The following is a 144179-nucleotide window of genomic DNA, read 5'->3' as shown; positions in this document are numbered from 1 at the left end:
TGGACCTATTTGCTGGTAACAACAAATATGCAAACCTGAATAAACAATTAACCAAATCACCAAAACCAAGTGATCGAATAATGTTTTCAACATAACCAAGTAGTCTCCAAGTCATTCCAAGTTCCGGTGAACAACATAATCTGCCGGTGAACCGAATACCAGTGACTTTGCATAAGTCTCTGACTTGCTGGTGAACATAACCAAAATCTCCAAGTGCTGACAAGTGTTGACAAGTGATGACAGTTGTTGACATCAATGACAAAACCATATCAACATATCCAAAATGCCAACATGTTTGTGTTACAGCAGGGTAAAAGCACAAAATTGTGTCATGTTTCAGGCTAACTTATCAGCACAAGTGAATTTAAGTAATTGTAACTAAAAATTAATTTTAATAAAACATATGGTCTATATAGATTCATAATAGCTAAATTATAAATGGGCTACAAGTTTTCCAATTGGAAATGTCTACTAAATGTATATTTTATACCGCTTTGGGTATAATTACCCAAAAAAATAAAAAATGAAAAAACTCGATGTTTCAACAACTCCTACTCTTATAAATATATATTTTTTTAAATGTAAAAATACACTTTTATAGATCTATGAGTGAATTTTCTGAAATATATATCTTTTAATATTTTAATTATTTTTTATATGTTATATTTTATTTTTATTGAAAGTAGGTCATCAACACTAAAATATAAGGTTGATTATCTTGTCAAGGAAAAATACTAAAATTTATTTAAATTTTTTAAAAAATATGATGCGGTAGAGAAGAGAATGTATGTCAAGATGATATAATTCTTTTCTAATTTGGATAAATAATTAAGAAAAAAGGTGGTGGGAATTGGAAAGAGTTATATTTCAACACACACAACTTTTCAAATTTATTGAAAAATACATGTTTATAAAAAATAGTAGAAAATATATCCATGCACTAAAGTTTCAAGTTATTAATATACACAAAAAAATTGAAGAAAATAATATAAAATTTACTAAATAAAGTGTGGTGGCTTGTGTAACTTCAATTTCAGCATTTTATCAGCAACAAAATTATAGTGTTTACTTTATAAAAAACTACACTCAAATAATTTTTTAAATTTTTGTTAAAATTACAAACATAAAATAGACAAAAGAATATATATTTTATTAGTTTATATCATTACAAAATTTAAGACATATATTTCACTTTCTATTGATTTAATTTAAAAAGTTGAATTAGCATTGACCATTTCCTTTATAAAAGTGTGACACGACTTTGTACTTTTACCCAGCAGCAAGTATCACACATCATAGGCACAACATTTTGGCACCCACAGTGGGGCCCGAAAGCTCATTTTTGGCCTCTTAGCATCATCAAATTTCCAATTAAGCAGGTTGCTGGTTGGGTCTGATTCAGAATTTCATATGAGTTCCCTTTGTGCCTCGTATGAGTTCCTTTGTGTCCTCATACGAGCAGAGAGAATTGTCATACGATCAGGTGAGAATTTTTGTACGAAATTGTGTTTCTGTATTTTCAAAACAGATTGCATTTTAGGGTTTTCATGCTTTAATTTGGTTATTAATAATGCTAACCCTGGTTTGTTTGTGATTTTTTTGACAACCTAACTGGTTTTTGCAAGACGATTATCGAAGATTACGCTTGTCAAAGCTTAATTTCACCAAAACACATCAAGACTACTAACGTATCTATTTTGTAGGTTGCCTAGGAGGACTCAACCAAACTTTATGTCTTCTTTAAATTTTCTAGGCACACTTCTTTTTGCTAAAGGGAATGAACAAACATGTATTATGTGTTTTGATGATAGGCAAGTATGCTCTCACCTTTCTTAGGTGATCATAAATCTAGACTCGTCTTTTGCTTTCAATAGTGCATATCTTTAGCGAGCCTGCCCTCCCGAGGAGATAATAACTCTAAGCCATTAAGGCCAGTGAGAGGGGAATGACCCAAGTGGGAACGACTAATGCCAAGTACTCCAACCCACTATAAAATAAATGTGATTTGATGAAAATCAAGTCAACGACAGTGCTTGGGAATAGCTCTCCTTCGTACCTTTGGGTATATCAAACCTTGGTTTTCAAGGCTGGGAGACCTCTTAATTGAGTTTATACCCCGACGCATCTAACAAATCCCTTACTAGTTCCAATTAAAATTAGAAGCTACCCGATTCACCTCCGAAAGGGCGATAATATTTGTGCAAGAGAGATAGTAACTCTCCCAATACACTTGCCATATCGTGCCCCCATTAGCATTTGGAGTCTAAAAATACAGTGTTGAGAATCCATTGCGTGAGACTCACTAGCCGTATTCTGATTAGCTATTGGGTGTGTACCCAAGTTTGCAAGCAAAGGTTTTCTCTCTTAGCCAACTTCCTTAGGTAGCATAATGTGCTTGAGGTCACTTATCATATCACATTTTTGCTGTGTCTTCATCCCCTAAAACAGAAAATTAGACATTTAAAACTAGAAAACATAAGCAAAACATTAAACTTCATTAATCAAAATTCTGCCAAACAAGTATTTTTGTCTCTGTTATGTCCTCTGTCATACGAGTTTGTTATTTTGTCATATGGTCCAGTGAGAATTGTCGTACGAGCCTGTTTAGCAGAAAATTTTATGTCATCTTTTATCATCCGGTCCAGTGAGAATTGTCGTACAAGCCAATTTAGTAGTGGATTTTGTGTCATCATTTGTCATTAGGTTCTGTGAGAAAGCTCATATGAGTTTATGTCTTTTGTCATGCGAAATTATTGGTTTGTTGTATGAGCCTATCTAAATTGTCATTTGGGGCTGTGTAATCTATCGTACGAATTTATGTCTGTCTATCTAGAACTGTCTTCTTGCACGTCTTTTTCAGATCTATCATATTTGCTGGGTTAGTTTGCAGTAAGCATAAACACTTGTTATTTGTCATTCTGTGCTTGGATTGTCTTCTTGGTTCACTTGGTCAAGTTATCACCTGTCAAATCAGACTCTAGAAATAAACACCTCAAGATTTTCAAGTATTCACATTCAACAATTTCAAGATCTAAACATCTCAAAGTGCATCATCACCCTCTTTGATAAACCGATCACTCAAAACATGGTTTCTCATCAGGATCTATCATCCTCTATCACGAAACTACAACGTTTGGTCAGGAAAACCTTGTCCCACATCGTAGGATATATCATTGCTATTGGACTTGTTTTTTATCAAAATCATCATCATTGCACTCCAAAACCAAAGATCAAAAAACTTGCAAACTTTTAAACACTTGAATCATCTTTTCATATCTTATCACTCTATCACAGTGAAATTGACAGTTGATCACTTATCAAAACAACTTTTGGACAATCGAATCCTAGAACAATATCTAAGATACATGTATGCCCATTTTAACCAGATCTCAGAGACGAAAGATCACGAAGACGAAAATTGAAACATTGGAAATAATTGAAGATTACAAAACCATGGAACATAAAGATGAAATACAAGTTGAAGAAGAAATAACAGAGCAACATGTCAGAGACATCAAAAAAGATCATCAATTCGATAAATTTATGGAGAAAATATTGGAGGGAGACAAAGAAATATACTTCCTAATGTTAGCAAGAATTGGTGCTACACTCCCCCAAGATTTTGATGTAAACAAATTGACACAAAAGAAAAGTGACCCTCCCCCTAATAATGAATAATATGAGGATATTTTTGGTCTCAAAATGAATGACACGTCAATTCCTAGTAACACCAGAACTAATGAGAAAACTTACATGCCCAAAAGAGATGACATAGAAATTCTGAATAACGTTCCATCCAATGAAGATACAAGGAGGGGTAGAGATGATACAAGAAGAGACCAAGATCCTCCTAGAATACAAAATCATGGTTATGTAAGAACAAATCATGTTGATAATCCTATCACAACTCTCACACAACAAATACAAACACTGCAAACACAAATTCGAGATATGCAGAGAGGAAATGTTAGAAGATACTCACTTCAAGAAATTTGTCCTTATCCATTCAACATAAATCTAAACATGATACCATTTCCTATAGGTTGTGAAACTCCTAGATACAAAAAATATGATGGAAAAACTGATCCTCAAGATCATATATGAGAATTTTGCACAATGAGTATGGAGTTTGCACATGAGGATACCTACTTAATGAGATTATTTCTGAAAAGCTTAACTAGACTAGCTATGGAATGGTTCTCCAAACTTCCACCTAGAATCAGATCATTCTCAGAATTGGTGGATAAGTTTGTTTCACAATACTCTTACAACATACAACATGAAGTAACAATGCTAGACCTATGTAATGCCAAACAAAAGAGTGGAGAACCTTTCATGACATTTTTACAAAGATGGAGACAGTTAGATTCACGATACCCTCGTACAGTGCCAGAGTATGAAAAAATGGACATATTCATCGACAACCTAAATGATCAAATGAGTTATCATCTAAAAATGCAAGGAAATCAAAGTTTTAGAAAGATGATTGATAATGGAATCAGAATGGAGGAAGCCATGATAAAGAAAGGTGAGTTGAAAATATACAAAGATGAAGTTCATCCTCCTAACAACACTAACAACAACCATAATGACAAGCCAAAATTTTGGAATAGAAATCATAATGTCGTCAACAATGGAATAGCGGATAACAACAATGTGAAACCAAAACAACCAATTTTTAATTTATCCAATCACTCAGTAGTGTCTCAGCAAAACAACAATCACCAAAAAGCAACTATCAAACATTGGGGAACCCCTTGGGTCAGTGCTAAAGACACTTCTCGCAAACAAATTGATTACTTTGCCAGAAGAAAGGAACTATGAACCTCAAGTAAAACCACCTTCGTGGAATGATAACCATTATTGCAATTTCCATCGAAACAAGGGACATCACACAGATAATTGTCAGTGGTTGAAACATGTCATCCAAGATTTGATTGATAATGGAGTAATAACTATGGATGGACATACAACAAATAAATCTCATACAAATTTTAAAACTTCGCTTCCAAACTATGAGAAGGGTGAATCATCAATAACAAATAATGGTAAGGGTAAAGTGAAGGTAAACTATTCTCATACATATGATAATGTGGTAAATGTGATTGTAGTTAAAGAAAAACAAAATCAAGAACCTACTCATGTGCTATCACAAGAAGCAAAGCTAAAGTTGTTTTGCCGGGTCCTACAACAAACACGTCATCCACTACCAAACAATATAATCTAGTGGATCAATTACAGAAAACACTTGCCCAAATATCCATCTTAGAACTTTTAAAGCTTTCACCTACACATAAAGAAATTCTTGAACGAGCATTAGTAGATACAATAGTGTCTAAAGATCTGGATATAGATCAATTCCAAACCATGGTGGGACACCTCACAACCCCTCATTGCTTATCATTCACTGAAGAAGATGACATGTCCTTGCAACATCCCCATAATTCTCCCTTGCATACCAAAGTCATCATTCATAAGACACGAGTTAAACATGTCCTAATAGATGGAGAAGCTGGCTTAAACATTTTCTCTTTGAGTCTTGTCCATGCTCTAGGTTATTCAGAAGATGCAGTTGATCCCCGAAAAAGAATCACCATTAAAGCCTATGATGAAGAAGAGCATTCCTCTAAAGGAATTGTGATATTACCCATCAGAGTGGGACCGACCTTTGCAAAAAGACACATCATGCCAAGTTCTAGACTTGGACTTATCATACAACATACTCTTGGGAAGACACTAGATACATGACATACAAGTTGTTCCATCAACATATCATCAGTGCCTAAAGTTTCCCTACAATGGTCAAGAAATCTTGATCTCGGTAGATTCAAATCCATTTTAGTATTGTAGTAATCTCAAACCAACTCAAGAAGTCATTGTTTCTCATAACAAGGCGACATCATCTTCAAACATGCAAACTAAAGAAAAATCATTTGCCTCAATTTTGTCAAGTATGAAAAAACAAATGCAACTAAGAGATCGAGGGAATGGAGAATATTCAATATCACAATTATCCCTTTCTCCTAAATCCTTTGGAAAACCATCAAACTCTAAACAACAACCAATTGTAAAACATCTTCCGATATTTGATGGAGCATTTGTTAGTGCTGGGACCTTATCAGAGGAAATGTAAGACAAAGATGTGCTACAGTGGCTATACAAGGATGAAAAGGTTCAACAAAAGATCAACAATGTCCGCATACTTACCGAAAAGTATGGAAAAGGATTTAGCATTCTCAGAAAAATGGGATACACTGGAACATGTCCTATAGGGAAAAGAAAAGAAGGTATATCAGAACCTATCCAACCTTACACTCAACAGGAAATAGACAAAACAAGCTTAGGATATGGACAAGTTACTTTACCAGAAGACACATCTTTTAGCCAACAACAAGAGGAATATGAAAACAGACAATAACAACTGACAATGGAAAGAGAAGAAACATTAGCTAAAAAACAAGCACAAGCAAAAATGAAATGGGAAAAGAAGCAAGCTTCAAATCAACAAGAAAAATAAACTAAAAGAACCTCCCAAATAGCATCAACTCTTAATCAAAACAACGAAGAAACTAATATTACTCAAGGAGAACTCATAACAAAGTTGACAGAACTCAATCTCAGTCCTAAAGAGGTTGAATATGAAAGAAGAAAAGATATAATAAGAAAAGATGAAGAAACAAATCTATAGATTGCAAGCTGCAAGTGATATAGATTCCAATGAATGGGAATGGGATTCCTATCACTTTGAAGAATCAGCTGAAGAAAATTGCTTTAAAGAAGATGTAGGAGTCGATGTAGTTCACATGTATGCAAGGCAAACGTTAGGAACTAGTTCACTTGAATCAAAATCACATTCAACTGACTTGGACTTAATCGAGGATGATCATGAGCTCCTTGTGCAAGGTCATTCTGATGAGAGTACCATTCTAGACATTGACATACATATCAAAAACTTTGATACATCCATTATGACCCTTGATACTCTCAAAATATCTCAACCTAATGACCCCCTACCTCTAATCCACCCTGAACTTATTGATTGGGAAAATGAAGCACATACTGTCATTGATACCTTTCCAAATAACCACACCATATCTGTATATCTTAATGCAATCGAACCCACAACAACATTCACCAGGAATTTCAACAACACATCTTTTATTCAAGTGGGTGCCAAATCTCCTAGTCGCAAAAAGGAAAATAAGGAAAATAATATCAGGTTTAATGCTGAAAACCATTTCTTGGAAATATTAGATCAAGAAAAAGTAAAAAGAAAGGATGCATCTAATGGTGAAAACCTCCTCAAGGTGCCAGAAGATGGGAGATTTGACACTTTACCTACACACTATCAAGAAAGATCATCCATTTTGATCGAACCAACAGAGGCAGTTAACATTGGGACAATAGAGCAACCAAAGATGCTACATCCAGCGACTTCTTTGTTAGAAGAAGAAATGCAACAATATATGGAATTCTTCAAAAGATGACAAATCAATTTTGCCTGGTTACATGGACACATGCCGGGATTGGATCCAGAGCTTATTATGCATCACTTAAATGTCAATCTAGGAGCCAAACCAGTTAAATAGAAATTAAGGAAAATGCATCCACATATCGCTCTCCTAGTAAAAGCATAACTAAAGAAATTATTGGATGTAGGATTCATCAGACCTGCAGCATATCCTCAATGGGTATCCAACATCGTTCTTGTTTCAAAACCAGATAAAAGTATCATAATATGCACAGACTTCAGAGATCTTAATAATGCATGTCCAAAGGATGACTTTCCTTTGCCTATCATTGACATCATTGTAGATTTAATTGCTGGACACTCCATGTTTTCTCTAATATATGGTTTCTCTAGATACAATTAGATTAAAATAGTACCTGAAGATCAAGAAAAGACAGCTTTCACATGCCTGTGGGGTACTTTTTGATGGAACGTCATGCCTTTCGGACTAAAGAACGCATGTGCTACATATCAGAGAACTATGACAACAATATTCCATATCATGATGCATACATTCATGGAAGACTATGTGGATGACATCTTGGCCAAACCATACAATAGAGAAGACCATATAGGAATACTAGAAAAGATCTTTGACAAGTTAGAACAGTATAAGCTATGACTCAATCCTAAGAAATGTGGCTTTGGTGTCACTTCAGGAAAGCTATTGGGATATATTGTTTTAGCTAGAGGTATTGAAGTAGATCTAGCTAAGGTCATTTGGAATCATAGAAATGGCATTTCCCAAGAATATAAGTCAACTAAGATCACTCCAAGGCAGACTCTAGTCAATCAGAAGATTTGTTGCTCAACTGACAGATAAATGTCAACCATTTACTCATCTATTGCACAAAAATGTTCATTTCAAATAGGACCATCAATGTGAGGATGCATTCAATAAAGGTCAAGGCATATCTCATGCAACCACCCATCCTAATGTCACCAATTCTAGGAAAGTCGTTATTACTCTATGTATCGACCATTGAAGTATCATTAGGAGTTCTGCTTGCACAACATGATAATGAAGAAAAAGAATGATCCATCTATTACATCAGTAGAACATTAGTGGGATACGATATCAACTATGCACCAAAAAAAAAAGCATGCTTGGCGGTAGATTTTGCTTCTCAAAAATTAAGACACTATCTACTATCTCACTCCATCAAGTTGATAGCTAAAATTGATCCATTAAAGTATTTACTTAGCAAGGAAACATTAACAAGACGGCTAGCAAAATGGATCATGATCCTGAGTGAATTTGATATTGAGTATGTTGACAGAAAAGCTATAAAGGGACAAGTCATTGCAGACCAACTAGCTGAGGCATCGCTTCAGGATAATCGTCCTTTGTAAATTGAATTTCCTGATGCTGATATCCTAACAGTCACCACAAAAACATGGCAATTATACTTTGATCATTCATATACATAGCATGGATCAGAAGCAGGTATTCTATTCATCACACCACAAGGTCATACAATTCTAAAAGCATACAAATTAAGCTTTCCATGCACCAACAATACAACAAAATATGAAGCTTTGGTTATAGGTATCAAAATGGCTATAGAATAGAACATTACACAACTTCAAGTCTTTGGAGACTCTCAGCTCATCATTAATCAAATCAATGATGATTGTCAAACAAAGGACAAAAATTTAATGCCTTATCAAAAGATGGTTGATGATATCAAGAAATACTTTGTAGAAATAACTTTTCAGCAAATTCCAATGAATGACAACAAAGCAACAGATGCCATGGCTACACTTGCTTCTCTCCTTCAGACACAGGAAAATCAACAACGTTATGAAGTCCTAGTGGAAGAGTTGTTTTACCCTGCTCATAATTGTCCCGATTCCCAAACTATCTATCACCCCGTTGGGCATGATTCCTCTCGCTATGGTCAAACTTACACATACCTAAAAGATAATATCCTCCCTCCTGACTTATCAAAAAATCAAAAGAGAAACTTTATTCGCCAATCCTCCCATTATACTCTTGTCGTCGGTACTTCATTTAAATGAGGTCTAGATGATACTCCCTTAAGATGTCTTGAACAAGAAGAGTCTAAGAAGGCCTTACATGAAGTCCATAATGACATTTGTGGCACTCATTCAAGTGGTCTTACCCTTTTGAAAAAACTCATACGCTTGGGCTATTATTGGCCAACTATGGAACGAGATTATTTTCAGATAGCTAGAACATGCAAACAATGTCAGATCCATGGGAATTTGATTCATGCACCAACGCAAGAACTTCATGCTTTGGCAAGATCTTGGCTTTTTTGTCAATGGGGTCTTTATCTAGTAGGAAAGATAAATCCTTCCTCATCCAATGGTCACAGATTCATCACGGTCGCTACAAAATATTTCACAAAATGGATTGAGGAATTACCTCTCACACATATCACAGCAAAATAAATTTCTCCATTTATCTTGAACTACATCATCTGTCGCTATGGAATACCCATGACCATTATCACTAATAATGGGTGACTGTTCAAGAATTAGGATGTACAAGAACTATGTGAGAAATTCAAGATCAAACACAGATTTTCCACACCTTACTATCCACAAGGGAATGGGCAAGTGGAAGCATCAAACAAAACTATTTCGAAAATCCTCAAAATGGCAGTGAATGATGCTAGTAGAGATTGGCATATTCAATTGAACCCTGCTCTATGGGCCTACCGTACTAGTATCCGCACACCAACAGGTGCCACACCTTTCTCTCTTGTTTAAGAATTAGAAGCAATACTGCCAATAGAAGTAGAGATACCTTCTCTACGAGTATCATTAAAAGGTCTTATCCCAGATGAAGAACATCAAGTCTCTAGATTGCAGGAGTAAGAATTGATCCATGAACGAAGACAAAGTGCCTTTGATCATTTAAAGGTATATCAACAAAGAATGTGTCGGAGTTATAATCACAGGGTCAAACCATGAGTCTTTCAAGTTGGAAAACTAATACTAAAGGAAAATCCATGCAACCAGGCAGATGGAGAAAAGAAAGGAAAGTTTGAACCAAACTGGTTAGGTCCATTTGTGGTCACAACAGTATTTGGGTTAGGAGCATATCAACTATCAACACAGGATGAAGATCAACTTGAAGAGACCATCAATAGCATGCATCTAAAAAAGTTTTATGTCTGAAAAAGAAAAAAATCCAAAAACAATGAAAAAGTAGAAAGTCCAAAAGTAGTGAAAAAGCAGAAAATCCAAAAACAGTGAAAAAGAAAAAAATCCAAAAATAGTGAAAAAGTAGAAAAATCCATAAACAATGAAAAAAAAAAAATTTAAAATGAGAAAAAGTGCAATAAACACAGATGGTGAAAACCTGACAAACAGGTGCTATCGATCCACTAGCTCTTCCATCTATTAGTTCATGCATCCTTTCTCTTTCATTCATTCAACTTTGTTCATATCCAGAATTAAGCCTTGTACATATGCAGACATCCCGGGTGGCTTCTTGCCATGGTTTGGATCATTGGGTATATCATAATGAATTTGTTTCTAGGCTTGGGGCAAAATCCCGCACCTAGCTGGGGGCAATTTTTTTTATCATTTTGAGCTTAATCAAACATGAAGAACAATAGTTAGGCAACCCTTATCAAGCGAAAACTAAGACACATCCAACATTGAACACGAGATCAAATTATCAACCATCAAACTATCACAAAGTCATTCTGAGCACATTTACACACTTTTCAATGGATGATATCTTTTGGATAATGATTTTAACATGATTGTTCAATTTTTCTTTCTTGATTTTTGCTATCATGATTCCTTAGTGACTCCAGGATGTCTTTGACTAGAGGAACAAGGAAGGAACATGATATTTTTTTGTCTGTTGTTTGTAAATTAATCATTAATATGTGCAAATTTGTCTCGGGACATGATCATTGAAGTATCATCAAAGACATTTCTGATTTGTGTATTGAAATGGTTAATACTACCTATTTTACGCAAGCAACACTTAGGTCATCTTGGTTTAATTATACCTCGATGCTTGTGCTAACTTGCAATATACAAATCCAAGAAAGTCATGCTCAGGTCATCATGGTTTAATTATACCATTGATGTTTGCACTCACTTCCCATATAAAAAAAAGCTCAATCATGACAAAACACAATAACCCAGTGACTGGTCCGATTGTAGCTTTGCATTTCATTTGCATTGACATTTGCATTTAGCTTGCATTTCATTCTTGCATGGGATCCCACATGCTCATTTTATCCAAGGTTAAATCTATCGCAAGAATCATCAAGGTATCATCATAAGTGTATACGCAATCATAATGATGACTCATATCTCTCCAAATATTATCGACCCAGTGAAAATCTTATACTACCCTCTCAATAGAACTAGCATCAGCATATCTAAATCTTCATGCAACTTGATATCAACAAACTGTCAGTTCTTTATCCAATCAACCTTATCAATTCTATCAATTGATCACATTTCATCTATCCTATCATGTCTTATACAGGATGTATCTTTCCTAGAACCAGACGTTCTGATCAAGTCTTATACAGCATATATCATTCCTGAAACTAGACACTTTGATCATCTTTGTCTTATACAGGAGGTGTCATTCCTGAAACCAGACTGAATCTTGATCTTATCAATCTAATCAATCAAGATTTATCAATAATCAAGAGCCACATCACCGTGATCGTAGAACTCACATTTTCATCAACCACAATTACAAAAATCAAATCATTTATAATCGAGACATCAATTTTGCAAAGATCCAAAAAAACTCCAAAGATCAATTATCTCAATTGATCTCCCGAGGGGGCATCATCATATTGCAATTTATCAATCAATAGCTGGGGCATCCTATTGAACCAATATCATCACCAAAATGAGATTATTCTTTGAATCAACCCGTCATCACACCTTGCTTCAAAGAGGGGCAAAATGTATACACCTAAAAATGGTCTGAAGATAATTAATTAAATAAGCAATTATTTAATTAATCCCCCTTCCTAATTTAATTGAATTCATTAGGCAATTTGATTACATTCTCCCTTTCATCTACTTATTAATAAATCTAAGGATTTATTTAATAAGTTCATTTCATAGTCGCCTTTGATTAATTAATTCAAATTAATTAATCTCCCCCCCATTTAAATCAATTCTTCTAATCCTCTAATTAATTAAAACAAATCAATTTATGAGTTGTTGAGAATTAATTTAATCTTTTCCTATTATTTGAATTTTTAAATTCAAATTACCCACATGCCTCCTAACTTCTAACCACCTAACCTAACCATCCCTCTAACATAACCCATTCCACCTAACCTTGGGTTTAACTAACCTTATCCTATCTTGCACATTCTAACCTCCTTAACCTAACCCCCTATGGTGTGGATATTTTCTTCTTGAGACACATGGCACTTTGGCCACATGTCTCCTCTCTTGGACACTTGCCCTTTTATGAGCAAAGCTCTTTGACACTTGTCACCATAGAGATGACAAGTGTCTCTTCCCCCAACCTCTTCTACAACCTCCTCTAATTTCACCTCAGACTCAATCTTGACCGTTGATTCCTACTACCTCACCCCTAGCCTTGGAAATCCAATAAATATCCCCCATTTTGGAGCACTAAGGATCCCCATCTCATTATCAATTTATGTATTGTTACTATAGGCATATAATTTGAGTATTATTGTTATAGGCAATTGCATTAGCTTAATTTGATTATTTTCTAGTATAATTATTGAATCATGTAGCTTAATCATTCTCTTTTATAGCTTAATTGCATCATCATCATAGCTTAATCATACACATCATTAGCTTAATTAGTCTCTTGGATCAATCTAGCATAATCAATCTCATCTTTGCATATCATTATCATTTCAAATCCTCCATCTAGGTGTAGTCAAGTCACTAAGATTGCTTATCTAGATCTGAGAGCAAATCCATACTTGCATCTCTTAGGAGGCAATAGGTCGCTTTGTCATGGTTCATCTTTGTTTGCTTATTATTTGATAACCATGCTTGTAATGATCTATTGAGTGTTTGTGTTGCAGCAACAGGTATCACACATCACAGGCACGACAAAAGGAAGTAGACCCCTCTTTGGTTATTCTGCCACAAGGTAACCAACCCTCAACATACATCCAAAGCCAACTCACAACTACCAGTGAAGATCCAAATCCAAAAAAATGTTGTCTTCCACTAGAAAAAAATACAACCACTAAAACCCGCAAACTGCTACTGTTGAAAGGAAGTTCAAGGGTCAAAACCCTAGCGTAATACATTGCAACAAGCATAATGAAGCTATTAGAACCACCATCTCTACTAGAATCAAATATTTACTAAAAAAGGGAAAAATTATCCCCAAGATGAGAATCCCCTATAGACAAGGTAACCAGATCACTCAAAACCCCAAATTGCACAACAGGGCCGAGATTGCAACCATAAGAAAAGTTGGGTTGTGAATAAGGAAACAAAGTAGGAGTCCCCACACTACCCAATTGTTGAACATGATAGCAATTACCAATGATGACACTAACCAATATGAACACCAACTGTGATCCTTATCTTCGACACAAGCAAGGTTATCATTATTGTTAAAAAATCGAAGAAATATGATTTGTATAAGTGTTGGCTAAGAATATAAATATACAATTGATTTAGTAAAATAATCTATTGTAATTCCACATCTTAATAAGTCAGACAAATCTTACATGGTTTTTTTACCCTTTCTTGGACCTCAAAGTCCCAAATAATGCCTTAGCCCTTTCTATTAGGTGTGGATCCCTGCTATAGATAGTCGTGCATCCCCTCCATACTTTGTGATTTACTATATTTATGATAAATTTTTCTAAATTTGCTATCCCTTCTAAATATAACAATTGTCTATATTTAATCAATTGACAATCTTGTAGATTTGGTAGTGGGGTTAAACTTAATTGGAGATCTTTGCATTTAATAGAATACAAACAAGATGACAATAATTTTGCCAAATTCGATAATGATGTCATGATAATATTAGTGGAGTGTGTTAAAAAATTTGGCCCCTTTTTCCAACAGCCTTTTGTTTTGTATGTAATTTTCAAAGATAACTAACTTGCTCAATTATCGACAATTTTTTTTTATTTGCACTCTTTGTACTAGTACATTTTTTTAGGATGCATTGTAAAATTCTCGTTCTGAAACTTTTCGTGTCTATTACTGGACAAGAATACATTTTCAAGTATATTTTTTTAAGAAAGATAATTTTTCATATCTTATCCTTATCATATTTATCATCCACATTGTGCTCTCACCATTTGCTCAACACTTTCTTATTCTCGTTCTCTAAACATTTCCCACCTTTGCTTCAACCCTATTTTATACTCTATCCCACGTTTATTCAAACTGATGCATGAGCAGGACTCAGGAGGATTCGTCATTGAAAGCTTATCTTTTTCGTTGACAATTTCGAAGTACATGCAAGATTTAGTTGCATGGCCTTATCCCTACGTCTGAGTTGATACAGTCCACTGTGACATACTATAATTCGGCCACTTGCATAAAATGTCGTTCAGCGAACATGAGCTTACGTTAACAAAGAACAAATTTGGGTGTCAAAGTTGGCTTACGTTTATACGGTTGACAGAGTTAAACGGTGACAGATGAAGATGAAGAATGGCAATCTGATACGGAACACAATCCGTACCTCTACTCATCCCACGGCGTGAGGAGTGGAGAATGGAGTTTAAAAACCTGCAAGCTCTGTAGTTATCTATTGCACGTGGGAAAGCTCAGATGCACTGAAGCTACACTTCAAAAATAAAGGTGAGATGGTGGTAAGGGAGCATTCTGTCTGAATTCTATCTTCAACTATTAGACCATGTCAAGATACCGTTTTCTGTCGTCTTCCTAGTCTACTTTGTATTTATTTCCCCCTCTCCAATCTTAAGTTTGCCCAAATGTCTTCTCCACTTCAATTCCTTCAGAGCCACAGGGATTGCATGTCTATTGCCTCAAAGCAATGGATAAAGTGGACTATATACCCGTGAGGGCGGGTTGTTCAAGATGTTCAAGGTCACTTGCAATGTTGCAAGTAAGACATAGCTCAATGGATTTAGTTCATGGGTTCAGTTGGGTTTTGCAAGCGTTTTAAGTTCTAACTTTTGATGGGTCAAAGTCTTATTTCCATTTTCATTTTTTCATTTTGTCATGTCAGTTATTATCATTATCCTGGTTAATTTCTAACTTTGTTTAAAAATCTTTTTTGCTCAATCAATAGTTACAATCATAGTCTCCCACCTATGGTCAACTATTCAATCTATTAAAAAAATCAATGTGACACCCAACAAAGTCCTTGCTGGTGAAGGCAAAGAGAAAATACCACGCAATTGATGTGCACAATGCAAGCAAGAAGTGCAAACAAAGTCTAGGGTAGCAAACATGTCTCCCTATAGTAAGGCTTACATCTTATTCATCACTTTAATGGTTCAATTTACTTGGATTGTCGAAGGAGGATGTCAAGATGTCCATTGATGATAACTCTCTGGCGATCAAAGCATAACATAAATATGAGAAATGGGATGTCGACTCTTGATTAGGTAGAAGCCACACTTCCTACAATACAAGACTCGTGTTTCTTGACAATTGCAAGACTAATATGATTAAGGCAAAATTAAAAATGACACTCTAAGTGTTCTTTAAGCTCAACCCCACACAAATGTCTAGATAGGTTACACTTTTCATCTTTTAAACAATCTTTTTTCTTTAAGATTTTTATGTATCACCTTTGTCTAGGAGATATACTAATTTTTTTCTATAAAGCATATTTATTTTTCATAGGATTTAAATATACGATGGTTGAAAATCCATTCATAATATATTCAAGGGATACAAAGTAAGAAGTGTCATGCAACAAGTATTGTAGCAATCCACATGACATGAGACACCAACAAAATACAACCTTGTTTCATGTTAGTTCATTCTTACAATAGAACTATTGAGATTATGAAAATGTGGCATAAGTCCACATTAATGAGGGATCACATGCATGATTAGGATGTGTGGAATACTATGATGTTTTTTAAAAATATTACCAAACTAGGTTTTTGTACATGCTTCCTTGATAGCAAGTATTTTAGTGGATTTTTTTAATCTAGAAATATTTGAGTCCGATGTGCATTGTGCATACAAATTATTATAGAGGATTGACTAAATATTATTCATGGTCTTTGTTGCAAATTTTAGCTTGCATGTGTAGAGGTTTTAACCCCAATTCTACTAATATTGATATATGTTTGGAGTTATTCTTAGATCTAGTATTAGAGTTTATTAAATTCTTAGAGTAATGATTTAATGGGCATGCTTTTGGATATCATAGATGAATTTTCTAGTTTCTTTGTGACTATTAAATAATACTTTTCTTTTCTATTTCTTGTAGAAGGATCATCCCAAGGTAACATACTTTAAGGAAAATATAAATCTAATGGTATCCTTTCATAACTATTATGAATAGAAAATGCAAATCTAATTATGTCCTTTTATCACTATTATATAAATTTAATGATGTTATAGAGGTTGTATTTGTATTCCTATGCTCTATGGTCATACAATGTATCAATAACCTACAAATCATAATGATAAAGAACTATATATTAAAAATTTTGTGATTGCAATATGGTTGGCCTTCTGAGTTGATTTCCTATATAGAGATGTTGTAGCATATTCTAAGTATTTAACTAATGCAACTTTAGATTTTTTTCAAGATAATATTATGTTTGAATAGCTTGTATGATTCTTTATTATTTATTTTTATTATGTTCATGATTCTTCGTATTGATAAGTTAATTCATTATTAACGAAAAGTTCTTATGAGATTGAAAAATGTTATGTTTCATATACATTTCTTGGTATGTTTGCTATGTGTATGGGTTTTGTAGATAGGGATATAAAGTATTTCCAATGATCCTTTGAACAACCATTCATTAAACATATGTAATCTCTTTTACATTTAGAGTGGATGTGTAAGTATGTTTTTATATGCATTGCTTCTTATCTTTGTGATTTGTACATGAATGCATGTTGAGATGTGTTGTACTGTTAAGATTTCTTTTATTTTCTAGTCTCAACGATATTTATCCCATCAGAGTAGGAACCAATTTAGAAGCTCAAATTTAATTAATAATTCATTAAAATGCATCAAATTTTTAATCCTTTACTATTAATGGTTCTCCCCCATTCTACATATCTTAATTCTTTAAATATATTATAAGTAAATTAAGAGGATTATTCAAGTGTTATTATTTGTGAGGTTTTTTTATGGTCATTTGTTATTGTCATGCATGAAGGGCAACACAAATCATATAATGAATATTTTAGAGAAACAAGTGACACGTATTTGGTCTCATGAATGAAGTGTTATTTTCTCATAAGAGGTTAGTGTTCTTGATATGAAGGCTTGTTGCATCTAAAATACTAACCTTATGTACACCTATTTGTACTAGTAGAGTGTAAAGATGGAGTTACCTTTATTATGAATACTCCTTAACTATATGTGCTTGATCATAAGTGTTAGCTCAATATCTTGAGCTAATGTTCCCTATCCTAGGAATTGAGATTATTTTTAGTATTTGTGAAAGCTAAATTAGACCCAACATCTTGCATAGATATAGCATGTTAACCATAATAATTTGGGTAGTTTTCTTATTTCCTTTCAAGAAGCGAGTTGGTCATAATATGATATTTATATATTTTTCCCCCTTTTATTCATTATGATGTTTGTTTCCTATCTTAAGTATATCCCACTTTACATCCTTATTTATGTCAATAATGTTAGTAGGCATATTGAGAGGCTACTTGTAATAAATACATTGGACTTATATAAGATCATTTGAGCTTATTTTGTATAATGCATGATGGCATTCCATGTAATGTGTTTGTTTCTTCACTATTTGTCTTGGTACTTAATAATTTCTCCTAGTTTAATTAAAAAATGGAAGAGATAAGAGTTGTTCTATTTTATAAAATTGTTGGATTTATTCATTTGTAAGTGGTAATCTACATGCACCAAATAATATGTAGTTATTTATAATTTTGATTCTATTATTTTGAAAAATGTTAAACAAATTTGTTTTCTCATTCATGATTCTTAATAACTTTTCTTTACGTCTTTTTCTAAATTTAGAAGTGTTTGAGTGTAGTATTTATTAAAATTGCTCCCAAAGTGAAAACATTTGAAGCTATCTTCAAAGAGGAAATTTATCTTGTTCAATATCTTATATCTCAATTATGTATTTGTGCATGTTCCCCCCATGAGATTCAATTTAAATATAGTTCTCGTTCCAAGCTTTTTTCTCCTCTATCTTATTAAAGTTTTAATTTGATTTGTACATAATTTCATTAACTTTTATATTCACTATTTGCATCCAAAGTTCATAATTTCACTAATCCTTCTTCCCATTTTTTATGTAACTAATGTATATAATCTGGCCATGACCTTTGTAAGCTATATGAGATTTGTAGTGAACTGTCATGTGTAATAGATTTTAAATTAGATGATGACAATAATGAGAAGGTTTTAGTCACCTTACAACCTATTGAGATTAATTAAATTTGAGTAGGATAGTTATTCTAGGTGAATATTATTTTATTTCATCCCTATATTCCCTCATGAAATGTAATCTTAAGGTTCTCCTATTAGTGATATATGTGAAATGCTCAATGTTTCATCATGTGTTACTTACTTAAATGATGATAGGGAAGTTGATAGCTTGATTTCCTTATTTATCATCAAAACAAATGAACCCATCATGTTAGACATTTCTTATGAAATTGGCATGAATTCATTTTTCAACCAAGCTAATCAAGATTTCTGAGTTGTTGTGTGAGACTAATTAATTTAATATATGTAGTCCTTCTAATATATTGTATATCAATGGGATATTTTAGAAAAATTTATTTTCTAGGTTTTATTTTATTTTATTTTATTGAAATATACAATAAAATAAACTAATATTTTTCTTAGTCACAAGTAATGTCACCCATAATATTCTCAAATTCTAGTAAATAAGTGGACAATTCTTTTAGTTTCAACAACATGAAGATATTACTTATGATAATTATAGTTTTTTTCTATCTCCAATGAAGAGGTCTATTGGGATTTATTACATTAACTTATAATTCTAGACTAAACCCTTGGTACAATCCAAGATCAATGTAGAATATGTTGCATTGATTTAACAAATAAACACCATTTTCTAGGTACACACTAGCATTATTTCTATAAGTTTTGATGTTAGCCTATACTTATTGATCTTAGATCGAAGTATTTCCTTGCATAAATATGTTTATTATTTGTATATTATAAAATATAATTTAATTATTCCTAGCTACACTTATTTTAAGTTGAATTATGCTTATTTGATTGCAACTACTTAACTATATTAGATTATCCAAAATGAAAGTTTATTTTCCTTCTTATTTTTTGTGAACAAAATGGATATTAAATAAATGTTCAATCTTCACTCTAATGTTTCATATGTAAAAATCATCTTTAGATCCACACCTTTCTAATATTTATATCTTATATTCATATTTGAAACTCAATTTTTTTAGATCAATGATTACTTTATATTGTTCTATATTTTAAATTAGTTTTCTGATCTTTATTTGATATATTTTTAATCTAACATGCCGAACCTTGGCTATTACATTAGGGAATATATTTTATATTTGATAAGTCACTAATGGAGATAACTTTTAAATATGAATTTGTGTGATTTTGAACAAGTTATTGGCATGTCATTTATTTGTGACATGAGCAACATGGGTTCCTACTATTCCACTATAAATAAGTGTAGATACGAGGGTTCCTACTATTCCACAATAAATAAGTGTAGATATGAATGCATGGGATTTGGATTCTCTACCACTGTTAGAACCAAAAACATATTTCATGTTTATTGTTGTATAAAAGTCAAAATGCATGAATATGCAATGTTCACTGTTGCATTTTACTATAACTATAATGTGCATTTAATTACAATAAAAATACCTACCTTTCAAAATATAAAAAACACCCAACATAAAAATTAATGAACACTCATAGAAATAATATTAAAATGGAAGAGGATTATAAATTTAACATTTATAATCTTTAAATAAATACCCATTTCAAAAACATAAAACAACAAGTGTTACTAGTGACCACTATTGGTCTTTATAGTATTGTATCATTTTTTAACTATTAGATAGATGAGGTGATATATAATAATTTATGTAATTTTATGAATTAATTAGTATAAATATATTATTATTTGTTTAGTGTATTAGAATTAAGCATGCTCAATTTTAATGTTTGACACTAACAAGCTAACAATTCCTTGAGCTTGAGTGATGCACAACATTGCAGGATAGGTGTTTAAGCCTTGTGTAAAAATATACTCAAGGATCAGTTTTGGCACGATGAACAAGCACTAAGGATACAAAAAAATTGAGGATAGTCGGGAAAGTATCTGGATAAATGTGGTCCACATGTACATGACTTTGAGTAGATTTTAAGGAAAGGAGATAGGATCCCAGGTTAAAAATTATGTACTCAATTGGCAATAAGCCAGTATTTGTAATTTTTTGAGCTATATTCATTTGAACTAGGAATATACATTCTTTGGGCAAGATCAAAGGTTTTGATTACTCGGTTCTTTCCTACCAGTGCCCACATTGAACTGAGAATGTAATTTGTTTTTTATCAATTAATAAAATATTGGCTATGCCTTTCCCCCCAAAAAATAATAAAAATAAAAAAAAATAAAAATAATATAAAACAATTTAATATATAATTTAAGATATGACACTTAAAATTTAATTTATTAGTAAATTATAAAAATATTAATATTTATTATATTATTATATTTGGTATAGAAATGTAAAATATTTTCAATATACATATTTTTATAATTTTTAGATTCACATAATAATGTATCATGTAATAAATTATTAATGGTAATGCTGATAATCAAATAATTTATTTTTTTATTTTAATTGTGTAAGATCAAATCTTTAGAAGATCTCTTCTATGCTAGTTTGAAGATGTTCTTTTCTTGAAGTATTATTTTATTATTTAAATACTCTCCTATAAAATAGTTACTTGATTTTGTTAACAATTTTTTGAGAAATTAAAAAATAAAAAAATAAAAAAAAACATTTACTATTTTAAATATAAAATTTTTTTTAAAGAATTTTAAAATATTTTCTCCCATAATATTCAAATTATTCTAATCAAGAAGGCAAATAATTTTTATAAAGAAAAGAAATTAAATGTTAACTTTATTAAATCTATTTTTTAAAATTAAATAAATACAATCTTGTAATTAGTAAAAAGCGAATTTAGTAATGTGGAATTAATGCCTCAATGATATAATAATATTGCTTACAACAAGTATTAATAAATAACATAAAAAAATATATGAAGTACCACCTTTGAAGCAAAGAATAAATAAAGATTATTTTGGAGCGCAAAAAAAAGGAAAGAACATTATAATATGTTTGAATCCTACAACCATGGCGATAACCATAAGAGCAACTTTAGTGACCTTTAAGTTGACTTTCCTCTGTCTGGTTTGGAATGTCGTAATGTTCTAGAAATTGTCTACCACTTTTAGATTAATGTCATATTTTGAGCATTTGTTAAGCAGCGACTGTTTCAATAAAATCCCATTATATTTTAATTTAAAAAATAAAAAATCGTTGGTTGCTCTCTTATTCATATCGCATTGCATTATAATCCGCAGTGTGCAATTACTATTTGCACAACATTATTTTATTCTCGTTTTCTAAAATAATTCCCACCTCTGCATCAGCAGGACTCGGAAGGATTCGTCACCTTTGCTTCAACCCTATTTTATACTCTATCCCACGTTTATTCAAACTGATGCATCATCGGGACACAGAAGAATTCATCACCCAAAGCTTATCCATCTTTCCCGTTGACAATTTAGATGCACATGCAAGATTTATTTGCATGACCTTACCCCTACGTCGTCTGAGTTGATGCAATCCACTGTGACATAATAAAATTCAGCCACTTGCATGAAATGTCACTCTGCGAAACTGAGCTTACGTTAACAAAAAAAACAACTGTGGGTGTCAGAGTTGGCTTACGTTAATACGGTTGACAGAGTCAAAGGGTGGCAGAGGAAGAGGAAGATTAGCAATTTGATACGGAACACAATCCGTACTTGTACTCATCCCACGGCGTGAGGAGTGGAGAATGGAGTTTAAAAACCTATTAGCTTTGTTTTGTTGGATATTTTTTAATGGATTTGCCTTAGATGCAGTGAAGCTAGACTTAAAGAATGAAGGTGAGATGATGTTAAACTAGGATTCTATCTGATTTTCATTTTCTAGTTTTAGACCATATCAACATACCATTTTCTGTCGTCTTACTAGTCTAATTTATATTTATTTCCCCCTCTCCAATGTTAAGTTTGCCCACTTGTCTTCTTCACTTCGATTATTTTAGAGCCACAGGGATTGCATGTCTAATGCCTGAAAGCAATAGATGAGGTGGGCTATATTCCCATGAGAGAGAACGGGTGGTTCAAGATATTCAAGGTCGCTTGCACATGAGAGAGAACGGGTGGTTCAAGATATTCAAGGTCGCTTGCAATGTTACAAGTGAGACTGGTTCAACGGATTTACTGTAGGTTGGGTTTAGCAAGCACATTCTAAGTTCTGATCTTGGGCTTACATCTTGTTGTTTGAATTGTCAGATGAGGATGTCAACATGTCGTTTGAATAACATAAATATGAGAAATGGGATGTGGAATCTTGGTTAGGTAGAAGCCACACTTCCTATAATACAAGGCAAATATGATTAGGGCAGAATTGAAATCGACATTCTATGTGCTCGTTAAGGTTAGCTCCACACGAATGTGCTACATATGTTACACTTTTTCACTGTTTTTTAAATAGCTTTTTTTTAAAAGATTTTTAGGTATCAACTTTATTTAGCGGATATATTAATTTATTTAGCTATTACTAATTTAAATTATCTAATTAGTTCTATAAAGTTGTTTTCTTTTTCTTTTATTTTTTCTTTTCTTTTTCGAGGTTTTAGATAGTCAGGGTCAAAAATTCATTTTAAATATTTTCAAGGGATACAAATTATGAAGTGTCACGCAACATGCATTCTAGGAATCCACATGACATGTGACATCAAGAAAACATAAGATTCAAGTTAGTTCATTCATACAATAACTCTATTGAGATGATGAAGATGTGGCATAAGTCCACAATAATGAGATCTTGCATGATTAGGATGTGTGGAATGTAATAAAGAATTTTTAAAATATTACTAAAATAGGTTTGTGTGCATGTCTCCTTATTAGCAAGTATTTGAGTGGATTGTTTTAACCTCGCAAATATTTGAGTCTAATGTGCATTGTGCATGCAAATTATTATGTAGAGGAATGATTAATCATTATACATGAAGTCTTTGTTGCAAATTTGGCTTGCACGTGCAGAGGTTTTAACCCCTATTCTACTAATATTCATATATGTTTGGAGTTACTCTTAGATCTAGTATCATAATTTATTTAATTCTTAGAGAAAAGATTTAATGGGCATGCATTTGGACATCATAGATGATTTTTTTTAGGTTCTTCATGGCTCTTAAATAATACTTTCCTTTTCTATTTCTTATAGAAAGATAATCTCAGGGTACCATACTTTAAGGAAAATATAAATCTAATTGTATCATTTAATAACTATTATGAATAAAAAATCCAAATCTAATCATGTCCTTTCATCACTATTATATGAATTTAATGATATTATAGAGTTTTTGTTTGTATTTATAACTATCCTCTATGGTCCTACTATGTATCACCAACCTACAATTCATAGTTAAAAATAATTATATATATTAAATATTTCATGATTGCAATATGGTTGGCCTTTTGAGTTGATTCCCTATATAGAGGTGTTGTAGAATGTTCCAAGTATTTAACTAATCAAATTTAAGAATTTTTTAAACATAATATTATGTTTGAATAAATTTTATGATTGCTTATTATTTATTCTTATTATGTGCATGGTGTTGGGAAAATGGTGTCTCAACGTTGCATTTACATGAGGTTACTATTTATAATAAGTTTTCATTTGAGCACGAAATAGTGTGCAATTATTCCCGAAGCTTTTGGTTGGCTAGATAAGAATTCTAGTAAAGTTACGTGACAATATCACAACTAGTTTTGAAGATATTAAATTTTTCATTTTGGAGGGGTGTAATGAAAGGTTTATATTTAATTTTCAGGACTTTAGAGGCCCCGAAACACCTTGAAAAGTGGGTGTAAGCAGCATAGTGGTTTACAAGGAAATAGAGAAATTCACAAGCTTTCCAACGCTTCAAACAGTTCGTCAATAGGACAAACGTTTCTCAAGTTATGACCTTTAAAAATTTGTACTCCTGAAATAGGAATTATAAAATGTATCCAACACATAAATGAGCTATAGAAGGGAGGGATACAAGTTTATGTGTATTTTAACATGTCATAGGGAATCTCGAAGGGAGATAAGGTTGACTCTACTTTATTAGGTGGTTTTAGTCCATGGTTTTGTAATACCGTTTGATAGTTTCTTGTATTGTATCTCCTATGAGGTGCTTAAGATAGAGGTTGTGTAAGAGTTTTATGGTGATTGAGTTATCTATGAGTCTCTCATTAGTGGTACTCCTACGAATAGCTTTCTCTACAAGTATATTGTAATCTGTTATTGATTGTTGAATAATATATTGAGCTACTTCTGGAGTGTGGATTTTTTCTCCCTAAAGGGTTTTCCCCATGTAAATCACTATGTTGTGGTATGCATGATATTTTTATTATTTATGTTAAGTTTCTATAACTATTGTAATGATTTTTAAAAGTTTTGCATTATCCTCCTCTCAAGGTTAGTGTAGGAAGTTGTTCCGCTACTTAATTTCTTTACAAGTGGTATCAAAGTTTGATCACCTTTGGTTTCACTTGTGGGTTGCTAGGTATTTTGAACTAATCTAGATTTGAGTGGGAGATTGTGTAGAAGACACTTTTTGATCTTGTTGCAGAAATTTTCATATGGCAAGTTCGTTAAGGGAAATAGAGGTGGAGAAATTTAATGGTAGTAATTTGAGATGTGGATGTTGAAGATGGAAGATTTGCTAATAGATCGAGATCTATGAGATGTTGTTGATGTGAATTTCTCAAGACCTGCAGATCCTACCGTAGCTTCTCAGTATGATGTTATGGATCGAAAAGCTAAGGGTCTAATCAAATTGTTCCTAGCAAACTCTGTTCTAATCAATATCCATGAAGAGAACACTATAAAGAAGTTATGGACTAAGCTTAGTTAAATTCATCAAGTGAAATCCTTATTGAATCAAATTTTCTCGAGGAAGAAATTATATTCCTTGAAGATGGAAGAGGGTGGATGAATTGCAGATCCTTTAGAAGCATTTAATATGTTGGTGGCTTAATAAGTATTTGTCGGTGTTAATATGGATAAAGAGGAGAAATGGCAAATCTTTCTTTGTTCTTTTCCCGATTCGTGGGATTCTCTTATTAAAAGGAATCCCTAACTATTCATGGAAGGTATCCATTAGTTCAAAGAAATCCCTAACTATTCATGGAAGACCTAAGGAGAAAGGCAAGACGAATGAGAAGTGCAATAAGTCCAAATCTAAATGGAGATCCAAATCTCTAGGAAAGTCCAAAGTCATATGCTAGAATTTCCGTAAACTAGGTCACATCCATAAGGATTGCAAAGAAGAAAAGAAAAAGAAAAAGAAAAAGAAAAAGAAAAAGAAGTTTGATTTTGAGTCTAAACCTAAGAAGGAAGATGGTGATGCATTCATTGCTTCTTTGGTGACTCATGTAGGTAATGATTCTTGGTTAATTGAATCGGGTGCATCTTTTCATATGACTTCCAATAGAGATTGGTTTTCTGAATATGAAGAATTTAATAGAGGTAAGGAGTACTTAGGTGATGATTCAAATTTAGACATTATTGGTTGAAGTAAAGTTAGAATCAGGTTTTTAGATGGTAGAATAAAAAAAATTAACGATGTGCTACATATCCCTAGATTAAAATAAAATTTGTTATCTATGAGAAAACTGGTAGATGTAGGTGTGTAGGTAGTGTTTTCTGAAGCAGGATGCAAGATGATTAAGGGTGCTATGGTAATTTCTAGAGGTGTCAGGTTTGACACTTTATATTATCTAGAGGCATACACTATTGATTGTAATAGCACTTCTGTAAAAAGTAAATATGTGGATACTTCATTGAAAGATTTGAGGGTTTCGCCTTCAATGGATGGACATGGGTTTTGGGTACCTAAGGGTGCTCTTTCTTCTTAAGAAAAGCTACCTACAAAGAAGACTATGTTATGGCACCAGAGGCTTGGCCATATTGGAGAAAAGGGTCTAAGGACCTTGAAAAATAAAATACTTTGTTGAAGGTTTGAATGATTGTAATCTTGACTTTTATTTCTATGAGCATTGCATTTATGGGATTAAAACCGCATTCAGTATTACTCAAGTTCTCATAAATCTTGTGGTGTTTTGGATCTTATTCATTCTAATGTGTTTGGTCTTGTAGATGTTTCTTCGATTGGAAAATCCACATATTATGTTTCATTTATTAATGATTTTAGGAGAAGGACATGGGTATACTTTATGAAGAGTAATTATGAAGTTTTAGTCATTTTAAATAATTTAAAGCAATGGTTGAGTTACAAATTGGAAAGAAAATTAAATGTTTGAGGACTAATAATGGCGGTGTATTTTACTCTAATGATTTTGATAGATACTGTCAAGATTATGGTATTAATAGACAAAAGACAACTCTGTATTCTCCATAATAGAATGGGGTTGCAAAAAGAGTGAACAGGACATTGGTGGAGAAGGCTAGAAATATGTTGAGTGGTGCTAGTCTAGAACAAAAGTTCTGGGTTGAAGCTATTGCCACTTGTTGCTACTTGATTAGTAGTTCTCCTACACAACCTATTTTTGATAAAACACCTATGGAAGCATGGCCAAGTCACAAGCCTTCATTGAGACATCTTAGATTTTTTGGTTGTGAGGCATATGCATATGTGCCAAAGGAGAAGCAAACAAAGTTGGAGAACAAGGCTGTGAAATGTATCTTCATCACTTACAATTATGGTGTGAAGGGATACAAGCTTTGAGAACCTATTGCACAAAAGGCAATTCATAGTAGAAGTGTTATTTTTAGAGAAATTAAGTCTCCTTTTGTTACATTATAACTCATTCAATTCCCTTCTACACCTAAAAGAGTTGAATTGAGACCACTTGATAGGCAAGAAGTTGAGGAGAGCTCATCTAGCTCTGAATCTTCAGAAGAGGAGGAAGAACCTCCAACTGAGCTTGTTCGAAGGTCTACAAGACATAGACAACCACTTGATGATTAGAGATGTATTTTTTCTTTGAATACTAATATGGATGAACCTAGATTTGTAGAAGAGGCATTAGGTATGAGTGATGTTGTATCCTAGAAGATTGCTAGGGAAGAAGAAATGACAAATTTGAAAAAGAATGATACATGGGATCTTGTACCGTTGCCTGAAGAACATAAGCTTGTTGGTTGCAAATGAGTGTTCAAGAAAAAGATTGGTTCAGATAGAAGCATTGATAAGTATAAATCAAGGCTGGTTGCAAAAGGCTACTCTCAAGTTGAGGGTGTTGATTATGGTGAGATATTTTCTCCTATTGCAAACATGACATCCATTAGATTTTTTCTTTCTATAGTTGTTGCTTATGATTTAGAATTTGAGAAAATGGATGTGAAAACTACTTTCCTTCATGGTGATATGGAGGAGGATATTTATATGACACAGCTGGAGCACTATGTGGTGCAAGGTAAAAGTAATTTGGTCTACAAATTAAAGAAATTTGTTTATGGCCTCAAACAAAGTCCTAGAATGTGGTACCAAAAATATGATACATATGTATTGAGTTTGGGATTTGAGCATTCTAAATCAGATCACTGTGTTTATTATAAATATGATGGTTAACATTTCTTGTACATTGTGTTGTATGTTGATGATACGTTATTCATTAGTAAAGGGAAATGTATGATTTCAGAACTAAAGTCTCAGCTCACTGCTAAATTTGAAATGAAAGATCATGGTGTTGTAAAGAACATTCTTGGGATGGAAATTATAAGACATAGAGTACATAGAAATCTATGGCTAGGCCAGAGTAAGTTTGCTAAGGTTCAACATGCATGATTGTAGACCATTATGTGTTCCTTTTGCAGTTGGAACAAAATTATCTACTTCATATTTTCCTACATCCCCATCGAATATGGAACACATGAGAAAAGTGCCATAGCAAAGTGTAGTTGGAAGTTTTATGTATGCTATGGTTTGTACCAGACCAGAAATTTCCCAAGCAGTGGGAGTTCTTTCTAGATACATGTCTAATCCTAGTAGAGTTCATTGGGATGAAGTCAAAACAGTCTTTAGATATTTGACGGGTACCTCAGAGTATTCTTTATGCTATCATGGTAATTTGGTTGGAGACATGACTTCCCTTAATATTCATGGTTATGTGGATTCAAATTGAGCAGGTGATATTGATAGCAGAAGATCCACCAGTGGTTATGTATTCACTTTATTTGGTGGTGCAATTAGTTGGATGAGTAAGTGGCAGGCTGTGGTTGATTTGTCCACTACTAAAGAAGAGTATATTGTAGCTACTCACGCTTGTAAAGAAGACAAATGTCTTAAGAGACAGTATTCAAATATTGGAATAAAACAAGGTATAGTGATAGTTTATTGTGACAATTAGAGTGCGACCTGCCTAGCTAAGAAATTGACATTTCATGCTTAGACCAAAAATATTGATGTTCAATATCATTTTGTCAGAGATATGGTCGAAGATGGAAAGGTGAAGCTAGTTAAGGCAAAAAAATTTATGAATGTTGGAGATGCTTTAAGTGAGGATGTGAACATAAAGAAGTTTAGATGGTGTTCAAAGTCTACAGGCCTCATGGCCCCTAGAAATTGATTTATTGTGTTGATACTCCCTTTTCTCTTGCAAGTTATTCGACAAATAGGATAATTTTGGAAAAATGGTGTCTCAACCTTGCATTTACATGAGGTTACTATTTATAGTAAGTTTTTGTTTGAGCATGAAATGGTGCGAAATTTTTATCAAAGCTTTTGGTTGGATAGATAAATATTCTAGTAAAGTTATGTCACAAGATCACAACTAGTTTTGAAGATATTATTTTTGTTTTGTTTTGGAGGGATGCAATGAATGGTTTAAATTTAGTTTTGAGGACTTTAGAGGTCCCAAAATACCCTAAAAAGTGGGTGTAACATAGTGGTTTGTGAGGAAATAGAGCACTTCATGAGCTTTTTGGTGCTTCAAATGGTTCATAAATAGGACACACGGTTCTCAAGTTATGGCCTTCGAAAGATTGTACTCGTAAAATAGGAAACATAAAATGTATTGGACACATAAATGAGTTGTAAAAGGGAGGGACACATTTTGATATGTTTTTTAACACATCACAGGGAATCTAGAAGGGAGATAAGGTCAGATCTAATTTATTGGGTGGTTTTAGCCCATGGTTTTATAATATCGTTTGATGGTTTCTTGTATTGTATCTCCTATATATGAGGTGGGTGAGATAGAGGTTGTGTAAGAGTCTTATGGCGATTGAGTTACCTCTAAGTATCTCATTAGTGGTACTCATGTGAAGAGCTTTCTTTGCAAGTATATTGTAAAATGTTATTGATTTCTAAATAATACATTGAGTTGCTTTTGGAGTGTGGGGTTTTTCTCCCAAAAGGGTTTTCCCCATGTAAATCATTGTGTTGTTGTGTTCTGGTATGCATGATATTTTTATTATTTCTGTTAAGCTTTTGTAACTACTGTGGTATGCATTTTCTCCTCCCAAGGTTAGTGTAGGAATTTTTTCCGCTACTTAACTTCCTTACACATGATTCTTTGTATTCATAAGTTAATTCATTATTAACTGAAAAACTCTTACAAAATTAAAAATTGTTATGTTTTTTATACATTTCTTGTTATGTTTTTCATGTGTATGGGTTTTGTAGATAGGGATATAAAGTGTCTCTAGTGATCCTTTGAACAACCCTACATTCAACATATGTGAGCTCTTTTATATTTAGACTAGATGTTGTAAAGCGGAAAATCGCGATCGAACCCTAGTCGCTCTCCCCTCTTCCAACTCCAAGGAGAGAGAAGGGAGATTCACTAGGGTTGATGGTTTTCACTTAGGGAAGAGATTTTACATTCAAAAGAGGGGTTGAAACCCACAAGATCCAATCCCACACAATGCAAGATTGGATGCTAAATGTGTTTCAAGGGTTAAGAAAGCAAGGCTACCCTCTTTTGTAAAGAATGTTGATAGAAGAATTAAGCTAGGAATGCATAGAAAGTGACAAAGATTCGCTTATAAACTGAGATAGGGATATAGGATGAAGCTGCGGACCTGGAATTAGCAGTAAAATGTTGATACGGCGCTGTCCTGCAAATTTGAGCAAAAGTTGACGGGACGATGGCGCCCGGCGTGCACACGGTCCTCCGAAAAATCCGCGAAACGAAGGGGGATCTGTTCGTCTCTGCACAAGGATTCCAGATCTTCAATTTCAGCCGCGTACCTGCAACCTACACACAGAAAAGCGAAGACGATTGGGGGGTTAGGGATTAGGGGTTTGCCCTTAGGTCAAACCCCGGTTTTGGAATTAACCAAGAAATGAGAAATTGTTGTAAATGTAATGTAAAACAAGTACTAATACCTTGTTGTAAGGATGTTTGTATCCTTATGTGCGAAGGTATAGATGTTGTTGTTTGTTGTATTGTTGTATGTTGTATGTAGCATGTAGTAAGTGATCTCCTCTTCAATGGTTGAATCCTTGTCTTGAATGCAACACTTAGCCTTGAATGGAGACTTAGAATGATCAATTACTTGAAAGAATGCTTGAATGCTTGAATGCTTGAGTATAGTTTCCACGCTTTTTCCATCATATCGAATGAAAGAGGAAAATGTAGTTTATATACTTGTCAATTAGGGTTAATAGACTGATTTTCCCGACCTTAGGCCGACCAGGAAAGATAATTTTCCAATTTGCAAACATAAAGACCCGAAGTCCAAAAGAGACCGGGCCCAAAATAGGACCCAGGGACCAGGGCGCTAGGGGCCATGGTCCTGGGGGACCAGGGGCGCCTTGGTCCTAAAGGACCAGGGCGCTGGGCGCTCTGGTCCCACCTCCTGGGACAGCAGGGTGCAAAGGAGGTTCAGGCCAGGGTGCAAGAAAATGCAGTTTTTGGTGTCATAATCAGGTTTCGGGGTCTCCATTCAGGTTGCGTGTTGCGTCGCCATCGTGAAGACCGAAATGCAGTCGAAATTGCAAGTGTCACAATTTTAGGATGCTACATTTAGCCCCCACTTTAGCGGGAGTATAAGCGTACGCTCATACTTCCGGTAAAGTACAAGGAAACAACATTGAAAAACTTTCACTACGTCAAGGAGGCAAGATACACCAGGCCCCCAGTGGACTAAGGATCTTACGACTTCGATTGACAAGGTAAAAGGGAAGATCACGAGGGAGAACCATGACTGTCAGTAGCAAGGTTCCCTCACTATGAGTCATGCAAGAAAGATATCAAAAATTTTCAAGGCAAAGCTAAATTTGTCAAGAAATTTTCAAGTATCTTGAAAAGATATGAATGGGATGTATGCCCCCCTACGTTAAAGTGATCGCACACGCCTCACCGGGGGTGATTGCTTTAAGGTAGTGATACATATAAGAATGAGAAAGGAAAGTAGCACGTTATCACAAGGATTTAGCCCCCAAGTGTGAGATAAGCCCAAGGATAATAGACACAAAACACAAAGCACAAGGTGACTTCGCTTTCCTCGGGGTCAGTATGCTATATGATAATTCATGTATATCATATGTATGTATGCATAATTGTTCTTCATTCCCCAATCAAGGAAGGTCACCTAGAAGAAGGGAACACATGTGTCTTTTGAGTCAACATGAGAGAGATCGAGAGATCTCAATGCTTTGCATCGTCCTCAAGTAGACAACACTAAGGACAACAAATAGAAGAATGAGAGTAACATATAGAGGAAGTAACAAAAGAGAGGGGGAGAGAATCTGCTATGCTAATGAAACTAGTCTAGCACGTCATCTACCCCCCGATCTTGTTGATCAATGTTTCAGGAAGGTAGGGAACATGCTAGAGGAGGAACATCCAACACAGCAGATGGAGCTATCACAAGATCCAAACAAGGGCTATGTTCATGTTCCAAGCCACGTTGTTCTTGTCTAGGAGCTAGGATAAGTGCTTTAGAAAATTTATTAGATAAATGGTTATCAATATCAACAAGTTCATATTCCCTATCAGAATGAATAGGAGTAACATTTGCATCATGAATAACATTTTCATCTATATCATCATCATCAAGATTTATGAAAATAGGATCTTTAACTCGCACAGGATCAAGACCATCATGCATCTTATGTTTAGGAGATTTCAGCTCAATCGTCGGCTGAGGAGAAAATGGAATAATGCTTGTTGAAAGTGTTTTTGGAGATTGCAAAGTTTGAAAAGCAGCTGCCTGAGCTCTAAGACGACGCTTTCATCGGTGTTCACATGCCGAACGATTTCGTCTAGTCTTAGTAGGAAGTTGCGAAGAGTGAGGAGGAGAAATGTTCTCATCCTTATCACTTGGGTGTTTAGGTTGTGGTCTCTTAGGTTGGATAATAGGAGAAGAGGAAGGTCTCTTCTCTCCATAAGAGGAAGGAGGAGGAACTGCTCCATATAAAGGAGGAATTTTTGGTTTTGGAAGGAGACCAAGTCCATCATGACGAGGAGGGATAGGTCTGCTTTTAGGAAGTTTATTAATCATAGGCATAGTCACATCCATAGGAATGGGTTGGGAATCTTCTTGAGGAAAGACATTAGTTTTATCTTTCAAAGGAAGAACTTCCTTCTCAAGAATGATAGGAATGTCAAGTTTGGGTGTTCTAGGTTCACTTAGAGATAGGATCATATCTGTTTTCCACTTTTGATAAGATTTAAAAAGATGATCACTTCGCGGAGGAAGAGATTGGAATTGTTTAGGCCAAAAATAATCAATAGGAACACTAGAAGTTCTTCCAGCTGGTTTAAAGAGACTATGATTGACAGTAACAACTTCACCATTATGGGGAAATTTCAAACACTTGTGGATAGGAGAAGCAATAGCTTTCATGGAAGACAGCCAAGGATAGCCAAGCTTCACACGAAATTGTTCGGAAGATGGAATAATAGCAAAGTTCACATCAAGGGATTTGTTACGGACCTCAATAGGTAATGTAATAGAACCAATTGCAGGAGAAGAAAATGCATCAAATAGTTTCACAACCACATTTGTTTTGTCATAGATAACTTGATTCAATTGCAAAGTAAAAAGAAATTCTTCAGTAATGACATTAACCATACAAGAAGGATCAATAAGCACTCCACGACAAGGTGTGTTCTTGACTTTTGCAACTATATATAAAGGACCATCAGGTGCCTTGATAGTTTCACTGGAATCAAATGTGATGGAAGGTTCTTTAGGTATTTTCTGCTGCTCTACAAAGTTAATCACATTCGGAGTCATGGACACAAGATCATCAGGTGAGACAGAGGAATCAGTAGTATCAATCGCATTAGAGGTATGAGAAGGCAATGGATCAGTAAAAATCTGAAGATTTTGGTTAGGAAGAGCTACAGATTTGTTGCCTTTATCATTCACTCCAGAAACAGAAATAGTATTATTATCAATCAGATCTTGAATTTTCCCCTTTAAAGCAAAACATTTTTCAGTATCATGCCCAGGTTGACGATGAAATTGACAAAAAGATTTGTTATCAAAATAAGGTGAATTAATCTTTGCAGGATCAATTTGCCTTATAGGAGGAAGAGTAAGCACATTTTGTTCCAATAACTTATTCATAATACTATGCAATGATTCATTCAAAGGAGTAAACTTTCTTTCTTTCTTGAAAAACTTAGAAATAGGAGACACACCTGATGCTGTATTCACATTGTTGTTGATGATGTTTTCATTGAATTTAATGGACTCTCTGTTCGGTTTAAACTTCCCAAATGGTTGTTGACTGCTATCACCCTTATCACTCAGACCCATAGGATGTGATTGTTCCATTTGACTCACAGTCAGTTGATAATTGTGAAGAGTTGCACACAACTGTTGGAAAGAAGTAAACTCAGAAAACAGGAGTTTTTCTCTAATGTCTTTTTGTAAATTAGAAATAAAGATTCTTTGAATATCATTGTCAGGCACTGGAAAGGAAATTTGAGCATACAAATGCTTATATCTACCAATGAAATCAGTCACTTTTTCTTTAACACCTTGTTTACAATGCATTAAATCAATCAAAGTAACTTTAGGACTTATATTGTTTTGAAATTGTTGAATGAAAGCATTTGCAAGTTGTTCGAAAGAAGTAATAGAATAGGAAGGCAACGAGCAATACCATTGTAGGGCTTTGTCTCTTAATGTTCTAGTAAACAATTTTGCAAGCAACCTTTGGTCATAAGCAAAATCAGTACATATTGTTTGAAAGGTCTTAACATGTGTTAGAGGATCACCCTTACCATTATAAAGCTCCAAATGTGGAATTTCAACATGTTTAAGGGGAATAGCTCGAACAATATCAAGAGAAAGTGGGCTCGCAACATCAAATGTGGGCACACTAAACTTAGATTGATTCATAGAGGCAATTTGTTGCTGTAAAGAAGAGACAGTTTGTGCAAGATTGTTAATGGTCACTTCAGTCGAAGAGTTCATATTAGACGTGTTAGATTGTGATGGATGTGTTATGTTATTGAAAGAAGGTAGAGAGTAAGGTGGTGGGACACTATGATAGTTAGTCATAGGAGATGATTGGAAAGGAGGAACGGAAGGGTTAAATGAATTGCCCCCTTGCGTCATGTTCATTTGTGGAGATATAATAGGAACACTTACTGAAGGAATGAATGAAGAAGTTGGATTGATTGAAGGAAGAGGGTTAATTGAAGAAGAGGGATTGCCCCCATGACTGGTGATCATAGGAGGAATGTCTTGTGTTGAATTAGTCATTATGTTTGATGTAAAAGTAGGTATACTAGCAATAGGAGTCGTCAAAGGAATAGAATGATTGTCTTGAGTAGGAGGTTGTGTATAACCTAAGGTTTTGGCACAACTTTTCATAGGCATCACATTTGAATCCACAATGTGTGCAATACCATGCAAAATATCAATTCCATTCTTATCACTTTGAAGCATACGTTTTAGACCCTCAATTAAAGGAAGAGCTTGACTATCAAGGTATTCTTGAGACATCCATTGTCGAAAATCGTCAAATTGGTTATCCAATTTTGAAAGTTGTTCTACAGAAACCTCATGGAGAGCTTCTTCATCATTAAGAGGATTAGAGGAATTACCCATGTCCTCGTTAAAAAGACCATTCAAATTAGGTTCCATCTCCTCAGTAATTAAACCTTGGAAGGACTTAATTCTAAGGCTTCATCTAACGGGAATAGTGTAAGTAGGGCTTATTGTTGTAAAACTCATGCACTAAAGAAAGAGAGAAGATTTTGAATTTTAGAGGTAGCAAATTTCAGTAAAGCCAGCCAATCTTCCAGATTTAAGCTGTTAAATACAATCAGGACAATCTCCCGAAATTTCGGAAAAAATGTCTGGGACCGTGGCGCTCGGGGTGCACACGGTCCTCGCAACTTTTTTTGAAATTTGCAGGGATGAAAGTTATGATGATTTTACAGCTAACCTGAAAAAATTGAGTGATTTTACGATCTATAGATAGGCCAAATTAAAGTTGCAATCTCAAAATTGAACCTTACCAAGATTGTCGAAAAATGCAAAATTTGAATTTTGAAAAAGAGAGGGAAACTAAAATTTTGAATTTTATGATTTTAGAGGGAATACCAAAAGCAATGCAAGTTTTGAAATTTGAAAGTTGACTCAATTTCACGCAAAATTCAATTTTGAAAGCGGAAATCAAAGTTGTTGTAATTAAGCACTTAATTTCAAAAGTCACAAATTGCAAAAATTTGAATGAATTACTGAAATTTTGAATGAATGATAACACACTTTTCAGATTTAGGACTGTAAGAAACACAATTTTGACACAAATTTCAATTTCAACAATTTTTGAATGATTAGAAGCCTCAATCCAAGCAATCGCTAGACCAACTTTGACTGTAATTTTGAAGGTGTTAAAATTGATAAAATCAGCCAAAATTCTGGATTTTAGCAGAAAAATACAGTAAGATCTCGCTCCCGAAATTTCGGAAAAAATGTCGGGGACGATGGCGCTCGGAGTGCACACAGTCCTCACAACTTTTTTCCAAATTTTCAGGGATGAAAGATATTATGATTTTATTGCGGAATCCAAAGTTACAGCTGATTTGGAAATGTTTTGATCAGTGAAATTGTCGGACAAAGGTTGAATCAAGAGGGTTTCAAAAATTAGGGTTTTGACACTTAACCACTTAATTTTCAAAATTAAAGCACAAATATGAATTGATAATTTGTAATAGAAGGGCAGATCTGAAACAAGCATTAACAATTAAACATTTCACAAGTTTAATTACTTAAAAAGAAAATTTAGGGTTTTTATGCAATTAACCTCTAAAATTTTGCAAAAGATCAAACATGGAAATGTAATCAAGGAATCCAATTTTCAGATCTAACTATGAATAATCAGAAAGGATGTTCACGTCGGGTTCACCAAAATGTAAAGCGGAAAATCGCGATCGAACCCTAGTCGCTCTCCCCTCTTCCAACTCCAAGGAGAGAGAAGGGAGATTCACTAGGGTTGATGGTTTTCACTTAGGGAAGAGATTTTACATTCAAAAGAGGGGTTGAAACCCACAAGATCCAATCCCACACAATGCAAGATTGGATGCTAAATGTGTTTCAAGGGTTAAGAAAGAAAGGCTACCCTCTTTTGTAAAGAATGTTGATAGAAGAATTAAGCTAGGAATGCATAGAAAGTGACAAAGATTCGCTTATAAACTGAGATAGGGATATAGGATGAAGCTGCGGACCTGGAATTAGTAGTAAAATGTTGATACGGCGCTGTCCTGCAAATTTGAGCAAAAGTTGACGGGACGATGGCGCCCGGCGTGCACACGGTCCTCCGAAAAATCCGCGAAACGAAGGGGGATCTGTTCGTCTCTGCACAAGGATTCCAGATCTTCAATTTCAGCCGCGTACCTGCAACCTACACACAGAAAAGCGAAGACGATTGGGGGGTTAGGGATTAGGGGTTTGCCCTTAGGTCAAACCCCGGTTTTGGAATTAACCAAGAAATGAGAAATTGTTGTAAATGTAATGTAAAACAAGTACTAATACCTTGTTGTAAGGATGTTTGTATCCTTATGTGCGAAGGTATAGATGTTGTTGTTTGTTGTATTGTTGTATGTTGTATGTAGCATGTAGTAAGTGATCTCCTCTTCAATGGTTGAATCCTTGTCTTGAATGCAACACTTAGCCTTGAATGGAGACTTAGAATGATCAATTGCTTGAAAGAATGCTTGAATGCTTGAATGCTTGAGTATAGTTTCCACGCTTTTTCCATCATATCGAATGAAAGAGGAAAATGTAGTTTATATACTTGTCAATTAGGGTTAATAGACTGATTTTCCCGACCTTAGGCCGACCAGGAAAGATAATTTTCCAATTTGCAAACATAAAGACCCGAAGTCCAAAAGAGACCGGGCCCAAAATAGGACCCAGGGACCAGGGCGCTAGGGGCCATGGTCCTGGGGGACTAGGGGCGCCTTGGTCCTGAAGGACCAGGGCGCTGGGCGCTCTGGTCCCACCTCCCGGGACAACAGGGTGCAAAGGAGGTTCAGGCCAGGGTGCAAGAAAATGCAGTTTTTGGTGTCGTAATCAGGTTTCGGGGTCTCCATTCAAGTTGCGTGTTGCGTCGCCATCGTGAAGACCGAAATGCAGTCGAAATTGCAAGTGTCACAATTTTAGGACGCTACAGATGTGTAAGTATATTTTTATATGTAATGCTTGTTGTCTTTGTGATTTGTAAATGTATGCACATTGAGATATGTTGCAGTGTTAATCTTTCTCTCACTTTCTAGTCTCAATTTTATTTCCCTCATTGGAGTAGGAACCAATTTAGAAGGCGAAATAAGTAAAATTTCATTAAAATGCGTCATATTCTTTTATATTTAGATTGAATGTGCAAGTAATTTTTTGTATGTAATGCTTCTTATCTCTATGATTTGTACATTAATGCACATTGAGATGCATTCTAGTGTTGAAGATTTATTTCATTTTCTAGTTTCAATTGTATTTCCCCATTGGAGTGGGAACCAATTTAAAAGGTCAAGTAAGTAAAATTTAATTAAAATGCATCATATTCTTTTATATTAGACTGAATGTATAAGTATATTTTTATATATAATTCTTCTTATCTTTGTGATTTGTACATGAATGTGCATTGAGATGTGTTGCAATGCTAAGATTTCTTTCATTTTCTAGTCTCAACTATTTCCCCCCATTGGAGTAGCAACCAATTTAGAAGGCCAAACAAGTAAAATTTTATTAAAATGCATCATATTTCTAATCCTTTACTATTAGTTGTTCTTCCCTATTCTTCATATCTCAATTATTTAAATATAAATTTAAATTAAGAGGACTATTCAAGTGTTAATATTTGTGAGGCTTTTTATGGTCATTTGTTCCTAGAATCTAGTATAGGAGGGGCCAAGCCCTATAGAGGAGTCTTGACAAGAGGATATTCAACCTTAGAGTAAAAAGTAGAAGGAGTATTTGCCTTTTAAAAACCAATTTCCACAAAGGGGACTGTGTCAAGAATAGGGTGACAGATAGGGTCCCTCACCAAAACTAAATCTAACATGGGAGATTGGGTACACTCCTCTGAGGCCAGCTACATAGAGAGAGAGAGAGAGGGGGGGAAGTGAAACCTCTAAAGAAACCTCATGAGAGGATTCCTAAATGTGAGATTTTGCCAAGAGCAAGGGCACAATGAAAAGTATAAAAGAGAGACAAAAGAATGACAAGAACAAATTGTATTCTCATCAATATGCAAAATGATCAACTGGATTAACCAGTACGATGAATATGGGCCTGCTTATATAGGCAAGGACATATGGATGTATGAGAACACAATCATGACATGTGGCTCAATGAGAAACAAGGATAGGTAAGAAATACTAGTGGTAGGTAGGAGAAATAATATAATATTCCACAAGAGGTGGATGACCCACCGAATGTGGAGTGTAATAGCAAAATAAGACCACAAAAGGTGGAATTTCTCCTAGAAGCTATATCCCTATGTGCACACTTCTCTAAGTGTCTCAAATCCAAACTACAAAGAGATGCATTATCCTAAGTTAACTTAAGTAAAGTGTAATAATATCCATAATGAATATTTATTTACACCAACACCCCCCTTAAGTGCAACTTAGGGGAATGAAGACTCAAGTCAACAATGCAAGATGGGTCCTAGCTACTAGGCCATGATAGGTACCCATGTACAATATGCACATGCAAGCAAAACTATGCAATGCAATCTCTCACAAATGGAGAAAGGCAGAAAACCCAGTGGAAAAAAACTCCCCCCCAAAAGAGAGATGAATGTACAAAAAACTCTCAAAGAAGAAGGACAAAACCTCAAAGAGGAAAAAGTCCCCCCCATAAGAGAGGAAGGAGAAGTCAGCTAACCCCCCCTAATGAGACATCCTGCACCCCCAAGAGAGCTCGTAACTACTGGAACTTACTCTTGGTGAAAGGTTTGGTGAATATGTCTGCAACCTGCTCCGATGTTACAGGACAATATTGCAAATCAATGACCTACTCCTGAATTAGCTCTTAGATATAGTGCATATGGTTCTTGATGTGTTTGGTCCACTAGTGCTGGACCAGGTTCTTTGAGATGGCAATAGCACTCTGATTGTCACAATATAGAATTGTAGGCCATAGAGTGGTGAACCCAAACTCTGTGAGAATCTAAAAAAGAAAATGGTCTCAGTCGTTGTGTTAATAGCTCCTCGATACTCAGCCTCAGATGAAGAGAGAGAAATAGCATGCCACTTCTTGCTCTGCCAACAAATGGGCCCTGAACCAAGGTGAAAACTGTAACCTGAAGTAGACTTATGATCATCAAGATTGCCAACCCAATCAGAGTTTGTGTAACAAACCAAGCGAAGTCCTATGCCTGCTACATAGTGAATCCCATAGTGATGTGTACCCTGGATGTAATGAAGGATAGATTTGGAGGCTTTCCAATGAAGCTCATGTGGTTCCTGCATGAAGCGAGAAACCATGCCAACTGCAAATTAAATATCAGGGTGTGTGAGTCAAGTAGATGAGACTACCCACAAGCTAACAATACAATGTGGCATCAACTGGTGGAGAAGAACGCCGAGCCTCAAGCTTGACTCCTGAAAGAAAGGGAGTCGGTGTAGGCTTACAATTAGCCATATGAAAGCGTGCAAGTAGATCAAGAGCATACTTGGCCTGTGATAGTGTAATCATGGAAGGTGACTATGAAATATCTATCCCGAAAAGTAGTGCAAAAGACCCAAGTCAGTCATAGCAAATATGTCATGCAAAGAAGATTTGACCCTGCTAATGATGGATGTGGTGTTCCCTGTAATGATCAAATCATCAACATAGAGCACAAGTATCAAGTGTGAGTCATCCTGTCGCAAAATGTAGACATTTAGATCAGGATGACACCTGGTGAACCCTGCTGAGAGAAGAAAGGAATCCATCTTGGCATACCAAGCCTTGGGGGCCTACTTAAGGCCATAGAGAGATTTCCTTAGTCTGCAAACCAAGGAAGTATCCTGGATGAGATCCTGTGGCTACTCCATATAAATCTCCTCATCAAGATCCCCATGAAGAAAAGCACTCTTCACATCCATCTAATGTACAACTTGACCATATAGAACATTCTCAAATGTTCCATCATCCATGTCAACTGAACCTTTCCCTTCAACCTCTACTTGTATATCATCACCTATGTAAATGTGAGGTACCTTAGATGGATCCAATGAAGAAAACTCTTCCTTTGTAGAACCCATGTGATAAGAGGCACCCAAGTCAAGTATCCATTGCTGTGAAGAACCTGTTGTAGCCACAAATGCTTGCCCTTTTCCCTTAGACTGTGAGGAAGAGGAAGGAGATGAATCCTTCTTTGTGTAGGCAGATGGCAAGTTGATGTTATTTTTCTTAATAAGATTTGTCAACTCATAAAATTGCTTGGTGTGGCATCGATGCTCATCATGACCATACTTCTTGTAATATGCACAAGTTGGTTTATCCTTCTTAGGCAGAGCCCCTTCTTGGAAGAGGATGAAAAATCACCTTGTGATGGAGAGGATGATTGTCCTTCTTCCTGTTGTGGCTTTGACTTAGATTTCTTCTTCTTCTTGTTGGAATATTTGCCTTGATCTCCTTGATTCCCTTGATTAGCCACCAATGCCTTGGACTTTGAAGACTTGAGAAGCCCCATGTTCAACAACTTAGATTGTTCCAATATCAACATTTCTGTGAAAGCATCAAATGAAGGCATAATACAGGAACTCCCCACTGTCAAACGATGAGTTTGGAAGCTAGACACAAATGTTGCATATTCTAGTGCAAGCTTGTCCAACAAGTTGAATATCAAGTGAGCATCCTTTTTGTCAGTTCCACAATCCTTAAGCTTTGCTCTTAGCTCATTTTCTTTGGTGACATAATCTTGGTTTATATCAAAACTCTTGGGATCCAAGTTGGTGAGCTCATTGTCAATCTTGTAACCTCTCATTTCATCAACTTGACCATACAATTTCTGAAATATATCTGAAGCCTCTTTGATTGTTGTACACTTCTCAATGTGAAAAATGAGGTCATCTGATACATACTTACGCAAAGTTCCAAGAGACATGCAATTCTTAGTGATCTATTCTGATTGATCATTAGGGTCAGCCTTAGGATCAAGTGGTGCTGCTATAGTTCCATCTATGTAATGTGTGAGACCTTTTCCATTAATTTGCTCCATACTTTAATTTTCCATGATGCATAATTATGTGGAGTTAAAGGTGGAAATTTATGAGGACTCATTGCAACAAAAATGAAAGAGCACAAGGAAAGAGAGGCACAATCACACAAGACACCCCCCAAAATTCACTTAATCAAAGAACCCCCCCAAAAGTGATGATTTGGCACTTTATACTTAGTGCGTGTACAATGGGCCACTTGCAAAAAATGGCAAAGTGGAATTTTGATTTCAACTTTACAACTGCCTCAATAAGGCCAAAGGAGACTCAAACTAATAATGCAAGAGATCTAAACTAAGATCCAAGAAAATTACAAGTACCAATTAGGCCAAATAAGACCAATCTCTGAAAGTACAATATCCACTCAAAATATCTGAAATCTGATCATAGATTATAAAATTAGACAAAAAAATATACACTTTAAAAAAAACGGCACCTGAAAAGGAGGTCGTATGAGCTCAAACGAAGCCTTTGAAGTTGCCAAATTGAGGATTGGACAGGTACAATTGAGAGAATCCAAAAATTCTGAAAAACCTGTGCACCAAAATCAGAAAATAACCACACCGCTATGAAGAGCACAAAAACTTAGCCCAAATAAAAAAAAATTGCACCCAAAAAGGAACAAAAATGAGCAATTTATGAGCCTCCAAAGTTGACTCAAAAATACAAACTGCTCAACAGAGAGGGGTCTAAATTTTTTCAAAAAATGCTGACTGGGGGAAAAAAAAACTGATTCTGCAAAAAATTACCAGGTGGCCCTGACTGGGTAGATCTGCTATCGTGGCAGGTCACTGGACCTGTTGGTGACATGGTAGGCAGAGGTGGCAGGAGGTGGGCTCGGCTGCCTGTGTGGCACATGGAGGTGGGTCGGTGCTGATGTGGTAGCGATCAGCGGGCCCTATTGATGGTCGTTGGAAGACTAGTTGGCGGCAGCCGGAAGGTTATCATCGGTCGGAATCCGGTTGCTAGAGGTCTGTTGGCGGTGGGCTGGCCTAGCGGGAGGTGGTCGCGGCAGAGACAGAGCCCGGCGATGGCAGGGCCGACGACGACAATTGGTAGGAGGCGCTGGGGCAGCAGGGGAGCCATGGATGTGGCGTGGAGTTGCAAGGGTTGTTGGGGAGCGCGCGGTGTTTGCCGGAAGGCGGTGGTGGCGCTGCTGTGGGGGCCTACGACGGAGCTGTTGCGAGGGCCGGTAGTGGGTCAATGCAGCAGAAGATGCCTGCGGGTGCAGGAGGGTGCTGGAAGTGGCACGAACAACATGGCGGTTGGGGAAGATGTACGACTCTGCAACCTGCAACTTGTAGAGTACGACAGGGTCATAGGGGGTGTCTGTGGACCCCCCAAAAAAGGATTTTTTTTCGAAATTTTTATTTTTATTTTTATTTTTTTCAAAAATTTCTAAATTTTCTATGGAAAATAAAAATTTTTTTGCAAAAAAAATAAATATATTTTTAAATTTTATTTTTTTCAAAATCCGTACAAATATAGCAAAATTGGCGAAATTTTTCTCTCACCAAAATAGGCCGACTTTATAGCCAAAATTCATGGAAACAGCCACCCAGACGCAATGGTGAGGTCGAGAATGCTCTAAGATGCCTCCAAAAAATGTTGTCCCTCATATCCTAAACTAGAAGCCTTCCAAGATGTCTCCCAAAACCAATCAATGAAGCCCCAATGGCTCTGATACCATGTGAGATTTTGCCAAGATCAAGGACACAATTAAAAGCATAAAAGAGAGACAAAAGAATGACAAGAACAAACTATATTCTCATCAATATGGAAAATGATCAACTGGATTAACCAATACAATGAATATGGGCCTACTTATATAGGCAAGGCCATATGGATGTATGAGCACACAATCATGACATGTGGCTCAATGAGAAACAAGGGTAGGTAGGAGAAATAATATAATATTCCACAAGAGGTGGATGACCCACTGAATGTGGAGTGTAATAGAAAAATAAGAGAACAAAAGGTGGAATTTCTCCTACAAGCTATATGCCTATGTGCACACTTCCCTAAGTGTCTCAAATCCAAACTACAAAGAGATGCATTATCATAAGTTAACTTAAGTAAAATGTAATAATATCCATAATGAATATTTATTTACACCAACACTAAAAAATAAACCCTTGAGGCGAAGAAGGAAAATTACCAACTATAGTGTCATAAAATTGTGACCCAAGCAATTTTCAATTGCATTAGGGTCCTCATGCATGCGAGATCAAATCCTCTAGCCTGATCGGAGACCGGAGATTGCTCAACCATCGGAATCAAATTCTCCCTTTTCCTTCACACCATCTTGTTTGTACTTTGCCCTCAAGAAAGGGGTAGGACAGGGGCGTGACGCCACTGTCCCCCCTAGGATAGGGATGTGGCGCGCCTATCCCTACCCTATTTTGGGGCAAGACCTTCTTAGAGAATGCATTGTAGGTTGTGCATTGGGTGGGAAACTCCCTCGATGTTATCTTGTGACAAAAATCAAACCCACTAACATGTATTTAAGGGGCATTCGTCCTCTCATTTGGATAAGTTGAAGTTGGATAAGATTGGAGTTTGTCAAGTTGCATAAGCAATCTAGCATTCAAACATTCTTTTCCATCATTGAACATTCTCAAGTCTCCTTTCAAGGCTAGGTGTTGCATTCAAGTCAAGGATTCAACCATTGAAGAGGAGATTGATTCCAACATTCATTTCCACATAGGCATTTCTATCAACATTGCTATCACAACCTCCCTTGAGGTGATTTACAATCCAGTCTTTCATTTACATTTACTTGCAAGTACTTTCTTTCATCACTTGGTTAATTCCAAAGCTGGGGTTTGACCTAAAAGAAAACCCCAATCTCAACCCATTTTTCTCTATTTTCTATGTGTAGGTTGCTGGTGCGTAGCTGTACTTTCGGATTCAGGCTCCGTTTGCAGAGGTAGAAAAACCCTTTTCATTTCATGGATTTTTCAGAGGACCGTGTACATTCCCGCCACGGTCCAGACAATTTTTCCTCAAATTTATAGGGTGACTTTGTCTCGACATATTACTGCCAGATCCAGGTGCCCAACTTCATCCCATACTCTAATCTCAAGTTACAATCAGTTCTTTTTCACTTTTGCACTACATAATTCAATCAATTCCTTTCCATTTCAAATTAGGAAGAAAGGATCAACTTATCATTCCCATTTCATTTAGAAATCAATCTTCATCTTTGAAGGTTGAATCTAGTGAATTCTCCTCTCCTCTTCCAATGTAACTAGGTGAAAAGTGTTTGAAGGGAAATCCGTAATGAAACTCTTAGCTCTCCTTGGAGGGAAAGGGTAGTTTTCCTCTTCATCTTTGATTCACATTTCACCACATTACATTTTGGTGAACTCAACGTCTTGCATGCTTTTCTTTGAACAAAATTGCATATTTTCATTTACAAGTTTCAAATTTTTGCAAACTCGGTAGTTAAATCATTAAAAACCCTAGTTTTTAAAATTAAAATTGAACTTGTGATTTGTAAAAAATTTCTTGTGGTTATCTTAGATCTAAAAAATTGTCTTGTTCATCAAATTCAATTTCCTCACTATCTTGTTCAATTTGCAAATAAAATTTACAAAATTAAGACATTACTTGTTAAAACCTAGTTCATGAGTTTTACAACTATTACTCCTACCTATCCTATCCCCGTTAGATGAATAATTAGAATTAAGACTTCCCAAGGTTTAATTACCGAGGAAATGGAGCCCAAGTGCATGAGTTTTACCAAAATTTTCCCTCTAGTGCATGAGTTTTACCACTATTACTCCTACCTATCATATCCTCGTTAGATGAATAATTAGAATTAAGACTTCCCAAGGTTTAATACCGAGGAGATGGAGCCCAATTTGGGTGACTTCTTTAATGAGGATCATGTTAAATCTTCCCATCCCAATCATGTGCCTATTCACCCCAATTATGAATCCAATTATGAAGAAGAAGCTTTAACTAGGGTTTCTATACATCAACTTTCCACATTGGACAATCAATTTGATAACTTTCAACAACGGATGTCCCAAGAATACCCTAATAGTGAAGCTCTTCCATTAATTGAAGGCCTTAAGCATATGATTCAAAGTGATAATAATGAAATTGATATATTGCATGACATTGCACATATTGTTGATTCTAATATCATGCCTATCAAGAGTTGTGATGAAACTCTAGGTTATTCACAACCTCCAACACAAGTCAACCCTTCAATTCCTTTGACTACCCTTATTACTAGTATTCCTACTTTTACCTCCAACATCATGGCTACATCAACTCAAAATGTGATTCCTACAAACATTGGTCATGGGAGAAATCCCTCTTCTTCATTTAATCCTCCATCTTTACCTGTATCTTCAATAATTATTCCTACTATTCCTCAACCAATCATTGTGACACAATGGGGCAATTCCTTCAACAACTTTATTCCTCCTTTAAGTGTCCCTTTTCCTACCCAATCATCACCTATGCCTACTTATCATAATGTCCCACCACCTTATTCTTAGTCCATGCCTTCTTTCAATAACATCACACCACCTTCTTAATCAACTATGTCTAACATCAATTCTTCTACCGAAATGACAATTAACAATCTTTCTCAAATCGTGTCTTCCTTACAACAACAAATTGCTTCTATGAGTCAATCCAAGTTTAGTGTGCCCACCTTTGATGTTGTGAACCCACATTATCTTGATATTGTTAAAGTCGTGCCACCTAAACATGTTAAGATCTCTTAATTGGAACTCTATAATGGAAAAGGTGATCCTCTTACGCATGTCAAAACATTTCAAACCTTGTGTACCGGTTTTTCTTTTTGATCAAAGATTGCTTACAAAATTATTTACAAGAACACTTAGAGATAATGCTTTACAATGGTATTTCTCTTTGCCTTCATATTCTATCACTTCCTTTCAACAACTGGCAAATGCTTTCATCCAACAATTTCAAAACAACATTGGTCCTAAAATCACTTTGACTGATTTAATGCATTGTAAACAAGGCGTTAAAGAAAAAATGGCTAATTTAATTGGTAGATATAAGAATTTGAGTTCTCAAATTTCTTTTCATGTACCTGATAATGATATTCAAAGAATTTTCATTTCTAATTTATAAAAAAGATATCAGGGAAAAACTTCTTTTGTTTGAGTTTACTTCCTTTTTGCAGTTGTGCACAACACTCCACAATTATCAACTGGCTGAGTCAAATGGAGCAATCCACTCCCATGGCTCCAAGTGATAAGGGGGAGAGTGTTCAACAACCATTTGTGAAGTTCAAACCAAAAAAAAACTTCATCAATTTCAATGATACAATCAACAACCACAATGTGAATGCTACAACAGACGTGCCTTCTATTTCTAAAATTTTCCAAAGAGAAAGACAATTTACTCCTTTGAATGAATCTTTACATAGTATTATGTCTCAGTTGTTGCAAATAAATGTTATCAAACTTCCTCCTATAAAACAAGTTGATCCTTCTAAAATTGCATCCCCTTATTTTGATCACAATTCCTTTTGTCAATTTCATCGTCAACCTAGTCATGATACTGAGAAATGTTTCGTATTGAAGAATAAGATTGAAAATTCGATTGATAATAATACTATATCTGTGACAAGTGTGAATGTTAAAGAGAATAAATCAGTACAGCTCCTCCTAATCAAAATCTTAAGATTTTCACTGATCCCTTGCCTTCTCATACCTCTAATGTTATTGAGATTGTGCCTAATTCTTTCTCTTTTGAATAATTTACCTCTATGGCTCCAAACTTGGTTAATATGGCAGAAAAATAGGATATGCCTAAGGATCCTTGTATTACATTTGACCCTAGTGAGACCATTAGAGAACCCGATGGCCCTTTATACATAGTTGCAAAGGTTAAGGATATCCTTTGCCGTGGTTCCCTAATTGATCCTTCTTGCATGGTTAATGTCATAACTGAAGAGTATCTTTTCACTTTACGATTGCATAAACCAATATATGTTGCTTCTAATGAGGTTGTGAAGTTATTTGATGGCTCCTCTTGTCCTACCATTGGTTCTATCACCCTTCCTATTGAAGTTCATACTAAATCTATGGCTATTGATTTTGTTACCATACCCACTTTGAGAAATTCCATGTGAAGTTAGGCTATCCTTGGCTATCTTCCATGAAGGCTATTGCTTCTCCAATCCACAAGTGTCTGAAATTTCCTCATAATGGAGAAATCATAACCATGAACCATAGCTTATTTCATTCATCCAAAAGAAGCCCCGATGTTCCTATTGATTTATTTTGGCCTAAACAATTTCAATCTCTTCCATCAAGGAGCGATCTTTTTCAATCTTATAAAAAATGGCAGAAATATATAATCATATCCTTAAGTCAACCTAGATCCCCAACACTTGACATTCAAGTCATTCTTCAAGATAAAGTTCTTCCCCTCATGGATAGAACTAATCTCCCTCCTAAGGAAGATTGTCAGCCTATTCCTATGGATGTGACTTTACCTTCTCTTAAGGAGAACAACAATATTCTTCCTAAGTTTAGACCTATACCTCCTCCTCATGATGGGCATGGTCTCCATCGTACACCTCATATTCCTCGTTTCTATGGTGCAGTCCCACCTCCTTCCTCTTATCAAGAGAAGAGGCTTGCTTCTCCTATTTTTCAACCTACGATCTACCTCAACCTAAACCTTCAACTATCAAGGAGAAAAACATTCCTAATTTTTCAAATGTTACTCCTCCTTCTCATCCTTCCACAAAGACTCAACAGAATCATTGTGCAAGAGAACACCGATGAAGACATCATGTTCAAGCTCGTGAATCTATCCCTTAAAATACTCAATCTCCGTAGACTCTGACAGTTGACATGATTCCCTTTTCTCCCAAGAAAGATGTTCAACCTACATCTCCAAATAATAAGTTGCACAAAACATGCGATGGTTTTACTCCTATTCATGTTCTAGCTCCTCTTTCTCTAAAAGTTGATGAAGAAATGGGTGAAACTGTTATTCATAATGGCAATACAACTCCTAATGCTTCTGATAGTGAGTATGAATATGTTGATGTGGACAAGCATTTATCAGATGAGTTTTCACAAAAGCTAATCCTAGCTCCTAGAATCGAACAAAGTGACTTACGACATGAGCATAGTCCTGGATTGGATCTTGTGATAGCTACATCTGTTGTTTTCAATATTGCTCCTCTAGCATGTTGCTCGCCTTCCCGAAATAGTGATCAGCAAGATCAGGAGGTGGATGTCGTGCTAGATTAGCAATATTAGCATTGTAGATCTTCTCTCTCTCCTTTCTTTCTCTTTTGTGACCATTCTTCTATGTGTATCCATGTTCTTCTATTATCCCCTTAATGTCTACTTGGGGACGATGCAAAGTATTGAGATCTTTTCTTGGTCTCTTTCATGTTGACTCAAAAGACATCCTTTCTTCCCTTTCTTCTAAGGTAGTGTCCTTCTTTGGGGAATGAAGATAATTATATGCACATGCATATATGATATACACAAGTTATCATGCAACATACTGACCCCAAGGAAAGCGACACTACCTCGTGTTTTGTATTCATTATCCTTGGGTTTATTCCTTGATTGGGAGCTAAATCCTTGCAATAACGTGCTCCCTTCCCTATCTTTCTCTTGGGTGTATCCTACCTTAAAGTAATCACTCATGATAAGGCACATGTGATCGCTTTAACATGGGGGCATACACTCTGCTCATATTTTCCGTCTTGATACTTAGAATTACTTAATGAACATTGTTTTGCTTTGTAATCTTTGGTATCCTTGCTTTCATGACTCATAGTGAAGGGAACTTTGCTACTTGCAGTCATGGTTCTCCCCTTCTCCATCTTCCCTTTTACTTTGTTAATCGAAGTCGTAAGATCCTAATTCCACTAGAGGCTTCGTGGATCTTGCCTCCTTGATGTGGTAAAAGTATTTCAATCTTGTTTCCTTGTACTTTACCGATAGTATTAGCATACGCTTATACTCTCGCTAATGTGGGGGATAAATGTAGTGTCATAAAATTGTGACCCTAGAAATTTTCAACTGCATTAGGGTCCTCATGAATGCGAGATCGAATCCTCTAGCCTGATCAGAGACCAGAGATTGCTCACCCATCGGAATAAGCTTCTCCCTTTACCTCCACACCACCCTGTTTGTACTCTGCCTTGAAGAAAGGAATAGGATAGGGGTGTGGCACCATTGTACCCCCTAGGATAGGGGTGTGGCACCCTTTTTCTCCCAAGATAGGAGCATGGCGCCCCTATCCCTGCCCTATTTTGGGGCAAGATCTTCTTAAAGCATGCATTGTGGGTTGTGCATTGGGCGGGAAACTCCCCTGATGTCGACTTGTGACGAAAATCAAATCTAGTAACATGTATTTAAGGGGCATTCATCCTCTCATTTGCATAAGTTAAAGTTGGATAAGATTGGAGTTTGTTAAGTTGCATAAGCAATCAATCATTCTTTTCCAGCATTGAGCATTCTCAAGTCTCCCTTCAAGGCTAGGTGTTGCATTCAAGTCAAGGATTCAACCATTGAAGAGGAGATTGATTCCAACATTCAATTCCACACAAGCATTTCTACTAGCATTTCTATCACAACCACCCTTGAGGTGATTTATAATTCAATATTTCATTTACATCTACTTGCAAGTACTTTCTTTCATTACTTGGTCAATTTCAAAATTGGGGTTTGACCTAAAAACAAACCCCCAATCCCAACCAACTTTCCTCTCTTTTCTATGTGTAGGTTTTAGGTGCACAGCTGTACTTTCAGATTTGGGCTCCATTTGTAGAGACAGAAAAACCCTTTTCGTTTCGTGGATTTTTCGGAGGACCATGTACATTCCTGCCACGATTTAGACAACTTTTCCTCAAATTCGTAGGGAGACTTCGTCTTGACATATTACTACCAGGTCTAGGTGCACAGCTTCATCCTATACTCTGATCTCAAGTTATAATCAGTTCTTTGTCACTTTTGCACTACATAATTCAATCAATTCCTTTCCATTTTAAATTAGGAAGAGGGGATCAACTTATCATTCCCATTTAATTCAGAATTCAATCTTCATCTTTGAAGGTTGAATCTAGAGAATTCTCCTCTCCTCTTCCAATGTAACTAGGTGAAAAGTGTTTGAAGGGAAATCCATAGTGAAATTTTCATCTCTCCTTGGAGGGAAAGGGTAGTTTTCCTCTTGATCTGTCATTCACATTTCACCACATTACACCAACCCTTTGTTAGATAACTAGAGGGAGCCTCTTTTGTTTAGTCTTGACATCTTGTGAGGAAGGAGAAAATGATTCCATAGGACAAGAATGAGAACCACCATCAGTATTAACTAACAATGAGACCATCAGACCGATTCATTTAGCCTAGGGAATAGGCCTTTCTTTTGATGATACCACCTTCTGGAAAAACATTTTTGAGATTCCCACAAGAACAACAAAGTTGATAAAAGGGAGTCAAGTTCTCATATTATAGAAGTTGATTCCATGAGCCCAAACAAGATTTTAACTTGAGTGACATAGGTTAAGTCATTCTAGGCTCGTCACATGCATAGAAGCACACAAATACCAGCCAAGCTCTTTGATTAGTGATTGAATCTATAGAAATAAATTGGCCAAAGGAGTTAGCAATACCAAAAATTATCTCTTCATCCTAAAATTCTAAGGGAAGCCCAAGGAGTCGGACTTAGGACAAAATATCACCTTTTAGATATATTTTAGGATCAATAACCAGGCTCCATTTATAGAGGAGAAGATGTTTCTTCCAAAAACCTAGGGACTTGCAGAAAGAACTTGAATACTATCCTTTCAAAGAGAGAAAGACAAGAAAAAAATTCCTTTAGGGAGCACTGAAATGGACATACTACATTTAACAAGCTACAAAGAGGAAACTGATTTGTGAAATATAATTATATTAGGGCACCTACCCTAAAATTTACCAATGAGAGAGTTCTCCATTTAGGCATGAGAATGATTAAGGGGTAGGCTATTGATATTTAAACACATTCCCTTCTCGGATAGATCAAAAGAGTCCCCATCCATTGGGATAAACTGTCCACAATTAAAATATTCCTTCCAAATATCTTGGGAATTATTGACAAATGACACAAACGAAAGGGCCTGCAACAACGATGTGATCATATCAACAAAGTCCAACACCTAGAAAGATATGGTGTCAGGAGCAGGAGTTGGAGCTGGAGTTGGCGCGGGAACTGGTTCAGGTTTGAATTTGCTTCCGTGGGATTTGGGAGCCTAGGGGAACCCCCCCTGATCCTTTGGATGGGGCCTCGAATGATACTTGGGATGGTGGTACTAATACTGCAAATGGTTTTTGTGTCACCTCCGACAAAGCTGGTGAGGTTGAGGGCCCTAATAATAAGATTCCCTATGTAGAATGCAACAAGAAATGGGCATCTCTTTTTTCATCAAAGCTTAAAGGCAAGGCCATTTCGCCGGTACTGCATAAGGTAGACCGAGACTGTGGTGCTTGCTCCATCTCCATTCTAGACAGTAATGTAGATTAGAATATGGCTCATATGCATTTGGTCTTGATTGGAAAATTTATCGGCCCATGCCAAAATATTGAGGTTGTTTGTTCCTGGGTGGCGAGGAAATGGAAAGGTAAAGGTCAAACTGATGTTGTGGCTATGGCTGGTGGCTTCTTCTCCTTTTCATTCTCTTGTGAAGAAGATTTTCGATTTGTTCTGGTAGGAGGTCCTTGGATGCTAGGAAAAGATTCGCTAGCCCTTAAAAAATGGGAACCGGGTTTTAATCCCAAAGACGGGGAATGTAATGAAGCCCCTATCTAGGTCAGACTGCCAGGTTTACCCTTGGAATTCTTTGGAGAAGAAATTTTTGCAGGTATTGTTGCCTGCTTTGGGGATCTAATCTTAGTTGATCCAATGACTATAGCAAAAAGACAATTGGTCTTTGCCAGACTATGTGTTAATGTCAAACAGTCCTCAAACCTACCTTCTGAGGTAGATCTTTTCTCAAAGCTCGACAGATGGGTGCAAAAAGTAGAGTATGAATCCATCCCCTTTGTGTGTTTCCATTGCAAAAACGTTGGTCATTGGGCTAGACAGTGTCTGTTTAAGCCAAAGAAGGAATGGAGAAAAAGGAATGAGACACTCTTAGAAAAGAAGGATGCCCTGGTTGTAGAGCCTTCCTCTACTATTTTGGGCTATGATCTGGTTGTCTCTACACTTGAGGCAATCATTCCCGCTGACCTTTACCCAAGCAGCTCGGACCCTATGGAGATTGTTGGGGATCCCTCTGCTATGAATGCCCCCTGCATTGACGGGGTTTCCCCAACCTCTACTGGATTTGCCCAAGATATTCCCATTCAGTTGATTGTTGATATGGATAACTCTTTTGAGTTGAATCCCCAGACCTACCCCTTGCAGGATCCTCCTCCTGAAGACCCCGCTACTTTTATTGAGGTCAAGCCAAAAAATAGAAGAAGGAACTCCCCTATTGGCCAAATCACCCCGACTCTTGGGGGGGTCTTAACCAGAAATAGACAAAGAGCGAACTGTGGGTCAGATTCAAGGGGGGTGGGGAGACCTTCTAATGCAGTTAGTAGAGATAGACAGAGTCGGGTTGTCATTGCTAACGGAGCCCAGAGAACATTACCAGGAATGGGGATGGGACCCCCCCCATACAAAATGAAGGTCATCTCATGGAATATAAGGGGATTAAACCACCCCCATAAGCATGACCTGCTATCTAATTTGGTTAGAGATCACAAGCCTGATATTTGTCTTGTCCAAGAAATGAAAATGCCTGGTAGTAAAGTGGAAAAACTCAAACTGGCGATTTTTTGAGATTGTGGTGTTCACTATGTGGATGCTGATGGTGCTTCAGGAGGTATCGCCACTCTTTGGAATCCAAGACTGCTATGTGGTAAGGTGGTTCTCTCTTCTCCCAATCACATTGCTACTAGATTCTTTAATCTTAAAGATGGATCCTCCTGGATCATTTCCAACATCTATGCTCCTAATGGGAGATCAGCTAGGAAATCTCTATGGTCTTCCATTTGCCTTGCCAGATCTCTCATCCCTAATGAGAAATGGATCCTTCTAGGTGATTTCAATACCCCTCTTTCTAATCTGGAAAAATCTGGTGGTTTACGTATTTCTATTGATAGTAGACAAGACTTGGCTGACATGATCAACTCTTTGAGCCTTTTAGATATTGATCTTATTGGGGCCAAATTCACCTGGTCCAACTGACGCAGTGGGGAGGATCTTATTCAGGTCAATCTTGATAGGGGTCTTACTTCTCTAGATTGGCACCAGTTGGCCTCTTACAGACTCAATGCCTTAGCCCTTGTTGGATCAAATCACTTCCCCATTTGCCTCTCGGTCTCTCCATTGTCTGGTAGAAAGGCATACCCCTTCAGATTTGAGAAAATGTGGCTTATGGCCCCGGAAATCCAAGATAAAATTTTGGAGTGGTGGAATATTGATATCTAGGGCATGGCTATGTTTCATATAGACAAGAAGCTCTCCAATGTTAAGTCTAATATTCAACGCTGGAATAAATCTACTTTTGGAAACATCTTCAAAGCTAAAGAGAAGCTCAAACTGGAACTTGCGGAGTTTCAAGAGCATATCCAAGCTTACGGGTTTGATATAGATGTCTCGAATAAAGAAATTGATATTTTGACCAAATTACATGATATTATCTCCAAAGAAGAAGAATTTTGGAAGTAGAGATCTAGAGCCTTATGGCTCAAAAGCAGTAACAAAAACACTAAGTTATTCCATATGAAGACTCTTAAGCATAGGGCTACCAACATAATAAACAAAATTCAGATTGGGCAGAGATAGGTTGATAAGCATGATGAGATTTGTCAGGAAGCCGTCATTTTTTTCTCCAGGCTCCTTTCTATGGATGACCCTCTTGATTCTTCAACTCAGATTGAAATCTTGCAATAAATATCATCTCTAGGGACATGAACTTGGAGCTTACCAGAATCCCCTCCCTTGAGGAAGTTCACAATGTTGTTTTCTCTTTTGAAGGTAACAAGGTCCCCGAACCTGATGGTTTCCCTCTTTTTTTGTTTCAATTTTTTTGGCATATTATCTACTTTGTTGTGGTCACTGCTGCTCAAGAATTTTTTGGATCCCACTCTCTCCTAAAGAAACTGAACGCCACCTTCCTGGTCTTCATCCCTAAGAAATTTGACACTTGTTCTTTTCAAGATTTTAGACCTATTAGCCTTTGTAACTCTATTTATAAAATCTTCACCAAGATTCTTGTGCTTAGGCTTAATATTTTCATCCCCTCTTTACTCTCTAAGCATCAAAATGGGTTTGTGCCTGGGAGGCAGATCCTAGATTCTTCTATTGGGTTCATGAGAACATCCACTCCCTTTCAATTAATAAAAAACTGGGTTTTCTCCTGAAACTTTACTTGCTGAAAGCTTTTGATAGAGTTAATTGGTACTTCCTCCTTAGAATCCTCAGGACCTTTGGCTTTGGAGATAACTTCATCCAGATTATTGAGCAATGTGTTTCTACCCCAAAATTCTCTATGTTGATTAATGGATCAGCCTCCGGTTTTTTCTCTGGGTCTAGGGGCATACGTCAAGGGGACCCTCTATCTCCTTTCCTTTTCATTCTGATGAGTGAAGCTCTCAGCAGAATAATTCAAAGGGAGGTCAGAAATGACAATATTACGGGCCTTTGACCCTCCTCTCAGGCCCCCACTTGCTCTCACCAATAATTTGTTGACGACACTCTCTTGATGGGGGAAGGTTCGGTCAAAGAAGTCAATAATTTAAAAATGACTCTAAATACATATGAACATGGCTCAGGACAAAAAATTAGCCTGGCTAAAAGCTCCATCTTCTCTTTTAACACCCCTGAGCACAGGAAAGTTAAGATTGCCTCGATTATTGGCTGCAAAATTGCAACTTTCCCTGATTCCTACCTGGGCCTTCCCCTCTACCAGGGCCCGACTCCTGACTCTTTTTAGGAAAATCTTATAGAGAAATTCTAGAACAAATTGGCTGGATAGAAAGGCACCTTGCTAAGCCAAATTGGTAAGCTCCAGTTACTCAAAGCCTTGCTTCAGAGCCTCCCTGTTTATGCTACAAGTCTATTCAAAATCCCAGTCAAAATTGCAGATAAATTGGAAAAAATTCAGAAAATGTTTCTATGGACTGGAACTAAATCCAAAAATAGATTACACCTTGTGGCTTGGAATCAAGTTTTCTTGCCCAAACCCATGGGAGGTCTGGATATCCAAAATTTGAGAGACTTCAATAAGGCCCTGATGTCCAAGCAGCTATGGAGATGTCTTAAAGAGAATAATGAATGGACTAATATTTTCAAACTTAAGTACCATATTCCTGATATCCAAAACACTCTGGAAACTTATGATCTCCCCAACGCGGTTTTTGATTTCTGGAGTAATTTCTTTGGCTCCTCCAATGTTATCTTGCATGGCTGCAGATGGATGCTAGGTAATGGTACTAGAATTAGGTTTTGGGATGACTGGTGGACTGGTGATGGCCCCCTATCGGACTCTATTTGGGCTCTCCCCTACAAAGAATTATGCCTCAAAAAAATTGGTGCCGGGGTGACTGATTACATTAGAAATGGAGACTGGCTGGACCTCTCTTCTGTTGATAATGATTTGAGTCCTATGCAACCTTGGTTGAATTGTATCCACATCCCTCGCTCTCAAGGGGAGGATGAAGTGTTTTGGAACTTCTCCTCTTCTGGGAAGTTCAATGTTGCTGATGCCTATAAGTTCATTTCAAGATCTTTCTCCCCCCCTATTGGGCGGGTATTTGGAACAAACTCCTAATTCCTTAAATTAACATCTTTTTCTGGTTTTTTATGCAGTGCAAGATCTCTACCATTGATAATATTTGCAGAAGAGGTATTCCTCTCTCTAATAGATGTTTTCTTTGTAAAGAGGCGGAGGAAAATGTTGGCCATTTGCTGCTGCATTACGCCTATGCCAAAGATATCTGGAATCACCTTCCTTAACATTTGGAACATTGACTGGGTCATCCCTGTTTCTACCCAACGAATGTGGTTTGAATGGAAATGCCCATCTAATAATCAGGCCTTAGGTGTTCTTTGGAATTTATCTCTTCTTCATATTGCCTAGGGCATCTGGAAAGAAAGAAACAATAGAGTCTTCAGGGATTTGGAAAATTGTGGCTGCTAGAATTCACAATGCTATCAAAGAGGACTTTCTCCACTCCTGCCCCAGCAGAAAGAATGACTCCCCATCCCTACTCTCTAGGAGGATTGGGATACTATCAATCGGTGGCAAATTGATTGGAATATTGCCAACCCAGTCCACAAAAGCAAGTAGTGCAGACAAAATGTTATATGGCATCCTTCTCCTATGGGTTGGATCAAAATCAATGTGGATGGGGTGGCTAAAGGAAATCATGGGTTGGCTGGATGCGGGGGAGTGGCTAGGAATCACTCTGGTCTGCTAGTTTCCGTGGTGCCGCTCCCCTTGGGCACCTAGACTAACCACTACGCGGAAGCTAGTGCTGCCCACACTGGGTTACACATGGCTAAAAGAGAGGGGTTTACTCAAGTGTGGCTGGAGTGCGACTCGCTAAAAAATATCAACTGCCTAAGTGGACGCATGGTTCCTAGTTGGACGATTGCCAACCTGATCAAAGAATGCCAAAATATAATTAATGAACTGATAGATTTCAAAATCTTGCACATATCCCGAGAAGGCAATAAGGCAGTGGATCTACTGGCCAATCTGGTGGTGGGATACGTGGCAACCAACTGGTGGAGTAGCAGGATGCTTTCCTCGTAAATTTGTGTGATTTGGCATGTAATGATTACTGTGTTAATCAATGACCCCCCATCTTGACATGACTGAGTTGATGGGGAAATGGCTCTTTCTGGTTTTCCCTAATAAAAAATCTAGAAACCTCCTCGGCGACTGGATTTCCTATCTCATTGTGTGGTTTTTCTGCTTCTATTTGGATATCCTTTGGGTGTGGCCCATTTTCTACGACTGGTTGGTGTTAGTGAGCCCCTTCTCCTACTATTTGGCGACCAGGAGCATAATGGGAGGGGATAAGAATAGACAAGAGTCATCTACTTGCGAGAAGTGGAAGAAGAATAAAGATGTCTGGTAGGATGTTGTCGATGGTGGTCTCGTCCCCTACCTGGACTGGCTTTGCGGCCCCTCTCCTCTGATTATGAAGGCTTTTGTTAACAGATGGAAAAAAGAGAGTCTCAGGGCTTATGGTGCCGATTATCAAATTGATGAAACTTTGGTGACGACGGTCACTGATCTGGCTAAATATTTTGACCTTCACATTATAAACTAATATTTTACATTCTCCATAGAGGCTAATTTGTTGAAGTTGATAATATTTACCAGGATATGTCCCAAGTGCGTGGTATACATATTGACAGTGCAATTATACCGGCGTTTATGTTTGCCTGCTAACCGGAATGTGACTAAAGATAAGAGAAGGCACGATATAAATAGACTGCAGACCAGGAAGAGGACAAAAGGCCTCCATTGACATAGTCTGAACTACACCAGAAAATTAATAAAACTTTCAAACTGTAATGTCATCATCCCTGCCATACTACTCTAAAGTCTAAAGTAAACATACCCACATCACAAGCGAACTCCATAACATAAAATAATATGCAAAATCAATCAACCCACGTTGTCAACTGCACATCCGCCGACTTAGGATCGGGTGTACGGACCTATGGAGCGCGTAGAATTCGGCTTTCCGCTAAAGATGCCGTACATGTCCTATTCAGTTGACGCCGCCGACGTTATTATTGTGAAATTTGTCTATTGTTTCGGTAGAGTGATAGCTACACAAGATATTATTTAATTGAATTAGTATTATTTTATTTGCGAAGATGAGTCGATTATTGGCCCATTTGCTCTGTAATTAGACTGAAATGTCTATCCAGACATTAGAAATGAAAATCTTACCAGAGAGGGACTCAGTTTTTTTTAATCTCTTCTCGGTAAGATTTTCATTTCTCATGTTTGGATAGACAAAAGTGTAAATAGACTGTCCATGAGATGCAATGAAACATGAGTTTAATAATGATAGGATTATTTCTAAAATACTACGACATTGTTGGAAAATTGTAGATATTTGAGCAAAAAGTTAAAGGATGATTTATGACAAATGGGACAAATGAAAGTCAACTTAAAGGTCACTAGCGTTTCTCTTATGCTTATCACCATGGTTATAAGGTTGCCATTTTTTAATTTTTGGTGCTCCATGATATTTTCTCTTTATCCTTTGCTTTGCTTGAGTGGGTGGTATTTTTATTCTTATTTTTGAGATCATTTATTGTTTTATGTATTCAATATGAGTATTTAATACAAGATAATAAGTAAGAGAGTTGAATTTTTATTTATTTTAATATTATTTAATGAATGTTTGTATTTTAAGTTTATGTTTGATGTTTGCATTTATTCTGATAGGTATTTTTGTAGTGATATGATGTCATCTTTTTATTTGTGTGCTATCTACATATCTTTTTTATGCATGCATAGTACGTAGGCATGAGCATACATGAATATACATATAGATACATGAACATACTAATAAAAAATGCTATACACATGTAGAAGAGACATGTAGACAAAACACAAGTAGAGATATGACATCATTTTGAAATATAAATTAATTTCTTAACTAGCTACATGTGCTCTATAAGATTCCATAAGTTGTCTCTTATAATTTAATGTTACGTGTCATTTGAGGGTCATAACGAATCTTATTAAATTCGAGATTATTGTAACCCCTCAAAAAGACTTCAAATGGTGAAAAAAAATTATATTGTTTATATATTCAAATTCTCCTAAATGAATGGTAATGACTATGATCACTTAATAGCATCTTAGGAATTACTTGCATCTATGCAAATGTTAGCACATATTATTTAAATTATGAAGATTTCCATGGTTAGTCAATAAGGCTTTCTATTAAAAGAGTGCTCATTTACAAAGACATGAAAGGCATAAATAAATGATCCAAAAGTCTATTAACCAACATGAATAATCATACAAAGGACATTCCATTTCAAAGGAGCACAATGTTTTTTCTAATTTACTAATAAATGTACTATAGTGATCTAATTAATACTTGAGAATGTCATCGGTGGACCTCATGCTAGTTTGACACAACAAAGACTTGAGAATGTCATTTGATCAAATAACTAAAGAATTATGTAAATGAAGATTAATTGTTTTGGAATAGACGTAAGAGACAACTGAAATTAACTCAACTTAGATGCTCTCATATTATTCTTTCTTAGTATAAGATTAGAATAAAATATCACTATACTGATTTAAGACTTAATCACATAAGACATAAGTTATGTTCGTTTTCTATTTGTCTAAATCATACGAACTACAAAATATACACTCATTCAAAACATAATAAAGGATACCTTTCAACTGATGTAACCTGAATCTAATGATTATGCCTATGAACTATTGAACCATGGTGTGCAAAAAAGAGTAATTTCTCTTTGTTTGATGTCATTATTGTGTATGAAAATCGGTTAAGTATCAACATTGAAATCTAAGAGATGAACCCATTAACCACAGCGAGTGTTCAAGAAAAGTGCAAAGCATGAATCCGGATTCCAGAAAACTACAAAATAAAGGCATATAATATTTACCTGCAAGATAAAATGAAAGATTATGACTTAGTTGCCGCCCCTAATAAACTTCATGCAATACCTCGGGGAAAAAATAATGAAGAATACGGTGTAACGTATATTCACTGGCCTCTTAGAGTTTTTGTGCCACTGTTGAAGCTTCATATCATATTTCTCTACAAACTCTACTAGCATAGGGCTTGGATCGCTGAAATGAAAATTGATATGTTGTAGAGGAACGTTTCAGATTAAAATCAAAAAACATATGAATGCTAGGGTGCTAATAATACCATGGCATTATTATCTATAGAACTTTGGTAAAGATAGATGGTTGATGTGCCAATAACACCTCTAACATTCATAGTAAAGCTTCATAGCCTCATCTTCATTCTTTCAGTGTCTATGCCTTATATAAGAATCAAATAAGTAGTTTCATTGGGTATTGCATCCCTCTTCAATCATATCAATCAATATATTAATTGTCAAGTTTATCTTATGTTGTTCACATAGATAACAAATAAGGCAATTGTAAGTGGACGCTTTGGGCATATTCTTCTAGAGCTATGAATCGCATGTATTAATTTTATATTATTTATATATTCAAATTTTCCTAAAAGGTAGTGTAATTTAATGAAATGACACTTCATTTTGAATCCATGTGGAAAAGTTATTGCCGCTACAAATGCAGGGTATAAAGTAGTGACAACTTTTTCTACAATCACTTTTTTACTACTTGCACATTATCCTACTTGTCGGAGATTAGATAAAGGTTCATTTATTTTCTTTCTGTATTATTCAACCAATAATAGTGTTTGGGTCCATTGAAAATTCTGTTCATATAGAGCCAAAATGTCAAAAAATAATTGAATGGGTCAAATGTCATAATTTAGGAAAAAAATGTAAGAAAGTGTCTGTTGGAAGTATTTATGTGTTGTTCTTATAGAGATAATTTCTATTTGAATGTTTGTGGTCTTAATGGAGAGAAATAGTATTTTGTAGTGCTCTTGAAGAGGCAAAAGTATAGTAGAGACAGGGGGAACTATAAATAATGGTAAAATATGCATCTAATAGCATTGAATAATGAATGAGATTATGCATGCATAAGTGTATAGATTTTTTAATATTTTCAAACTATTTTGTAACATCTACTCATAATCACTTGATAAAATATAAGTTTAATGAATAATTAAACATAATGGTTATTCAAGGTCAATTAGTCAAACACACAATTTTTCTTTTCCCTTTTATACCATAGAAAATGATTCTACAATCATATAATTTCTACTAATCCATTTACAAATGTCTGTGTATAATTATAAAATATAGACATATTACATTATTGTTCGAGTTTGCAACCTCCAAAGTAGGATCATGACTGCAAGCACTTCCACATTAAGAGAGAAATATCATTCACCAAGAGATGAATTGTATTGAGATGAGATAAAATGTTACAATGAGCTTGCTTACATAGGCAAGTGATGAGGGAGTAGGTATAACTACCCTATAACAAAATTAAATGCAATATGTTTGAATCACCTCTATCTAGAAGGACACCTAAGATAAATGACATGAACAATATCAAATGATTTTTCCATGTGACAAATAAAGCTATCCTAAGTAAAAATAATTAGAACAAATAGAATAAATCTAATTTACTCCAACACCCTCCTTTAAGTGCAACTTAGGGAGAAAAATTATCATGCATATGGTGTAAGACTAATTATGAAGATGCAATATATGGATCTTGGAAACTAACAACTAATCTCTCACAAATGGAGAAAACGAAAGAAGATCATGGGACAAAACTCCTCTCTAGAAAAGAGATATGCAAACATATACAAATGATAGATCATGTGACATATGGAGATCTGGCATCAATACCCTCTAGAACTACATCCATCACAAGAATCTAATCAATAATCCCTCATAAGAGGGAAAGAGACAATATTTCCCCTCCATAGTGAATAATCACCTACAAAAATGATCACCTCTAAACCCTCTAGTCTCTTCCAACACTCTGTGATTGAATATCCCTTCTTGATACAAAAAATGCAAGGCTCACTCAATTTCTACTTTGTTATCTTGGAAGAAGACTCACAAAACTTAGAAGAATTAGTACTTGTTGGTGTGCATTTTAAGCACTGATATGACTGTTGAATGGGCTTGGAGGGACTCTCATTGCTCGATGATGAAGGTGTCTTAGATTTGGCTTCTTCTTTTGTTTTCCCTTATTGGATTGTGCAACCAAGGCCTTGGAAGAGGAACAAGTAACTAAATCTTGCTAAGACAATAAATCTTACTCCCATTTCAAACACCCACAAAAGACCTCGAAATAGGGAAACATGAAGGCTATAACATCTGACGAGGCAAAAAAATGTAGAACAAAAGGCTTGGAAATGGCCTTGAAGCTTAGCCTAGATCAAGTAGACACACTTTGTCAAATTTCTCCTTTTCACAACCTTTCAACAAAGATCTAAGTGATTTAAGCTTCTCTCAAGTACCAATGTAGTCAACTCCATCTCCAACTACATTTTCATGAACTCATTAACCATCCCAAAAATATCCTTGAACTTTGTCCACATGGCCCCCAAAGTACTGCCAACAAAGTTGATGGGAAGGGGCTCACAAAAATAAAAAAATTGGCAAAGATCACAAGGCTGCACGCTTGTTGGTAGCAAAGTAGTAGGAAAACTAAGAGGGGGGGGGGGGGGGGGGGGTTAATCAGTTTACACCAAACTCAAGCAAATTAACCTTAACTTCAAATCTAATCATGAATAGTAATAACAAAAATAATCACCACATCAAAAACACACATAACACACAAATTTTTGACATGGAAAACCTAGTTAAGGGAAAAAACACGGTGGGAACCTGCCACCAATAAGACGACACTCTATAGTAGAACATGTGTAAATATTGCAATGTGGAATGCACATGCATTCAGACACACTTCCTAGAGCTCACTACTCAAAATGACAAAGGGATACAACCTTAGGAAGGTTCACTACCTTACAAATATCAGACAACAATATGGATTACATTAACTGAAAGAATAACATCTCCAAATGCTTGATTACAGTTTTGATGAAGCACATTGTTTGCACAACAACTCTTCTCTACTCTTATCCACTATAAAAGGATAGATTCACTTGTTCTCATATACAATACTCTCACAGATCATAAAACACTCACAGACACTTAACTGACATGATTACATCACCTATTTAGACAAATCTGTGAGATTTTGCCAAGATCTAGAGACAATGGAAAGCACAAATAGAGAAAACAAAATAGATGATAGAAATAAACTGTATTCTATCAAGATGAAAATACTGATCAACTGGATCATCAAGCGATACATACAATGAATATAAGCCTGTTTATATAGGCAAGGCTATATGGATATGTGAGCACACAAACATGACATGTGGCTCAATAAGAAACAAGGGTAGGTAGGAAATAGGTGTAGGTAGGTAGGAGAAACAATATAATATTCCACATGAGGTGGATCACCCACTGAATGTGGAGTGTAACAACAAGATCAACACCATAAAAGGTGGAAATTCTCCTACACACACTATCCCAATGTGGTACAAACACCCAAGTGTCTCATACCCAAACTACTATGAAATGCATTTCCTAAGTAAACTTAATTATAGTGTAATAATATCCATGATGAATAATTATTTACACCAACACCCCCCCTTAAGTGCAACTTGGGGGAATGCACTTAAGTCTACAATGCAACTAAGCAATGCAAGATGGGTCCTGACTACTAGGCCATGTTAGGTACCCATGTACAAATGCAAATGCATGAAAGCCAATGCAATGAAATCTCTCACAAAGCGGAGAAAGAGAGAAAAACCCAATGGGAAAAAAACCTCCCCCAAAAGAGAGATGAAAGATAGATACAAAGAACTCTCATAGAAGTATGTGAGGAACAAAACCCCATGTGATGAAAAATTCCCCCCCATATGAGAGAAGAAGAGAAGCTAGGAAGCCCCCCCTCAATGTGGAATTTGCACCAATGATAGAAGCTCGATGTATGAAGAAACTGCTCCACAAATGTCGAACAACATTCCTCCCCTTAGGAAGAAACAAAACCAAAGGTGTATCGATGAAGTCTCCCCAATCATGAAGGGAAGATGTATGAAAAAAACTCATGATGAAAGGAATCTCCGAAAACTGCTCAAGTGTCCCCATGTCGATGCTAAAAGATACCCCCTCCAAAGGTGGTAAAATGTGCCACGCTGCTGAAAAAGGCACTCCAAGATCTAGTGGAGATGGATGTAGAACATGTCCCAAAGACTCACATGTCTCCTCAAAAAATAAAGAGACCTCCTCTAGCTGCTATACATAAGTATCCACAATCATGTCAACCTCGAAAGAATGATCATGTAGAGAATGAACAAGAGGGTCAGAGTGTTCCCTCGCAACAATCGAAGAAGGATCACCTTCATCAAAGAGAAGATAAATATCATCAATGATGTCTCCCAAATCTGCAATGTAGGATTCCACAAACAAACCTGCAATGTCTGTCAAGTAATCATCCAATGAATCTGAAGCTGGAAGACAATGAATATCCCACTGCACAGAATCACATGAAGGCAAAACTGTCACACTATCTGCATCATTAGGTGCAATAGGTGATGTGATATCGATATGAGGAGATGAAATACAAGGCTTAAGAATGAGGTCACATGTGAGAATCCCCATGTTCAAGTGTCCAAAGTTCTCCTCAAAAACTGAACCATCACAAGAAGTGTGATCATCATGTGTAGAATCATCAAATGTGAAATCATCATCATCAACAAAATCTGAAAAGGAGTATAACCAAGATGCATGATCAACCACCCCCAGTCGCAATGAAAGCTCTAGTCTCCAAGTCTCTAATGAAAACTGACTCAAGTGTGAACTCCACAACTCTCTTAGTTGCGCCATGTGTGATTTGATAGATAGAAAGGAGATTATTTGTCAAGTGGGGTACACACAACACATCATTGAAGGAGTTATCCCCAATGTCAATAGATCCTTTCCCAATCACATCCATGTATGTATGATTGCCCATCAAAATCTGCAACATGGTGCAAGGCTCAAATGTAGAGAACATAGACTATGAAGATGATGAGAAACCCCTGAATCTAGAAGCCATCTCTCTGAATCATGACTGATAGTAGCACAATGAGTTTTTCCTTTTCTTGTCCCAAAAGAGTGAGTCTTCCCACTTGTAGAAGCCATGAATGCTTTCCCTTTTCCTTTTGAATGTGAGGAAGTGGAATTTGATGAATCATCCTTCTTGTAGACATTAGGCAAATCAATGTTATGCTTTTTGATGATATGTGTGAGCTCATCAATCTTCTTAGAATGGCGATGACGCTCCTCATGACCAAAATTTTTACAATAGGCACAAGTAGGTCTCTCCCTCTTTGGTGAATTATCCCTCTTGGAAGAGGATGTATCTCCTTGTTGTGGAGAAGATGGTGCTTTGTCCTTAGGCTTTGATTTCCATTTCTTCTTGTTTGAGTTGTCCTTTCCTTGATTTCCTTTGTTCTCTTGATTTTCCACTAATGCTTGAGACTTAGAAGCCTTAAGAATGCCCATGCTTATCAACTTAGTTTGTTCCATCATCAACATTTCATTGAAAGCATCAAATGTAGGCATTGTGTAGCTTGAACCCATTGTCATCCTATGGGTTTGGAAACTAGAAACAAATGTTGCATATTCTTGTGGAAGCTTGCCTATCAGGTTGAATATCAATTGAGTATCCTTCTTATCAATGCCACAATGTTTGAGTTGTGCCCTCAACTCATTTGCCTTAGTGACATAATCTTGTATAGTATCAAAGTTCTTGGGATCTAACATGGTGAGATCACTATCAATTTGATATCCCCTAATCTCATCAACTTGACCATACAAGTCTTGAAACTTTTTCCAAGCATCCTTGATTAGAGTACACTTCTCAATATGAAAAATGAGATCCTTCGATACATACTTTCTTAAGGTACCAATTGCCATGATATTTTTAGTGAGCCAATCTAAGTGACCAACTTGATCAACCTTAGGATTAGCGGGAGCAACAATAGTTCCATCAATGTAATGAGTTAGTCCTTTTTCCATAAGTTTACTCCATGCATCAATTTTTCAAGTAGCATAATTATGAGGAGTTAAGAGAGGAAACTTAGAAGAATCCATAGCAGCAGAAAGGAAGGAACACAAGAGCACAAAAGCACAAGAGACACCCCCCCAAATTAACTCAATCAAAGTACCCCCCAAAAATGATGATTCTGGCACTTTATATGTAGTGCGTGTACAATAGGCCACTTGCAAACAATGGCAAGTGGACTTCTGATTTCAATTTACAACTTCTTCAAATGAGATCTAAGAGACTTCAACAAATACTGCTAGTGATCTAAACTGAGGTCCAAGCAAAATGCAAGTACCAAATATGCCAAAAATGGCCAAATACTAAAAGTATTATTTCTACTTAAAATCACTGCAAATAGATGACAGATTATGAAATTAGATGAAAAAATATGCACTTTAAAAAAAAATGGCACCTGAAAAGGAGTCCATATGAGCCCAAACGAAGCCTCCAAAGTTGTAAAAATTAGGATTTCACGATTTCCAAAAAACCTGTATCCGAGAAACAAAAAAATCCTGCACCATTGTACAGATCATGAAATTGTACCCCAAAACACAAAAAAATTGCTCAAAATAAGGAGTTCGGATGAGTGAGATATCGTTATTTGAAAATCGCCTGCAAAATTATAATTTCTGGAAAATTTCTATTGTGGCTTCAAACTTCAAATGCCTCTAGATTTTGCCTCTGAAATCCGATTTGGATGAAACAAAAGGTAAAACTGACTTTCTTGGACCTCCTCAATCCAATGGTAACCTCAGATTTGATCCATCAAGCTTCAATAATAACCTGCAATAGAAAATTCCAAAATGCAAACCCCAAATAGCATCAAATTTCTCTCAATTGGCAAACCAATGACACTCTAATGGCTCTGATACCATGCGAGATTTTGCCAAGATCTAGAGGCAATAGAAAGCACAAATAGAGAAAACAAAATAGATGATAGAAATAACCTGTATTCTATCAAGATGAAAATATTGATCAACTGGATCATCAAGCGATACATACAATGAATATAAGCCTGCTTATATAGACAAGGCTATATGGATATGTGAGCACACAAACATGACATGTGGCTCAATAAGAAACAAGGGTAGGTAGGAGAAACAATATAATATTCCACATGAGGTGGATCACCCACTGAATGTGGAGTGTAACAACAAGATCAACACCATAAAAGGTGGAAATTCTCCTACACACACTATCCCAATGTGGCACAAACACCCAAGTGTCTCATACCCAAACTACTATGAAATGCATTTCCTAAGTAAACTTAAGTACAGTGTAATAATACCCATGATGAATAATTATTTGCACCAACAAAATCATCAACCTTGATTGCAAGGTCGACTCAACACATAAGACCTAATTATAAAATTACTTCATGTGATACATTAATCCATAACCAGACCCATACAATATTGGTAAGGACATAACATAGACCCAAATTAAATCCTCAAACATACAACACCACCAAATAATTCCCCAAGATCATCTGCAACACGCTAAGCCACCAAATATGTCACATAATGTAATGCCCGCCAAAATACCCTAGAGAAAACTAATCATCTATCATACTAATTGATATATATATATTTTTCTAGTTAACTTTTAATAACAACTAATGTAATACATAAACATCTCCGTATAACTACATTCATTAACCTTTCCCTAGGGTACTTCAACATCATTAGTCATTTAACTTCCATAATGACAGCCTACTCACATGATAAACATATTCCACCTTGAATTAATATATCATATTTAATTCCCTAATCATGAGATATGCAACCCACTAGCTTATCTATCCATTATGAAATGCATACCATTATACCATTCTACTAGCATATTACATTTGTTCATAACATCATAGTTTTCACATAGCACCAAAAGCATATCCATGAATCCAATAGAAAAAGTTTCCTTTCCTAATCCAACTACACATGCAACCATTTTCCCAATTTGACAATAACTCCAATGCATAACAAAATAATCCTAATATTTTCCAAGCATACACATAGATACATAATTATCTAACATCTTCAATACTAATATTTAAGATTATTCCATTTCTCAAGGTTCTTTCACATATAAAATCACAATCTAAAGAAATAACAATAGAATTCCTTCCTAACCAATACAAGCAAATCATATTATAAATCACATCTATTTCAATTGCAACTACATTACCAAATTTGGGTACGTGAAATCATTCCCTTCATTTAACAAGAACATATCCATACATCTCAATGCCACATTTACAAATCACGACATACCCTAACTACCAATTATGAACTACTTACAAATACCTTTACATAACAATACATCATGAACATAGCTCTTCCTTTTACATGATTCCATCTACCACATACAAGATACTACATACATGTATTCCATCGTATTCATTACATAAATCTTCTACAAGGTACATCCATAATTCATCAAGAAGGAGAATCAACATCCACACACGAAGAACACCAACAAGGGGAAAAAACCCAATGGTAAAAAGCACCAACCAGCCGACCATGTGGAACCAAAGGAACCACCCCTCATGCTAGGAGATGACACAAGGTCCCAACACACACTCTACATCTAGGTTGACACTTAATACCAAAAGATAAGATTACAACAACTCTCTCAAGCATGGAGAAAATACAACCAACATAAACAACCATAATAAGAAACTCCCAGAGGCTTATCAATCAACAAGGAATAATCACAAGATCATCAAAGGGAACACATGTAGGAGTGGAGTGTCATCGCATGTTACAAGCATCCTTTCAAGGAACCTCTTGGTAAGCGACACACATGCGAAACCAACTCAACCTATGAGAGATCAACGGAGTTTGGTTTACCATCTTCACGACCTTCTCATGCTTATCCTAAAACATCCTCCCTAGGATCAAGTCATGAGGCTCACAACTATTCATTATCTTGTTTACATGAGTTATAATTACCCATCCCAATTAATTCATTATCAATGTTATCACTTGTTTACAAATCATGGAAAACTCCAATGTACCCTAGTGGTCTAGACTTCATGCATCCTTACAAGGAACCTCATGCAAGCCTATCTCTTGTGACCCCAGTCGTCACAAGGAAGCCCACTCCCCCCTAACATGGTCTCAAAAATGGAAACACAAGAGGCTCTAGAATCATAATTAAATCCGAGAACATACATAAATCTGAAATCATAAACAATCCACATGCAACCAACAATCTCATTCATAATCATGAAACATGTGAAAGGTAACATCATGAGAACCAAAAATCAATGAGCCCCTTGGCCAAATCAACATATCAAGGCCATAAGAAATGCCATCAAATCTGAAATGAATCATCAAATAATCTCAGCAAGGCCTATCCACTTGCTGGTGCATAATCACAAGAATTTCAATCTCTCTCTTGGCACATCAACAAGAGAGGAAGTGCAAACAAATAAAATGGCATAAAATGCATACAAAAATCACAAATAAATCATATGAAGACATCACCAATAATAAATCAACATTAGACAACATCATAAATGCCCTCAAAAAGCCTCTGGTATGGCCCAAAATCCAACTAACATCAAACAAACTTCAAACTAGACAAAACTCTAAAACTATAGAGAATGATGCATACATTCTTTGAAGTGGTGCATATGGCTGATACTTTAGCACATATGGGTGATCTTTTAGCACATCTGGTGCTTATTTTAGCGCATATGGTTATTCCTTTAGCGAATAGAAAAAAGTGTAAATTTTGGCAGAAAACTGCTAAAGTGCGGGATCAAAACTACTCGAAACATAATGAGCCAAATATGACGTATTTATACTCATTGAAATCGGTACAAAATGAACTATAAGAATATGTGAACAAAATAAAATAATAAAATTCATCCAAGGAACTCCAAATGAAAACATAATACAGACTTTAGGAGGGAAAAACATCTCTAGCAAGTCCATAAAACCATCAAACACCAAATCTTGAATCCAAATCATGAAATAGACTCAACACACATATAAATACAAACAATAACTTATTCCAAATATAAAAACACATTAAAACAAGGAAAATATATAAAATGTCTCAGAAGGAGACGAGTCCTGTGAGTCTTCCTCATAGCAAGGCTAGATTGGAAGCTCACAAGGCTCTCTCCTCTCAACTCCACAAACTCCTTTAAATATTTAAAAAAATGAAATAAATCTCAAAAAACAACAATAATCCAATACAATCACATCATAAATGGAAGAAGCCTCAATACATATAAATTCCATGTCGTGCATTCATGGCCACCACAGAAAAGATAACTTCCAAACTTTCATCCAAATAAAGATCTCATAACCCATGAGATTCCCAATCATTTTCATTAAGAATAGAAAGAATAAAATGAACTATTTCTTTATTCCCCACACAAAACATTCACGGAGTAAACACTTGCAGACAATGAAAACAAAGATAAACAGCAAGGGTATGGCCTCCAACCTACAACCCGTGTGATGGTAGGTCACTGAAGGAGAGCCCACAAGTTTTTTCAATCCAAATCCAAACCCAAATCTCTTTCAAAACCCATTCCAGACAATCCACCGAGAATCCAAGGCCAAAGAATGGAACCTGTGAATAGTCACAGGGAATCCATAAAAAGGAAACAATAAACAAGAAACCCTAGAAATCCAACCAATAGGGTAATTCCATTTTGGAATAGTTTTCCCATATCCTATGGTTTCCCCAAAATAAAATCCTCCAATAGGCGAATAGGGTAGGTAGGAAATACTAACATATATTATAAGTAGATGGGATGAATATATTTTAATATCCCAAGGCATAATTACCATACCACCAAATAAATATTAGTATTTAAACTATAGCCCTATAGGAATTATTATTTAATACATTATGAACTATAGTTATTTTTAATTAAATACTTCACCAATAGAAAACATAATTAAATAAATCAACAATTAAATAATTTATTACTTCCAATATTAAATATTAATTAATATTTAGACTATAAGAAATAATCAATAATTAATTAAATAATCTTTACAAAATTATTAATTAAATAAATACTATAATTCTTAAAATCATAAATCAAATAATCAAAAGCTCAAATAGCTTAAATCAAATAATTAAAAATAAATAATGCTAATTACCAATCTCTCAACAAATAGACAAGTAATCCAATGCCACATAATAACCACGTGACAATAAAATCAATCACAACATAAATAATCCTCACACCAAAATCTGAGTCAATCAATACTAATGTTCATACTCCCAAAACTGAAAGAGCCAAGCTGAAAACTGACATGACCAATTGTGCCTAGTGACAACTTAAACCTAGAGTACATATGAAGGGAACCCATGTCAACTCTGAAACCACATATTACCATTGTGATAAGGACACGCTCACACCTATGAAGCCAGGGGAACTCGCACCTAGGAATTCCCGGAGGAATAAATGTCCAGTATATGCAATGGCACATCCCGCTCGCAATGAGTGACGTGACATTGATTCTCCATGAAGACAGTCAAACAATAGTAAAACACATCTCATAAGCATCTCATCAAATATAATCATGAAATAGGGTTAGTATAATCATATTCAACATCAAATCCATGATCAATATAATCTTTCAATATTCTATCACATAGTAAGCATATAGTATCCATCAAATCACCTGAATAATCATCATCCAAATCATCATAAATAGTCAAGATAAGTCTATCACGCATGGAATAAATGTCCACTCTAATCAAAACAAGTCAAGTCAAGGGTGGACACTACACATAACATGAAGAATACCACTAGACCAATAAAATCTTTGATAGCGCACACCACAATCAACATGGACCACCAAAATGTATAGGACATGATTAGAGAACATCAACAAACAACGTGAATTCCACTGAAATCATCATAGTAACTTAGTAAGAATCATCATTATCACCATCATTGGAGCTCAAGAACACCAACTGACAAATTGAAAGATACGCTCGTGAAGGTCCAAATCATGAACCATCTAATCTGATGATACAAATGGACATCCCAAACACTCACCAAAATCCACAACTCAAGATATAATCATTTTGGAGAAATATGGATCAAATACCACAACTCTACACACAGAACCAACATAAAAACCAACCATCACACCGGATCACATAACTTGACCAAATCACTACATAGCATCATGAAACTCATATAGAATCAAATATATTTAGGTATCTCAAATCCTAATAAATTGCATCAACATATCTGCAATAGATCACCCAAACCAACTCTCTGCAACAAACCAATTCTTTGCAACACAAGAATATGTTGACATCAATGACAACAACACATTCCAACAACTCTAATATCCAATGATCTCCCCCTTTGGCAATGATGACAATAGATGAATGTAAAAAACAATCAATGCAAAGAAAGAAAACAACTATAAAAATCTCCCTCAAAATCACAAGGATCAACTCCCCCTTTGACAATAATGCCAAAGACATATATAGATTTCTCACATGCATCTCTCTGATAATCTCTCCCTCTAAGAACAAACTCACAAATCTGAACAGCTGAATCACACATTGAATATTCCCTGGAGTAGCAGTAGCCACTCATCAATTTGGATAACACAATAAGGCAATGAAGCCCACAGGATCGATACAATTCAATGCATCTAGTTCACAGTAGGAGGGGAAATCACCCCTAACTTCTCTCTTAGATATACAAATGTTTTTGCAGGTAAAGGCTTACTAAATATATCTGTAATCTCTTTCTTTGTAGATAAGTTATTCCAATCTGACTTCTTTCTCATTCACCTTCTCTCTCAAGAAATTAACTTGATTGATATATGCTTTGTCTTAGAATGCAACACCGCATTCTTAGAAATATTGATAGCACTAGAATTATCATAATATATAATAGTAGGCTCATTATAAACAACTCTAAAATCCTTTAGAATCCGCTTCATCCAAAGTACCTGAGCACAATTGCTAGCAATAGCAATGTATTCAACTTCTACAATAGATAAAGAAATAGAATCTTGCTTCTTACTTGTCCAAGCAACCAACTTCTTTCCCAAAAAGAATGCTTCACTAGTAGTATTCTTCTGGTCATCAGCATCACCTACCCAATCAGCATCAGAATGAGCATTTAAATTGAAATAATCATCCTTTAGATACCACAAACCATAATCAACTATTTCCTTCAAGTATCTGAATATCATCTTCATAGCAGTAACATGACTTTCCTTAGGATTAGTCTGAAATCTAGCAACAAGACATACAACATTCATAATGTTAGGCCTAGCCTGAGTCAGATAAAGTAGTCCACAAGTCATAGATCTATACAGGGTCTGGTTAGCCTTCAGAGATTCATCATCTTTAGTCATCTTACATCCAATTACCATATGAGTTCCAACTGATTTGGAATCATCTAACCCAAACTTTTTAGCAATTCCTTCACATACTTAGATTAAGATTTAAAAATTCCTTTATCAGTCTGTGTAATTTGTATTCCTAGAAAGAATTTCATCTGACCTATCAGAGACATCTCAAATTATTTTTGTATATCATCAACAAACTTACTTAAATAATCATCTCCTCCAAAAATAATATCATCAACAAAGACTTTAACAATCAAAATATTATCATTATCGATCTTGAAGTATAAATTACTATCAGCAGCACCTTTATAGAATCCCAACTTCATCAAATACCTTTCCAATCTAATGTAGCAATCTCTAGGGGCTTGTTTAAGTCCATACAATGCTTTCTTCAATCTTCATACCATGTGTTCTTCATCTATCAACAAAAATCCACCTGATTGCTCAATTTAGATTTCATCTTCCAATTCTCCATTCAAAAGGGCTGGGTTCACATCAATCTAATATACCTTGCTAGTCTAACAACTTCAATTCTAGCTATTGGAGAAACATCTCTTCAAAATCAATACCTTCCACTTGTGAATATCCCTTACATACCATTCTTTCTTTGTTTCTAACAACTTCTCCTTCTTCATTCATCTTATTCCGAAACACCCATTTATTACCATTTACATTGTTGTCCTTAGGTCTCAGAACAAGTACCCATGTTTTCTTCTTCTCAATTTGATCTAACTCTTCTTCCACAACTTTTACCCAATTTTCATCTTTACAAGCTTCAACAACATCTTTAGGCTCAATTTTATAAATCAAACATGTTTCTTCAACAATAATTCTTCTCCTAGTCATCACACCTTTATTTTTATCACCAATAATATGATTCTCTAAATGATTTATTCTTACATACCTCAGAGTTTTCTGATTGTTTTGATTTTTCAAGCTCTTGAACTTCTTCACTGGAAGTAGCGTCTGCATTCACTATATCTACTGGATCACTCTGCTTCATACTTGGACTCTGCACTTGCTTTGAAGTAACATCGTGATCATCAAACTTATATCCGCATGCTCTGATTTACTTCTCATAATTCTCATCAACTTTCACATTTGCACTTTCCACTATCTTTCTTAGTCTGTTGTTGTAAGACTAATGGGATTTTCTCTTAGTAGAATATTCCAATAAGATTCCTTCATCACATCTTGCATCAATTTTTCCCATATCCTCATCTCTTTTGATATAACATTTTCTTCCAAAGACTCTGAAATATCTAACTATAGGAACATGACCAAATTCTAGCTCATAAGGGGTCTTACTAAAATCACCTTTTATATGCACCCGATTGAATGTGTACACAGTAGTGGTAAAAACTCTCCAATAAATATGCGGAACATTTCCTTCAATCATCATAGTTCTAGCAGCATCCAAAATAGTTATGTTCTTACTTTCAACAATTGCATTCTGCTGAGGGGTTCTCGGAGTGGATAATAGTCTCCTAATTCCACGCTCTTTACAAAAAAGGAATTAAACTCACTAGAGGTAAATTATCCTCCTCTATCAGACCTCAGACACTTTAGCTTCAATCCTATCTCTATCTCCACTCTAGCTTTGAATATTTTGAATTTTTCCAGTGCTTAAGATTTCTTCCTTAGAAAAGTGACCCACATCATCTTGGAATAGTCATCAATCAACAACATAAAATATTTATCTCCTTGCAAGCTTCTCACTCTAGAAGGTCCACATACATTAGTATTCACAAGATCTAATAACCCATTAGATGTATATAGTTTTCTCTTGAATGAAATTCTTATTTGCTTTCTCAATTGACATTCTTTACATACCGGATTAGTAGGCTCCGCTATCTTAGGCAGATCTCTAACATCTTGAGTAGAACTAATCTTAATCATATAGTCAAGGTTAACATGACACATTATCCTATACCCCTACCAACTCTCATCAATCTAAGAAATCAAACAACTTTTCTCACCAACATTCAGATGAAAGATATTACCTTTAGTTTTACTACTTGATGCAATCTCTATACCAAAGATGTTCAAGATCTTACTTTTCCCATTCTTGAATTGTAAATCATATCCCTTATCAACCATCTGTCTAGCACTCAAAATATTAAACTTCAAACTTTCAACATATAAAACATCATTAGTGTTATGCTTACCATCAAGAGAAATAAAACCTCTACCATAAATAACAAAAGCTTTATTGTCTCCAAACCTTACCATATCACCATCATACTTCACCATATTCACAAATATACCTTTATCTACTATCATATGATGCAAACAACCATTGTCAATCACCAATTCATCTTTCTTGTCAATCTTAGCAGCCAAAGATTTCTCTTCAACAACACATCTTGTAGAATCAATAGGTACTAGATCATGTTTCTTGATAGCATTGAACACAAATTCATCTTCTAAATTCCCTTTGTCAGATTCCTCATCTATCACACCTTCATTAGCAACATAATAGCATTTATTCTAATATCTATAATTCAAGTTAGGATTGTAATGCTTATCATACTTTAACAATCTTTCATCTCTTTCAAGACACCTATAAGAAAAATGACCAATCTTATTGCAAGAAAAATATTTCAAAGGCAACTTCCCTTCAAACATACTGGTTCCCTTAGGTAATATTATAGAAATATGTGCTTCAATCTCTTCCAATTCACTTTCTTGTTCTTCCATCTCTCTCATTTATCTTCCATATCTAGACACCCTAGTTGAACTTGTTAGGATAACCGGTGGACAACTGAGAGGGGGCGGGGGAGGAGGGGGTGAATCAGTTGTCAATAGATTATGAAACTTTAAGCACCTTTTGGAAGTGTTGTTCAAGATTCCATTTCTCAATATGAACTTTTCTTTGTGTAGTATTTTGTTTGTCTCCTTGAAAGTGGTAACAATGATGGATACCTAAACAACTCACAATTATGTTTTCACCTAGAAAGTGAAGTCATTGAAGCTACCTAGGGAGGGTATTCCATCTTTCAAATATATAAATGGTCTTACTTAGAAATGTGTGGGAGATGTGTATGATTTTTCAATGCAGGTTGGTGTGTGGCAAGGATTAGTCAATTTGGTTTCCATTGAAATGTTAGACTTTGATTTGATTCTAGGGCAAGAATTCATACGGAAGTCGTATGTTATTCTTGCACCATATGTGGGTTGTGTTATTTTCTTGGACCCCCACAGACCTAGTACAGTTCCTACTATGAAAGTGGATAAAGAAAATTGAGTTTTGAGTGCCTTGAGTTTGGGTCATACTACTCACAAATACTAAGATGATCTACATGTGGTTTCTCTATTAGGTAAGTGGGATGATGAAGGTATAAGGGAAGTTGTTGGTTTGAGAAGCCTCTGAGTTGCCATTGTTGAGTGATTTGTATGTCCAACCCGATCAACCCGTCCAACCTGCCTGTCTTAGTTTGGAACACTCTGAATCAATATGACATGGTAGATCTTGCCTAAGATAAATCTCTGGGTGTGCAACAACCCAAGATTAATTTGAAGTCCCTTTCTCAACTGAGCTCAGAGAAGATCCCCTCGAAGGTGGATCAATGGCCACAATTTAGTAGTCAGATTCCTTGTCCAACTTGGTCACAATACCGCTTCGGATTTTGTGGAGGAATGTCCCCTTTAATGTTACATGAACCCTTTAGTGTGACCACTGGGAAAGCATTGTGATCCGACTTCTAATTAGATGCCAAGCTTTTTGCACTTGGCTGCCCTCTTGAGCAATTCAATGGTCCTGAAAAGAAGGTGGATGATGCAAAATTATGTCTTCTTCTTGAAGCTTCATGAGATTCTTTAAAAGAAGGCAATTCTTAGCACTTCTCATCATAGTTCTGAGTTCTAATTTTGAGTGATTTTTTTGAGTATGGATGTTAAGTGTGAGTTGAGATCTTTTGTAAATAGCTAGGTGGGAATTTTTTGAGTGAGGTTTCTTCTTCGAAATTCAAGTCGAGTGACTTGCAACATGCAATGTAGGCAAGGCTTGATGCCACCATGGGGGTAGAATAATGTATAGGTTTTTCTGTCTGTATGCAAGCATTTTTTATAGAGCCCAACTTGCATCACTAGGATGATGTCTTTGTAAATTTTGTGCATCGGATTTTGACAATAGGATCATATTTTGGCCCATCTTCTATGTTCTTGTTATTTTTGTGTATTGTTCCTTTAATTCTATAAGAAGTCACCTCTTAAGACAATTTCGATGAATTCTATAGCATTATTTGTTTTACTGTGAAAAGTTCAAATTCTTGATTTCCTATGAACTAAATAATTGGAGGCATAGTTTAAAGTGTGCACTCACAACCTCACTAGGTGAGAAGAACCAAAAGGTCCATGGTACAGGTGGTTTGAAAGCTCAACCCCCTTATAGTTGGTATCAGAGCTTGAAGGTAGTGAGTTTGTTGTAGCCGATCTGCAAGATGTCGAACACCAATGAGGAGCTTACTGAGCATGAAGAGGAAGAGGATCTAGATCATGGGACACCTACGAGAGTGTGTTCTAGGGAGGCATGCAGACAAATCATCCCAAGACTCACTCCTAGGTTCGCGACCTCGAGAAAATAATGCAAGGTTTAGAAGGTATGGATCTTGATAATCATATTATAAATCTTGATTCCACCTATAGCGACATTACTGATGGCACAAATGATATGCTGAAAGATATTTCCAAACTCCACAAAGAAATTCAGTTCTTACAAGATGGGTAGGTGCTTGCTAATACGCTCTTCACGCAGGCTGGAGCTCAAGGCACCTCAAAATCAACTCTGTTGGTCAAGCCTTATGACCAAAAAAGAGATTATAAAGCGCTGGATGATTTCTTTTAGGACATAAAAAACCATTTATAATGTCAAAGGGAACACTATTTTTTCTATATGCAATTTAAGATCGCTTCTGAAAACCAATTGTTTCGAGCAGAGTTTTATGAAAGTAGAATAACAACGATTTGGAAAAGAACGATTTTTAGTGAATTGACTTGGTATGTAGATTAATTGTTTCGAGTGTTCTGGAGACCGAGTGATTGCATTTGGAATACAATCGGCCATTCAAGTTTTTCTGAGATTTGACAAAATACACCAATATAATATAGTCATCTGATAGTTTGCTCAAACCAAATGGCGTTATACTGAATTTAAATACATGCCCAGATCCAAAAATTGTCTTGCATCGGCAACATTTTTTTCCAGAGAGTTTTGGCGCGCAATATCACATTTAGCAGACAAGGGCAAAGTAGCGACTACCCTTTCTGATCTAGCACAGACGAAAGCTAGGGCAAATGAGTGCACTGATGCGTTGAAGAATGACAGGGATGAGAGGATAAGAAATCTGCTGGGATATTTGTTACCATAGAATTCACAGCTTGATTCATATATCGATGCCGCTAGCGATGAACTTCAGAAGATTATCAATGTTAGATGACCTGCGTTGATATCCATAATTATGCCTTGAGTCCCCAAACGGACAGGGACAGAACTTGCGCACAGGGGGCATAATGTCAGATTTGATGAGCTAGCGGGGAGCTATTTGTTTCATTTATCATTGCGCAACATGCTAGGGTTTGGTGCCGGTAACATTTGGATGCACCTGAAAATCTAGAGCATACAATAGACAACTTATCTGATATATCAACATGGGGTCTGCGTAGGAAGAAGCTAATGGCTTTGCACAGTGTTATAAAATGATCATTTAAAGATTCAGAAGCAAAAGGTGCAATAATTATGGTTTTGCGTAATCTAGATCTTTCAGATTTTAAAAGTTCTCTGCATGGACGAATCTAGGGTTATTGGCACGTGGGCTGATGTGGGTTGGGAAGATCAGTCGCATGTCCCACAATTGGTCTTCACAAAGGGCAAATGGGTAGATATGGCAACGCAGAATTGGTTGAGGGTAGACTTATGAAACTTCAAGTTGGTCTTCAAGTATTTTCGAGGTTTTTTCAGAGGTCCAAGTAGTGGAAATTGGTGGAGTATGGACAGATCTGGTGAAGGGCATCAACGATTTTTGGATCGTAGGCATTTTGGTCAGGGCCTGTGGCAAAATTTAATCCCAAATCATTTAAAGGGGATTCCGGGTAAACAATCTACAGAGCTGGGAGGAAAACCGTCCTATGCAAAAGTTGTGAAGTTTTCATTTGTAAATGAGGCAATTAGGGCTTCTCGGCTGAACACTGGTGAAAAGATGATGGACAAACAATCTAACAGTAACCCGCTTGAGTTATTTTCATCACATCAAAGGGAGGATAAGGTAAGGGAATCTTCGACATCAGGAAAAGACGATAAGGTAAGTGAAAATCAAACCGGCTCTGATTTAGGAGGTGGGTCTTCACAGATATGGGCTCCTATTCCATGCATTGATTTACTTGATTCTGTTGTGGATTTGAAAGCTCTTTGTTTGCATACACATGCTATTTCTGGGGAAATATGGGGGGATGCAACTAGTTTATCTAAATTTCATCATAAATTGTAGAAAAAGTGGTCTGATATGCATTAATTTCAATTACTCTCTGCAAATACATTTATTATTGTTTTCAACTCTTCTTTTGTTAGGGATGAAGTTTTAAAATCTTCACATTACTTGTTTGGTAAAAATTTAGCGTTTGTTTCAGCTTGGAAACCATTTTATGTCCCTGCTTGGTCAAGCTTTAAATTAGTTCATTTCTGATTTGGCTTGCCCAAATTACCATTTGAATTTATGGACCCAGAGGTTTTGGAACCAATTGGTAATACTTGTGGTTCTTTCTTTTCATCAAGATTTGATTTTGTGGAGGGGGAGGTTTTGGTAGAAATTTGTGTCTTGACTAACCCTAATAATGTTTGCCCTCGAACCTGTATCATTAAATCTCAAGAGGGTATCTGGAAACAACCAATTAATAAGTTGGAGAAAGACTTTGGTAAAACTTCCTTGCAATTGGATGTTCCTTTGCTTATGGATTTTTTGAAATCCTCTATTCTGGATAAGGCAGAACATTGCTTGGGTAGTAACGATAATCCATTTCTGGATAAACTATTAGTTAATGGCTCCACTGGGAAACCTCCAGCTACTTTTGAGGTTAACCAAGCTATGAGGGATGTTGGGAAGCGAGAGGTTTATGTTGTGTCTCACTATCTGGAGTCTGTAGGGTTTTTTACAAGTAAGGATAAGACAGTACCTCACCAGAATATTATGGTTTCGAGGGACAACAATGTGGATGATCTACTTCCAAATCTCACTACCTCGAACTCCTTGGATAAGTCACTAAATGATGGTGGTGGGAATCTTGTCTATCCTGTGAAGTCAAAAGAATACTTAGAAAGTTGCCAGGGGATTGGTCAGATTTTTGCAAAGAATGATGGGGTTGTTTCAGAGTCTAATGTTGGGGTTTCTTCTCTAGGGTTTCCTGATGATGCTATACTTGCTCAACAAGTCAAAGAATTGGTGTTTAATTCTTCGCAGCATGTTGATGTGGCTGTGGATAATAACGCCACCTTAGGAAATAATATTCAGTTGGGGGACATTCTTGTTATTGTGCCAGATGAAAATTTGGTTCACCAAGTAAATGATCTTTTTAAAGATCATGAGCATCAGATGGATGAGTACATTACGAATAGGGTTATCTGTTCCATTGAGAATGACTTGGGGGGAATTAAATCAACCCTTCCTATTTCTACATCTGCTAACCCTTTTGATATTTTGCCTCATCAGAAGTGGGCATCATAGATAATTTAGCCATGACTTCTCCTAAGTCAAGTAAGAGTTTACCAATTGTTCAAACTACTCTAATTAGGGCTTCATCTGTGGTTTCTCCTGGTAGGCCACCAAAGAATCGAAAGATTAAATTAGAAATTGATGATGGGATTCAACAGACTTTATCTCTTTCTCCTGGTGTTGGGAAAGGGAAGCATTCGGTTTCTATTGGTGACACTATGAAAGGAAGTGGTACTCCTAAGGGAAAGAGGAGTAAGAGGTCTATTATTAGTCCTCCTATGACTAGGTCAGGGGCTGTGAAGTGTAATCTTCAAAGTAGTTTTGGAGAAGGAAAGTCTTCTCCATCTAAAGGAAAGAGGGGAGCCTCGGTCTCCCCTCGAGAGCAATGAGAATTATATCTTGGAATGTTAGGGGCTTAAATGCCCCTAACAAGAGGTGCTTAATTAAGTCCCATATGGACTTAGTTAAGTGTGATATTTTCATGTTGCAAGAGACAAAATTGTCAAAGGAGTCTGTTGATTTGGTTTTTCCTTCTTGGAGAAAGTGGGAATTCCTCTCCTCTCTAGCTTGTGGTGCATCAGGGGGTTTGACATTGCTTTGGAATAACTATAACATTGAGGTTGAGCTAGTTGCTTCTATTGTAAAATGGATGTTGGCCTTAGTTAAAAGCAAGCTTTCAAAGGTTAAGTTTTGGCTTTTTAATATTTATGCTCCTTCTAGTATTCAAAGGAAGACTAAATTATGGGGAGAACTTAAGAGGATTTCCTCCCCTTTAAGGCATGGTCCCTTTATAATCTTTGGGGGGGATTTTAATGCTATCACTGACTTGGGAGAAAAGAAAGGAGGTATTCTTCCTAATAAAAAAATTATGGAAGACTTTGGGATATTCATTAAGGACATGTGTCTTTTTGATTGTCAGTTTCAGAATGGGATTTTCACATGGACAAATATGAGAAGAGATTTTTCTCAGATTGCAGAAAGGTTAGACTAGTTTTTATTATCAGATGTTTGGATTGATTCAGAGTTCAAATTTTTTTCCTCTATTCTTCCAGTTTCGGGGTCTGATCATTTTCCAATTTCTCTATCAATTCTAGAAGATAAAGCTCCTTTTAAGTCACCTTTTAAATTTGAACCTATTTGGTTTAGAGATTATTCCTTTTTGCCTTTGCTCAAAAAATGGTGGAGTTCTGCTCCTTATTGCTCTGGATCCCGAATGTTTTAGATTGCTAAGAAGTTGAGATTTTTGAAATCTAATATTAGAGAATGGAATATATTGCATTTTAAGAACATCTTTCAGGAAAAATGGAGGATTCAAGATATGATTGAATGTCTTAATTCACATGTGATTGAACATGGTATGGTGCCTCTTGTTTTTCATGAACTAAAATTGCTAAAAGCAGAGCTTTAAGAAGTTTTGTCCAGAGAAGAAATCTATTGGAGACAGAAATCGAGGGAGATATGGCTTTCATATGGTGATAGAAATACAAAAAAATTTCACTCAACAAAAATTAAGAGAAGTAGAAATAGGATATCCTGTATTGAGTGTCCAAATGGAAGACTTTTAACAGAACAAGAGGATATTGCTTCAGAGGCAGTTAGGTTTTTTAAGTCACTATTGTCTTCGGAGCATGGAGATTTTCATAATAATATTTCTTCTAATATTCCTTCTTTGGTATCTTCGGAAGATAATAAAATGTTGACGTCTCCTTTTTCTTTGGATGAAGTTAAGAATGTTGTTTTTGCAATGAACCCTGATAAGGCTCCAGGACCGGATGGATTTACTCCTTTATTTTTTTAGAAATGTTGGGATTTTGTGGGAAATGATGTTTTATTGGCCCTTGAGGAAGCTAGAAGGAATAGGTCTGTTTTGAAAGAGCTTAATACTACAATGATTGCAATTATTCCTAAAAAAGAGGTTACCAAGACATTTTATGATTTTCTCTCTATTGCTTATGTAATACTTTGTATAAGATTTTTACCAAGGCTATTTCTTTAAGGTTGGCTAAAATTATGCCTAGGATCATTTCTTTAGAACAAGGTGGTTTTGTTCTAGGAAGGGAGACGACAGAAGGAGCTATAGTGGCGCATGAGGTTCTACATTCTATTTCTACTCAAAGAATCCTCACCATGATCCTCAAATTAGATATGATGAAAGCATATGATAGAGTAGAATGGGGGGCGTTGTGTGTTGTTCTACTTATATTGGGCTTTTCCAAGGCATGGGTCAAATGGATTCGTGCTTGTATTTCTTCTGCAAGATTCTTGATTCTAATTAATGGCTCCCCTTGTGGTTTTTTCTCCTCTTCTAGGGGTTTGAGGCAGGGGGATCCCCTGTTTCCTTTCTTGTTCATTCTTCTAGCTGAAACTTTCAATTGGGCTATAAGAGCCGCTAAGCTAGGAGGGCTTTGGAAGGGAATTAGGATTCATAATGTTCCACAAATCATTTCAAATTGCTTGTTTGCAGATGATACCTTGTTATTTGGTCAGGCCTCTTTGGGTGAGGCAAGAGTGATAAAGGGGATAATACAGAATATCCTTTTCTGGTTAGAGAGTCAATGTTGATAAGTCAAAGATTTTTTTTCCTTCATGCTTCATAATTGGTTCAAGATAGATTGAAGATTTTTTGGGGATTTGCATCTGGAAATCTTCCTTGTTCTTATCTTGGTATACCTTTCTTCATTAAGAAGGATAGAGTTGAGTTTTGGGATAATATCATTTCAGTTATCTCTAGAAGGATCCTATCCTGGAATCATAGATGGTTATCTTTGGCTGGTAAGATTGTTCTTATTAAGTCTGTCCTAAATGCTATTCCTATTTATCTCATGTTTGTTTTGCAGTCTTCGAAAGCGGTTCTTGTTAGTTTGCAAGATACTCTTAGGTCCTTCCTTTGGAGTAATAATAAAGAACGTAAGAAGAAACTCCCTCTGGTAGCATGGGATAAAGTTTGTTTGCCTAAAAACCTTGTGGGCACAGGCATTAGGAGTCTGGAAAGTCAGAATTTAGCCTTAGGTGCTAAGTTGGTTTGGAAATTGTATGAGAGACCATTCTCCTTTTGGGCACAAATTATGTTTGTTAAATATTTAAATAACGGACCAAGAGAGTATGTTTTTCAAGTTTCTAATTTACCATCTGGTTCAGCTATTTGGAATTTTCTATGTAAGTGTAGATCAGTGATTTTGCCTCATCTCTCATGGATTGTTCATAATGGTAGAAAGGTTAGGTTTTGGGAGGAAGTTTGGAATGGAGATCCCCCTTTGGTGAACTCAAGGGATTGGTCTCCTTTAATTTCCACTCTTTCTTCCCTTTGGGGTGTCTTTGTGGCTGATTATTTTGAAATTGAGTATAGTGGGAATCTTAAGGTGGCAAAATGGAAATCAATTGAGTTTTTAGATATTGATCAAAATGTGAAATTGGAATATGAAAAGATGTTGGGGGAGAGAGTAATAATTCTTTCTAATGCCGACGATGAGCTTATCTGGACAAGGAATATCTCAAGTAAGTACACAGTTGAGGATGGCTATAATTCTCTCTTGGTTGCTAAAGATTTATCTACTTGGCCATACAAGTTGTTTTGGCATATGGCTTGCCTCCCAAAGGCTGGTGCTTTTGCTTGGTTAGCAGTGCAGGACAGGGTCCTTACAGGAATGAGGTTGGACAGGTTGGGTATTATGGCAGTATTTTCTTGTGTCTTTTGTAATAAAAATTTAGAATCCTCGGAACACTTGTTTCTTCACTGTGATTTTGCCTATGCTTGCTGGCAGTGGTTGTTTGAAAAGCTTAATCTATCCTTTGTTATTGGTAAGGATCTCCTTTCCCACTTTAGAGCCTAGCCTCTCCTATTTTCTTCATCTTTCTATGCATGTCTTTGGATTATTTCTCCATCTATTGTGATTTGGAATATTTGGTTAGAGCGTAATAATAGGATTTTTAAACAAACAAGTTCTTCCTTGGCTGAGGTTTTATTGAGGATTGAATCTTCCATCTCTAAAATTGCTTTGTCTTTTATCTATAAGAATTTGGAAACACTTACCTCTTTTTCTCATTGGGATGGTAGGGTAACTCGAGTTTGGAGAATGTTATCAGTCTTACCTTCTCATGGATCTATTTTAAATAAGATTAAAGCTATAAGTAAGAGAAATTTTGCTTGCTGGAAACCTCCTCCGCAAGGGCACTTTAAATTGAATTTTGATGGTGCTTCTCGTGGGAACCCTAGCCTAGTAGGGGCAGGTATGGTAATTTATGATCATAAGGTAAGATTTGTTTAGGCTTGTTGTCATGCGATTGGTTTCAAGTCTAACAATTGTGTAGAATTCTTTGCTTTGTCCTTTGGTTTGGATATGGCTATATCTTTGGGAATTAAGGACTTGATAATTGAGGGTGATTCTATGGTTATTACTCAAAGTGTCATGAAAAAGAAGTCGAATTGTTGGCAATTACAATATATACTTGATCATATTTTGCAAAAATTAGATTTTTTTGATTCCTTTTTTATTTCCCACTGTTATAGGGAAGTCAATAAGATTGCAGATTTCTTGGCTAACTTAGCCATTGACAATGAAGCTAATATGCGGGAGGTAAGTGTGGATGAGATCCCTTCCTCAGTTTTGGAATATTTGAAGTAAAGAAGGGCATAGTTGTAGTCTTCATCAACCTCCTTATTTGGTGTGGGTTCTGCTATGCTTGATCACAATGTTTATTTTGATAGGGTCTCTGATTATGGTTTCATTTCTGCTATGTGGTATCATTCTAACTAGTGGTTTGGAGAATTGTGTTTCATAGACAGGGGTGGTTCAGACTATTGTTTTTTGGTAGCAATGGATATGCATCCTTCGGTGATCATACTTTAATCTTCCTTATATATGCTTCCATTGGCAGCTTCCTTTATATCTAATGCGGCTTATGTAAGTGGGATGGGTTTTTTGATGTACTATGCCAATGGGCATTTGGTATTGGGTAGAATAGGCTTGTGTTACTTAAGCAATACTGAAGGGTTTTCTTACTGGTTCTTTCCCTTCAGTGCTTTTTGAACCAGACACTGTAAAAAAACTTTTTAAAATTTAATATAGTTCAGTGGTTCTATCCACTTTTATCAAAAAAAAAAAAAAATTCCTTTAGGACATTGAGGAAATATTCTCAAACCTTCCCAACTTATTTGATGAAGCTCAGCTCAAGAAGTCGGTCACACTCCTCATAGAAGGTGCAAAACTCTACTGAAGAGTGTGCACTACTGACAAAGCTGGTCAGAAGGCAATCACAAAAGTCAAATCTTAGCAAGATCTCAAGGTTGCACTCCAATTGCACTTTTGACCTGGGAACTTGGATTGGGTGGTTCGAGGCCGATTTGATGAGCTGATGCATACTGGAAAAATTAGAGACTATGTTCATACTTTTCAAATGCTTGATCTTGAGGCCCCTAATCTTTCTAATTTAGAGAAGCTTTATCTCTTCATACAGAATCTGTAGCAGTGGGCACAGATTGAGTTGCATTGCTAAAATGTGCAAACATTGGCACAGGCTATCTCTATTATAGAGCGCCTTCTTGATTAGAAGGGGGACATCATAAAGGGGTTTGGTGGATCAAATTTAGATGGCATAAAGAAGCACAAGAATTTTCACCCCAAGAACTAGGATCACCACAATGCTCCTTATTTCAAGAAGAGCAAGTCTAATGGTGTCAAGAAGCCAAATCCTCCTTCTTAGAAGTTAGATTGCCCTATGCTAAAGGAGAAGAAGGAGAATGAAATAAATGTTTTGTATGTGGCTGAACTAATCATTGGGCTAGGGAATGTCCAGAAAGACAGAGGGTGAATTTTGCAGTCACACAAGATTCGACCATGCCAAAAGTTGGAATCCTTCATATGCTGAATGGAGTCTATGAGGCACCTTTTGGAAGTGTTGCTCAAGATTCCATTTATTGTAATGAACTTTCCTTCGTGGAGTCGTTCTTTGGCTCCTCAAAGGTGGTCACAATGGTGGATACTAGAGCGACTCACAATTATGTTTTCACCTAAAAATAGAAGTCGTTGAAGCTACCTATAAAGGAGGGTACGCAATCTTTCAAATCTGTAAATGGTCCTACTTAGAAATGCATGGGAGATGTGCATGATGTTTCAATGCGGGTTGGTGTGTGGCAAGGCTCAATCAATTTGGTTTCCATTTAAATGTCAGACTTTGATTTAATTCTTGGGCAAGAATTCATCTGGTATCCATATGTTAGACTTTGATTTAATTCTTGGTCAAGAATTCATATGGTATCCATATGTTGTTCTTGCACCATACTAGCTTGTGTTATTTTCTTAGACCCATCTAGGTCTAGTATGGTTCCTACTATGAAAGTAGATCAACCAAATCAAATTTTGAGTGCCTTGAGTCTAGGTCGCACTGCTCGCAAAGTCTCAAATGGTCTTTACATGTTTTCTCTGTTGGGTGAGTGGGATGATGAAGGACAAGATAAGCCTTTTGACCTTGAAGTGGTGAAGGATGTAATTGAGGCTTACCAAGATGTGCTACTTGAGAAGCTGCCATAATAGCTTCCTCATCATTGTCATGTTCATCATAGAATAGAACTAGAGCCTACAACCCACCCTCCTGCCTATCCACCTTATATATTCTTAGGTTTGGAAAAGTAAGAATTGAAGAAGTTGTTGGTGGAGCTCACCAAGGTGAAATATCTTCATCCCTCTCATTCTCTTTATGTGGTTCTAGTTCTCTTCCAAAGAAACAAAGATGGTTCCTTATGCCAATGTGTGAATTATAGAGCACTTAACAAGCTCACTATAAAGAATAAGTATTTCTCTCCCTCATAGTAAATTGTTTTGACTACTTAACTGAGGCAAGATATTTTATGAAGATGGATTTGTGCCAATGCTACTACAAGGTCTAAATTGTTGTCGAGGATAAGGAAAAGTCTGCCATTACAAGTCGATACAGATCATATGAGTATCTTGTGATGTATTTTGGGCTAGCAAATGCCCCTACAACATTCAATACTCTTATGAATGATGTCTTTTTCAGTCTGCTAGACTGATGCATTGTTGTTTATCTTGATGACATCCTGGTTTATAACAACTCTATGGAAGAGCATTGTAGGTATTTAGAAGAGTTCTCTGAGTTACCGAGGCAGTATTCATTGTATGTGAAGAAGGAAAAGTTTTCTTTTGCCTAGACTAAGTTGTAGTTCTTCAGTCATATCATTGGTCATGGCTTAATGAAGCCATATCTTGAGAATCTACATGTGATTTAGGAGTGGGAGCCCTTGTGAAATGTTCATGAATTGCGCTAGTTCCTTGGTCTAGCAAATTACTATCAAAAGTTTTTTGTTGGCTACTCCAAGATTGCAAGTCTCCTAACTGACCTATTAAAAAAGGATCATGGTTAGAAGTGGGGAAAGAAGGAATACGAAGACTTTGAGATACTCAAACAAATTCTAGTAGACAAGCCCGTCTTGGTATTTTCAAAGTTTGGTGAATCTTTTGAATTCCAGATGGATGCTTCAGATTTCGCCATTGGTGGAGTTCTAATGTAGAATGGGAATCTACTATATTTTGAGTCCCAGTATTTGAATGTCAAGAAGCATAATTATTCTACCAATGAAAAGGAGATGACAACGATTGTGCATTTCTTGAGGGTTTGGAGGCATTACTTGTTGGGAACTCACTTTTTGGTCAAGACTGACAATGTGAGTTTGACGTGCTTCAAGACTAAAGCTAAGTTGACTCCGAAGGAGGCTAGGTGACAAGAATAATTGGCACAGTTTGAATTTGATCTTGTTTACAATCCATGACAACATAATATGGTTGTCGATGCATTGAGCTACAAGACTCAGCTTCATGTCATCCAATATTCATCCCAAGCTGGATTGGCAGAGCATGTTCTAGAGCATATCAAGGAAGGTATTGAGAATGATTCACAGGCTAATCAAATCATCTTCCAAGTGATGTAGACACACTCATTGATTCTATCTATAGTATGAGGCTCTCTACTTCATGGATAACAAATTTTATGTGCCAAGATGGAAAGAGCTTCGGAGGGAATTATTGGTAGAGTGTCATGACTTGCCTTGGGTGGGCTAGCATGGGCAAAAGTGGACATTATCCTTATTGGAGTGAGGGTGTTATTGGTTGAATATGAGGGAGGATGTTGAGTCCTATATGTTCACCTGCATTACTTGCCAACAAGATAAAATGGTGACCCAACTCCGAACTAGTCTTCTTGAGTTGCTTCTTGTTCTAGTGCATCTATGTGCAAGTGTAAGCATGAAATTCATTACTCAGTAGCCAGAAGTGAATGGATTCTCAAGTATTATGGTGGTTGATCGGTTTTATAAGTATACAAACTTTGTTTCATATTGCAAGTCACCTTGCACTACAGAGGTCATCACCAAACTTTTCTTCAAGAATCATGTGAAGTATTAGGGAATACCACTCAATATTGTATTTGATAATATGATCCAAGATTTACATCCTATTTTTGAACTCCTAGTTGTTTCCGCTGGTTGGAACAAAACTCCTCATTTACACGAGCTACCATCCTCAGACTGATGGATAGACCGAAAGGATCAATTTCATTTATGAAGACTACTTGCACCATTTTGTGAATATGAATCCGACCAATTGGCTGAAGCTACTAGGCATGGCTCAGTACATCTATAATATGTAGAAGTCTAGCTCAAGTCAACTCTCTCCGTTTGAGTTGGCCACGAGTCAACAACCACTTGCACCACACAACATTCTAAGTGGACATCGTTGTCCAAATTAGGAAGCTATGGATTTTGTCAAGTAGTTTACTAAGAAAATGGACTTGCCTTGGTATCATCTCACCAAGGTGGCCAATCGGATGAAGAAGTATGCTAATGAAGCTTGTCGTTTGGTTGAGTTCAACGTAGGTGATTGGGTTCTGCTGAGGTTGGATCCAAACTATTTCAAGACTCCTAAGGGCTTGAGCAGCTCCATGATTAGAAGGTGGGATGGACCTTTTGAGGCAGTGCAAAAGATTGGCAAAGTTGTCTATAGGCTAAATCTACCTATAGCATCTTAAAATTGCACCCTTTGACATTTAGGCCACATTTGGGTCTCTGACTTTAGTATTTGCATCCCTATGCTTGACCAGGACTCATTCATGCTTGTACCATGCAATAATGGCATCAATATCACATTTTACCTTGTTTGGACCCCTTTTCTTTGCCCTAAATTGGGATAGGACTAGGGTATTGCACCTTGGTACTCTCCAAGACCATGGCACCATACCATGGTCCTTCTCAATTAGGCCTTAATTTAAACCCTTGGCCCTATCTCAAATTTTAGTGGGAAACCTTTCCCCATGTCAGCCTAGACGTAAAAAATTAACATGTTTGATGATGAGCAAGTATATAAGGAGGTTTTTGCCTCTTATTTGAACATAAGACAAGTATTGGGAGAATTATAGCCAAGCAATTGAGCATTCAAGAATTAAAGTATTCATCATCAAGCATTTCTAGAGGTCTTCAAGGATGCATATTCTTCATTCATCAATTGTGGAGCATCATTGTATCATTCATTTGCAAGCATGTGTGTGTGATTAAGATTTTTTTATGTTCATGCCATTTCATATAGCATATGTGATTCCATTCAAGAAGCAAAACATCATTAGCAATCATTGCAGATATGAGGTATATATTTCCATTATTTATTTCAGTATTTGCAATATTTCAATAAAGGTTAATTCCTAAATCGGGGTTTGACTTAGACAAGCCCCTATTCCCAACCTATTTCCCTTATTTTCTATGTGCAAGAAATAGGTATGGAGCTCTCATCTTCATAATAAGCTTTATTTGCATAGACGAATCAACCCTCTTCGATGTGCAAAAAATTCGATGGACCAGGGCGACCATCACCATGGTCCCAACATTTTTTCAAGGATCAAATTTGAATATGCATATATAGTGCTCAGATACAGGTGCACATGAAAATCCCGCATCTATAGCTCACTATTTTTCATATTTTGTTTACCTTCATTTCTAGCACTTTTCCCTAATTTCAGCATTTCAACTCACAAAAGAGGTTAAATAAATTCATTTGTTTTTTTCAATTAGTATTCAGTCTTAATCCTTGCTTATTTGTGACTGAATCTATTGCATTCTAACCCTCTTTTGAATGTAATTGGCCCCTAAGTAAAAATAAGTGGTTTTCGTCCTTCTTAGAGTGGAAACAATATTTTTTCTCCTTACACCTTTAATTCTGATTTATGTTCTTAGATCTTAGTATGTATGCAATTTAAAATTCAGTTTTTTATTTACAAGTTTAATTTCCTTGCAAATTTTAAAATTTAGAGGTTAAATTCAACAAAACCCTAATTTTTTATTTTTAATTGAACTTGTGAATTGCTTAATTTGAATTAATTATGCTGAGAGGTGTTCTTTACGTTGAGAGGCATTGAGCTTGTGAATTTCTTAATTTGAATTAATTACGCTAAAAGATGTTCTTTACGTTGAGAGGCATTCTATACAGTCAAAACATCCATGAAATAAAAAAGAAATGGTTGGAATTCCGGACAGTTACATAACTGCTTGGCATGGTGGGGTTAAGTGTAACGGCTCACAAGATGTAGTAAAGCATTTGATTTGAACTTTTGCAAGTGGTGAGGTGTTTGATCTTCTTTCATTAATATATATCCTTCTGTCCATTCCATTTCACTGTATCATCTCAACCCTAGTCGAAGCGGGAGAGTACATACCGTTTTAAGCTGAAGCTCTCGTCTTTATTATTTGTTACTCCATCTTCTACTGTAATGCTTGGTTTCTTTGCCTCACACAAATCCCAATCTAAATATGTCGTGGATCCCCATTTCCAAACAAGAAGGCAGTTCAAGGAAAGAATGTAGATGAGTTCACTACCTATGTCCAAGATTGCAACTATGTCTCGATGCTTATTTTTAGGTTACAAATTATTATTACTATAGAATATAGTAAATTGATCAGAACAATCTCATATATCTTTCTTATTTTTCAAGTTTTTGCTATACCCTATTCTTTCTTTCTATTTGTAGTCTCTATGATTCATTGGTTATTATGTGTATGTATTGTAGGTTGTCAATAATCAACGGTCAGACATTTGTTATTTAGTATGTATGTATTGCAGGGTTTGGATTTGTAACTTTTATGGATATGAAGTTGACGAGAGACTAAATTCAAGGGATGAATAGATGAGATTTAATTGAAAGAAATAATACTACAAATCATGGTCAACCAAAATGAGGTAAGGTAGCGACACTATCGACGATGGTGGAAACTATCACTCATATCACTAGTGAGGTGTGGTGGTAGCATAAGGTATGGTGGTAGTGGTAATGGTGGCTCTTAATACACTGAAGTGGTGGAGGATGTATATGTGAGTGATCTGAGCATTGTCTCAGTGTTGGAAATCGTAACGGGTGAGGACATGGTTGTTCTATCGGTGGCTACAACAATGACCCTTTTTACTATTATATAATAAATTTGTCACTTATCCTGAGATGGGCCTTCTATTTACGAGTTTCATCATCCATTCATCCTCTTTATTTCGTTAACATCTTTAAATTTGACTAGATTATAATGGTTCAATATGTTTCGCAGAGTTTGTTGATAGGAGAATGAAAGTGCAAGAGTCATTCACCTTTCCCTATTTTAGAGGGGCAGATGATAGCAATGTTGAGGAATTCCATTGTAAGATCCGGAAAAGATGGAATGGGTGTTAGCAAAGGGCAATCATCCAGTGATTCAAAACATGGAATGGGTATTAGCAAAGCGCAATATCCACTCAAGAACAAATGTAGCAATTCTTGTGGAAAAGCTAGCCAAAGTGAACGAACTAATCGCTATGGAAATCTGGTCCATAGACGCAATACTAGATATTTACTGCCAACTTATTTATGTTGTGAGATAATTATACAACATTATGTTCTATTATTCCTTGATTTATTTTTTCACTTTCCAACCATTACTTTAGATTTGGAATAGTTCAAGCACATCGATGTTGTGGAAGAAAATCTTTTTCTGCATATTTTGTGAATCATTTCATTGTAGAGTCAAAGACTTCCTTGAAATTTTTTTGATTTCTCTATGCTTTAATAAATGTCAATGTTCTATTTTAAAACTTCATGCTTTCGAATTCCCTTTGTTTGAAAGCTTCTAAAATTATTTTAATAGATCTACTGCATGCATGTTTGCTAGGGTAATGGCGGCCACAATAGCTCTCTCACCATTTGAATTCACGTGTAAGTTTCCAAATCCATTCCAAAGTCTATTTTGTGCATATTCAATCACCACGACATTCATGAGTATCTTTCTTTGCACAAAAATAGTTCTCATGTGTCGTTTTATGCTTCCACATTTCGCATGCATTTCTATGAGGCAGTTGGTGTCATTCCTTTTTCTGATTCAATTTCTTAGCGCTTCAGAGCGAGCAATGATCAAAGCATCATTATTTTTCATTTTCAATGAATGTGTGGTGAAGTAAATGAATCAATACAAGGCTTTCAGACAGAAAAATATTTATTTAGATTATGCTCTGATCGCTCCCACGAATCAACTCTCCAACATGGTTACTGATGTGCACACATAACACACAGATAACACCTGTAACTATCGCTCTATGGTATGATATTTCTATTTGTTCCTGGCTCCAATTTTAGAATTTGAAAGCTCAGTTAAGGTTTGAGAGTTTCGATTTGTGATCTCTAAGGGGAATTTGATTTTGTTTTCTTTGTTAAGCCATAAGTTTGTTCACATTGTAAGAGTTTGAATTTAAAATTTTCTCCCTTTAGGCATATTGCCAATCTAACAATGTGTTTTTGGTATGCATCAGCGAAATTTAAAAATACCAGAAGACGACCGAGCCTCGGATCTAGAAACTACCTTTGAAGTCATAGCACTTTTTTCTTGCCTGAGAAAATGATCTGCCAGTATGGGACATTAAAGATTTTCATTACAAAAACAAAGGAGAATGGGGAAAATTTGTTATCGCTATATCATAGATAGGCACTTTGGCTTTGACGATGGGGAGGTGAATGATGATGTTATATAGAGCGATAGCAACTAAGAAAACTAAAAGATTTTGGCTGTCCAATTGTAACGGCTTACGACTTTCTAAAGGAGAAACTATCATGGTACAAATGCATCCATGATTAAATAGATATCATCTTATAGGCATTCCCACCCTATCAGGGTCTTTAAGTTGATATAGTAGGCTTTACTATTTTTCTATTCAAGCGAACATTCTAGACTCTATCAACCATGTCTTCTCTATACTCTGTTGGAAGTAAGTATTTTTCGTGGGGTTTTCATACTCGCTGCGGGGAGGGTGTCAATGAGTCATTGAAGTCTAGCTTATTGCTTACCTTATTTTATTTTATTTGGACCACCATTTTATTCAATTTGCACTTGTATTTTGTAAGGACATCTTCTCTCTGTCGCATTCTATTAATTAGCATCATATGCCACACATATGTTTCTCATCTTGCATGCACCATTCAATCAATATTTTGTTTCTTGCCTATCATGCAAATATGTTTAACTATTGCATTTATAGCATTCATAGAGTTTCATTAAGTGATTGATCTTAAACCCATGATCTTATGTGAAGTCACTTTTTTAGTAGTTAGCAAACGATTCATATTATCCTTAAGGAACGTTTCATCTTCGACATAGTGTTGGCTCTCTATCATTTTAAATTTGAAGGTTGATTAAATAGGTTTATCACCTGCATTTTGTCTACTAGATTATAGTTTTCTATACATCTATTTTTCATTGAAATTCTTCGAAGTTCAATGTCATTGTATTCTTCATAAATTGTGTCAATATCATTCCTCTTGAAATTGATTTATGCATATTGGGATAGTAGATTATTGTTTTCCCTATGTTCATATCTCTCTATGACTATCTCTTAGGCCAGTACTCTTTAATACTTCCTACTTATCATGCATAAAAGATAAATATCCTTAATGTGTAGACTATGAATATTAACCTATTTGAAGTATATATATATATATATATATATATATATATATATATATATATATATATATATATATATATATATATATATATATATATATATATATATATATATATATATATATATATATATATATATATATATATATATATATATATATATATATAGAGAGAGAGAGAGAGAGAGAGAGAGAGAGAGAGAGAGAGAGCTTCTAGGATAAGGACATTGATTGTATTTATTTTAATTAGAATTGGATACATGAAATAATCACATTTATGTCTTTTATTCTCTATATTGAAAAAAAATCTAATTATTCCTCAAAAAATATGGTAATTAATTTTTAAAGCTAATGAAGGCCTTCATGATTATTATTGATTAAGAATATCATTTATCGAATGTGTGAATCACTGAAGTCTTTAGAACTAAATCAAATTGATGATTTAAATAGGGTTAGAAAATAATATATTATCTTAATCTTTGAATCTATGCAAAAAATGAATAAATAGGATCTTTTAATGTATTATTATTTAATTAGTAAATCAGAAATTATGATGGTTGTATTTGGTGAATATTACAATAGCCTTTATTTTAAAGCATAAATGTAATACAAACAATCTCAACTAAAAAGAAAATGTAAGCCCAAATGACCTCTATGCCCAACATTAAAATAAAATGAAACCTAACCCTAAAGTTAATTAAACTAAACCAAATTGAACAATAATACAAACATATAATTTGATAACATCTTTAAATATTATTTCTCACCCACTTTATATAATATTATTTACATACGTTTAAACTAATAGAATCTCATCCATCATCATCAATATTATCTACTCTAAGATTTAGAGTATTTGGCTTTCCAAAATTGAACTCTAAAACCAAAAATTGAGCCTAAACTTGAACCATATTGAACCCTAATACTAAACCAAATTAAATGCTAACTAACTAGCACTAAATTAAAATAGACCCTAACATTAAATCATATTGAACCTTGACACTAAACCAAATTAAAGCCTAACCCTAAACCAAATTTAAATCCTAACACTAAAATAAAATAAAATGTAACCATATAGCAAATTGAACCCTAAAATAAAATAAAGAGTAACCATATAGAAAATTGAAGCTTGATAACGGTAAACCCGATTGAACCATAATCCTAACTCTAAACAAAATTAAACCTTAACACTAAACCTAATGCTACCTCTAACCATGATGTAAACATTAATCACAATAGTAATCCTAACCCTAAATGCTAACCAAAACCATAACCCTAACCCTAACCCTAAGCATGATATAAACCCTAATCCTAACCATTATCCTAAGCCCTAACTCTAAAACCTAACCCTAAACATTATTGTAACTCTAACCCTAAAGTGGTAGTACATTCAACCATGATGTAAAACCCTAACCCTAAACCTAACACTACATTCAACTGTGATGTAAACACTCACCTTAATACTAATCCTAACTCTAAACCCTAACCATTACCATGATGTAAACCCTAACCCTATCCATTAAGCTTAAGACTAACACCAACCCTAATTATAATCCTAATCTTAACTATAACCATAATTCCAATCATAATCATAATAATCTTAATCTTTTTATAACCATAATTATCATTCTAACCCCTACACTAACCCTAACTATTATCTTGAGCTAAAACCTATCATAACTATTATTCTATCCCTAATACTATCACTAACTACACTCTTAAACCCAACCATAAGCCTAACCTAATAATGACCCTAAACCAAACTATATATTCAATCGAAAACTTGATCCTGATATAACCCTAACTAAAATCCTTAGCCTAGCCCTAAAACCTAACCCTAATCGAAAACCAAAACCTTAACCCTATCCATAACCCAAAACCTCAACCTAACCGTAACCATGATGTTAAACCTAACCCTAACCTTAACCATGACATAAATCCTAACCCTAGTCATATCCTTGACCATAATAGTAAACCCTAAACTTTAACCCTGACCATAATTTTGACCCTAAATGAAATTGTAACCCAAACCCTAAACCTACCACTTTCTTTAACCATGATGTAAACCCTACCCATAATATTAATCCTAATCCTAAACCCTAACCATGATGTAAACCCTAACCCTAATCCTAACCCAAATAATGGTGTACACCCTACCCATAATCCTAACCCTAATCTTAATCATAGCCATAACCCTAGCTATAATTCTAACCCTAACCACTAAACACTAATTCTAGAACAATAATCCCAATCCTAACTATAACCATATTTCCCATCATAACCCTAATAATCTTCATCGTAATAGAACCCTAACCATGATTAAAATCCTAACCCTAACCATTATGTAAGCCCAAACCATAATCCTAACAATAATCTAACCCTAATCTTAACCATTATGTAAATCCTCATCCTATCCATAATCCTAACAATAACCCTAAACCCTAAACTGAACCATGATTCTAACCCTAATCCCAACCATGATATAAACCATAACATTAACCATAACCCTTACCATAACCATAAACCATATCTCTATTCGTAATCATAGCCATAATACTAATCCTAACCCTAAATTCTAACCAAAACCCTAACCCTGACCCTAACCCTAACCCTAATCATAATCCTAAGCCCTGACTCCAAAATCTAACCCTAACCATAATTGTAGCCCTAACCCTAAACCTAAAACTACATTCAATAATGATGTAAATGTTCATAATAATTACTAATCCTAATCCTAAACCCTAACCATAACCATGATGTTAACCCTATCCCTAGCCATGATATAGACCTTAACCTTAGCCATAACCCTAACTATAATCCTAACCCTAATCATTAATCTTAACACTGGCCCTCATAATAATCATAATCTTAACTATAACCATAATCCCAATCACAACCCTAATAACTTTAATTGTAGTATAATCATAATTATCATTCTAACCCTTACACTAACCCTAACTCTAATCCTGAGCTTAAACCTACGATAACTATAATTCTATCTCTAATACTATATCTAACTAAAATCTTAAACCCAACCCTACGCTTAACCTAATAATGACCCTAAATCAAACTACATCTCCTATCAAAAACCTAATCCTGAGCATAACCCTAACCAAAATATTTAGCCTAGCCTTAAACCCTAACCCTAACCCTAACACAAAACCAAAACCTTAACCCTATCCATAACCCAAAACCTCAACCCAACCCTAACCATGATGTTAAACCTAACCCTAACCTTAACCATGACATAAATCCTAGCCATAATCCTAACCATAACCCTAAACCCTAAACCTAACCATGATCCTAACCCTAATCCCAACCATGATATAAATGATAACCCTAATCATAATCCTTATCATAACCATAAACCATAACTCTAATCATGATCATACCCCTTACCATAATTCTAACCCTAACCTAGCCAAACCCTAACTGCTAACCTTAGAAATAATCCTTAACCCTAACACTAACCCTAAAAATTAAACCTAACTATAACCCAAAACCTATCCCTAATACTAAACCTAACCCTAAACCCAAATTATAATCCTAATGCTAACCCTAAACCCTAACTAAAATTATGGTTAGGTATAATTATAATACATATAAATATAATAGTATTATTATATATTAATATAACTATATTTAATAAAACAATATAATAATCACATATTAACTTATTTAATATTTTCCATGTTGCATCGCGACTACTACTAGCTTATATATATTAATATTATATATATAATATGCTGAGAGATATCCTTCTTGAGGCGCCTATTTTAATCAATTTTATACCCTAAAATTAAATAGCCACCTCAAGAAGGATATCTCTCGGCGTGTATATATATATATATATATATATATATATAAGCTAGTTATTTTAGATATGAGTCTTTTTCAAATTCAAAATTCAAATTTTCACTTACAAGTCAAATTTCAAAATTAAGTGGTTAATTTAAAAAACCCTAATTTTTATATTTAAAATTAAGCTTGTGGGTTGTTTAAATTTTGAATTTATCATTTTAGAGCTGCCTCAAATTAAAAATTGCAATCTTGGATCAAATTTTAAATTTAAATTTTAAAATTAAGTGGTTAATTAAAAGAGCCCTAATTTTTAAATTTAGTTAACCTTGTGCATTTCCCAATCTTGGACTAATTATTTCACTTTCAAATTAAAACCTTGGATCTAATTTTAAATTTAAATTTTAAAATTAAGAGGTTCTTTCACAAGGCTGGGTCTATTCTGGCTCCAAAACAGACCTTTCGTACAACATGTTAGCGACAAGTTAGTCAATCACAGCCGTTAATTGCAAAATCGACAGTGTAAAATGTGCAACGTGTTAGTCAATCTGTACTATCATTTTGGAGCTAGAATAGAAGCGTCCTTTTCACAAGGCCCTAATTTTTTAAATTTAAATTTCCTTGTATTTAATTTTAAATTTAAATTTTAAAATTAAGAGGTTATTTTCACAAAGCCCTAATTTTAAATTTAAATTTCTATTTGGGTAATTTAAAATTTTTAAATTCAAATCTCCTAGTGGGTAATTTTAAATTTAAATTAAGAGGTTATTTTAGCAATGCCCTAATTTTAAATTTAAATTTCCTAGGGGGTTGCATAAAGTTTCAAAGTTCAAAATTTTAAATTCCAATTTGCCTCCCTTAGTGCATGATTTTTCAAATTTCAAATTCAAATTTTCATTTACAAGTTCAATTTCCAATTAAATTTTTAAATTTAAAATTGAGCTTGTGAGTTGCTAAAATTTGGAATTATTTTAGATCTGGGTGTTTTCAAAATTCAAATTCAAATTTTCATTTACAAGTTCAATTTCCAATTAAATTTTTAAATTTAAAAAGTATCTTGTGGGTTGCTAAAATTTGGATTAATTATTTAAGATCTCAGTGTTTTCAAATTTCAAATTCAAATTTTCATTTACAATTTCAATTTCTAATTAAATTATTAAATTTAAAATTGAGCTTGTGGGTTGCTAAAATTTGGATTAATTATTAAGATCTAGGTATTTTCAAATTTCAAATTCGAATTTTCATTTACAAGTTTAAGTTCTAATTAAATTTATAAATTTAAAATTGAGCTTGTGGGTTGCTAAAATTTGGATTAATTATTTTAGATCTAGGTATTTTCAAATTTCAAATTCAAATTTTCATTTGCAAATTCAATTTCCAATTAATTTATTTTTTTTAAATTCTTGTGAATTGCATAATTTTTCAAGTATGTTTTATATTTAGAGTAATTCATTTCATAGTTTTTCTTTAAATAAAAATACAAAAGATAATAAAAATTAAAAATTAAATAAAAAAACACAAAAAAATCTTATTTATGCATTTTTTGTGCTATAGTTCATTTCATTGCTATATTTAGCATTTCTTTTCAAAATGTCAAATTACGGTGTGCAAGATTATCGTGCTTTTGAAAATCTATTTGCTTATAATGACTATCCTTTTGAATAAATATATAGTAGAGAAGAACTTGAGGAGGCTCTTGATGGTTTCCTTTATGCTAAGCCTTCTAAACCATCCTTTTGCCAAAGGTTAATAAACATTTAATGTGTAATGTATTTAGTAGTGATGACCTTGAGGTGATGGATGAGACTCTTGATGACATCATCCTTCACTCTTAATCATCCTCTAAAAATCCAACAACTCACAAGGATATTGTCATGCATGACAATCTTCTTTATGAACCTTTACATTCTATCAATCCTATTTATGAAGAAGATTTTGTGATTAAAGAAGTTGATGTGTTGGGAAATTCTCTTTATCAAGCTTTACCTTTTATAAATGATAGCCTAATGAACCATGATAATTCCTCTCCTAATCTTCTCTTATTCATGATAATACTTTGGTGAAAGAAAAGATTATTAACACTCCTTTTACAACTCTTCCTCTTAAGGATGAAGTTTTGAAAATTGATGTTGATCTTTCTCCTAAAATGTCCCTCTCCCATAAGAATATCTTAAAGAAAGAGGATGATATCATAAACACATTCCTAGATGTCTCTTTACCTTCCATACATCGTATCTCTCCTAGAGAAGAAGTGTTGATGGACATTGATAACAGTCATAGAGGAAGGTTTATAAAGTCATTTTAATGCATTGTATAAAATGGTGAAGGCCTGGTGTACGGATAGTATCTGGAAGAGTAATAAAACTCAGTTTTTGAAGCCATTTCCTGATTTTTTATGAACTTGTGATGGTTTTATTTGGTATAATTCATATGATACATTTGTAGTGAATTTATTTCAACATTTAATACCTCTATGAATTCTTTGAAGTCACTATTAGATTATAAAATTGGTTTATTGCTGACTGTCCCAGAATTTTGTCACTTTTTCCTTAACAGTTTTGACAAATTTTAATATTATGGTCATTCCATGAATGATATGACTTTGATTATCATGGAGTGGCTATAAAATTACATTTATTATATTTCCTAACAACTAAATGTGCAAATAACAGGGTTTAAGAGAGGTGATCACCATTGTTTGCTTGGAAAGCCTAGTGAAGAGGCTAGGTAGGGTGAGGGTTGGAGAGATCTACCTATTGGAGGGGTATATTTTATGATTTGTATAGTTTTATGTTGTCTATATAAAGGTTAAAAAATATCCAATCAATTCCCGAAGTGTGTGGAAGTGTGAGATTGGGGAAACCCTTGATTTTAGGGCTTTTTGATGAAAATTAGGGGCTTTGGGGGTTAGAGGCCTCACAAACTGAAATTGATTGTGGATTCCTTCATTATTTATCATGTTCTAAGATTTTTTTGAGGTTATAAGTACCCAACAGTAATATTTCTTGTAGTTTCTTTGTTAATCCACCATTCTAGTTGCTTGAAAACGAAGGACAGTCTAAAAACAACAGATATGTTCGAAAACAACTTGCTAAAGGCTCTGAGTATGTTATAGAAAATCCAAAAGGGTATCCAAATATCCATTTTATTTTTCTAGTGTTTTGTAATTTTTTGGAGTTATCATCAAATTTCTCTCGCTGCTACACTAGTCGAGATTCTAGGCCTAGAAGGAGCAATTTTGGAGTTTGAGCATTTGGGTATTGAATAGAAGACTAAAACAAGTTGTATCTTGTTATATGAGACCTAAGAAAATATTCTAAGTCATCATTTTCCTTAGGTGAAGTCTTGATCCATATTTGGTCCATTTGAGCCATTTAGGGTGTTTGTAGGCTTAAGGGGATCTATCATTTCCTACCTTGAATTTCCCTTATATTTTACAAATTCATATATACCTATTTGGGCATTGTCTTATACCAACATACCTCTACCAATTCTGCATCAAAGTGGTATCAGAGAAAGAAAGGTCTAGGTAGGAAGTAGGAAGGAGTGATGGCACCTAAAAACCAATTGGTTAAGGAAATTGAAGAGTTGAAAGAAACCTTGGAGAGGGAAAGAAGAGAAAGAGAATAGAGAAAGGTAATGGAGGAAAGAGCATGGAGAAGAGAGAAAGATAGTATGCAAGCAAGGATAGAGCAATATGATAAAGAAAGAATGGACAATAGGAGGGAAGAACCTAATTGGGAAGAACAAAATGGAGATGATGGAGAAGACCAACCAGAAAGACCAGAGCGTAGGAGGGTTAAAGATGAAGTGGACCCTGAGGAGAGGAGGTTGGTTAGAATTTTGAAGGTAGTACAAAACAATATAGGGAAAGGACATGTGGATGTACCTATCTATCAGGGAAAGATGGATAGTGGGGAAGTGTTGGGCTGGTTTGATGCCTTGGAGAACTACTTTGAGTATGAAGAGATGGAGGATGATAAGAGGGTAAGGTTTGCCAAAACAAAACTCAGAAGTACTGCTTTGACTTGGTGGACAAATTTACAAAATGATAGAATGTCTAGGGGTTTGACAAGAAGCACACAGTGGGCGAGGATGAAGAATCTGATCAAAGAACAATTCTTGCCTTTAGATTATAGCATACATGTGAAGAGGATGAGACAAAATTTGAAACAAAAAGACATGGATGTAATGTCTTATACTGAACAATTTCATAAATTGAGTATTAGAGGATGATATGAGGAAGAAGATGAGAAGGTAGCCAGATATGTCAATGGCTTGAAGTATCATTTGCAAGATGAGATTGGTCTACAAGTGCCAAGGACCATTGGTGAATGTTTTCAATTGGCTATTAGAGCAGAAGAAAAGGTGAAGAGGAGACAAGAAAGGTTAGGAATAGGAGGTAACTCAAATAGAGGAAGAAGTGGAAGAGGTCAAGGACAAAGCAATGAGGACAAGGGCAAGGAATCATTTTCAAATTCAAGGGGTGGATACAATCAGAGAGGAGGAAGAGGATTTGGTCAAGGAAGAGGCACATTTAGATGCTACAATTGTAATGAACCAGGGCACCCATCATTCAAATGTCCTAAATGGAATAAGGATAAGAAGGAAAGGAGGGTTAATTTGACACAAGAAGACAAAAAGGAAGAACAAGAAGAAGAAATCATGATACCACCAGAGGAAGGAGAGTTGTTACTCATGGGGAAAGTACAACTATCACAGCAAGAAAGGATCTTCAAGACAAATTGTAAGATCCATGGCAAGGTATGCAATTTGATTGTTGATTCAGGGGCTTGTCACAATTTGTTTACTTATGAAGTAGTCAAAAAGTTAAATTTACATACCCTTGCACATCCTAATCCATATTTTTCTACATGGGTTAGTGAAGGTCAGAATATATTGGTAAAGGATCAGGTAGTCATTAATTTCTCCATTGGTCAATATGTTGATAGTATTTTGTGTGATGTAATCGATATGAGTTGTGGTCATTTGATTTTGGGCAGACCTTGGCAATAATCTAGAAGGATTATACATGATGGGTATCAAAACACCTATGTAATTAATAAGGGTGGAAGGAAGTACAAATTGAGCCCATTGATGGGGAAGGCAAGAGACAAAACTATAATGTGCTTTGGCAATGAGTTTTCGGTCAAAGAGCAGGGTAAGAAAAGTGCAGATTTTGAGCACTATGATAGTCCATTTCATAAAGGACTTTGGAATCTTGATCATGTACAAGTTGGTATAGTCAAGTGTCCTATCATTAGACAAAGGAAGGACAACAAGTTGGAGAAAATGCAGATGCCTTGAGATAGAGGAAAAGGGGCAGCCATGAAGCAAATATCAGCCATGAGTACGATTCGTTTGGGGCAGCCAAATCATAAATTTTTTGTTTCTAATGATTGGTGTATGAATGCAGGTGTTCATAGGAGTAAATGGGTCACATTTGGGGACTATCTAGTTCCTAAGAATCAGATGCAAGCAAGCAAACATAAAGGCAAGGCATGGATGACTTCTTGGGATAAGAAGACTTTTATTCATGGGGAGTATGGTGCAGGTGTACCAAGGCAAACAAATTCAAATTTGAAGACCTTTGAGACCAAGAAGGAGGTTCCAACATAAAAAAAATTCAATAAAATAAATTATGAGATCCTAAAGCCAATAATGGCTTTTGAAACTAAAAAAATGCAAAAGTTGTCAAATTGTCTTGAAAGTTGTAAAATGTTGGATATTGGGTCAAAATACCCAAAAATGGATTTAGGAAGGTTTAATTTCATTTGAAATGTAATAAAGGATGAAAATCCTTTTGTTTTTAATGTTTTTGTCAAAGTTGTAATGCATTTTCCAAAGTGCAAATTCAAAATTTCAAAAAGGCAATGGTTAGGAAGAATTTGGTGGGAAACTAGTTTTAAGTGTTTTTGTGTTAAATAAACAATGTAACCAACCATAAGTTGGTTTAACATTCATATAGGAAGGTTTATAAAGTCATTTTAATGCATTTTATGAAATGGTGAAGGCCTGGTGTACGGACAACATCTGGAAGAGTAATAAAACTCAGATTTTGAAGCCATTTCCTGATTTTTTATGAACTTGTGAGGGTTTTATTTGGTATAATTCATATGATAAATTTGTAGTGAATTTATTTAAACATTGAATACCTCTATGAATTCTTTGAAGACTCTATTAGATTGTAAAATTGGTTTATTGCTGACTGTCCTAGAATTTTATCACTTTTTCCTTAACAGTTTTGACAAATTTTAATATTATGGTCATTCCATGAATGATATGACTCTACTTCTCATGTAATGGCTATAAAATGTCATGTATTATATTTCCTAACAACTAAATGTGTAGATAACAGGGTTTAAGAGAGGTGATCACCATTGTTTGTTTGGGAAGCCTAGTGAAGAGGCTAGGTAGGGTGAGGGTTGGAGAGATCTACCCATTGGAGGGGTATATTTTATGATTTTTATAGTTTTATGTTGTCTATATAAAGGTGAAACAACAGCCAATTGATTCCAGAAGTCTGTGGAAGTGTGAGATTGGAGAAACCTTTGATTTTAGGGCTTTTTGATGAAAATTTGGGGCTTTTGGGGTTAGAGGCCTCACAAACTGAAATTGATTGTGGATTACTTCATAATTTATCATGTAATAAGACTTTTTTGAGATTAGAAGTACCCTACAGTAATATTTATTGTAGTTGTTTTGTTAATCCACCATTCTAGTTACTTGAAAATGAAGGACAGTCTAAAAACAATAGATACATTCCAAAAAAACTTGCTAAAGGCTCTAAGTATGTTATATAAAATCCAAAAGGGTATCAAAATATCCATTTTATTTTTCTATTGTTTTGGAAGTTTTTGGAGTTATCATCAAATTTCTCTCGGTGCTGCACTAGTTGGGATTCTAGGCCTAGAAGGAGCAATTTTGGAGTTTAAGCATTTGGGTATTGAATAGAAGACTAAAAATAGTTGGATCTTTTATTTTAGACCTAACAAAATATTCTAAGTCATCATTTTCCTTAGGTAAAGTCTTGATCCATATTTGGTCCATTTGAGCCATTTAGGGTGTTTGTAGGCTTAAGGGGATCTATCATTTCCTACCTTGTATTTCCCTTATATTTCACAAATTCATATATACCTATTTGGGCATTGTCTTATACCACCATACCTCTTCCCAAGTCTACATCACCCTTCTTTGCAGTTAGGTTCATTGCTCTCCCTTTCATCTGATCATTAGTGTTGAAGATCCCTTCGAAGGTGATCAATCCCTTAGGAAACTTGTTTGATCTTAGATGCATATTTTAATCTCCGTACTAGTCTTGCATCATGTCTTTCTTTTTATTTGATAACTCTACTTCATCTTGTAGGAAGCTCACAATATTTTGATCAAAATCAAAGACCTGCCAATTCACTTGGTTATCAGGCACTACAGGTCTCACCAAAAGTCTGATCTATTTCTCTTTCTTTGTAGCAACATGAGATGGAATTTCATGTTGAGCACCAATTGTTGCTAATCTATCAACATGTTTGTTCTAATTTCTAGGGATACTAGAAATATTTAAGGCCTCAAATCCTTCAATTATATCCCATGCCCTACTCTTGTAGGACTTGAGAAGGTTGTTCTTTGTGGTGCTCTAAGTTCGGACTTGATTTACAACCAACTCACTATCTCCATGCACCTTTAAGGATTTGATCCCTCTTCTTTGTGCCATTTGGAGACCCAAAATTAAAGCTTCATACTCAGCTACATTATTAGTGCAACAAAATGAAGTCTAAATGAAAAGTAATATTTCTCCCTTCTTGGAGAAATAATAAGTACACTAGCCCCTACACCATTCTTGTTCCTTGAGCCATCCAAGAATATATCCCACAGTCCGTGCATGTCACTACTCTCTTTAGATAGAATGAGAATAGGGGTATCCTCTTCATAGATGCAATATGTACCAAGGCCTATCTCATTGGCCTCTTGTATGGAATCAAATTGAAATGCATTTTCCCACTCATTAAGTAGGCAATCAGGGACTTCCTCTAATTGAGTTGTAGGCTCTCTTACTAAAATTTCTTATTTCTCTTCAGGGAGCATACAATTCATGTTAGTAGGACTTGGGGTATAGGCCTCTATATGATCATTGGCTATAGGATCAACCCTAATGGTTACTTTGGTGCCATACCATGTCCTAAACAACAAATGATATCAATCAAAAGATAGGTAGCCACCCATCTTTGCAATAAATTCCTTAGATAAACAAATAGCAAAGTGAGAAGGGAGTTCTATCACTGAGATATATATCCCTAATGACCCCTACAATCTAAATTGATGTGCTATCAAGTTGCACCACCCCTTTTTTTGTAGGCTTGTACTTGATACCTAGGCACTTAGCTACTCCTTTAGGCATAACTAAACTACTAACCCCACTATCTATCATGCAATTATGAACAAATTTATCTCCTATTATTAGATAAAAGGGGGGAGGCTTACTGATTGTCTTTTGATTTTCTTCTCTTAAAGGCTAAAGAAAGCTTGCAGGAGTGGAAGAGCTACTACCTTTTTCTTGGAACCTCTTCAACATTGCTATCTTTCAGGGCCTATTGAAGCATCCCTCATAGAAACATTAAGATTGTTCCTTTTCATTTGTTCTACTATGTTGAAAGGAATGATAGCCTTAGTAGAAGTCTTTGTAGCAACAATATCAAGATTTGATATTGCACGAACCTTTGGTTGTTCCCCTTGTGTGATCTTTTGAGTTAAGTCATGCTCTTTATTTGGAGAAGCCACCTTATCAGGGGTCTTTGGCATTGTAGACCTCATGGCGGCTTCTAGAGCTTGAACTACTATGGTATAAGTGTTACCAGGATCTATTGTCCTTTTCTTGGATCTCGTATTGCTAGCCACATTCTCCCCACTTATCTAATTTATCCCACAAAAATTAGCCTCCTACCAATTCATGAAAGATCAATCACCTTATGGGTGGTTAGAGCAATCACCAAATTGTTGTTTCCCTGATGTTGTTGGTTCATTTTGTGCTACTAAGGCCTGATAGAACTTACCATTCTAAAATGTGACCTGATTATGTGGTTGATTGCATGGGATACACCAATCTTTCTCTTGAGCAAGATTGTTCTGAGTTGGCACTAGTGCTTTTGAGGTGCTTGTAGCTGAGGGATGCAAACTATTTAAGGGCCCAGGATTGATCCATTGATTTTTCCCTTAAAAGTTAGATCTATGCTGCTACTAATTCTAATTTAATTCCTGGTAAGGCCTACTATTGTCCTGTGGTAGCTACCTCTTGACTGAGACCAAATCATTTCCAAACCCCTGTAGTTGTTGTTGTAAAGGACTAATCATTTTTTTTATTGAGGCCTCAAGAGAGGCCTATATATCCTTAATCTTTGAAGATGGTTGAGATAGTGCAGGTGTGGGGATATGACTTGTAGATGCCATTGGTATTGGTGCCAAAGTAGGTTGTTATGTAGGATCTTCTAGGAACAAAGACATTGGGAGCCTAGGAGCTAATTTCCCTGCTTGAATTTGTTAGGACCCGGAGGCAACTGAGAGGGGGGGGCGAATCAGTTATCTATTAATTTCAATTCAAATATAACTTTACCAAACTTAGTGCTTAATATTGGTAAACCAAACTTAATGTTGGTAGATAGTTTAACAGTTAATAACAGTACCGATAAAGTTTAATGCATGAAACAGAAAGACAAATAACATCCACAACACATAACACAGATATGTGTACGTCGAAACCCTGTAAGGGGAAAAATTACGGTGGGAAAACTTACCCACAATCAGATGATACTACTACAGATAGTATGTGTGTACAAATGGGGACTACACATGCAGAAAGGCCAACTGCCTAGAGCTCACTGCTCAATCACAAAATCAAAGTCACACTAAATACAATTGGATGGTTAAATCCAATGATAATGTACTGCTCAAAATAGCATTTTGATATGCTAGATTTAGTACCGGTTAAGCTCTGATTGTCTTCTTCATACCTTCCTTGAATATTCAAATGATGTATGCATGTATAGCTCTGCTTATATTCGCATATACCTTATTACATTCCTTTTCACACATTCTCCTTACTTAATCTCACAAATGAGATCTTACATATATACCAAAACCTAAGACCAAATGTGTAGGTCGGCTCACTAAGAATATTACAATTAAATCAATTACAAATGAATCAATATGTGATGCATGATGTCAGCTCAATGCATTTACAATAATAACCAATCAATAAAACATCTTCATAACTTGTCATGCTGATCTGGAATAGATAACGCTTTCTAGTCCATAACCTAGACCTATTTGTCAGTAACAGCAAATATGCAAAATCGATTAGACCAATAACCAAATCACCAAAATTGAGTGTCCAAACAATGTCTTCGACATAACCAAGTAATCTCTAGATGATAATAGATCATCCTCAATGCCAGTGAACAATATAACATGTCGGTGAACCAGATACTGGTGACTATGCATTAGTCACTGAACATGTCGGTGAACATAACCAAGGATAAGTGTTGACATCAATGATAAAACTAATGCAACATATCCATAATACCAATAATCTTCCCCTTTGGCATTGATGGCAACACAAGATGGAAAAACCATCTAAGTGCCAAAGCAGAAAAGCAAAAATGCCAAAAACAAAAAACCAACAATCTCCCAAAGAGATCATCAACCAGAAATCAAAATATTGATATAGAGAGTAACAATCTCTCCCCCAATAATCTCTCCCCAAAAGATAATGTGTTTTTCCTTAGGAAAAGGTTTAGTAAAGATATTTGCAATCTACTCTTTAGTATTCACATAAACCAATTTCACTTCTTTTGCTTCAACATTCTCTTTCAGAAAATTGAATTTGATAGAAACATGTTTAGTTTTAGAGTAAAATACCGGATTCTTTGATATATCAATTCCTGCCATATTATCACAGTAAATGATTTTAGGTTCTTTGCATTTTACCTTTATGTCCTTCAACATTTTCTTAATCCATAATACCTATTTACAATTTGTTGTTGCTACAACATATTCTGATTCTACTATTGATAGTGATGTGCAACTCTGTTTCTTGCTCAACCATGAAATTAGTTTGCTGCCAAGAAAAAATTCTCCGCCAATGGTGCTTTTTCTGTCATCTACATCTCCTGCCCAATTTGCATCTATGTATGCACATAAATCAAAATTTTCATCTTTAGGATACCATAAACCAAGATTTGTTGTGCCTTGTAGGTACCGAAAAATCCTTTTTACTGCTGATTCATGATTTTCCTTAGGATTACTTTGAAATCTTGAAACAATACATACTGCATTCATAATATTAGGTCTTGTTTGTGTCAAATACAGTAAACCTCTAATCATAGATTTATATATTGTCAGATTAACAGGTGTTGATTCATCCTTCAATGATAGTTTATCAGTTGTAGTCATAGGTGTACTTACCGGTTTAGAGTTTTCCATGCCAAATTTGTTAAGTAATTCCTTCAAGTACTTTGATTGATTTATGAATATACCTTTATCAGTCTATGAAATCTGCAATCCTATAAAGAAGTTTATCTCTCCAATCATAGACATTTCAAATTCTTCCTGCATCTTATTAGAAAAGTCTTTACACAATCCTTCTTCTCCTCCAAAAATGATATCATCAACAAAAACTTCAATAACCATGATGTCATCATTAGTCACTTTGTAGTATAAGTTGTTGTCAACATTACCTTTAGTGTAACCAAGCTTCAGAAGCTATTTGTCCAATCCAGCATACCAAGCTCTAGGAGCTTGCTTCAATCCATATAAAGCTTTCCTTAACCTGCAAACCATATCTTTGTCATCTGTTAAAGAAAATCCATCAGGTTGTTCAATGTAAACTTCCTCTTCAAGATCACCATTAAGAAATGCATATTTAACACCCATTTGATATACTTTATAGTTCTTGTGTGCTGCAAAAGCTAAGATAATCTGACTGCCTCAATTCTAGCTACTAGTGTAAAGGGGCAAGTGCAAGGTAATGAGTCACAAATTCGCGGAAGTCCGCGCATTGGAAAATGCGCTCTTATAAACGGGGGCCCGTTTGTGCTTCGGGCTCCCGAGCCGAAAGGTAACGGGGGCCCGTTTTGTTTAAAAACGGGCCCCCGTTTTGCTATAAAACGGGGGCCCGCTTTTAAACAAAATGGGGGCCCGTTTTTTAGAAACGGGGGCCCGTTTTAAAAAACGGGGGCCCGTTTCTAAAAACGGGCCCCCGTTTTGTTTAAAAGCGGGCCCCCGTTTCTAAATGGCATTTTTCCTTTTTTCCACAATTCGCCCTTGTTTGAAAACGGGGGCCCGTTTTGTGGAAGTTGATTCCACAACCCGCCACTTGGCTCGGGATTAGGCCCGGGATAGGCCTGGGATGGCCACACCTGAGGCATGGACCTGCAAATTCAAATCTCCATGAATGAAAGCACAAATATGAACTTCAGAAATAGTTTACACGCCTCTAATTAGAGAATTTTTATACGAAATTAAAACCCATTTCAGATTATACTGTCTAGATTCTAAATATGTAAATTTATTTAAAAATTGATTATTTTAACTATTTTTCATTTAATTTATACTAAATCAGGTCCATAAATTTGAAATATTAACTAATTTTGTTAATTTAATAACTTTTTTATTTTAAAGAATTTTGGAAAAAAAATTATATGTCATCAATCTACACAAAATTCTTTTGTATTTAAAAAAAAAAAAAATCAAAAAATGTTAAGTTTACATCAAATTATGTGGGTCGTACACGTCAAATTTTTAAAAAGATAATTACGGCAATTAAAAAATTAATTAAAAAAAAAATATTAGAAAAAAAAATACAAAAAAATATGCTCATCAATCTTCAGTGTGTTACAAACCATTTCCCAAAACGGTTTGAGAAAATAATTTTAATTGTGTCAAAAAGTGTGGGTCGTACACATGCATGGTATGGTTCTGAAACAGGCATTTTTAAAACATAGTTTTCAGAACTCCATTTAAAAAGTTATTTTTTATTATGTGGGTATTAAAATAAATTATATATTTGGAAACTACACTCAGAGGGCTATCTTTTATATTACTGACTTTTTCCAAGATTCAATCTCTAAGTGTTTCAAAATTTAAGCTCAAATGAGACAAAATCTGAAAATCAGGGAAAACACTTCCACTTTTTGGCCAAAAAGTGGACTCATCTTCTTGCACTGACCCAAAGATTTCATTGTAATCAATTCCTTCTTTCTGTGAATATGCCTTACACACTAATCTTTCTTTGTTTCTAATTACCTTACCATATTCATTAAGTTTATTTCTAAATACCCATTTAGTTCCAATGACATTTTATTTTTAGGTCGGGGAACCAATGTCTGTGTGTTATTCTTTTCAGTTTGTTCCAATTCATCTTCCATAGCCTTAATCCAATGTTTATCTTCACATGCCTCATTAATAGTTGCTGGTTCAATTTGAGAAATTAGGCATACCTCTTCATTTGCCAGTCTTCCTCTAGTCATAACACCTTGATACTTATTCCCAATTATCTGACTTTCAGAGTGATTCAATCTTACATACTTGGGTGTATTCACTTGCTGCTATTCTTCAGTCACTGTGGAATTCTCAGATGATTCCGGTGTGACTGGATCAATATTTTGTATTGGTGTACTCATTGTAGGTTCATTTGTGATTATCTCAACTATTGGTTTAGAGTCCATAGACCTTCTAACTTGTTCATCAATCTTCACATTTGCACTCTCAATGATTTTCTCCAATCTCTTGTTAAAACATCTATATGCCTTGCTCTTAGATGAATAACCAAGAAATATTCCTTCATCACTTGTAGGAGAAAATTTGCCAATATAATCATTTGTCCTAATATAACATTTGCTTCCAAATATTCTGAAATATTTAAGAGTAGGAGTATTACCGAGCCATAGTTCATGAGGGGTCTTATTGGTTTCACCTTTGATGTGAACCTTGTTGAATGTATAAACAATTGTATTGACTGCTTCTCTCCAATACACATGAGGTACGTTTGCTTCTGATATCATACTTCTAGTTGCATCCAAAATAGTTATGTTCTTCCTTTCCACAACTCCATTTTGCTGGGGTGTCCAAGGTGCCGATAATTGTCTTCTGATTCCATTCACTTCATAGAATGTATTAAATTCCTTAGATGTGAATTCACCTCCTTGATCTGATCTCAAACATTTGATTTTTTTACCAGTTTCATTCTCTACCATGACCTTGAATAGTTTGAATTTCCCAAAAGCTTCTGATTTCTCCCCGAGAAAAGTAACCCAACACATTCTAGAATAATCATCAATGATTAGCATAAAATATCTATCTCCTTGTAAACTTCTAGTTCTTGTTGGACCACATAAATAAGTATGAATTAAGTCAAGAACATTATTGGATTTTTCTAGAATACTCTTAAAAGTTTCTGTAACTTGCTTTCCAAATTGACATTCCTTATATACCGAATTGTGAGGTTTAACAATCTTAGGTAAATCCCTTACTGCCTTAGTTGTACTGATTTTCGCAATGCCATCAAAATTTACATGAAAACGTCTCTTATGCCATAACCAACTTTAATTAATATGTGCAATCAAGCATGTCTTCTCATTGTTATTCAAATAAAAGATATTACCTCTAGTTTGATTACCAGTTGCAATTTCCAAACCAGTTCTATTCATGATTTTGCATTTACCACTCTTGAATTGTAATTGAAATCCTTTTTCAAATAATTGACCAACACTCAAAATATTATTCTTCAAACCTTCAACATAATAAACATTATCAGTATTGTGCTTACCATCAAAAGATATAGTGCCTTTTCCTCTGATCAAACAAGCTTTATCATCCCCAAATCTTACTAGACCTCCATTTTATTCCTGAAAGGTTAAGAATTTACTTTTATCACCAGTCATATGATGTGAACATCTGGAATCAATTATCCATTCATCCTTTTCTTTTATTTTAGCTATCAGGGCCTACTCTACCAGTTGAACAGTAGGTGTTGGTTGAACTTCTATTATTACAACAAAAGCCCATCCATTATCTGTCAATTCCTTATCAGAATCATCAGTAACTCCTTCATCGGCATAGTAACATGATTTGTCTCTATTCTTCTTACATCTATACCTCTGATATTCAGGGTTAGGTTTATATGTTCTTTTAGCTTCTTCTTTCAATATTGCATGTCTATCGGGAAACCTAGATGCCATATGACCAATTCTATTGCAGTTAAAACATTTAAATGGTGCTTTACCTTCATACTTACTTCCAATGGGACCTTTAGGCATTTTCCTTGCAAATAGTGTTTCGAGCTCTTCAAGTTCTTCATTCTCTCTTCTGATTTCTTCAAGATCTCTAGCATAGAGTGCTTTCCAATCAAATTTTTCAGATGATGAAGTTTTGAAAGCCAAATTTGTCTTAATTGAAGCAATAGGGCGAAATTCCTCAAGTTCAAAAGATGAAAGTTTTCCAACCAAAGTATCTCTAGACACTGATGTATTAGGCATTGTTCTCAATTCATTAATAGCAGTTACTTTTATTTTGTATGCTGGTGGCAATGCTCTTAAGACTTAGAAACAATTTCATCTTCACTTAAGGATCCTTCACAACATTGTATACCCAAAACAATTTCATTAACTCTTTCCATAAAAGCACAAATCCTTTCATCTTCTTCCATTTTAAGATTTTCATACTTGACCCAGAAGATTTCCAGTTTTGCAATTTTGACAGTGGTATCACCTTCATTCAATGTCTCCAATTTATCCCAAATAGCTTTAGCAGTAGATCGGTCTGATAATCCCATGATTGGTTGATGTGACAATGCGCTCAAAATTGCTTCTCTTGCTTTGCAATCATTCTCTTGATCTTTAGCCAAGGTTCGTGGATTAGGTTGACTCTGTGTAGGACCAACATAGCCATTCTTTGTAACATCCCATATGTCTTTTCCAATGCAATTCAGATGTGTTTCCATTCTGATCTTCCATATACCATAGTTCCATCAAGCTTTGGACTGTCCTTCCTAAAATAGTTAGTTGCCATAGAATCTCCTCAAGCTGTTAAACTTCTACAAAAAGAGGACTTTGCTCTGATACCAATTGTTAGGACCTGGAGGCAGTCGAGAGGGGGGGGTGAAACAGTTGTCTATTAATTTCAACTCAAATATAACTTAACCAAACTTAGTGCTTAATACTGGTCAACCAAACTTAATGTCGATAGATAGTTTAATAGTTAATAACAGTACCAGTAAAGTATAATGCATGAAATAGAAAGACAAATAACATCCACAACACATAACACATATATTTGTACAAGGAAACCCTGCAAGGGGAAAAACCATGGTGCGAAACCTTACCCATAATTACATGATACTACTGCAGATAGTATGTGTGTACACATGGGATTTGCACATGTAGAAAGGCCAACTGCCTAGAGCTCACTACTCAATCACAAAATGGGAGTCACACTGACTACAATTGGATGGTTAAATCCAATGATAATGTACTGCTCAAAATAGCATCTTCATATGCTGGATTCAGTATCGGTTAAGCTCTGATTGTCTTCTCCATACCTTCCTTGAATCTTCAAATGATGTCTGCGTGTATAGATTTGCTTATATTCACATATACCTTATTACAATCCTTTCCACACCTTCTCCTTACTTAATCTCACAAATGAGATCTTACATATATACCAAAACCTAAGACCAAATGTGTAGGTCGTCTCACTAAGAATATTACAATTAAATCAATTACAAATGAATCAATATGTGATGCATGCTATCAGCTCAAAGCATTTACAATAATAACCAATCAGTAAAACATCTTCATAATGTGTTGTGCTGATTTGGAATAGATAGTGCTTTCCGGTCCATAACCTAGACCTATTTGCCGGTAACAGCAAATATGCAAACTCAAATAGACCAATAACCAAATCACCAAAACCGAGTGTCCAAACTATGTCTTCGACATAACCAAGAAATGCCTAGATGATAATAGATCATCCTTAGTGCCGGTGAACAATATAACCTACCGATGAGCCAGATACTGGTGATTGTGCATAAGTCAGTGAACATGCCGGTGAACATAACCAAGGATAAGTGTTGACATCAATGACAAAACTAATGCAACATATCCATAATAGCAATAGAATTAAGCAATTCTCTGCCCTAATAGCAATATCATAAGCCCTTGGAAGGTTATCTCCTCCCATTGATTGAATCATTGCAGCTACATCATTATTCAAAGCCCTAAGAAAATATAACAAAGCATGATTGGAAGAGATCTTTACCAATGTTGGGTTCCTATCCCAAGTCTTCTGAAATTTGTAGTTAAAATCTCCCATGAACTCATGAGGTGATCTCTTGATGGTTGTTAGTTGCTCAACCAGTGACAAATGGTCACTTTTATCCTTAAAGTGTTTTCACAATTTTTCTCTGAATTCATCCTAGTTGTGAATGGAGTTAGAGGGAAAACCCCTATACTACTATAAGGCCTTTTCCCTTACTTGATGAAGCTAGGAGCCTCACAACAAAATTGTCCTCTTTGACATCAAAAACCATACAGATGCTTGCAGCATCTTAGATGTGCTCGTTAGGAGAAACAAAGGTTTCCGCGGTAAAGAATGGTATGGCCTTTAAGGGTGCAACTAGGATGCCATTATTTTTAGCTAAAACTAAAGGGCTACCACCATTAAAGGTGAAAAATGTATGTGCTCTTGGCACTGCCATGGAAAATAGTGGCCTATTGATATAAGTGGCATGGCCCTTAGGCTATGTCAATCTTGTAATAGGATGGGTAGACTAAGATCTTAGGGGTGTGGATGCTTCTTCTTGAGTCCTCCTAACTAGTGATAAAGAATGTCTACCACTAGTTCTCATATAACTTGAATAAGGAAGTTTAGTGAATTGAAAATTACCTCTTGAAGATGACTTGCTTTGTCTTCTTTGCATAAAAGTTGCACTGGTAATCACCGAGAGTCTGAATTTGTTCCTTAGAGTTACCAAGTTCTTGATTGATTATTGCCAAAGGTTGAATGCTAAGAGAAACACTGAGTCCTCAACATGAATGTTGAAATGTGTGTCAATCCGAGTGTGCCAAAAATTGTTGTCACAAAAGTGTACCCACTTGATGAACAATCTTGATCATCAATCTTATGCAATATGGAAACAACCTCTTGAGTGTGGGACTTGCAGAAGTGAGGTTGAGTCTCTAGAGAAGGTTGACTTTATTTCCAAACTAATCCAAACTGAGTGCAAGAGTTGGTCTAATGCAATGCTGAAAATATCTATTCACTAGTTTTGAGAGGGAAAAGGGAGAAAGAAAGGATGCTTGAAAGAGGGGAAATAAGGTTCGCACTTAGATGGAAGTTTGATCCTATCTGCGTATGACTGCACAATACTTTAATGAAACTACCTTAAGTATGCACAAGTTTCTATCTAAATCAGCTTCCTAAAAATAAGTGAAGGTTGCAATTCTCTAGGATGAAGAGAGGAATTAAAGGAATTCACAGTCAACATACATAAAGGGATCAACCAAGTTAGATAAACTAAAGAACTAGAAAGAGATGCATTCAAATAAAGAGGTAGAATGCACTACATAGATTACCTAAACTGAAAAGAGGCAAGAAAGATAATTTTATTAATGCAAAGGCAATACAACATTTACAGTTATAGAAAACATGAAATTCTATAAGAGAAAATGAAAAAAGGACCCTGAAGTAGGGCTAAAAAGTTTCCTTTAAATCTCAGGCATAACTTAGATCGAGTTAGAGCTAAGAAAACCTAACCCTAGCCAAGGTTAGGTTACAAAATATCATAGAAGAGGAAGATCATATCAAGGATGATCTGATGGTGTCTTGAATCTAACTCTAAGAGTGTCCTCTGCCTTTGGAAAAGAAAAATCTCTGTAGAAAAGGGGAAATTTTCTGCAATAGAATGCAATGGGATGGCGTTTGTAGGCACAAAAGTCCTTAATCCACAATGAATGAGCATTGGTGGCATCTGAAATTGTAAAAGGGGAAATTTGGGGCTTAGCAAATTCACCACATGGAAGGGGGAAATCACTAAGTTGATTTTCACTTGGAGAACTTTACATTCAAAAGAGAGGATGAATCTACTAGATCCAATCCTAAATGATACAAGGACTGAATACTAAGTAGATTGATTGGCGTTTGGAATGTGTTTGACCCTCTTTTGTAAGTTAAATAAGTAAGGTGTTGGAATTGAAGACAAAATAGGTGGAAATAGTGAGCTACAGATTTGAGATTTAGTCATGTACCTGGATCTGAGAAGTTTGAGATGATTTGGAGTTGCTTTGTGAAATCTACCAAAAGTTGCAGGGATCGTATGTCTGGACCATGTCGCCCTCCTATCTGTCCTTTGAACTTTTTGTTCATCAAAAAGGGTTTTTGTCTCTGCAAATAAATATTAATTCAAGAAGTATAGCTACACACCTACTTCTTGCACATAGAGAGAAGAAGAAAGGGGTTGGGAATAGGGGTTTGCCTAGGTCAAACCCTAGTTTGGAATCAACCTTGAATGAAATACTACAAGTTCTTGAAAAGAATGATGGAAAGTTAAACCTTCAAATTTGTAATATAAGATGACGATGCTTTTCTTATTATATGTAATTACATATTTTGTATGAAATGGCATGAACATGAAAAAACTCTAACACACACATGCTTGCAAATGAATGTTGTGATGTTGCTCCAATGGATAGATGAAGAATATGTAGCCTTGAAGAATGCTAGATGATGAATGATTGAATGCTTGAATGTAGTCTCCTTGCCTTATCCAATTTATCATGCTATTTTTGTATGATTGTGGATGACAAATGAGAGGGGAAAATCTCCTTATATACTTGCTTGTCGTCAAACATTTAATTTTTTGATATAGGCTAACATGGGGGATTTGTTTTCCACTCAAATTTGAGATAGGGCCTAGGGGCCAAAATAGATTCTTATTAGGGAGGACCAAGGCATGGAGCCTTGGTCCTAACTTAATTTGGGTCAGGATCAAGAGCTATACAAGGTGCAAGATGGAAAAGATGAAGCTTGGTTCCATAGGGGAGGCATAAACAAGTCCCAATCAAGCATGGGGATGCAACCGGTAAGGTGAGGGCCCAAAATGAAGTCAAAATTGCAAGGGGTACAATTCTAGGACACTAAATTTATCCCCCACTTTAGCCAGAGTATGAGATTACATAAATACTCATGGTAAAGTAGAAGAAGAGAGATGAGGAATACAAAGCAAAACAAGAAGTATAAGATATCACTAATTTTGAGGAACTAAGCCCCCAATCTTAGGATTTTAACTCAAACATATGCAAGGGAACACAAAACAAGACAAAAATATAAACAAAGGCACACAAGAACCAAAAGCTAAAGACTAAAAAAGCAATATCTCAAGTCAACTAGCCAAAGAGACCTCGATATCAAAATGTCTCAATAACTAATATCATTCTTGAAAATGCCATCTCATGAACATAAATGATCACGTAAAAGAGAAAAGAAAGCATCATCCATGAACTATCAATAGAAAAACTACGAGTTCATGAGAGGAAGAAGAGAGAGCATGATAAGATTTTAGATGTGTTTATCCAGGAGATCCATGAGAAGAATGATGAGAGAGAGAATGGACTACTCTCCCCTAAATGTTTTTATTTGGGTGATCCATGGTGAGAGAGGACATGGACTACTCACCCCCAGATGTTTTTTTATCTAAGTGATCCATGTGGGGTGGAGAGTAAGAATAGTCTAGCTATTTTTAGCTAGTTCTACCCATCCTCGTGTGTGTGTGCAAGTGATGTCTAGTTTCAAGTGCATAGCACCCCATGTAAGAGTCTTTGCTTTGTTTTTTAGTTTTCTTCAATCTGTTTAAGACATGTAATGTAAATGCCAAGGGGTGATTGTGTGTGCAAATATGTAAATGCCAAGTGGCAGATACATGATTGGTTTCGAGGACATCCCGTTTAAGACTTTGTTATTTTTAGTGATGTGTAACCCTATCTAAGACATATATCAAATACTATGTTTGGTTTTGAGTGTGAAGCATCTCACTCTAATATTTTTTACTCTAGCTTCAAGAATGAACACCCCATTTAAGACATGCAAAAATGATATGCAAGAGCATAGTACAATTTGGTACAAGGGGAGAAATGTGGGTCCCCCCCCCCCCCCCCCTTAAGATATCAACATAGTTTTATGTTGATGGCTTAAGGAAGCTAAAGACAAGGATACCTTACCTTCAACACCAATTAGATATCCTTTAGGCAACAATGTCATAAATCCAAGGTAGAGAGGGAATACTCTTCAAGCAAGGATAAGATAGTTGACAATGAGATATCTTGCAACAACTGTAAAGGGGATCCTTGGAGGAGAAGAGATCTTTGCTCAAAAGAGATCTACCTCAAAAAGCATCTATATTGAACAAACATAACATCTTCCACCAAAAGAAATGAAGGAGAATAATAATTCATAACTTCCTCCTATTGCTAGGTAAAAGGGATTCTTGATGAAGGATGACACACTTTTGACCCAATGTGGGGTAAATTTAGGATGGATATACATTGCCAAGTGAAGAAGAGGTTGTAGCCAAGGACTTACAACTCTTGTATAAGAGATAATTCTTGAGAAAACAATAAATTCACACAAGGAATGACACCCAATCATGAACAATCACCACTCCACAAAGGAAAAGTAGATCCTTAGAGAGGAGAGAGGGAGGAGGAGAAATCAATCATTGCCCCCCAAGTGACAGGACAATGAGAAGAATCCCGCAATCTTCTAAGGAGAGATTTGATAACTCAATGATGAACGAATAGTCCCAAACCGATACTGAGAGGGGGGGGTGAATCAGTACAGACAAAATACAGACCTAAACCGGTTCAAAAACAATTACTCTAAATGATTGGCAAACAGTGACACCGGTTTGAAACAGAGTGCAACCGGTAAAACTCAGAACAACTAAAACAATCATAAACTAGTTACTCACTGAGTTTTCCACTCAAATCAAAACTACACTACCATTTCACCCTTATGTATGAACAGGTAATCTATCATCATATCTTCACAATAGCTAGTTCAACATGTTTTATTGACAGGCATAAAACACAGAACCATCATATGCTTAACAGGCAATAACAAAGCATCACAAGAAGAAAGCATCACACATGACACACATATTTTTCAAGTGGAAACCCAACTGGGAAAAACCACAGTGGGGATGAATACCCACAAGCTTGTTGTTGAACTCTTTGGAAGTCTGCTATGTTAGAAGCCTTGTCCGGTTAAAGACATTACAAAAGGTTCTGCTAGGAACCGATCCTGTTAGAGATCACCCGGTTAAGGAATGGCTACATTACCCGGTTAAGGGTACCTTGTTAGAGGATTTCAAGAACTCAATAGCTAAAGGATTTCTAGAGCTCTCTAGCTTTCCAGATCTCAATAACTTTGAGTTACCTTGTTAAGGGATTTACAGCAAGTCGGTTAAGGCTACCCTGTTAGGAGATTTTCCAAATATTGAGGTGTTTAGAGATCAACAGGTATTACAATGATCTGGTAACAACACTCAATGTCAATGCAGATCCACTTAAGCTCCTCTTCACCTTCTGCACTTACACTTTGTAGGTATCACTTCTTTCCTCTGGTTTGGCAAGGATCTTGTATCCCTTCTCTTGGATACTCACACACAACTTTTGCTAACAATGTCTGAAAGAATCACAACATTGACCTTATAGGACAACAGATAGGTCGGTAGCATAAACCCTAAACCCTAGACCTATTAGGTTAAGGAATTCAAATAGTTCAATCCTGACCATTGATCATACTATATTAAATGTACCAGATCTTGAATAAATCTTAAGACATTCTCCATCGTTCATTATCCACCGATTTCATGGTGGCTAATAATCCATCATGCGTTTTCACTATTTACAAACTTCGCACATTCTCGAGGTAGATAGGGATAGTCTTCTTCATGCAAAATCCTTCACGCGCACAAGGCTGACGTGGCAACATGATCTATTCTTTGTTATACTGCTTACTCATTACACAAAGATCATCGGTTGAGCCATACATGCTTGAAGCACTTCAACTGAAAACCCTGAAGTTGAGACTACCAACCGGTAGTCATACAATGCTTCGATGTGCCGGTTCCCATAACCATATGCCAGTTCACCTTGAACAAGCACACCGCTTCACTTTGGCACAAATGCCAGTTTGCAGTGTTATACCGGTTCTCACATATGCTAGTTCATACCTCTTCAACATATTCACATCAATGAAAACACACAATGTCATTATGTTCACATACCCGTTCACATAATGCCAACAATCTCCCCCTTTGGTATTGATGGCAATATACAAAGGTATCTCTCCACTTCACCTCTTCTCAATTTCTGTAGATATCTTCTCCCCACTTTACATCTTCTCCCCCTTTGACAATAATGCCAAAGTGGAGGCACAAGCTTCCTAGTTCCATTATGTTGGTCCCCCTAAGGAGTAGCATCCTTCAACACATCAATCCTGAAGAAATATTTGACTATGCAATACATGACTAATGTGGAGAATATACCTTTAGTTCATCTCTTGAAAGGGTAGTACCCCTAATTCACCTCTTAAGTGTGTAAATGTAGTCTTTGGAAGAGGCTTGGTGAATACGTCTGCTAACTACTCCTTACTGGACACATGATCCAGTGCAATCTCTTTGTTCTGAACCTTTTCCCTTAAGAAATGATACTTAAGCTCATAGTGCTTGGTTCTAGAATGTAAAACCAGATTCTTTGAAATATTGATAGCACTTGTGTTATCACAAAAGATACTTACCGGTTCAGGTACAGGGATTTTGAAGCCTTTCAGTACATGCTTCATCCAAATTGTCTGAGTACAGTTCATGAAAGCTGCAACATACTCTGCTTCCGCTATAGACTGAGAGATACAACTCTACTTTTTACTCATCCATGAGACAAGTCTACCACCAAGGAAGAATGCACCAGTAGTTGTGCTCTTCCGGTCATCTACATTACTAGCCCAATCAGCATCTGTGAATCTATGAACACTTTCAAGTTGAAGTCCTTGCTATATAGATACCACAATCCATAGTTAGCAGTCCCCTTCAAATACCTAAGAATCTACTTGACTGCAACCAAGTGGGATTCTCTTGGAATTTTCTAGAACCTTGCAATAATGCCAAATGCATGTGCAATATCCGGTCTTCTATGCACTACATAATGCAACTTACCAATCATTGATCGGTATTCCTTCTCATCAACCAATGCAGAGTCATCCTGTTTGGATAGTTTACAACCGATCACCATCGGTGTACCAACTGATAAGTCGATGTTTTGACATGTTTTTTTATTAGGACTCTTAGGTTTTTGGTATCTTCTGGGTTGCATTGTGATAGTAAAGTATTGTGAATTGACTATATGTAATCCATGTTTTAAAACTGAACTTAAGAAATCATGTTTGAACTTTGTCAGTTTATTCCTATAGCCAAATGATTTGTCCCTTTGATATGCAAATTATTTAGGATGATTTCATATATGAGTTAATGAGTGTATTAGTTAAAGTAAGATACATATGCATGTCCTTGTATGTTGTTTCTATTTTAGTGTAGATAATAATTGATGATGTGGTGGATGATCTTCTTTTGCGCTTAAGGATTGGAGAATCATGTTCAGATAGCTAGAGGTCAAATTGAAGGAGATTCAAGGAAGCGCAATGTATCGCATAATCAAAGCAGTTATACTTCACCATGGGAGTTTAACTCTGGTGCATAGTGAATTCACAAAATATTGCTTTGGTGTGCAAAGACTATGGTTCGGTTTCAGATCCACAGTTCCTGCAGCTAAGCTCTCAGTTATCTCCTTCATCTGACAATTATACGCCTCTTCTTCTAGGCATAACTTGAGTTGTCCATTGTAGTTGATATTTTATTTATAATAAGCTCTTCCTTCTTTTCTGAGAGTTAGACAGAATGGAAAGGGATTGAGTAGAGTTTTTGTCAAGCATTCTGAATTTTCTCTTTTAGAATATGTAATCATCTTTCAGGAAGAAATGAATAAGAATATGTTATTTTGATCTATTAATAGTTCTTTGCTGAGAGTTTGATATCACTCATCCAAGAGGGCCCACTTGGTGAGTTATCCTATGTTTATTATTATTCAAGTTATTTTTTACTTAGTTGTAGTAGAAGTTCATGACTGGATTGTTCCTGCAGCCACTGGAAATAGATCCGTTGACTATTCCTGCAACCAAGACAGAACAGTGTAATTTCTGTTATTTTCATTAGATCATTTTAGTAGTGTTTTGTGAAGCTTTCATGTAGCCCTTTATGATTTCCATTCCTACCTTTCCTTTCTGCATAATGTTAGTCACTGCAGTAATGCAAAATAATCATTTAAGGAGCTCAGTGCATATATATTGCAGATCCATTTCAAGTTTTACGTTCCTAGATTGACAACTAAATGAACACCAACCATGAAAATAGTAAACTCTACCATATGAATGTCCAAACTTTGGATTGAGATTTCAATTAGAGGTATTATTATTGTCATTATAGTTGGGGTAGACATTTTTGGCGCCGTTGCCGGGGATGGTGTCAAGCTAAAAGCCTTTTATGATTATTTTAGTTTTTAGTTAATTGTTTGAAATTTTATGAATCTACATGCATAATAGAAGAAGAGATGCCAGAGGTAGATTTCTACCCACTCATACTACTCATGCAGAAGATAATTTTCTAGATATAAACCCTTTTTCTGAGCTGTATCAAGTCCCACAAAATTTGAATCACCTTGAGTCTGAGTTTCTAGAAGGTAGTCTTCAGTTCCTTTTTGGTCCACAAGAAGAAGAATTGCCTATTGTAATAACCCCCACAAGTCCAATGCAAGGGAACCCACCTCCTGTTGGAAATAATCCACCACCACCACCTGGTCCAACATTTGAGTTTCCCATCTCTGATTAGCATGATAATGCTAACCTCAAGAACATTCCAACATCTTCACTTCCTAAGTTCTATGGGTTGGTGACAGAGGATCCGGATACATTTCTATTTGAGTTTGATGTTCTCTATAAGAGTTTTTATTATACTACAAGTGCCCATAGACTCAAAAATTTTCCAGCGACTTTGAAGGAGTTATCCTTGAGATGGTTTATGAGTTTGGGTAGTAGCACAATCAATACATGGGATGAGATGAAATAGTTGTTTCTTGCAAAATACAAGGGTTATTGTAGAGGCACTAATCGTCATGGGGATGATATCTTTAGAATGACACAAACTGAAGATGAGAGCCTTGAGGATTATCTGGAAAGGTTTTTGTTTAGTGTTAAGAAGTCCAAGCATAGGACTCTGAATGAAGATTCCATCAAATTGATATTCTTGAGGGGTATCAGTGATGAATGCACCAATTCCTTAGATCTAATGGGGCAGGTGACATTACACAGTCTACTTGGGCTGAAATAGGACAAATTTACAAGAAGTATTCCAGATCTACTTCTAAAAAGAATAGGAGATTTAAGCCAGGAGCACCATCATCATCATCTGGAACTGGAGTTTCTAGATTGGAACTTAGCCATTTGTTAAAATATTTCAAGGAGGACATTATAAACAATATGGCTACTCAGTTGGATACATTGGCAGCTAAGAAGAAGCATGAGGAAGCTGATGCATTTCTTGCAGAATTTTGTCCTCATTGTAAGCAGCAGAAGAAAGATTGCCAATGTAAGATGGTTGCAAATGTTGAAGTACCTGATTTCAAACTAATTCAAGGTGAGGATGAACAGGTCTTCTATGTTGCTCAAAGAAAACCAAATTTTGAAAGACAAGGTATGCCACCTAATCCACTTTCCTTTTCTGGTTATAGTGGTAATTCTTATGCACCAAATAATCAATGGCAACCACAGTATTCTCAAAATTTTGGTAATTATCCATATTGGTATGGATCACAAGGCCAAGGACATCAATTTGCTAGTCAAATCCCCCAGTGGAAGCAGCCACAAGGAAACTGGTATCCACCTCACAGTGCAGGGAACCAGTTTCAAGGGAATTGGCAACCTACCTCTCAATGGAGGGGAAACCCATCATGGTCATCCCAATCTTCTGGATATCAGCCCCCTGCTTAGTAGCCACAACCTCCTGCTTTAATGCCACCTCCTACAGCTACAACACCACCTCTTAATCTGACACAGCTGCCTACTCAACTGTTGCCTAATCCAAATATCAAATCTTAGCAACAACAACAAGCTTATTCAGCCAATGCTAATCAATACCTAGCCTATTCTTTATCACTAGATGATATTCACCTTTGATCTGGCACAACTCTACCTAATCCCTCTCAACTAGTTATTACTGAGGTACAAGAAGAGCAGCCAATCTCTGATCCTAAAGATGTAATACCTCATAATCAAATATTACCACCATTTCCCCATAGACTGAAAGACAAAGATGTTTCCACTGAACAATAGCAAAGCTTTGATATTCTTGATCAACTGAAGCATATTTGTGTTAAAATTCCATTGTTGCAAACAATAAAGGATGTTCCAATATATGGTAAAGCATTGAGAGAAGCATGCCTAAAGAAACCTAGTAGGAAGAAAAAGGATCCAGAAATAGTTCATGTTATGGGTCAATTGGCTGATATTATGTTAGGAAAAATTGCTATCCAAAGTATTCTGATCTAGGTAGTCCTGTTGTGAGTATAGTCATTAATGGCAATCAAATAAAAAATGTTTTAATTGATCTAGGGCCAGCCATTAATGTAATGACAAGGGAAGTAATGAAACATCTAGAGATAAATAGTTTAAGGGCCACACCCATAGTTCTCCAACTTGCTGATGGCTCTGTAGTAAGACCTAATGGTATTATAGAAGATATAGTAGTTATTCTAGATTCCTGGGAATATCCTGCAGACTTTATGATTTTATCTCCAAAAGCAACATTGGGGGATATCCAGTCATTTTGGGAAGACCATGGCTTGCCATAGTTGATGCATAGATTGTGTGTAGATCAGGAGACATGACTATTTCAAATGGCAGTTCCACAAAAACATTAGCCTTGTGTTCCCTTACACAACCTCAACTTGAGTAGCAGCAGGCTGTTTGGCCTATTTTAGGAGAGGAATCTAAAGAAATTGACTCTATTAATCACCTTATGATGATTAATCGAGTGCCACTCATGTAGTTATATGATGAAGAATCAATCCTTTATAAGGTCTTGATAAATGAATTAATAGAAGACCAAGAATTGCAGGAATTGGTTCCGAATATTGCAGGGTTGAACTTTCCTGCAGCCACTGATATCTTGCAAACCTTGTTGCCGCAAGAATTATCATATTCTCATATTTTTTATATAAATCAGATTGATCTTACTATCAAGATAGAGGTTGAATTGAATAAATATTTGAAAATCAATAAGAATATAGTAGATACTCAAAAGGATAGCCTAGTGGACTTGCTAAAACTCCATAGAAATGCCTTTGCATGGGATTACAAGGATATGAATGGAATTGATCTAGTAGTTTGTACTCATCGCATTTACATTAAGGATGAGTGTTTCCCCCTCAGACAACCTCAAAGAAGAATCAATCCTACCTTGAAGGAGATAGTTAAAGAAGAATTGCAAAAAATTTTGAAAGTTGGGTTTATCTATCCTATCTCTGACAGTCAATAGGTATCACCTTTGGTGATAGTTCCTAAAAAGGGAGGCAAATGGAGAGTATGTGTTGATTATAGAGCCTTGAACTTAGCCACAAGGAAGGATCATTTTCCACTGCCATTTGTGGATCAGGTATTGGATTCTCTTGCTGGTAAGAGATATTTTTCATTGCTAGATGGATTTAGTGGCTATAATCAAATACAAATAGCTCCTGAGGATCAAGAGAAAACAACATTTACTTGCCCATGGGGCACTTATGCATATTCTGTTCTTCCTTTTGGGTTGTGTAATTCTCCAGCCACTTTTCAAAGGGCAGTGATTAGTATTTTTTCTGATATTTCACAAGATATTATGGAAATTTACATGGATGACTTTACAACCTATGGTTCTGAATTTTATAAAGCATTAGGTAATTTGAAGAAAGTTTTGCAGTGGTGTGAAGACTACAACTTGTCTCTAAACGGTGAGAAGTGTTTCATTATGATGGAAGAAGGAATAATCCTTGGTCATCATATATCTGTACAAGGCATACAAGTGGATCTAGCAAAGATTGAGGTTATTCATTATATTAATGACCTTGTGAAGTAGAAAGATGTGAGAAGTTTTCTTGGCCATGCTGGATACTATAGAAGGTTTATCAAATATTTCAGCAAAATTGCAAGTCCCTTATATACACTGCTTACTAAAGATGCAGAATTTATATGGACCTCAACATGCAATGAATCTTTTTCAAAACTTAAGCATGCTTTGACTCAAGCACCAGTTCTAAAAGGACCTAATTGGTCTCTACCATTCCACATCCATACTGATGCATCTAATTATGCTATAGGAGCAGTGCTGGGACAAAAAGTTGACAAGTTGGAAAATGCAATATATTATATCAACAAGAATTTGCAAGGACCTGAATTGAATTATACAGTTACTGAAAAGGAAATGCTAGCTTTCATATATGCCCTTAACAAGTTTAGACACTATATTATAGGGTATCCCATATTTGTGCATACAGATCATACTGTAATTAGATATCTCATGAACAAGCCATCAATCACCGGTAGACTGGCTCGTTGGTTATTATTGATGTAGGAATTTGATATCACAGTTGTTGATAAGCCAGGGAAGTCTAATGTTGTTGTAGATTATCTTTCACATCTTCAATTGTAGGAGGACTCTACAATGAGAGATGACACTTTTCTAGATGAGCATTTGTTTCTCATATAGGCTCATACTCCTTGGTATGCTGATATTGCTAATTATTTAGCTGCAGCCAAGATGCCAATTTCTTTTTCTCCTAAGGAAAGAAGGTTGCTAGTCGAAAAAAGTTTTAACTTTTCATGGATTGCTGATTATTTATTTTATACTGGACCTGATCAAGTCATGTGAATATGTGTCAGAGAGGATGAAACATATGACATCTTGTATGCATGTCATGATGAGCCATGTGGAGGTCATTTTGTTGCCAAAAGGACAACACTAAAAATACTCAATACTGGTTAGTATTGGCCTACACTACACAAGGATGCAGCTCAGCATACAAGGAAGTGTGACAGATGTCAGCGAATGGGTAGACCTACAAAATCTGATGAGATGCCATTATATCCTCAAATATCTGTTAAACCATTTGACAAGTGGGGATTAGATATTGTTGGCCCCATTGATCCACCTTCTAATGACAAATCTTATATCTTGGTATGTACAGACTATGTGACAAAATGGGTAGAAGCTAGAGCTATGCAACATGCAAGAGATAATAAGGTAGCTGAGTTTCTCTATGAGGAAATATTTACAAGGTATGGAGTACCAAGGGAAATTGTCTCAGATCAGGGACCTCAATTTACATCAACATTGATAAAAGCTTTGGTCAATGAATACAATATAAGACACAAGAAATCTACTCCATATCATCCACAGTCTAATGGCCAAGTAGAAGTTACCAATAGAGAGCTTGAGGCTATTCTTACCAAACCAGTGTCAATCCACAAGAAAGATTGGTCTAATCGACTTTCAGAGGCAACTTGAGCATATAGAACAACATGGAAAACACCAATTGGATTCACACATTTTGAGATGGTTTATGGCAAAACAGCAATGATGCCTATTGAATTTGAGCATAAAACCTTGAGAACAACTCTACAACTGAATATGACATTGTCTAAAGTACAGAAGGAACACACTTAGCAGTTAAATGCTCTTGATGAATGGAGAAAGATAGTTGTTCAACAGACATAAGTGATTCAAAACCAAAGAGCCAGATGGCATGATAAATATATCAGAGAAAAGAAATTCAAAGTTGGTGACTAGGCACTCTTGTATGATTCCAGATATAAGGATGCTATGGGAAAAATCAAGACAAGGTGGTTAGGTCCTTATGAGGTAGAAGAATTTTTTCAAAATGGAGCAGTTCGGTTGTCCACAATAGATCCTGTTTGATTTAAACTCTTAGTGAATGGACACCGACTACGACTTTATCAAAAGCTAGCTACTAAAGAAGAGTTCCTATAGCAGTTTGTTCCTCAAAATGAAATACAAGTTCCTACAGCAAATGGCAAGGTTCCTGCAGCAACTGCCAATGATTCGGTATCAATTCATGAGCTTCTTGTTGCATTTGAGCATGTCGATAAAGGTGATGTTCCTACAGCCTCTGCAGTGAACTTATTTACCATATCATAATAAAATATTTCCATGGGAATATTGTTCTCCATACATAAAGTTCCATCCACTACATTCCATCCCATTTTCTTACCTATCACTTCATTTCATTTCGCCATCATTTTCGCCCAATTGCAGGTACATGTATATTGTACTTTATTTTAATTATGCATTTATTAGCTCATTATGATTTTAATCCTATTTTAATCTGCTCCAAACCTAAAATCTCGTCAGCCTGTGTGGACACGTGCTAGGCTAAGTTGGGGGGGGGGTACTTGATGGTCCTTTTTCCCAATAAGATTTATTATTAGTTATTTGATATCCCGAATTGATTTCCTAATTGACATTACTTATGATGATTATTATTTCACGCAAGTGAATAATAAGTTCTGCTGCCAAAATTAAGATATGTAGATTTTAGTTTTTGTGAATTTGTCAAACATTTTGGTGAAGCTGCGGAAGTATTAAAGTAAAAGATGGGTGGTGATCTAATTTGCCATGAACCAATGGTTCATGAAGGGTTGCTGCAGGATGTTGTTTATGTGCATTATTTCCAAAACCATGGCTAGCTGGATTATTTCTTGAGAATCAGGGATTTCAATGACGAAATAGCTATGGAATTTATGCATTCTTTTAATGAAGGAGAAGCTACAGTTAAAGGGTTGAGGGTAATTTCTATAGAGCGGTGAATTATAGAGGTCACAGGGTTGTTGCAGGAAGGAAAACTCTTTCCAAAATCAAAGGATGCAAGGAGTGATAGGGCAGAGTTCACAATTTCTACTGACAGACCCTTAATGGCGAATAGACAAGGGACTAGAAGGGTTTCTTTGCCAGCACATTGGCCTCAGGTAGCTCTGTATATTATGAAATATATTACATGTGAGGATGGTATTTAAATCTCCATTCACCTCACTTCAAGTTACTTAGTCAGCTGCATCATGACCGGCGAGTTAATGTCCCAAATTTCTTGTATCATCTCATTTCTATAAGTGCTAAGGAGACTAAAAAATATGGAAATTGCTCTGTTAGCCATCATGGACTGGTGAAGTTGTTGGTACAATGGTCCCTGAGAGATGTTTCACAAATGGAATGATGTGTGTTCGAGGATATTCTGCAATTTAGGGTTGATGAAGCCCCTATTGAAAATAATCCGCCAGTTCAAGAAGAGATAGTTGCAGAAGATTTTTCTGGTGAAGATGAGGGTTTGCTAGTTGTTGAAGGAGCCGCAATTATTATAGAAGAAAATATTGAAGCAGAGTCAATCAAAGGACAACCCTCTACCTCTCTTCAAAGAGATTCACCTGTTTTGCAAAGGGAAGGAAAAGAATTGGAAAATGAGGAATTAGATGAAGAATTTGTTATCCGGCTGCAGGAAGCACATATCCCTCCTGTAGCCAAGAGGCGTCGAACAAAAACAAAAACTCCTACATTTGTTTCAAAAGTGTATGTAAGGAGAACAAGAAGGAGGACACAAAAGACTCAATCTGTTAATAATCTAGTAGAGGTTATTGCAGTAGAAAATTCAGAAGAAGAAGATGTTGCAAAGAAGGAAATGCAAGAAAACCTTATGGAAGAGGAAATGCAAGAAAACCCTGTGGAAGAAGAAATTCAGGAAGAAGTTGTAATGGATAAGCTAGCAAATCTTGCTTCAGTGGCATTGCAATGTGAGGAGATTGTTGATGATGTTCTATAGCAACCTGAAGAAAATGTGGGACATATGCCAATCCAGAATGAGGAGTTTATTGAAGAAATCCCATGGTCTAAGGTAGAACCTATTAGAACTCCTTCATCCCTAACTAGTTTATCAATTGCTTTAACATTTTTTAGGCAATGGGAAATAGAGAAGGATAGGTTGCAAGGGATAATTAATAAGAAGCAAAAAGAGATTGAGAAGAAAGATAATAGAATTAAAGAATTGGAGGCTAAGGTAGAAGAGATTTATGGTATGGTTCCTAAGATAATGCAGTGTAGGGTTCCCCCAAGAATTTATGCAGTGCATTTGAAAGAATGGCATCTGAATTTCAAATTAAACCGCATTGTAAGGGACCTTAATCCATCCTTGGAAACACCTAAGGAATTCTATCATGCTTATCAAACCTCCCCATATGCTGTAAGGAATTTGTTATATGAATTATATTTACATAACTATGCTGTACCCCAAGACAGAGAATGGAATCCTTTGTTGTACATTGGGGATATCCATCTCAGAGCTCTAATGTCTTGGATCCAAAATGAGATGATTATAGGACCACAAGCCAGGGAGTTTGAAAAATTGGAACTTGACTATCCATTGCCATTAAGGAGGGAATCAAAAGCACCCAAGGTTCTGTATTATGATTGGCAAAAGTTGCTAATAAGAGATGATATTAGTAATATAGTACTTCCAACAAGAGAGGAAGTCTATCAGGCGTATGAGCAATTGGTTCAGACCCACAAGACAACCGCACTAGAAGGGCTAACTCAACGCTGGAATCATCTACTAGATCATTTAAAACTGGGAGAACCCTACTCATTACAGAATTTTCATGCAGCTATACAGAGAGCCTCCAGGTACATACAGCTAGGTAGGGAGAAATCCAATAATTGGTTGCCATTAATCTTTCAGCCTCCAATCCTTATGTGGCCACTTTTGGCATGCCAACCAATAGAACAAAATTATGATGTAGCTATGGAAGAAACAACTAGATGGTCCAAGTTGGAGAAAATGAAAGGATTTTATTGGAATTTTCCTTCCAAGGGAACCAGACAGGACACTGTTGGTGGTTTCAGAGTTTCAGCAAAAATTAGAAATTTTCCTTTTGCTGTAGGAGCAGCAAACCCTTAAAGTTGGGGGGCATGATAAGTCGATGTTTTGACATGTTTTTTGATCAGGACTCTTAGGTTTTTGGTATCTTTTGGGTTGCATTGTGATAGTAAAGTATTGTGAATTGACTATATGTAATCCATATTTTAAAACTGAACTTAAGAAATCATGTTTGAACTTTGTTGGTTAATTCCTGCAGCCAAATGATTTGTCCCTATGATATGAGTATTATTTAGGATGATTTCATATATGATTAATGAATGTATTAGTTAAAGTAAGATACATATGCATGTCCTTGTATGTTGTTTATGTTTTAGTGTAGATAATAATTGATGCTACGGTGGAGGATCTTCTTTCGCACCTAAGGACTAGAGAATCACGTTCAGATAGGTCAAACTGAAGGAGATTCAAGCGAGAAAAATGTATGGCATAATCAGAGTAGTTGTACTTCCTATGGGAATTTAACTGTGGTGCATAGTGAATTCACAAAATATCACTTTGGCATGCAAAGACTGTGGTTCCATTTCAGATCCACAGTTCCTGCAGCCAAGCTCTTAGTTATCTCCTTCATCTGACAATTATCCTCCTCTTTTTCTGGGCGTAACTTGAGTTGTCCATTCTAGTTGATCTTTTCTTTATAATAATCTCTTCTTTCTTTTCTGAGAGTTAGACATAATGGAAAGGGATTGAGCAGAGTTTTTGTTAAGCATTCTAAATTTTCTCTTTTAGAATATGTAATCATCTTTCAGAAAGAAATGAATAAGAATATGTTATTCTGATCTATTAATAGTTCTTTGCTAAGAGTCTGATATCACTCATCCAAGGGGGCCCACTTGGTGAGTGATCTTGTGTTTATTATTATTGAAGTTAGTTTTTACTTAGTTGCAATAGAAGTTCATGACTGGATTGTTCCTGCAGCCACTGGAAATAGATCTGTTGACTATTCCTGCAGCTAAGACAGAATGGTGTAATTTGTGTTATTTTCATTAGATCATTTCAATAGGTTTTTGTGAAGCTTTCATGTAGCCTTTTATGATTTCCATTCCTACCTTTCCTTTCTGCATAATGTTAGTCACTGCAGTAATGTAAAATAATCATTTAAGGAGCTTAGTGCATATATATTGCAGACCCATTTCAAGTTTTGCGTTCCTGGATTGACAACTAAATAAACACTAGCCATGAAAATAGTAAACTCTACCATATGAATGTCCAAACTTTGGATTGAGATTTCAATTAGAGGTATTATTATTGTCATTATAGTTGGGGTAGACACCAATCAGTTTTCTATCTTCCATGCCAAATGTCTTCAACACCTCTTTGACATATTTGGACTGAGTGTCAGAGATTCCATCCTTCATCTGTTGAATCCGTAGTCCAATGAAGAACTTAATCTCCCCGATGAGTGACATCTCAAACTCTTCCTTCATCTCATCAGCAAACTCATGACTCATCTTCTCATCACCACCAAAGATAATATCATCAACAAATACCTCACAGATCAGGATCTGATCTCCTTCAAACTTCAAGTAGATATTGCTATCTTCACTTGTTCTCTCAAATCCAATCTTCACAAGATGAGAATGTAGGCGCTCATACCATGCCCTCGGTGCTTGCTTTAGACCATATAAGGCTTTATGTAGCCTACATACCATGTCACTATCTTCAGATAGGGAAAACCCATTTGGTTACTCAATATACACCTCCTCTTCAAGTACACCGTTTAGGAATGTAGATTTTACATCCATTTGATATACTTTGAAGCCTTTAAAAGTTGCATATGCAAGAAGTATAGGAACTCCTTCCAATCTGGCTATAGGAGCAAAGGTTTCTCCATAGTCTTCTCCTTTTTCTTGAGCATATCCTTTGCACACCAATCTGGATTTATACCTAATCACTGTGCCATCCTCATTCAGCTTGTTTTTGAACACCCATTTGGTGCCAATGACATTTTTATGCTCTGGTCTAGGTACCAAGGACCATGTACCATTTTTCTCTATCTGGTCAAGTTCCTCTTCCATTGCCTTGATCTAGTCTTCATCTCTATGAGCCTCTTTTAATGATTTAGGCTCAAATTCAGAGATCATACATGAGTTTTCTCTGATCTTTCTTCTTGTAAGGATTCTTGCATCCTTATCTCCTATGATCTGCTTAGGATCATGATTTAGCTTGACATACTGAGGAATGGTCTTAACTGGCTCTTCTTTCTTTTCCTCTTCATCCTCATCTTCATCAATATTAGCATTCACCGGTTCAGGAACACTGTTACTGGTACTTGGTTGACTGACAACCAGTTCCCAAAAGCTTGCAACTAGTTCATTTATAGCTTGCTCACTGTCGATTTCCTCAGTTTTATCAGAGGATTCATCAACTCTTACATTGATACTTTCCATAATTCTTTGAGTCCTATTGTTGTAACACTTGAGAGCTTTACTCTTGGTGGAATATCCTAGGAATATTCCCTCATCGCATTTAGCTTCAAATTTGCCTTGATGTTCACTCCTCTTGATGTAACATTTGCTACCAAATACCCTAAAGTAGCTAACCACAGGTGTCTTACCGGTCTAATACTTATAAGGAGTTTTGTCCTTACCTTTCTTAATGAGTACCTGGTTCATTGTGTAGACTGCAGTGCTCACCACTTCTCTCCAAAAGGTGTGAGCTACCTTTCCTTGAATCAACATGGTTTTAGCTGCTTCAACCACAGCCCGATTATTCCTCTCTGCTAGGCCATTCTACTATGGAGTCTGGGGGGAAGACAATTGTCTCTTGGTGCCAAATTCTTCACAATACTTGTTGAATTCACTAGAAGTGAATTCCCCTCCTTGATCAATTCTCAGACACTTGATCCTTTTATCACTTTCCTTCTTCACTAATGCTTTGAAAGCTTTAAACTTTACAAAGGCTCCAAACTTGTCTTTCAATAATGTGACCCACATCATTCTTGAGCAGTCATCAGTGAGAATCATGAAGTAACTATCACCCTACACACTCCTAGTTTTCATAGGACCACACAAATCAGTATGCACAAGATCAAGCAAGTTGTCAGTAGTGAAAGATTTACCTTTAAAGGTCAAGGAAGACATTTTCCCCAATTGACATTCTCTACACAAGGTATTATCCAGTTTTCTTAGCACCGGCAATCCTCTAACTGCCTTGATCTTACTAGCCTTTACAATGTTATCAAAGTTTACATTGCAGAGTCTCCCATGCCATATCTAGCTATCATCAAATTTGGCCATAAGACATGTGCTTATATTTGCATTCAGTTGAAATAGGTTACCTTTGGTCTGCATGCCGGTGGCCACCAATTCACCATCTTTTCCCTTGATTCTGCAAACTCCATTCTTGAATTCCAGAGTGAGGCCATTGTCATTTAGCTGGGCAACACTCAGAAGGTTGTGTCTGAGACCATCAAACCTGTACACATTGTCAGCACTACTCTTTCCATTCAGAGAGATGGACCCTCTGCCTTTGAACATGCATGGTGTATCATTGCCAAAGAAAACCACACCACCATCATACTCCTCCAAGGATAGAAACATGCTCCGGTCATCAGTCATATGGTGAGAACAGCCACTGTCAATGATCCACTCATTGGAATTATCAAACTGGGAGACAAGAGCCTTCTTGTCTGACATGTCTTCTTTGATAAAAACAAACACAATATCTTCATTTTCTTCATCCTCTTATTCTTCATCTGTGACACCTTCATCAACTGCCACAAAATAGTTTCTCCGGTTTCCTCCTTTGAATTTCCTAAACCTTTCTGGTTTGTCCTTGATATCGCCATTAGGACAATTTATAGCAATATGTCCTATCCGATTACAAGAAAAACATTTCAAAGGTAGCTTACCTTTGTATTTACCTGTTCCTTTAGGAAGCTTCCTGGCAAGTAGAGCTTCAAATTCCATCAGAAACTCCTCATCATCCATTACTTTGTTCTGTCTTGGTTCACCACTAGTGCTTGCTTCTTTTCCTTTCCTGGATGGTACAATAGAAGCTCTGAAAGCTGATTCAGTCTTTTGAACACTGCCATCAAAACTATTTAGCTCATAGGCTGTCAACTTTGCTAGGATGGAGTCCAAGAATACCTTAGTCTTGTATATTGATCTTAACTCCTGAATAGCAGCAACCCTTATTGCATAGACCAGTAATAGGGATCTTAGGACTTTGCTTACCACAGTGGAGTCTTCTATTTTACCACCTGCACTCTTAATTTCTCCAACAATTATTTTGATTCTTATTCCATACTACTAAATGGTCTCACCTTCAACCATCCACATATCTTCAAACTTCCCTCTCAGGCTTTCTTCCTTGGCTTGTTTTACATGTTCATCACCACCATAGATATTTTCAAGAGCATCCCATACCTCTTTGGGATTTATCTTGTCCTGAACATCAACAAACTCAATGTCAGATAGACTACTAATAAGGGCTTCCATGACTTGCTCATTTTCTTGTATCTCTCTATTTTGGTCATCGGTGAGAGTGCTGGTAGGGACAACATAGACATTCTCAACATAACTCCAGTGTTGAGCACCCATGCTTCTGATGAATATCTTCATCCTATCTTTCCATATACCAAAATTTTCCTTGTTAAACTTTGGACCTTCCCTCTTCATCATTTGTCTGGGATCTTTACCTCAAGCTATTAAGCTTATAACATAGAGGACCCGGAGGACGTTCTAATACCAATTGATAACTCAATGATGAACGAATAGTACCAAACTGGTACTGAGAGGGGGGGTGAATCGGTATAGACAAAATACAGACCTAAATCGGTTCAGCAACAATTACTCTAAATGACTAGCAAACAGTGACACCGGTTTGAAATAGAGTGCAATCGGTAAAACAATCATAAGCTGGTTACTCACTGAGTTTTCCACTCAAATCAAAACTAAACTACCATTTCACCCTTATGCATGAACAGGTAATCTATCATCATATCTTCACAATAGCTAGTTCAACATGTTTTATTGATAGGCATAAAACACAGAACCATCATATGCTTAACAGGCAATAACAAAGCATCACAAGATAAAAGCATCACACATGACACACATATTTTTCACGTGGAAACCCAACTGGGAAAAAACACAATGGGGATGAATACCCACAAGCTTGTTGTTGAACTCTTTGGAAGTCCGCTCTGTTAGAAGCCTTGTCTGGTTAAAGACATTACAAAAGGTTCTGCTAGGAACTGATCCTATTAGAGATCACCTGGTTAAGGGATGACTACAATACCCGGTTAAGGGTTAAACCCTATGAAGGGTACCTTGTTAGAGGATTTCAAGAACTCAATAGCTAAAGGATTTCCAGAGCTCTCTAGCTTTCTAGATCTCAATAACTTTGAGTTACCCTATTAAGGGATTTATAGCAAGCCGCTTAAGGCTACCCTATTAGGGGATTTTACAACTGTTGAGGTGGTTAGAGATCAACGGGTATTACAATGATCTAGTAACAACACTCAATGCCAATGCAAATCTGCTTAAGCTCCTCTTCACCTTCTGGACTTACACTCTGTAGGTATCACTTCTTTCCTCTAGTCTAGCAAGGATCTTGTATCCCTTCTCTTGGATACTCACACATAGCTTTTGCCAACAACCTTTGAAAGAATCACAACATTGACCTTATAGGACAACAGACAGGTTGGTAACATAAACCCTAAACCCTAGACCTGTTAGGTTAAGGAATTCAAACAGTTCAATCCTGACCATTGATCATACTGTATTAAATGCAGCAGATCTTGAATAAATCTCAAGACATTCTCCATCATTCATTATCCACCAATTTCATGGTGGCTGATAATCCATCATGCATTTTCACCATTTACAAACTTCACACATTCCCGAGGTAGATAGGGATAGTCTTCTTCATGCAAGATCCTTCACATGCACAAAGCTGACATGGCAACATGATCTGTTCTTTGTTATACTTCTTACTCATTACACAAAGATCACCAATTGAGCCATACAGGCTTGAAGCACTTCAACCGGAAACCCTGAAGTTGAAACTACCAATCGGTAGTCATACAACGCTTCCATGTGCCAGTTCCCATAACCATATGCTGGTACACCTTGAACAAGCACACCACTTCACTTTGGCACAAATGCCTATTCACAGTGTTATATCGGTTCTCACATATGCGAGTTCATACCTCTTCAACATATTGACATCAATGACAACACACAATGTCATTATGTTCACATACTGGTTCACATAATGCCAACAAGATTAAGCATAAGGAAATGCATAGTAAACTCATATGAATGAATATCCAATGCAATAAAAGACATTATTTTATGTAAAATACATCTGAAAGGAAGTGGTAATCTTCAAAGAGAGAGAGAGAAAGAAATAAAGATCACATATTCCTCTAAGGAGAGATTACTCATAAGAGACATTACATTGAAAGAAAGGATATCAATACTTGAAAATTCAACCCCTAAAGGGAATAGTGATACATTAGATAGAAAGAGAGAGGTGAAAAAGCCATCCTTGTCCCCCAAGAAAGAGGACAAAGAGGAAAATTACACATCTTCTAAATAGAGGTTATTTATAAGAGATGGACCATTTCAAACAAAGAATAGGTCCTAAGCAAAGAACAAACATGTGTTCTCATGAAGGATAGCTCTATGCAATAAAGGACATCAAGTGATGAATAGCACTGCACAGAAGAAGAGGTAATTTTCAATGAGAAAAGAAAGGGAAGAAAAAGTTTCACAAAAGTTCTCTAAGGAGAGATTATTCATAATAGATGTACCATTTCAAGAAAGAAATAAGTCTTGTCCAAGGAACAAATATGTTCTCAAATGGAGGATAATTCCATGCAACAAAGGATATCAAGTTATGAATAATACAATCACTAGGAAAATAGTGAAACCTTAGAAAAAGGAGAGAAAGAGGGGAAATCATGTTGCTACCCCAAGATATTTGAAATTGAAGAAGCACCACCTCTTATGACAAAGAGCCCCCAATTAAGTTCACTACTTGTGTCATAGGGTGAGGAACAACTTGAGGATGAAAGGAGTTCTAAGGCACTACCTTTTCACCTATAAAGAGAGAAAGATCCATTGAAAGACATATGTGAGCATGACCATATTGTTCTTGAACAAATTCCTTAAATGATTTACACTGTCCAAGAGAATGAGAATAACACTTATGAAAAAGACAATATAAATTATCTTTCTTATGCTTATGATTGTAATTAGGTCTAATTAATGGAAAAGCAATATTCTTATCATACTTCAATCTCCAAAAGATTCTAGTTGCTAATCTTTCATGACAATTAATAGTTGCAAGCTTATTCTTTTGAGATTGAGGACAAGAGGAGTTATTAGAAGAGGAAGGATTGTCCTCCATTATTTTAATTTTACCACTATCGATAAGTTATTTTATTGAATTTTGAAAATTGGGACAATCATCGGCATGGTGATCATAGGTTTGGTGAAATAAACAAAAAGAAGTTTTTGAAGAAGAAGCTCTTTTGCAAGTGCTAATGGCTTGTTGTCTTGCAAGATGATTTTTGAAGTATTTAATCCTAAGGAGTTCATCCATAGGAGATTTATTATCAGTTTGTTTTCTTACCCACAAGCTACTCTGATGTGCTTTCTCTTTGATCAGGGGTAGCAGGGAACCACATTTGTTTCATCTTGTTACCTTGTGAGGTCCTCATGATGTTCACTAACCTTCCGCGAGATAGCATAAAGAGCCCATACGCACTATGTACTTGCTACCCCACAAGTGTGCGTTCCCCCCCCCAAAACAAAATCTATTGTAGGATGGTTGGGAATCTCCTTAGCATTACTTTTGTTTTACTCCACGAGGCCCCCTCTGATTACTATTTTTATTGCTAGATGATCCTTGTGGGGTTACAAGGTAGCATGAAACCCTTCACTTAAGTGGAAAATTTAGCATGCAGTTCATAATTTGAGGGTAAAGATGTGAGGCCCTACCCTGACCCATCCTAGTATTTCAGTGATTTTCATGTTGGAACTTTTATGGATGCTTTATTTTTATGCATTATGGATATAGAACTTTATATGATCCTAGGAATTGGATAACATTGATATATTGATGCTTCATTTCTATGTATTGTGGATATAGAATTTTATATGAATCTAGAATAGGATAACATTGAGATGGTGTAGGTCATTATTTGATTTGCAGGACTTTATTATGATGCTAGAAATATGATGCATATCTTATGAATGGATTGAGTTTATGAGGACTATGATAATTTCTTATGTGGATTTGCTTTGATATATGGTAAATTGATTTGTATGATGTCAATTGTATGCAGAGTGATTGATTTGTATTCTTATTTTGTGTTTATTATTATATGAGGCTATTGGAAAGTACTAATGTGTAATTGAGATGCACAGGAAAATTATCCATGTGACCATGGAAACATTATGGAGAATCAAGCCTAGGCCTATGTACATTCGTAAAACCAGGGGTTGTCTATTTGGAGAGACAATACCCCATATGTATTGTATTTTATTTGTAAACATAAATGTTTGCATGTGTGTAAATTGTATTTATTAAATAGTTTAAATCATTCAAGGGACAATTGCCATATGTGTATTTGTGATGTGGAATTATTTTGTAGTGTCACTTGACACATATGTTGTATGTTGTGCTGGCAATTGTCATGTCACCTTTTTGAGAGATTTAGTTTTTGTTTAATTAATATATTTCCAAATTATCCTTGAAGGTTCCAAGAAATCTAGGATAGTGAGCCATAAGGAGGCTCAACTCAGAGTTGACCCATAGGTTAACTTTAGGTGGACTTTCAAAGGGTTAAATCAACTCCTAGAGTCAGTTTTGGAGCATTTTTATTAGGCCTCATGGGGTACCTATGGGTGAAGGCCAAATGTGGCCATGTGTCTTCCCCCAAGGGATTGTTTAACCACCCAAAAAAGTGGGTTTTCCTAGATGGCCGAATTTCATCTTTAGGAGTGCTATCCTTGGTTAGATAACCTTCTTGATATGTGTCATTCCTCTTCTTGAGGTGCCTTGGTTAGGGAGTGTGTAAGACTTAGGGAATACCAACCAATGGGAGCCTCTCACTCTATCCAAGAGGTTGGAAGGAGTGAGAGAAGCCTTCTTAGGCTAGAGATAGAGACTTAGTGATTAATCACCCACTCTCCATCTTTGGAGATCTTGCAATTTGAAAAAAAACTAGTTTTAGAATAGAAATTTTGGCTAAGTGTTGCAGAAAAGATTTGTGGAATTGGGTTGCTCTTCTCCAAGCTATCCCTAGAATACCCTTGGTAGATTCAAGGTTGGTGCATTTTCTTACTTGTATGTTTGAAATCTGTTTGTAGGAATGCTTGAATGTAAATGTTGTTTTTTTTCCTTGTCTTTCCTTTGTGAAAATACTATGTGATCTTTCTCTTATTTCTGTTTATGCTTTTCTTGTGTTTTGGGAGTATCCAAGGCCTTCTTACCCTTGGGAGGGTAGGATAGTCTTGGGAGTGGAAGGAGTTTGATAGCCTTAGAGTGAGAGGCTCTCATTTTGAGAGTGATCTCAAGGTTTTGTTTATGTGACCCTTGCTGCATAGTTTTGTTTATGCAGTTGGGGGTCATAAGGGGAGAAAATATGGCATGTATGCCTTGGGGGTCATAAGGATGTGGGGTTAAGATGATTTTGTTATGTTCTTGGTTGCCATGAGTTGGCTGTGATTTACTATCTTGCAGTTCTCCTCAAAGGTATTTGGTCCACTTCCACCCTTGTAAACATCACATTATGTGATGAAGTTTAGCCTTGGATGGGAATGTGTATGTTTGAGTATTTCCCTTGCTTGTTTGAGTTTGCTTGATTGTAACCCTTTCTAGATCTTGGTTC

The sequence above is a fragment of the Cryptomeria japonica genome, chromosome 5 (genome assembly GCF_030272615.1).
Source record: "Cryptomeria japonica chromosome 5, Sugi_1.0, whole genome shotgun sequence".
Lineage (NCBI taxonomy): Eukaryota > Viridiplantae > Streptophyta > Pinopsida > Cupressales > Cupressaceae > Cryptomeria > Cryptomeria japonica.
The sequence above is the reverse complement of the archived record's forward strand: the minus strand, read 5'-3'. Positions refer to the sequence as shown.